This window comes from Crotalus tigris, unplaced genomic scaffold (assembly GCF_016545835.1).
Source record: "Crotalus tigris isolate CLP2741 ecotype Arizona unplaced genomic scaffold, ASM1654583v1 scf7180000024426.592134, whole genome shotgun sequence".
In the NCBI taxonomy this organism is placed as follows: Eukaryota; Metazoa; Chordata; class Lepidosauria; order Squamata; family Viperidae; genus Crotalus; species Crotalus tigris.
The window spans coordinates 431711-570613 of record NW_024100593.1 but is presented as its reverse complement, the minus strand read 5'-3'; the positions used below and the strand labels follow the sequence as shown (position 1 = coordinate 570613).

Sequence of the window (138903 nt, the reverse complement as noted above, 5' to 3'; positions counted from 1 at the left end):
AACAACTGCAGCCATTCCCTTAACAACGGTGGCAAGAAACATGGTAAAATGAGGCAAAAGTCACTTAATAAATGTCTCAATTAATAAATTTGGAGCTCAGTTGTGGTGGTAGGTCAAGGACGAGCTGTCCTTGGAAATTGGGAAGCCTTGTTGAAGGGTTCGGATGACCTCCCCGTTCCTTCGCTGGCAGGTTCTTCGGGAACGGTTGGGTGTGCGGTGCTTCTTAGGCCTGACAGCCACCGCCACCGTTTCAACGGCAGGGGACGTGGCCCACCACTTGGGCATCCCGGAGGGTGAAGGGCTGGCTGTGCGTTCTGCTGCGGTTCCTCCAAACTTGTGTCTCTCCGTCTCCACAGACAGAGACAAGGATCAAGTAAGTCTGGAGCCCAGCCAGGTGCTTCCATAGAAGAGAGACCCTTGGTCTGGGGGGAGTGGGAGTGAGAAGTCTTCTTTTAAGGACATTGGGGGGAAGCAACGGGTGGAAAGTGATCAAGGAGAGAAGCAACCTAGAACTAAGGAGAAACTTCCTGACAGAACAATTAACAGAGTTGGAAGGGACCTTGGAGGTCATCTAGTCCAATCCCCTGCTCAGGCAGGAAAACCCTATACCATTTCAGACAAATGGCTGTCCAGTCTCTTCTTAAAAACTTCCAGTGTTGGAGCATTCACCGCTTCTGGAGGCAGGTGGTTCTGTTGGTTAATTGTTCTCACTGTCAGGAAGTTTCTCTTTAGTTCTAGGTTGCTTCTGTCTTCGGTTAGTTTCCATCCGTTGCTTCTTGTCCTGCCTTCAGGGGCTTTGGAGAATAGCTTGACTGCCTCGTCTTTGGGGAAGCTCCTGAGATACTGGAACGCTGCTATCATGTCCCCCCTGGTCCTTCGCTTCATTAAACTAGACATTCTCAATTCCAGTAGCCGTTCCTTATATGCTTTAGCCTCCAATCCCATAATTTCAAAAAACCTTGGTTCTCACACTAGTCACAATATTGTTGTCTAGCTAAACTCCCATGCACATTCCTCCTCCTCCCCTCCCCCCTGTATCACCTAATTCCAACTCTAATTCTAAGAGTAAAACATAAGAAGGAAAATGGCTGCATCTCCATGTGTTGTCAAAGCAAGAGCGTCCGATGTTAGCAGCGTTGACACTATGATTTTTGCAGGCTCTCGTACGTTTGCTGCAAGGGGAGAGGTTTGGAAGCCTGGACTCCATCATTGTGTACTGCACGCGCCGGGAAGAGACGACGCGGATTGCAGCGTTCATCCGCACGTGTCTGCAGGGGGTGAAGCTGAGAGGCCCCCCCTGTGAAGCAGAGCAAGAGGCGCAAGACCGTCTCCCTGGAAAAAGGCCAAAAGCCAAAGGTAGTGGTTGACTGGGGGTGATTGGCAGAACTGACCTGGGGAATAGCTGGGTAGTAAGAAGAAGAGAAGTGGCAGAAAAGAATTGTTCTTTTTGTCCTCAACTTAGGACCACAACTGACTCCAACATTTCCATTGCTAAGCAAGACAATTGTTGTGAGTTTGGCCCCGTTTTACAATCTTTCTTGCCACAGTTGTTAAGTGGATCACAGCAGTTGTTATGTTAGTAACACGGTCGTGAAGTGAATCTGGTTTCCTCATTGTCGGAAGGTCGCAAAAGGGGGGGTCACATGACCCCAGGACACTGCAACCGTCATAAGTACGAGTCAGTTTCCAAACATCTGAATTTTGACCGAGTATCATAGGGACGCTTTCAATAGGAGTCAGTGGCCAAACGTCTGAATTTTGCTCACTTGTCCCCGGGGATGTTGCAATGGTCGTAAGTGTGAAAAACGGTCCTGAGTGACTTTTTTTCAGTGCCGTTGCAACTTCGAACGGTCACTAAACAAATTGTCGTAAGTCGAGGACAGCCTTTGCCTAGTGCCAAAATGATGTCAGGGTACCAGCCCACTAAGCTTCTCTGAGAGAAGATCCTTCCAGAATTAAAGCATGTCAAGGTAATAATAGCTAAACAGTTTGTGTAATGATGTAATATAATGTAAGGTGGAAGATGTAATGATGGGAATGACTCAGCAGGGTCTGTATCCCTTTAAGAGCCTGAGTATAAAAGGGAAGGCTTTTTTCTGAAATCTCTCTCTCTCTCTCCCTCCCTCCCTCCCTCTCGTCCGTTTTCTGCTCTAATTGCTGTCTATTGGAGTTTGATGTATTACCACATGTATGTATTTTGTTCCTAGTGTATATTGTAGATAGTGTAATATAAACCACCATTTAAAATAGACCATTGTTTACTGTATTTACTCTTGGGTTATCTCAGCGCGATAAGACTGTGCATGCTCTGACAAAGCACAGCCAAACAGGCATGGGATCTTTCCTTTCTGGAACAAACCAGCTTTTTTCCAGCACTTTTGAATCCTCGAAACAAGCTGTGGTTTACCTATCTGAGTGACGTTTCTCCCAGGCTTGCCGTGAGCCTCACACTTTTGCTCTCCTCTCGTTTCCACCTAGCTAAAAAGAGCCTCCGCCGCCCTCTGAAATGGATTGCCGATGCCTACCATGCCGGGTTGTCGGCCCACGAACGCCGCCGGGTGCAGACCAGCTTCATGTCTGGGCAGCTGCGGGTGGTGGTGGCCACCGTGGCCTTTGGGATGGGCTTGGACAAGTCGGACGTGCGCGGGGTTGTGCATTACAACATGCCCAAGAACTTCGAGAGCTACGTGCAGGAGATCGGGCGGGCGGGGCGGGATGGCCAGCCCGCCCACTGTCATCTCTTCCTAAACCCGGAGGTAAAGTATGATCCGTTCTAGGGGATTTGTTCAGCCTGAAAACCTGCCACAGGTGTGTGCATCACATATTTGAGGGGCTGCCACCAAGCACCTGAAGGCAGGAGAAGAAGCAACGGATGGAAACTCATCAACCTGGAATTAAGGAGAAACTTCCTGACAGTGAGGACCATCAACCAGTGGAACAGCTTGCCACCAGAAATTGCGGGTGCTCCATCACTGGAGATTTTTAAGAAGAGACTGGACAAGTTGTCTGAGATGGTGTAGGGCAGTGATGGCGAAGCTTTTAGAGACTGAGTGCCCAAAAACTGCCCCCTGCCCCCGTTCTGCCTCCCATCCTGCCTGCTCCGCCCCTGCCCTGCCCTCCCGCAGGACCACGCACTGCCTCCATGGCTGCCGCAGATCGCCCAGGCAGCCCTGCAGCGTCATGGCAGCCACGCCCTCTGCCCACACCCCGCAGCATCATCTGCATGCTATGAGGCACGAGGCCTGGCTATGTCCTTGGCTGCGCTGCTTCATGCAGGCCGCGCCTGGGGGCGACTCTCCTCCAGGGGGGTTGCTGGAGAGGTGGGGGCTGTGGGGGGAGGCGGGGCTGGGGCGACGGCACACGTGCCCACAGGGAGGGCTCCGAGTGCCGCCTCTGGCACGCGTGCCATAGGTTCGCCATCACTGCTATAGGGTTTCCTGCTTGAGCAGGGGGCTGGACTAGAAGACCTCCAAGGTCCCTTCCAGCTCTATTATTCTGTATTCTCTCAAAAGTTCAGAAGAGAAGGACGAGGGGGGACAGGATAGCAGTCTCCCAATATCTCAGGGGCTGCCCCAAAGAAGAGGGAGTCGAGCTGGTCTCCAAAGCACCCAAAAGCAAGCAACGGATGGAAACTAATCAAGAAGAGATTAAGGGATTAAGGAGAAACTTCCTAAAAGTGAGGACAATTAATTAGTGGAACGACTTGCCTCAAGAAGTTATGGGTACTCCATCACTGGAGGTTTTTAAGAAGAGACTGGGTAGACATTTGTCCAGAATTGTATAGTATCTCCTATTATGGGGATGGGGTTGGACTAGAAGACCTCCAAAGTCCCTTCCAACACTTAACCTGTTGTCCCTTAACATGCTTGCGGAGGAACTTCCAATTCTACATCTTGTGGAATCGAATGCAGGATCCCAAAACCAATAATAGAGGCTCCCTGTAGTATTTATATTTTTAACAGTATGCCCTGGGAGAGTTCCCTCCCAAAAGTAATGCGATAAATGGTTTTAATGCAGATAAATGGATGCACTTATATGTTTCCGGAAGGAGGAGAAAATGATAGTCATTCATATGCCTAGGTAATAAACCATAATAATAATAATGCCTATTTTTCCACCATTCACAAAGTGGCTCTTCTCCTCGCCAGGGTGAGGATTTGCATGAATTGAGGCGCCATATTTACGCAGACACGGTTGACTTCTTCACCATCAACAGGCTGGTGCAGATGGTTTTCCCACGCTGCAGATGCCGAGAGCTTCACCAGAAGCAGCAGGACCTCAACAAGGTGAGGAAAGAGGAGCCAGCAGGCGTAGGAGAGGACAGCTGGCCAGAGACCTCTTTAAAAGCTGTTTCTTAGGAGTACCAGCATGGTTGAATATCCAGGTAGCCTTCGGTTTACTATCATAATTGTGCCTGGAATTACAGTCATAAGTCATGACAGTCATTAAGCAGGTCAGCACAGGTCCATGCCCAATTTTATGACTTATTTTGCGGGAAACTGACCAGACTTGCTAAAAAAATGTGGCCGTGTGACTATGGGGTGCCGCAGCTGGTCATCAAGCAGGCACTAATTTATCTTGTGATTGTAAGAGCTGTGCAATGAGGGGCCAGGTTGTTTTCTTGCATTGTTAAATCCCATCTTTTTTCCAAGCGTCCCCAAAATTTTGTGTTATGTGTTCCTGAATCTCAGCGTGGATTTTAGGTGGCTTTCAAAAACATGCATTGTGACCCAAAGGAAAAACATTAAGAGATCTGATCAGAACAAGACAGCATTGGCTTCTCCTCACCCACATCAGAATAATTCCCCTTCTCCTCCTCCTCCTTCCCCTTTTTTCTCCTCCCCCCTCCTCCCTCTTTCCTCCTTCCTTCTTCCTTCCTCTTTTTCCTACTTCCGCCTCCTCTTCCTCCCCTTCTTCCAGTTCTTCCCCTCCTCGTTCTTCCCTCTCTCCCCCCTCCCAATTCCTAATCCAATCACATTGTATCCCACCCACCCCCAAGTGTTCAATCTCCAAGCAAGACTGAAGAAGCCAACTGTGATATCAGACATTAGCCCAGGGGTAGGCAACCTTGGCTCTTTTATGACTGGTGGACTTCAACTCCCAGAATTCCTGAGCCAGCGTGGGGGAACTGTGGCCCCTTCATGACTTGTGGACTTCAACTCCCAGAATTCCTGAGCCATCATGGAACTATGGCCCCCTCATGACTGGTGGACTTCAACTCCCAGAATTCCTGAGCCAGCCTGGGGGAACTATGACCCCCTTCATGACTGTTGGACTTCAACTCCCAGAATTCCTGAGCCAGCCTGGCTCAGCTTGGAAACCTCTCCCTTTCCCCTCAGCACGGCTGGCTCAGGAATTCTGGGAGTTGAAGTCCACGAGTCATAAAAGAGCCCAGGTTGCCTAGCCTTGCATTAGCCTAACGTTCTGTTTCCAGAGAAAGACATACAAGCCCAGCAAGACTGCTTGACTCTCTGGTCAGCCCACCCCTCAGTGCTGAGGACTTGGGATGAAAACCGCTCTGCTCTTGAACATGACCAAACATTCTGACTCCCCAGGGCTGTGAAGTGGAGGATGCGGAGATGCTGACGGCCCTAGAAGGAAGTTCACAAAAGCCCCTTGACCCAGAACAGGAGCAGTCACGAATATGCTATAAACACGAGAGGGCTGTCCCCATTCAACAGACGGTGGAAGCCCTGGATCTCCGAGAAGAAGGTGAGGGTGATGATGATGGTGATGATAACACATCAAGAAACTGCAGCTTCCTGCAATAACTCCAGCAATGTTACAAAAAAAATGCGCTACTCGGAACATCTTACATTTTAAGGTGGTACCTGGCTGACACCTAGGATGCTGGCAGCAACCTGTGTGTCAACCATCAGCGCCAGCCGATTTGAATGCTCAGTTGACTGAGGTTCACGTCTAAATAACAACAACAACAATAATAATAAAGTTGGAAGGGACCTCGGAAGTCATCTAGTCGACCCCCTGCTCAGGCAGGAAACCCTATACCATTTCGGACAAATGGCTGTCCAGTCTCTTCTTAAAAACTTCCAGTGTTGGAGCATTTACTGCTTCTGGAGGCAGGCTGTTCCACTGGTTAATTGTTCTCACTGTCAGGAAATTTCTCCTTAGTTCTAGGTTGCTTCTCTCCTTGCTTAGTTTCCATCCGTTGCTTCTTGTCCTGCCTTCAGGCCCTTTGGAGAATAGCTTGACTCCCTCTTCTTTGGGGCAGCCCCTGAGATACTGGAATACTGCTATCATGTCCCCCCTCGTCCTTCTCTTCCTTAAACTAGACATACCCAATTCCAGCAACCGTTCCTTGTATGTTTTAGCCTCCAGTCCCCTGATCATCTCCGTTGCTCTTCTCTGCACTCTTTCCAAGGTCTCAACATCTTTTTTACATCCTGGTGACCAAAACTGGATGCAGGATTCCAAGTGTGGCCTTACCCAGGCCTTGTAAAGTGGAATTAACCCTTCACGTGATATGCGTATTTTGAGGCCCACATATTTTACACTGTTGAGAGCAGGCAACACAATTTCATTTTTAATGTGTGCCAGTGTGCCCACAGTAAAAAAAAAAAATGACAATAAAGGTTATCTTATGTTCATGAATGGAAAGCACCGGCAAAAACGTTCTCAAATGGACACGGCCAGGCGTGTTCTTGCCTGCTTAACCCAAAGTGTTCCTTTTCAGGCATAGAGACGCTTCTGTGTTACCTGGAACTGCACCCCTGTCGCTGGGTAGAGCTGCTGCACCCCACTTTCTCTTCGTGCCGGGTTTCGTGCTACAGAGGTCCTCAGCAGCTGCGGACAGTGTCTCGAAGGTGAGAAAAGGAAGGAGGGAAAGGATCAGGCCAGTGTGGGAGAGCATGTAGGGCAGGGGTCTTCCAACTTGGCCCTTGGATGACTCGGGGACTTCAACTCCCAGAATTCCTCAGCCAGGATGTTTTAAGACAGGGGTCTTCCAACTTGGCCCTTGGATGACTTGTGGACTTCAACTCCCAGAATTCCTCAGCCAGGCACGCGTGCCTGGCTGAGGAATTCTGGGAGTTGAAGCCCACAAGTCATCCAAGGGCCAAGTTGGAAGAGCCCTGATGTAGGGGGATTGAGAAACAAGCCTTTCTTTCACAGCCATTGCAGAGATCCAGTACCCAACCACAACGGAGCCCCAAATCTCAGTTGCTACGTGAATTTTGTCCCATTTTATGACCTTTCTCGCCACTGTTGTTAAGTGAATCACTGCCGTGGTTAAGTTAGTTAAGAGGATGGAGGTTCGTTCTCCGGGCTTGTGGGTTGATTTCCCGAACATTTCGTTATCAGGCTAGGTAGCCTCTTCGGCCGAGTTCAGGGGATGTCAGTGTCTGTGTGTTGTTCAGCTTGGTGTGGTCAGCGGGTCTTGTGATGGGGAGGTCACGTCATGTGAGGGTCTTGTGATGGGTCAGGTGTGGGTTGTGTCAGGTGAGGGTCTTGTGATGGGGCAGCTGTGTGTCACGTCAGGTGAGGATCTTGTGATAGGTCTTGTAATGGGTCAGGTGTGGGTCACAAGTGAGGGTCTAGTGATGGGGCAGGTGCATACCACGTCAGGTGAGGGTCTAGTGATGGGCCAGGTGAGGATCACAGTTGAAGGTCTTGTGAAGGGTCAGGTGTGGGTCACGTCAGGTGAGAGTCTCGTGATGGGTCAGGTGTAGGTTGTGTCAAGTGAGGGTCTTGTGGTGGGTCAGGTGAGGGTCACATCAGGTGAGGGTCTTGTGAGGGGTCTTGAAATGGGTCAGGTGTGGGTCACAGGTGAGGGTCTAGTGATGGGGCAGGTGCATGTCACCTCAGGTGAGGGTCTAGTGGTGGGCCAGGTGAGAATCACAGTTGAAGGTCTTGTGATGGGTCAGGTGTGGGTCACGTCAAGTGAGAGTCTAGTGATGGGTCAGGTGTAGGTTGTGTCAAGTGAGGATCTTGTGATGGGTCAGGTGTAGGTTGTGTCAGGTGAGGGTCTTGTGATGGGGCAGCTGTGTGTCATGTCAGGTGAGGATCTTGTGATGGGTCTTGTAATGGGTCAGGTGTGGGTCACAGGTGAGGGTTTAGTGATGGGGCAGGTGCATGTCACCTCAGGTGAGGGTCTAGTGATGGGCCAGGTGAAGATCACAGTTGAAGGTCTTGTGAAGGGTCAGGTGTGGGTCACGTCAAGTGAGAGTCTCGTGATGGGTCAGGTGTAGGTTGTGTCAAGTGAGGGTCTTGTGGTGGGTCAGGTGGGGGTCACGTCAGGTGAGGGTCTTGTGCTGGGTCAGGTGTGGGTTGTGTCAGGTGAAGGTCTTGTGATGGGGCAGCTGTGTGTCACGTCAGGTGAGGGTCTTGTGATGGGTCTTGTAATGGGTCAGGTGTGGGTCACAGGTGAGGGTCTAGTGATGGGGCAGGTGCATGTCACGTCAGGTGAGGGTCTAGTGATGGGCCAGGTGAGGATCACAGTTGAAGGTCTTGTGAAGGGTCAGGTGTGGGTCACGTCAGGTGAGAGTCTAGTGATGGGTCAGGCGTAGGTTGTGTCAGGTGAAGGTCTTGTGATGGATCTTGTAATGGGTCAGGTGAGGGTCTAGTGATGGGGCAGGTGTGTCACATCAGGTGGGGGGGTCTTGTGATGGGGAGGTCATGTCAGGTGAGGGTCCTTGGGAGGTGAAGTGCTAGTTGGGGGGGGGGCTTGCCTGGGATGGTTGAGGGCTGTCCCTTGTTGGCTGTGTGCTTGATTTGGATCCTGAAGGGTCCGTAGGCTGGTGGCGGGTCGATGGGTCTGTGGATGGAATGGCTGGCGGGGTGCCAGGCTTCGGTGAACTCACAAAATGTTCAGACAGCAACCCGACAAGCTTGGAGAATGAACTTCCACCCCCTCATCCTACACCCAAGCCACAGATGCTCACCACCATCGCTAACTTAGTTAAGTTAGAACATGGCTTCCCCATTGGCTTTTCTTGTCAGGCCACAAAAGGTGGATCCCACGACACGGCGACCGTCACAAACACGGGTCAGTTGCCAAGCGTCCGAATTTTCATCCCGTGACCGTGGGGATGCTGCAACGGTCATAAGTGGGGAAAACGGTCACAAATCACCTTGAGGACTATCTGTATATAAATTCTGTAAACCAATCAAGTTTTGCCGGTTGCCGTATTTATTACTTATTTTATTGGTCAGATTTAGAAACCGCCCCACCTCCTTTACAGAGGGAGGTATAAAAAAGGTGTCTTGTGTTTGTTTGTCTGAAATGGAATGGAGTTTCCTGCCTGAGCAGGGGGTTGGACTAGAAGACCTCTGAGGCCCCTTCCGACTCTGTTATATTTTATTTTAACTGCTGCTGCTTCTTTAGGTAGCAGATCCCAAAATACCTGTTTTATTCTTGCAGTCAAGTTTGTGTCAAGGCTGCTAACATTGGATGTTCTCGCTTTGACAACATACGGAGATGCAGCCTTATTCTTCCTTATGCTTTACTCTTAGAATTAGATGATGCTGGGGGAGGAGGAAGAATGTGATGGGAGTTAGTTAGACATAACAATTTTGTAACAGTGTGTGAATTCAGGGCTTTTGAAATAAGAGATGATAAGGAATGGGGGCTGGAGAACTGGAGGGGAAGCCTGCATTTCAAGCTAATTGGAGAATGTGATTTATGACTGTTAATTAGAGGAGGGAATTGTGCTTTGATACTATGGGCTCAGGGGAGGGGAAGTCAGATTTTGGCTTGGCCTATGTACGTGCTGATGCTGTGTTACTCGAATAAAGATTCTTTAAGGTAAACTATGCCTTGAAGTTCTTTGAAGAGTTTCATCTGTTGGAACCATGACAGTTTGGTTGGTAAGTATAGAGTGTTGACTCCTTCCTTGCTGTCTCTTCTGCCCCCCAGGTGCCCTCCGCTTGCGGTCTGCTTGGCCCAGCAGCGCCTGAAAGGGAGCACAGCCATCCAGGCCAGCTCTGTGGAGTTTGACGTCAGTGCCCTGGCCGACTCCATGGGCTGGGAGGTCCTGCCTGTCAAACGGGCTCTACGACAGCTGCAGTGGAACACCCAATGGCAGAAGGGTGAGCCAGTGGAGAGCCTGGTCAACTGGCGTGCAGGGGGCTGTTTGGGGGAGACTTTTATCTGAGCTCGTTCTCAGTCACAGCCCAGAAAAGAAGCAGGACCCCCGCGTTGTGTTTGCCACCCATCCCCAAGAGGTGTGTTGACCGAGGGCACAGCACAGAGGCAATGCAGTCAGCTGGCAATTCAAACTGCCCTTGAATTGCTCCAAATTTTCCTCAAATGCTTCCACATTTCTGGCAAGCCTCCAAACAAAGGAAGACACACACACCTCTGATTAGGAGAGGAATTTACTCAAGGCCACGGAGATAACAAGGAATGACACATACATCATAAACCTAAGGAGTCTGTGTGAATACACGCTAGCCTGAGCAGTTTCAGAAGGGAAGCTAACCAGCTGCATTTCACCTTTTTCCCTGTCAAGAGAGTGTCAAATTCTGGCTGAGAAGCCCAGCGAAGCAAAAAACACCAGAGACATTTGCGATCTCTAGTGTAAACTTTATTGGGCATTAGCAAACCAGTCAGATAGAAGGGAAGCTAGCTCTGAAAATATGGTGGGAAACAGACAACTAAAAGAGTAAAACTTTCCCTCCCCTCCCCTCTCTGTTAAGGCCACATTGTCCAATTAATCTTCCAGCACAGTGGTTCTCAACCTGTGGGTCGGGACCCCATTTGGGGTCGAACGACCATTTCACGGGGGGTCGCCAAACAACGCAGTCCGCCATTTTCCCCCCTTTTCCTTAGCTGTGCTACTCCCTTTTATTCTCTTGAATAGAGTCTAATTCTATTGGCTTTCAAAAGCCAATAGGAAATGTCCAGGCTGTCTCTGCCCTGCTGAGCCTGCCAAAAACTCCAATCTGCAAACGGTGCTGCACCAGTTGAGTAGTCCTCGACTTACGACCGGTTGGGGGTCGCGGCATTAAAAAGGTTGAGAACCACTGTTCCAGCAACTGTTAAGAGAAGAAACTTTGGTTCGCCAAAACATCTCAGCTGCTTCGGCTCTCACACCGATAGGAAGCACCTGTGGATCCCAAATTCCTCCTTCCCCCCCCCTCCCACTAACCGTAGGCAAGCTAGAAGCACTACGGCGGTCCTAAAGATAGTATATTTTGCAGCCTGACAGAGACTGATCCAGAACGCGCTGGGGGACCTGGGGGTACCAACCCATCGTCGGCCGCTCTTTTCTCCCTGCTCAGGTGGCCAGGGGCCTCGGAAGAGTGAGATCCTGGTGGAATTCATGGAACTCTCCTTCCACCTGCGCTCCTACGGGGATCTCAGCGACGATGAGCTGGATGCGGTCTGCGAGTTCCTGTACCGGCGAGTCGCGAGTCGCGAAAAGGCAGCCCTCCATCAGCTCCGAGTCTGCTTCCAGGCTTTTCAGAGGTGGGAAGTCGCAGAGAGGGGCCGCTGGGTGGGTCCTGACCAAGTACAGGCAGTCCTTGACTCAACGACCGTTCCTTTAGCGGCCGTTCTAAATGACAAGCAATGAAAGCGGGTTGTTTATTTATTTTATTTATTTAATTAATTTATTTATATGCCGCCCAATCCCAAAGGACTCAGGGCGGCGTACAAAATTAAAACAATCATCGAGAATAAAACAATAAAATAATACAATCATACCGCAAGTCCGATCATGTCCCGCCCCCCCCCCCTCGGGGACATCAGCCCCAGGCCTGCCGGAACAGGAGAGTTTTAACGGCTTTCTTAAAGGCTGGCAGGGTGGGAGTTGTTCGAACCTCGGGGGGAAGTTGATTCCATCAGGTCGGAGCCACCACAGAAAAGGCCCTTCCCCGAGGGCCCGCCAGCCGACATTGTCTGGCCGACGGGACCTGAAGGAGGCCCAATCTGTGGGACCTCACTGGTCTCTGGGAACTGTGCGGCAGTATGCGGTCCTGTAAGTAACCTGGTCCTAAGCCATGAAGGGCTTTAAAGGTGACAACCAACACCTTGAATTGCGTCCGGAGACCCACAGGAAGCCAGTGCAGCTCGCGGAGGATAGGTGACACATGGGTGTACCTTGGTGCACCCACAATCGCTCTCGCGGCTGCATTCTGAACCAACTGCAGCCTCCGAACGCTCTTCAAGGGTAGTCTTATGTCGCTTTTTCCAGCAGCGTCGTAACTTTGAACGGTCTCTAAAAATAACTTGTTGTACAGGAGTGGCCAAAATTGTGGAAACCTTTTGGGAAAAGTGAATTTTTGAGGTTTGATGGCTAAGAACACCCCTTATTTTTCAGGAGCAGTACCATGAAATTATATATCAACGGAAGGATAATTGAATCAAGAATGTAATGCAGCCAAGTTTGTTCAATTACCTGTACTGTATTCTATGAAGAGTTATAGCCAAATAACCAGAAAAAGGAAGCACAACTTGCTTAGGTTGGTCTCTGGTAGCTTTCCTTCACCTGACTGTAGCCAATGAGCATGAGCGTTTAGAGAGCCAATCGGGTGTCCTCTTATTTTGGCCATGAGCCAATCGGATCACAGTAGGATCCAGTGATGGATGTCCTGTTTTGAAGCTGAGAGGAGGACATTGGTCAGTGTGTTGTGGGATGGCTATCAAGTCGGTTGGGATTTTTTTGTGTTCTTTCATTGAGTGAGCTTGTAAAACATCATAAAGTTAAAGTCATGGTGCAAAGAATTGACTGGTCACCCAGAAAGCAATGTAAAGTAGTATTATTAAGTGAGCAAGGCTACAGTTCTAAAGAAATGAGAAGAAAAATGGGTGGAAACTTAACCAAAAGTGGCATTTCTACTGTACACTTTTCCCAAAAGGTTTCCACCATTTTGGCCACGACTGTTAAGTCGAAGGCTACCTCTACTGCTGGACCCCCGCCGTGCCTTACCTCCCTTGTGTGTCTTGTGTGTTTTTCCACAGCGTGGCTTTCCCTACTTGTGCCTTGTGCTGTGACTGTGCAGACCAGGAGAGGAGCAGCCAGTTGAAGTCTCTGCTGATGGGCTATTTCGAGAGGCAGCCGGTGCTGGGGGAGCCCTCCCTGGGCGCAGAGCCTGAAGCTGATCAAATCCAGGATGTTCAGGTGAGGAAATCCAGCTTTTCGTCTGGATCGGGCTCCAGAGCACGAACGCTGACGAGATCCTGTCCTACTTTCACCTTCTGCAGATTGGTGGCTCTGCTAGGGCTCTTGGGGCGGGGGGTTGGGGGGTCCCGATGCGTCTAGAGGGCAGCAGAGCGCAGAGGTTGATCCAAGGGGAAAATTGTGTTATCGATTTGCAGCAAGGGTATCCAGTCTTGGCAACTTTACAGCTCGTGAGTTTCAACTCCCAGAATTCTCTAGCCAGCATGGTGGACTGGGCAGTTCTGGGTGTGGAAAGCCACAGTCTTGGACAGAGTTTTGAAGTCTTACAGTTTTCAAGGTTGGACACCCTTGATTTAAAGGGCAGCTTTCTATGCCCGAAGTGGGATCATTTGTGGACATTCAATTGCAAATAATGATGATGATGATGATGATAAAGTTGGAAGGGACCTTGAAGGTCATCTAGTCCAACCCCTTGCTCAGGCAGGAAACCCTATACCATTTCAGACAAATGGCCGTCCAATCTCTTCTTAAAAACGTCCAGTGTTGGAGCATTCACCACTTCTGGAGGCAGGTTCTTCCACTGGTTAATTGTTCTCACTCAGGAAGTTTCTCCTTAGTTCTAGGTTGCTTCTCTCCTTGATGAGCTTCCACCCGTTGCTTCTTGTCTTATTTCTGATGCTTTGGAGAATAGCTTGACTCCCTCTTCTTTGGGGCAGCTCCTGAGATACTGGAAAGCTGCTATCGTGTCCCCCCCTCGTCCTTCTCTTCGTTAAGAGGGGGCGCAGCAGTTAGAGTGCAGTACTGCAGGCCACTTTAGCTGACTGTGTTCAGCAGGTCAGCGGTTCAAATCTCACCGGCTCAAGGTTGACTCAGCCTTCCATCCTTCCGGGGTAGGTAAAAGGAGGACCCAGATTGTTGGGGGCAATGTAAATATATATAGACATTGCTTACTGGCGTACACCGCTTAGAGAGTGCTTGCACTTAAAGCGGTATATAAGTCTCATAAATAAACAAAGCAGGGCTCTTCAAACTTGGCCCTTGGATGACTTGGGGACTTCAACTCCCAGAATTCCTCAGCCAGGCACGCGTGCCTGGCTGAGGAATTCTGGGAGTTGAAGTCCCCAAGTCATCCAAGGGCCAAGTTTGAAGAGCCCTGAACTAAAGCAGGGCCATAGGCTGAAACTGTGCATTGCTAAAGAAGACCAGCATTTATTCCCTTAATGCTGATTTCACTCTCCCTGGAATTTCCTTCCCGGTTATAGTTTCAGGAATGGGAGCAGCAAATCCAAGCTGACGTTCGCCACTTCCTCTCCATCCGTCAAGACGAAAAGTTCTCGGGCAGGGCCGTGGCCAGGATTTTCCATGGAATTGGTGAGGCTCCTCTTTTAGAATCTGCACTCGGCTGAATTACGTAGCAATTTCTTTAGGGAATTTTTGTTCAGCCATTTTCAAACAAGGCAAGGCCTCCTTTGCATCGCCTTAAGTCCTGGGACCACGCGGTTTTCCTGGCAACAATAGGGAAGTGGCTTGACTTTGTTTTTTTAAATCCAGGACTAACCAGGCCCAACCTTTCTTGGTTTATGAGCTCAGAGAAGGTTCACTAGGGTGAAGAGGCAAAAGCAATTTGACTGAAGGTTTCCAAGGCTAAGGAAATGTCGGGCTAATAGGTAGCTGATGGGCTGTATTCCATTTTTTTTTAAAAAAAGGACAATTGCAGAGATTCCTGGGAAATGCAGATCCTTATTTCTGCTCACCAAATTGCTGCAACACAGCGGTAACCTTATTTTTTAGCACTCAGGTTGCTATTTGACATTGCTGATGAAACGAAGTTTCCTTCCAATTAAAACTGACTCAAGAATGCTTCAGATGCCTTATAGTTGTGTATTAGAGACACTTATTAACTGTGCCTCACAACATAACCTGGTTCTTGGGGGTAGCGTGGAAAATGTAAACATGAGGAACGACATAGGATAACCTGCTTATTTATTTGAGGCATTTCTATCCTGCCTTGTCTCCGAAAACCACACATGTATGTATCTCCTAACTTTATCCCCAAAGAACTTTGTCAGTAAAGAGACCTGAAGCCCCCAAATCAGCTGTTTTGCTTCAGGATCAAGGGATGACTTGGGCCTGCCTAATCCAAATCCAACATTATCCTATTTTTCTAAACCTCGTGTTCATTTTCTTAAAGGATCCAAAAGACTTTTTTAGGGATGAAATGAGAGCAGACGTCAGTATGTAAAAAAACAAACAAACAAAAAAAAGCTCAAAGAAGCCTGCTTATTTATGACACAAAACAAAAACAGGCTGAAAAGTAAAGGCAGTGGAAAAAGCACATATTGGGATGGATTGTTCCAATCTATATAAAAAAAAAAGAAATAAAACGCAGCGAGAGAGGAGGAGAGAGAGCCAAGACCGTGGCATCGAAAGGGGCTGATTGAATTTAATCTTTAATTCTCTTTTGGAGCCACAGTTCTTCTTAAAACAAAGCCTGCTCTGTTGAGGTTCTTCTCTCCCCGAGGACTAGAATCGCCATAACACAGTCTAATCACAGTCCAGCCAAACAAAGTATTCAGTTAATTCAATTTTGAAAGAGATGCTGAAAGGAAGAGAAACTCCTCAGATGGACGAGAGCCGTACTGATGACCACAGGATTAACTTAAGAAAAGTGAGACGTTGTAATTAAAAACTAAAAATTAGGTAAAACTTAAAAACAGGACATGGGTATGTGTAAGCAAAAAATATATTGATAAACATTTTAACTAAGAGTCATAATTAGAAATGCACTAGCCTAAATATGATACAGCAAATGTTAAGGGAAATAGAGAAGGAATTTTCGATGATGTAACCTGAGATATGTACTAAAAAATTTTGTTATTGAACCACTGATTACCCAGTCACCAAGCTGCTTTCCGAGTACTTAAAGGTAAAACTGGAAAACCAATAAAATTTATTGAAAGAAAAAAAGAGAGAGAGACGCGAGCATAAAAAGATAAAGGGAGGCGGTGCTCGTCTGTTTCTTAGCTGAGGGAGCCAACGTCCAAAGATGCTTCCGGCGTCAAGTGGTCAGCATAACTGCACGCCGGCGCGCACAGCATGCCTGCGTAAAAGCTTGCCTGCTATCTCCACTATAGCTTTGCTAATGCAAGCCCCAGCTTCTTTGATTTTGTCGCAGGGCTGGCTTCACTGAGGTTGGTTTTTGTCTTGCACAGGGAGTCCATGCTACCCAGCTCAGATTTACGGACGAGACCGTCGTTTCTGGAGAAAATACCTTCGCTTTGACTTCCATAAGATCATGCGCTTGGCCACGGAGGAGATCGTCCGCTGGAAGTGAACTGAGCTGGGCAGAATCTGGAGAGGAGAAGCCCCATCCGTCGCACGGCTGCTTCGTCCCTCCTGGCTATGAAAAGGAGACGGCCACCCTGCCAGCGTTAAATCCCTGGAAGACTTTTCTTCATCTGCCCCACCGACTTTGTAGAACGCTTGGACAACTGCCCAGCTTTCTACAAAGCAGGTGGGGCAGATGAAGGAAGGTCACCGTTCTCCCGACCTTAAACAAGGGTTAGTCGGGAGTCCTTTTAAAAAGAAAATGGGTTCAGTCCAAAAATATGAAACGCTACACATTTTGGCAAATCTTAAAGAGCCTTCCTTCACCTCGTGGCTTTTGCTCTGCGAATTCTGGCAATGATGGGGTTGGACTGAGGATTTAAGGAGTGGGTAAGGCATTGATTGGTGGTCTTCAATATTTTTTTGACGAACAGATATTTCCTCTTTCTCAGGAGAATTGGAATTCCTGATTTGCCTTCTGACCTTTGAACTGGACGACAAACGCACACGCTGCTTATTTGCACCAGGCAATATTAAGTAAGCACCTCTAAGGAAGAAAAGAGGAATGATTTTGTACTGGAACTTGATCTGAATAAAACACATTTTTTTTACTTAACCTAACCTATCGCGTTTGCTTTTTTCTGTTCTTTACTATATAAATAGCATGAAGTTTTAAAATAAGCTTAATCTTTTCTCATTTGAGTGGGACATTAAAGTTTTGTATAAGCACCGTGTATAGTCAAGGCCATGGTTTTCCCAGTTGCAACGTATGGCTGTGAAAGTTGGACCATAAGAAAGGCTGAAAGAATGGAGGCCTTTGAACTCTGGTGCTGGAGAAGACTCCTGCGAGTCTCCTGGACTGCAAGGCGATCCAACCAGTCAGTCCTGGAGGAGATCAACCCCGACTGCTCTTTAGAAGGCCAGATCCTGAAGTGGAAACTCAAGTCCTTTGGCCACCTAATGAGAAGGAAGGACTCCCTGGAGAAGGGCCTGATGCTGGGAAAGATGGAGGGCAAGAGAAGAAGGGGACGACAGAGAAGGAGGTGGCTGGATGGAGTCTCTGAAGCAGGAGGCGTGAGCTTCAATGGACTCCAGAAGATTAGGAACGTTGTCCATGGGGTCGCGATGGGTCGGACACGACTTCGCAACTAACAACAACTATATAAATAGCATAAAGTTTTAAAATAAGTTTACTATTTCTCATTGGAGTGGGGCATTAAAGTTTTATATAAACACCGTGCCAGGGAGGGGGAGGGAAGGGTGAAGAGAATCCTTCCTTGATACGTCCTCTGAATCACAGAATCTGAGCGCTGAAAGGGACTTTTGAGGTCATGGAGCCCAACCCTCTCTCTGCTCAATGCAGGAATTAAAAGCATTCCTAAGACAACTTCCCGCATCCCACAGTGAAGCCAAACCGGTTCCAGTTAAGTCATTTGGTTCCTAAAATTGACTTTCCCATAATAAACACGACTGCCCCAGTGAGGATGTTAAGGGCTACCTTTCTTCACCCAGCTCAGACTGGACTTCCTGCATAGCTCACCCATCAACAAGCAAGGCAGGTTTGAAAATCCAATGGAAAACCAATCTGAAACTCCACGGAAAGTGGCCCGTGTCCTGTCTTTCATGCAAGCTTTAGAATAGAGCTGGAAGGGACCCTGGAGGTCTTCTAGTCCAGCCCCCTGCTCAAGCAGGAGAACCTATAGTACCGTCTCAGACAAGTGACTGAGTTGTTAGTTGACAAGTCTTCTCCTTCCAAATTTCTAACTGGCCTGTGAAGAAAATGACGTACTTTGAGCCAACCTAAACATTTGGGATAAATAAGGGGGTTTTCCCTTCAGAACAGTACAGGATAAAAACCTGAGCCAAAGGTAAGCACGGCTATTATGGGTAATGGAAATTCCTAATTTCAAACTTATTTTGCTATCACAAAATACAGGAAGCCCTTGACTTGCACCAGATCATTTAGTGACTTCAAAGTTAAAAAGTTTGCTGAAAAAAGTGATGTAGGACCGTTTTTTACACTTACGACCTTTGCAGCATCCCCACGGTCACGTGATCAAAATTCAGTCACCTGGCCACTGACTTGTACTTATGACGGTTGCAGTTCCCTGGGGCTCATGTGGTCCCCTTTTGTGACCTTCCAACAAGCAAAAGTCAACGGAGAAGCCAGATTCACTTTACGACCCCGTGACTAACTTAACAACTGGAGCAAAATGGGACAAAACTCACTCAACAATGCTCTCACTCGGCAACAGCAGCTTTGGGCTCAGTTGTGGCCGTATCTACAAGAGATTTCTAAACCTGGGGGGGGGGGGAAATGATCGGGGTGAGAGGGGGATAAATGGCTATTGTATCTAGAGGTGGAGTTAGGGAAATTAGAAGCCAATAACAGAATAGGGGTTGAACTGCAGGATCCTTAGTCCTCTCTGAACTTGATGATTTTAATAATAACAATAATAAAGTTGGAAGGGGCCTTGGAGGTCATCTAGTCCAACCCCCTGCTCAGCCAGGAAACCCTATCCTATTTCAGACAAATGGCTGTCCAGTCTCTTCTTAAAAACTCCCAGTGTTGAAGCATTCACCACCTCTAGAGGCAGGTTGTTCCACTGATTAATTGTTCTAAGTGTCAGGAAGTTTCTCCTTAATTCTAGGTTGCTTCTCGCCTTGATTAGTTTCCATCTGTTGCTTCTTGTCCTGCCTTCAGGTGCCTTGGAGAATAGCTTGACTGCCTCTTCTTTGGGGAAGCCCTTGAGATATTGGATGATTGCTATCATGTCCCCCCTCGTCCTTCTCTTCGTTAAACTAGACATATCCAATTCCAGCAACCGTTCCTTGTATGTTTTAGCCTAATCATCTTTGTTGCTCTTCTCTGTACTCTTTCTAGTCTCTCAACATCTTTTTTACATCGTGGTGACCAAAACTGGATGCAGTATTCCAAGTATGGCCTTAAAAGGCCTTGTAAAGTGGTATTAATACTTCAGGTGATCTTGATTCTATCCCTCTGTTAATTTTCTTCCAGACGTTTCATGACCCAGCTAGGTAACATCATCAGTGCTACAAGGGGGTGGTGGAGGAGAGGAGGAAGAAGAAAAAACAGGAGGAAGAGGTGGAAAAAGAGGAGGAAAGGATTGTGGGGTCCCTGGTGCAGAGCTGGGCGGTTTTGTTGCAGACGTTTCATGACCCAATTAGGTAACATGATCAGTGCTGAAAGGGAGGGGGCTTCTGCCCTCAGTTTATAGTCAGAATCTAGAAGCGTTCCTTCCTTCCCTGCCCAAAGGGATGGTGACGGAGCTGCGTCCCCGGAGCACCCCAGGCGCGGTTGCGGAGGCTGGAAGCGCCGCTCCTTACTCAGAAAAAAAATAACCGGGTTCCCCGTTTGCGCTGAGCTGAGCCGGAACCTTCGTTCCCGGAATTGTTCCCCCACCGGAGTAAGGAACCAAGAGGCTTCTCAGCATAATTACACTGCCCGCCTCTTCCGCTCTCCTCGCAGCCCAACGGCCATTTATTACAGAGGCGAAAGCTAGAGCGTCCCTCTAAGATCAGAAGGGGACGCTTCCGCTCCACCGAGCGCCGTCCCGCCTTCTTCCGCCTGGCTCCCGGCGGCGAAGTCAGTTTGACCGAATCGACATGGGCGACAATCTAGGTCTCTAGGGGCCCAGGCATCCCGCAGGGCCTACTCTTTTCCTGCCCTCCCCAGCGATTCCTCGCCACGCACTTCCGCTTCCTTTATGATCAAAGAGGCCGATTTCCTCTGCCGAGCGCCCCGGCCCGCCCTCCCTAGCGATTCCTCCCTACGTCACTTCCGTTTCCTTTATGATCAAAGAGGCCGATTTCCTCTGCCGAGCGCCCCGGCCTGCCCTGCCTAGGGATTCCTCGCTACATCACTTCCGCTTCCTTTATGATCAAAGAGGCCGATTTCCTCTGCCGAGCGCCCCGGCCTGCCCTCCCCAGCGATTCCTCGCACGCACTTCCGCTTCCTTTATGATCAAAGAGGCCGATTTCCTCTGCCGAGCGCCCCCTGCCGGTTCCAGGGCGAAGGGGTCCTTGAGCGGAGTTGCCGTGGCAACGCCGGGGGCGGCGGGGAAGACCTCGCCGGCTGGATGGGGGCGGCGGGTTGGGGAAGCTGGCCTGGCCGGCCCTGAGCAAGAGCCCCCGGGGGCCTTTCTGTCCAAGTGGGGCCGGCTCCTCCGTGGAGACGCCCGGTGGGCGGCCGTCTCCTCCAGTGGTAAGGAGTTCCGCAGGCTCTCAGTGACCCCGGCTTCGTGGGAGGGTGCGGGGAGGCAGCACCGGCGACTTCCCCCCCCCCCGGTGGCTCATTAGAAACCAGGCAAAACTGTTTGAAACTTATTTTTTTCCAAGTGGGAAACTCTAGGAGGAGTGGGCTTCAACTCCCAGAATTCCCCAGCCCCGAGGAATTCTGGGAGTTGAAGTTCACCCCACTTCAGAGTTGCCCAATTTGAACAATCTGGTCTTAAATGCGACTTATGACCACTAATAGTAATAATAATAATGATGATGATGATGAAGAAGAAGAAGAAGAAGAAGAAGAAGAAGAAGAAGAAGAAGAAGAAGAAGAAGAAGAAGAAGAAGAAGAAGAAGAAGTAGTAGTAGTTGTTGGAAGGGACCTTGGAGGTCATGTAGTCCAACCTCTACATGACAGGGGGCCAACGTTTCTGGTTGCTAAGCTAGACCTAGGCTAATTCATGATTGGCCCATTTTACGACTTTGCTGACGTTAACTTAACAACACGTCAGAAGGTTCACGTGACCCCTGGGACAGTCATAAGTATGAGTTACTTGCCAAGCATCGGAATCTTGGTCACGTGACCACAGGGGTGCTGCAACGGTCGTAAGGGTGAAAAACGGTCCTACGTCATTTGTGTTGTCGTAACTTGGAACATTAACTTGGCCGTTGTAAGTTGGTCATTCAATGCACTGTTGTAAGTCGGGGATTGTCTGTGGCTTTGCACCTTTGCAGAGTGGCAGGATTTTCATTTATATATACTCATTTTTCAAAAAATTTGTATCCCTCCCTTATTATTCGGTAACTCCTTGAGGCCTAGTTGCCGATGATGGCATTAGACAAAAACAAAATGCTTTGGAAATTCCTGGCTGACATAAAGACATCCTGCAGTCTTTTTTCCAGAATTTTCCAGAATTATCTGGAAAACAGCCTGCTATCCTCTATAGCAGACATCTCAAACTCATGACATTGCGCAACATATCGGAACGTTTTTCCCATTGCCAGCAATGGGGTGGGCGCGGTTTCCTTGTGATGCATCCGGCCGGCGGGCCGACAGTTTGACACCCCTGCTCTATGGGCAGTCCTCGACTTACCACAGTTCATTTAGTGACCGTTCAACGTTACAACGGCCCTGAAAAAAGTGACTTAGGCCCGCTTTTCACACAGGACCGTTGCAGCATCCTCGTGGTCACGTGATCAAAATTCGGCCGCTTGGCCCCTGACTCAGATTTATGACGGTTTGCAGCCTCCCGGGGTCACGTGATCCCCTTTTGCAACTTTCTGACGAGCCAAGTCAACGGGGAAGCCGGATTCACTTAACAACTGTGGCAGGAAAATTCCGAAATTCCAGGCTCCATTGTGATAGTTGAGGACGACCTGTGAATAGGCTCCGATTGCCTCTCTCAGCTTACCCGTCTGTCTTTGCAGGGTAGACCGGGACCCACCCAAGAATGACTTTGAAATATTGGCTGCTGTTCCTGCTGTATTTCGTGCAAGGAATCCCCTACGGGCTCCAGTCGGGACTCTTGCCGGTCTATTTCCGGACGGCGGGCCTTTCCTTCACCAAGATCAGCCTGACGAAGCTGCTTTACTTGCCATGGATCCTCAAAGTACTTTGGGCCCCCTTTGTGGACTGGTATCTCTCCAAAAAGACCTGGCTGATGTTGACCATGTGCGGCTTGGCGATGACATGCCTGGCCTGTTCCTTCCTGACTCCGGAAGTGGACTTCCTTGGAGTGGCGGTCACTCTGCTGCTCATGAACCTCTTCGCTTCCATCCAGGACGTGGCCACCGATGGGGTGGCCATCCAGCTGTTGGGAGCGGAGGAGGTGGGCTTTGGGAATAGCATCCAGGTGGTGGCCTACAAACTGGGCTCCCTCCTGGCGGGAGGAGGCCTGCTCACCTTCCTCCATCACCTGGGCTGGGGAGCCCTCTTCGTCTACCTGGCTCTAATCTACGCCGCAGCCATCGTGTTCACCTCCAGGTTTCATCTGAGCTCCTCTACCCAGGACAGACCTGCCAAGGACCGGGACTTAACCGTGCTGCGTTTTTTCCACGAGATTCTCCTTGTGCCGGACACACTGTGGACTGCTGGCTTTGTCCTCATCTATAAGTTGGGTGAGTCTTTCCTCTAGAGCAGGGGTTCTCAACCTTGGCAACTTTAAGACTTCAGCAAATGAAGTCCACAAGTCTTAAAGTTGCCAAGGTTGAGAACCCCTGCTCCAGAGCGAGGAACGGCGGAATTAATTCTTGGAGAACCTTGCTAATGCAGGTAGACCCGACATTTCTGTCATTCACTGACAATGTTTGTTAAGTGAGTTTTGCCCCTTTTGACATCCTGTCTGGCCCCAGTTGTTCAGGGAATCCCTGCAGGTGTTAAATGAAGAACACGGTTATTAAGTGAATCCGGCTTCGCCATTGACTTTGCTTAAGTCCGAAGGTCACAAAAGAGCCGAGGTGGCGCAGCAGTTAGTGTGCAGTACTGCAGGCCACTGTGTTCAGCAGGTCAGCGGTTCAAATCTCACCAGCTCAAGGTTGACTCAGCCTTCCATCCTTCTGAGGACCCAGATTGTTGGAGGCAATGTAAATATATATATATACATTGCTTACTGCTGTACACCGCTTAGAGAGTGCTTGCACTTAAAGCGGTATATAAGTCTCATAAATAAATAAATAAATAAAAGGGGATCATGTGACCCCGGGACACTGCGACCGTCGTAAATCTGAAGAGTTGTCAAGGGTTTGACTGTCAATCCCATGACCGTGGGGATGCTGAAATGGCCATCGGTGACGACGGCACCCGATACGGATGTCTGGAAGGCAAGCTCTGTCTTCCACGTTCAGTTTCGCTTTGCTGGGGGACCCCGGAAAGGGTCAAAAGTCACCTTGTAGGGGTGACCATCAAGGAGGGGATCCCTGTTGGATTGCGGGAGGGTGGTAGCCCTCCTGCTTGATCCAGGGCAGCCCTCCAAACCGGCGGACGAAAGACCGGCCATAGCAATCTGGCTCGTCACTAGGCTGCAGACAGCCGAACTCACGCTTATCATCAGGCAATTTTAAGGGAGCGCGGACGAGACTGGGTGGAGATCTACCTCTCTGAATTGGCCATCAGTGTGAAAAAGGGTCCTAAGTCGGTTTTTTTTTCAGTGCCGTTGTAACTCTGAATGATCACTAAATGAAGCGGTCGTAAGTCGAGGACTATCTGCGGGTGTTGTTTGTGGAAGGAGGATTTGTATCGCAGGCCAGTTTTGTTTTATAACTACTTAGAATATCAGAGTGAAGAATTTACATATAAAGTATCTAAAAGGAATTAAAATCAATCCTGCATGTTTGTGTAATTCAAGCTTGTGCAAGTCTGCAAGAACTATACTTGCCGATGGCAATTTCACACCAGCTGTTGCAATAAGGAATTTCACTTCTGGGTGTGTTTCACTTTGCCCTTCTTTTGGGACATCCTTCAGGTTGAGGGAACACAGGTTGTCCTCGTCTTACGGCCAGAACTGAGCCGAAAATTTATGTTGCTAAGTGAGACCTTTGTTTAGTGAGTTTTGCCTCATTTTACGACTTTTTTACGACAATCTCTGGTTATTAAGTTAATAACCTGCTTGTTAAGTGAATCCCTGCAGTTGTTCAGTTAGTAACACAATTTTTAAGTGCATCGGGCTTCCCCATTGACATCACTCGTCAGAAGGGTCGCCGAAGGGGATCCAGCACACAGCGACGGTCATAAATATGAATCAGTGCCCAAATGTCTGAATTTTGATCACACGACCGGGGGAATGCTGCAAGGGTCATAAGTGTGAAAAATGGTCATTTTTTCCCAGTGCTGCTGTAACTCGGTCTTTAAATGAACTATTGTAAATTGAGGACTTCCTATGATAGCGTGGGTCATTAATGTTGCTTCTGTGAGAAATGGGTAGAAATAACTTAGGAAGCAAAAATGACCTATAAAAGAATTCAGGGATCTAGTCAGTGGATTTTGGATAATCCCACTAAAAAAATTTTCAAAGGAAATGGCTAAACAAGTGGAAAAGCAGGAAATCTTTGGGCCTGTAAGATTCTGGTTAGCCAGACTTTTCCTATAGACCTGCAGACACATTCAAAGAGGAGCAAAGGAAGGGTGGGAGCGCCCACAACTTCTGGAGGCAGGCTGTTCCACTGGCTAATTGTCCTCACTGTCAGGAAGTTTCTCCTTAATTCCAGGTTGCTTCTCTCTTTGATCAGTTTCCATCCAGTGTTTCTCGTCCTGCCCTCTGATGCTTTGTTGAATAACATGACCCCCCCCCCTCCTCTTCTTTGTGGCAGCCCCAAAAATACTGGAACACCGCTATCCTGTCTCCCCTATTTCTTCTTTTCTTTAGACTGGCCAAACCCAAGTCCCGCAGCCGTTCTTCGTATGTTTTAGTCTCCAGGCCTTGGATCATCTTAGTTGCTCTTCTCTGAAATTTTTCCAAACTCTCAATGTCTTTTTTGTGATATGGTGACCAAAATTGGTTGCAGTATTCCAGGTGTGGCCTCACTAGGGCTTTATAAAGCGGTACTAAGACTTCATGTGATCTTGATTCTACGCCTCTGTTTATACAACCCACACCACCACCATCCCGCCTACCAGCCATTTGGAAACCCACCCTTATTGACAAACGAGTCCATAACACAAAGAATGACACCAGACCCACACTCACGAAAACCACACAGGATGTCACCACCACACATCCACGCAAAAAGCAAACCCAAACCCACACCGATGATGAGGCATGACCACAAACCAGAAGTCAGACCACAGCTGTATCATTTGTGTTATGGACTCGTTTGTCAATAAGGGCGGGTTTCCAAATGGCTGGTAGGCAGGATGGTGGTGGTGTGAGAGTGCGTGCAGATAGCGGTTTGTTTGTGTTTTCTTCTGGTAGATGGTGTGTCCTAGGGAGCCATTGGATTTCTTGTAGACTAAGACATCCAGGAAGAGAAGTTGGTTATTAGCTTCTGTTTCCATGGTGAACTGTATTTTGGGGTGTAGGCTATTGAGGTGTGTGAGGAAGTTGTCCAGTTTTTCTTTCCCATGAAGGTGTCGTCTACGTATCTGAGCCAGAGTTTGGGTTTGTGATCAGATTTTTCTAGAGCTTGGTTTCAAAGTGTTCCATGTAGAGGTTTGCAACGACAGGTGAGAGGGGTGATCTCATGGGTGCTCCTTCTATTTGTTTGTATTTTTGTCCGTTATAGATGAAGTATACGTTGGATAGGCAGTGGTTGGTCAGATCTAGGATGTGTTTGGGGGGGGGGTTATAGTGGTTTTGGATAGCTGTCAAGGCTTCTTTGATTGGTACTTGCGTGAAGAGGGATATGTCACTCTCACACCACCACCCAGCACAGATCAATTCCGTAGCTAAGACACTCATCTCCAGAACAAAACGCTTATCTGATGAACAACACCTAAAAACCGAACTACACACTCTCACTAATGTACTAACATCCAACGGATTCCAAAGAAATAAGATTTCCAACCTAATCCAAAAAGAAACCCCCACTAAAATCCAAGACAGAGAACAAGAAAACGGCAAAGCCCTCCTCCCATACATAAAAGGCACCACAATCAGCAAGATCCTCCACAAACACAACATCAAGACAGCATTCTGCACAAACAGAAAAATATCCATCATACTAAGAAACCCCAAAGACAAAATTGAGTTAGAAAATCAAGGAGTATATAAAATCCCATGCACCGCTTGCCCCACCATATACATCGGACAAACCAACAGAAGATTAAGTGCACGCATTGAAGATCACAAGAACTCAGTCAAAAAAGAGGAACCAACTTCTTCCCTGTCCAACACCTTAAAGCCACATGACATGAAATTGACTTTAAAAAGACCAGAACTATCGCCAAAACTAAACACTTTAATAACAGAATAATCAGAGAAGCCATCGAGATAGAAAAACGCTCACACAGCATGAATATACGAGATGATACCTCCTGCCTACCAGCCATTTGGAAACCCGGCCTTATTGACAAACGAGTCCATAACACAAAGAATGACACCAGACCCACACTCACGAAAACCACACAGGATGTCACCACCACACATCTACGCAAAAAGCAAACCCAAACCCACACCGATGATGAGGCACGACCACAAACCAGAAGCCAGACCACAGCTGCATCATTAGCCACTTTAAACCCCTCCAATCCATACATGAAGCAAACTGACACCCACCATGAAGATGAGGCACAATGCGAAGCCAAACAACAGCAACGCAGTACACAATCTCAAATCTCCCCGCAACTCAGACTAACTTGAGCACAACAAAGCCCCCACCCAAACAGAACACTCCCCCATCCAATCAGAGCACAGCCAAGCCCCTAACCAATCAGAACACACCTCCACCCAATCAGAACACAGCCAAGCTCCCACCCAATCAATCCATACCCCCACTGGCATTTAAAAGGAAGAAACAGCTACGATCACACATTGCTCCTAGAAGCACGAAGCCAAAAACACCAGCCTGAAGATGACGAATGGGACTTCGTCGAAACGTCGCCAAGACACTTCCAATTCTACGCGGGAGAAAACCCGAATAATCAAAGAACTACATACATACATACATACATACATATATACTTATACCCATACATACACATACATAAAACATATAAGGAACGGTTGCTGGAATTGGGTATGTCCAGTTTAAGGAAAAAAAGGATGAGGGGGAACATGATAGCAGTCTTCCAGTATCTCAAGGGCTGCCCCAAAGAAGAGGGAGTCAAGCTGTTCTCCAAAGCGCCTGAAGACAGGACAAGAAGCAACGGATGGAAACTAATCAAGGGGAGAAGCAACCTAGAACTAAGGAGAAACTTCCTGACAGTTAGAACAATTACCCAAGGGAACAGCCTGCCTCCAGAAGCAGTAAATGCTCCAACACTGGAAGTTTTTAAGAAGAGACTGGACAGCCATTTGTCCGAAATGGTCTAGGGTTTCCTGCCTGAGCAGGGGGTTGGACTAGATGACCTCCAAGGCCTCTTCCAACATCATCATCATCATCATCATCATCATCATCATTATACATATGAACACAGAGATATATACTAATAACAGTCCATTTTGAATACACACATTAAATATCTGTAAGGACCCACCCCACTTTGCATCTTAAGAAGACAGAACTCTTGGAATAATTCTTCCAACAGGAATCCTTTATTAAGAGAAAATGGTTGCAGGCGTTCTACACAGGACTTGGGGTCCAAGCTCTCCAATTCAAGGTTTTAAGGGGTTCCCCAGTAGCCCCACCCAATCACCCCCTTCTTCCAGCGACAGTCTCAGGCATTACACTCCCACCCCCTTTTCCTTACTGCCTGGCTGGATGGAGACTTCAAAGAAACTACATGAAAGGAAAACGGCCCCATTCTTATGGTTAGTTCTTTTGCAATACACACATTCAGTTCCTTAGAAGTCTACTGAAGGAAGTGAGGGCCATAAAGCCCCTTTGTTCTCCCCCTTCTCTCCCTCTTATGGCAGAATCCAGAGAAGGCAGAATTGGGGTTTTCTATATTTGATAACTAAAGATGAAATATAATTGGATTCTGACATCCAGCCCCCTCAAAATAAGAGAGATCCACCTGGAATAAACAAAACAGGTATAAAAGTTAGTCAGGCTTGTTAGGGTACTCTGTGTGAAACTTCTTCAATAGCTTCGGGGCTCTGACATGACGTTTATGGACCCACTCGTTTTGTGAGGGAGGGAGGTGTTTCCAGGCAACTAGGTACTGAGTTGCTCCATGATATCTCCTAGAATCAAGGATTTCCTTTATTTTGAAGTGTTGTTCGCCCTCTACCATGATTGGAGGTAGAGGTGGTGGGATTTTTGGCCATAACGCTGACTGATGCTCTCTTTTCAGCAAGCTGCAATGAAAAATTGGGTGTATTTGCCTGAGATTTTTGGGTAATTCTAATTCTACTGTTACTGGGTTTATGATTCTTTTAATTGGAAAAGACCCTATATATTTTGGTCCAAGTTTTTTACAGGGTTGTAGAGACTTTAGGTATTTTGTAGATAGGTACACCATTTCACCTATAATGAATAGTGTAGGCTCAATCCTTTTTTTATCGGCTTGTGCTTTGTATGCCTGCCTAGCTCCATCTAGTGCTTTTCTAACTATTGGCCAGGTGTTTTGTAGTTTTTCCATCCATTCTTTCAGTGATGGGATCATTGGTTCGTTTGGGGTTAATTCTGGCATGGGGCTGAAACTTTGACCATTGGCTATTTGAAAAGGAGTGTAGCCTGTGCTGGAGTGGACTGCATTATTGTAGGCAACTTCTGCAAAAGGAAGTAAGTCCGTCCAATCACTCTGTTGGAAATTTAAAAACATCTCAAATATTGCTCAAGTACCGACTGGCACCGTTCCGCTTGTCCATCTCCTTGAGGGTGGTGGCTAGATGTCAATCCCTGAGTGGTCCCTAAGAGGGATAAAAATTCCTTCCAAAATGCAGACGTAAATTGCACTCCCCTATCAGAGATTATGCGTTGGGGTGCCCCGTGCAATCTGTAAATGTGCTGGATGAAAAGTTTTGCTAAGGCCTTTGCAGTGGGAATCTTTTGGCAAGGGATAAAGTGCACCTGTTTGGAAAACAAGTCCGTGACTGTCCAGATAACAGTATTCCCATTGCTTTCTGGCAATTCCACTATAAAATCCATGGCTATTTCTCTCCAGGGGACTGAGGGACTTGCCACTGTTTGCAATAGTCCTGGCAATTTCCCTTGCAACCTCTTTGCCATGGCACATTTTGGACAACTGGCTATATAACTTTCTATGTCCTTTTTCATGGATGGCCACCAAAATTGCCGTTTAATTAAATGTAAAGTTTTTACAAATCCAAAATGCCCTGCTGATTTTGTGTCATGACAAAGGTGCATGAAAGTGACTCCTTTGAGTTGTTGGTATATATAACTTTTCCCCTACCCAAGGCAACCCGTCTCTCATTGTGCACACATTTTTGTTTTTCTGGAACCATTCATCTGTTTCCAAACTTTTTCTGAATTCAATTCCAGTTGGGCTGTCCAGTTGTGGTTTTAATTTGGCTTGGGTTCTTGTGGTTACTGGTGCTGCCAGTTGTGACTCTGCCATTATTGGTTTAGAGTCTGTGGTTCGTGCGCTGTTATATTGGGGCATGCGAGATAGTGCATCTGCCAGGAAGTTCTTTCTCCCTGGTAAATGTTTGAGCTTAAATTGGAACTAGTGAAAATGCTGGGACCAGCGGGCTTGTTTGGGATTGAGCTTCCTGGGCGCTTTCAGGGCTTCCAAATTTTTGTAATCAGTCCACACCTGGAAGGGGATTTTGTTGCCTTCCAGGAACTGTCACCACGTGAGTAATGCCCAATGTATCCCATAAGCCTCCTTCTCCCATACGGGCCAGCGCTGTTCTGTTTCCGTGAGTTTCTTGGATGTATATGCACAGGGTTGCAATACCCCTTCATTGTTTTCTTGTAATAGAACAGCCCCCACTGACACATCACTTGCATCTGCCTGTATTACGAAGGGCTTGTCCATGTCTGGGTGCCTTAGTACTGGTTCGGCAGAAAAAAGTCTCTTTAGTCTCTCAAAGGCTGCTTGGCACTCCATTGTCCATGTTAGTGGCTGGCTAGGTTTTACTGAGGATGCTCCCTTCATTTTTAGTAAATTAGTGAGGGGCAAGGCTATCTGGGCAAATGAGGGGATGAATTGGTGGTAAAAGTTTGCAAAGCCCAGGAAACTTTGTAGTTGCTTTCTTGTGCGGGGTGGTGCCCAATCTAATACTGCTTTGACCTTCTCTGGGTCCATTTCAATGCCCCGGGGGGATATGCGATAACCTAGGTAGTCTATCCTTTCCTGGTGGAATTCGCATTTTGAGAGTTTGGCATATAGGTGGGCGGCTCGCAGCTTCTTTAAAACTGCTCTGACAAGGTTGACATGTTCCTCTTTTGTTTCAGTGAAGATAAGAATGTCATCCAAGTAAACCAGGACCCCCTTAAACAGGTGCTCCCTTAGAACGTCATTGATTAATTGCATAAAGACTGCAGGGCCCCCTTGTAATCCAAATGGCAAGACTTTGAATTGATAGCACCCCATGGGGCAGTTAAATGCAGTCTTCCATTCGTCCCCTTCCTTAGTAAGCTTCCCTTAGGTCTAGTTTAGAAAAAATTTTCCCTTTCGATAGGTGTGACAGCATGTCTTTCGTGAGGGGCAGAGGGTATAGGTTGCTTTCACTGATTGTATCCAGGGCCCTATAATCCATGCATAAACATAAAGAGCCATCCTTCTTCTCTCCAAAAAGGACCAGGGCAGCCACTTTAGGCTTGGCTGGCTCAATGAAACCTCTCTCTAGGTTTTTTTTTAATGAATCTTTCCATTTCCTCCTTCTCCTTTGGGCTCATGGAGTATAATCTGGGCTTCGGGAGTTTTGCCCCAGGCTTGAATTCAATGGTACAGTCTGTGGGTCGGTGGGGGGGAAGCTCATTCGCCCTCTCCTCACTGAAGACTTCAGCAAAGTCTCTATATTCCTCTGGTATTTCTGTTAATCTTTTTTCCTCTCCTATGGATGCTTTTTCTATTCTTGATTCTGGTAGCCTCCCTTGGGTTTTTAAGTCCATAGGGTCCCCCTTCGGGAATTTGATTTCTGTCGTCCTCCAATTTACCCAGGGGTTCCATTTTTTCAACCATTCCATCCCTAGAATCATTGGGCATTCCATACCTGGGGTCACCACAAACGTTAAGTCCTCTTCATGGTTGCCCAGGGAGAGGTGTATTGGCAGAGTGGCTAGGGTAGCTGGCACCCCCCCTGCTATAGATCCATCTAGCTGGCCAAATGAGATTGGTTGTTCCAGTCTCCTGGATGGGATGCCCAGAGTCCCCACTAGTGTTGGGCTAATGAGGCAGCGGGTGCAGCCAGAGTCTATTAAGGCTTTCACCTTCACAGCTTCGGGCATGGGGGGATTAATATAGTCACTGTCTTGAGGATGGGTGTGATGTGTCCACTTACCAGAGGTTCGCCCTCCAAGCTGTCATCTGAGGCATCCACCGGCTCTGTGGTGTAGGCTGGAGTTCTTTCCCCTTGTTGAGCAGAAGTGGGGGGTTCCGCAATTTCCATCATTCTCATGGCAGTTTCTTTTGGCTTAGCTGAAGACTTTCCGGATTTGTTGATTGGGGATCTGTCTGGGTTGTGCTGGGGGGCCTTTGAGCAGCATTCTACAGCTCGATGCCCTTCTCTTCCGCACTTGAAACACCCCATTTGCTTCTTGGCTGTAGCCAATGATTTCACCGGTTCGTGTGTCAGCTCAGGCGGGAGGCAGCTCCATTGTTTTCCTCGGCGGTGTCTCTTCAATATGTCGATCTCTGCTTCCTCTGCCAAGACGTACCATTCCTCAAGTTGGTGTGGGTCCCCTCGGGGCAGGCAAGCATCATATAGATCATAATTTAGTCCGTCTTTGAAATGGCCAAGGAGCATGTCTTCTGGCCAGTTCAGTTTGCTGGCAATGGCCGGGAATTCTTGTGTATATTCAGCCACCGGGCGTTTGCCTTGCCTCATCGTTTTTATCCTTTCACGGGCTTTGCGATCAGCCAGGGGGTCTTCAAATCGTCTTCTCAGAAAGGACATGAAACGGTTGAAGTTACTGAGTTCTGGGGCATTGGAGTCATGCAAGTTCACCACCCAAATCTGCAGCCGGTCCATCCAGGGCAGATTGCACGATCCAGATGCGGGCTTTGTCACTGGGGATGTCCTGCCCATATTCCTCCATGTAGCTGAGGACTTGGGTTAGGAAAAACCCCAAGTGTGTTGGCTCCCCTTTGAATTTCACCTCCAACGGTGGACGTCTTGGAATGGATCGGTGCCTCCGTTGTTGGTGGTAGTGTCTTCTGTCCAGATTGCCATCTGTGGTCCGGTAGGGGGTGGGGGCTACTGGATCAGTAGATGTCCCCGGGGTTGCAGGTTCCACGTCCCCCTCGGTGTCTCTCCCTTTGCGGCTCCAGGAGCTGGTGTGGCCGTAGGGCTCAGGATTCTCCTCTCCTAGGGAGCTGAGAGTTCTCTTCATCAGGTCAATAGCTTTCTCTAGGATCCAGTCTGAGTACGGTGCCCAGCTTTCTCCTTCTTCACTTGCGTGCAGGGATTTCTCCATCTCCTGCTTCCATTCTGGTTGCTTGGTCTCCCGTCTCAGGGTCACCTTTCTTGATTCCTTTCCCCACTCACTTTTCTTTCCAACGCCCATTGACCAGCGAGGCTTGTGGTCCCGTGTCTCCACCACTTCTTCTCCTGAGGAATCTGACCTCTCGGATCCCAACATCTGACGAGGTTCCAATTTGGTCAGCGGCTCTCTTTCCAGGGAGTTTTCCCCCTCTCTTGCTCCATTGTCTGACATGGTAAATTTTTTGCAAAATCCCCCGGCAAGGGTCTCCCTTCCAGTTGGATTAATTTTGCAAGTCCTGTCTAATGTAAGGACCCACCCCACTTTGCATCTTAAGAAGACAGAACTCTTGGAATAATTCTTCCAACAGGAATCCTTTATTAAGAGAAAATGGTTGCAGGCGTGCTAGACAGGACTTGGGGTTCAAGCTCTCCCATTCAAGGTTTTAAGGGGTTCCCCAGTAGCCCCACCCAATCACCCCCTTCTTCCAGCGACAGTCTCAGGCATTACACTCCCACCCCCTTTTCCTTACTGCCCGGCTGGATGGAGACTTCAAAGAAATTACATGAAAGGAAAACAGCCCCATTCTTATGGTTAGTTCTTTTGCAATACACACATTCAGTTCCTTAGAAGTCTACTGAAGGAAGTGAGGGCCATAAAGCCCCTTTGTTCTCCCCCTTCTCTCCCTCTTATGGCAGAATCCAGAGAAGGCAGAATTGGGGTTTTCTATATTTGATAACTAAAGATGAAATATAATTGGATTCTGACAATATCCCTGGCTTGGTTCACTCATGAGGCTAACAATCATGGCTGACTGAATGTCTCTGAAGATTCTCTGTCATCCAGGCCAGGGTTGTCCCCCCCAAAAAGATGCTTTTTTTTCCAAAAGGCAACTGGATTTTCTCTTGGTTTTTTTTTCCTTTGAAAACATTTCGCTTCTCATCCAAGAAGAGTTTTGGATGAACTGAAAACAGAAGAAGTGAAGTGAAAGGTTTTCAAAGAAAGGAATCGCAGGAGGTCCAGTTGCCTTTTTGGAAAAAAAGAAGAAAAAAAAAGCACCTTTGGGAGCTAGCCTAGCTGACGGCATCAAGCAGAATTGTCTGCCTTCCTCCCACATTGTGCTACGAAGCCCATTTTACAAACTGCAAGCAGCCAATAAAAGAGAATATTTGCAGCTCAGGGCTGAAAGAAGAGGTCCTGGGTGCTCTCTGAGCTGGGTTGTTGTCTTCTTGCAGACGTTTCATTACCTGGCTAGGGAACGTCATCAGCGCTAGAAGGCGCAAACCTCAATCCCTTCTAGCGCTGATGACATTCCCTAGTTGGGTTGTGAAACATCTTTAAGAAGATGACAACCCAGCTCAGAGAGCAGCCAGGACCCCACACCTCTCCTCCTCCTCCTCCTCCTCCTCCTCCTCCCCGCAAACCTAACTCCCTTCTAGCACTGATGACGTTCCCTAGTTGGGTCATGAAACGTCTGCAAGAAAACAGCTCAGCTGAGAGAGCACCCAGGATCCCACAGCTCTCCTCCTCCTCCTCCTCCTCCTCCTCCTCCTCCTCCTCCTCCTCCTCCTCCTCCTCCTCTCCACAAACCTAAGTCCCTTCTAGCACTGATGATGTTCCCTAGTAGGGTCATGAAATGTGTGCAAGAAAACCAGCCAGCTCAGAGAGCACTAGGGACCCCACAGTCCTCTCCTCCTCCTCCTCCTCCTCCTCTTCCTCCTCCTCCTCCTCCTCCTTCCTCTCTCTCTCTCTCTCCGCAAACCTAACTCCCTTCTACCACTGATGATGTTCCCTAGTTGGGTCATGAAACGTCTGCAAGAAAACAGCTCAGCTCAGAGGGCACCCAGGACCCCACAAACTGCAAGAGGTGTGTTCACACATCCTTCCCAGACTCTCCCCGACTTGCCCCCTCCCCCAATCCTTTCCCACTTGCATCACCTGGAACTAAACCTCAGTTCTCTCCGCAGGTGAACAGGGGTCGGTTTCCATGTTCCCCCTCTTCCTTCTAGATCACAGCTTCTCTCCCCAGAAGCTCGGCTTCTGGAACGGGATCGTGGCCACCGCCTTTTCCATTACAGGCTCTTCCCTGGGGGGCCACCTGGTGTCAGACAGCAGGTAAGTGATGGAAAGTCCTTTCTCTGTTCCCTAGGAATCTCTCCCTGGGGTGGTGGGACTTTGAATCCAGCATCCCCAAGAAGACGGGTGTATTTATTCCCTTTCTTAAACTGCTCCTCTCTCTCTCTCTCTCTCCCTCTCTTTCTCTCTCTCTCTGTCTCTCTGTCTCTCTCTCTCTGTGTCTCTATCTGTCTCTCTCTCCCTCTCTCTCTCCTTCTCTCTCTCTCTCTCTCTGTGTCTCTGTCTGTCTTTCTGTCTCTGTCTTTCTCTCTCTGTCTCTCTCTCTGTGTCTCTCTGTCTCTCTGTCTCTCTCTGTGTCTCTGTCTGTCTTTGTCTGTCTGTATGTCTCTCTCTCTCTCTCTCTCTTTCTCTCTCTCTCTGTGTCTCTCTCTGTCTCTCTCTCCCTCTCTCTCTCCTTCTCTCTCTCTCTCTGTGTGTCTCTGTCTGTCTTTCTGTCTCTGTCTTTCTCTCTCTGTCTCTCTCTCTGTGTCTCTCTGTCTCTCTGTCTCTCTCTGTGTCTCTGTCTGTCTTTGTCTGTCTGTATGTCTCTCTCTCTCTCTCTCTCTCTTTCTCTCTCTCTCTGTGTCTCTGTCTGTCTTTCTCTGTCTCTCTCTCTGTCTCTCTGTCTCTCTGTGTGTCTCTGTCTGTCTTTGTCTGTCTGTATGTCTGTCTGTCTCTCTCTCTCTCTCTCTTTCTCTCTCTCTCTGTGTCTCTGTCTGTCTTTCTCTGTCTATCTGTATGTCTCTCTCTCTCTCTCTCTCTCTTTCTCTCTCTCTCTCTGTGTCTCTGTCTGTCTTTCTCTCTCTGTCTCTCTCTCTGTGTCTCTGTCTCTGTCTCTGTCTCTGTCTCTCTCTCTCTCTCTCTCTCTCTCTCTCTCTCTCTCTCTCTCTCTCTCTCTCGTCTTTGACAATTGCCCCTGAGGGAGGGGTAATATTTCCAAGAAAGGAGAATGTTTCTAGCTCTGGGTTGACAGGAGGGGTCCGTGTTGTTCTCTGAGCTTGCCGGCTTCCTTGCAGATGTTTCATGAGCAGACTAGGCATCGCCATCAGTTCCAGAAAGGAGTGCAGTTGCCTCTTCCAGCACTGAGGAGGTTACCTAGTTGAGTAATCAAATTCCTGCAAGAAAACCATCCAGCTCAGAGAGAAGCAAGGACCCCACAGTCCTCCTCCTCCTCCTCCTTTCCTCCCCCTCCCTTCCCCCCCTCCCCCTCTCCTCCTCCTCCTCCACAAACCCACTCCCTTCTAGCACTGATGATGTTACTTAGTTGGGTCATGAAACGTCTGCAAGGAAACAGCCGAGCTCAGAGAGCACCAAGGACCCCACAGTCATCGTCATCGTCGTCGTCGTCCTCCTCCTCCTCCTCCTCTCCTCCTCCTCCTCCTCTCCACAAATCCTTCTTCCTTCTAGCACTGATGATGTTACCTAGTTGGGTCATGAAATGTCTGCAAGGAAACAGCCAAGCTCAGACAGCACCAAGGACCCCACAGTCATCGTCGTCATCGTCGTCGTCCTCCTCCTCCTCCTCCTCCTCCTCCTCTCCACAAATCCTTCTTCCTTCTAGCACTGATGATGTTACCTAGTTGGGTCATGAAATGTCTGCAAGGAAACAGCCGAGCTCAGAGAGCACCAAGGACCCCACAGTTCTCCTCCTCCTCCTCCTCCTCCTCTCCACAAACCCTTCTCCCTTCTAGCACTGATAGCGTTACCTAGTTGGGTCATGAAACGTCTGCAAGGAAACCACCCAGCTCAGAAAGCACCAAGGAGCCCTCTAATGAGAATCCTAAGAGGAATTTGCCTCCCCCCCCAAAAAAAAGAATGAAGGGGAAAAAATGCTCTGAAAGTCCAGCAGAATAATAAAACTCCAGCGTGCTTATGTCCGAAAAGCTCTTCCTTTGGGGGAACCTCTGCTACTGGAACTCCCAAGTAGGTAGCCCTGCTACTTTGGACCCCCTAAAAGCTACCTCTGGACTACCATTCTGTCTTCAGGTGTCACGGTTCCGAAAAGAAGCAGCTTTTCAAAGAACTTTGAGGCTTATTTACCTTAAAGAATCCTTTTATTTCTGCATAGCTTCGGCACATGTACAAAGTTAAGCCAAAAACTGAATCCTCCCTCCCCCAATCCTCTGTGACAAGGCATAACTCACTCCTTCATTTTATAGTCATCAATTCCATTCTCCAATTAATGTGTGAAGTGCCCCTCCCCTTACAGCTGACCTTGGCAATACTGTGGCTCAGATATTATTATGGTTAGTGAGCATATTTTCCCACCCACTAGGCTAGTATTATCTGCTTTAACTCTAGAAGTGCTACACAGGCTAAATAAAACCGGTTTGCTTCTTCATATATGGCAAGCGAGAACATCTGATGTTAGCAGTCTTGACATCAGGTTTTGGTGACACCATGTTTCTTTCTGTGTCCTGGGTGCAAATTCTAAGAATGGTTAGGGGTTTTCTTTTCCCCTGCTCAGTAGGCCTGGGCCAGGGGTAGGCAACCTTGGCTCTCTTATGACTGGTGGACTTCAACTCCCAGAATTCCTGAGCCAGCCACGCTGAGGGGAAAGGGAGAGGATTCCAAGCTGAGCCATGTTGGCTCAAGAATTCTGGGAGTTGAAGTCCACGAGTCATGAGGGGGGCATGGTTCCCCCATGCTGGCTGAGGAATTCTGGGAGTTAGTCCACGAGTCATGAGGTGGCCATAGTTCCCCCATGCTGGCTCAGGAATTCTGGGAGTTGAAGTCCATGAGTCATCAAGGGGGCTATGGTTCCCCCATGCTGGCTCAGGAATTCTGGGAGTTGAAGTCCACAAGTCATAAAAGGGCCAAGGTTGCCTACCTCTGGCTAGGCCTAGGCCGCTTTATGACTCGTGGACTTCAACTCCCAGAATTCCTGAGCCAGCCATGCTGAGGGGAAAGGGAGAGGTTTCTAAGCTGAGCCAGGCTGGCTCAGGAATTCTGGGAGTTGAAGTACACCAGTCATCAAGGGAGCTATGGTTTCCCCATGCTGGCTTAGGAATTCTGGGAGTTGAAGTCCACGAGTCATAAGAGAGCCAAGGTTGCCTACCCCTGGCCCAGGCCTACTGAGCAGGGGAAAAGAAAACCCCTAACCATTCATAGAATTTGCACCCAGGGCACAGAAAGAAACATGGTGTCACCAAAACCTGATGTCAAGACTGCTAACATCAGATGTTTTCGCTTGCCATATATGAAGAAGCAAACTGATTTTATTTAGCCTGTGTAGCACTTCTAGAGTTAAAGCAGATAATACTAGCCTAGTGGGTGGGAAAATATGCTAGCTAACCATAACAATATCTGAGCCACAGTATTGCCAAGGTCAGCTGTAACGGGAGGGGCACTTCACACATTAATTGGAGAATGTAATTGATGACTATAAAATGAAGGAGTGAGTTATGCCTTGTCACAGAGGATTGAGGGAGGGAGGATTCAGTTTTTGGCTTAACTTTGTATATGTGCCGAAGCTATGCAGAAATAAAAGGATTCTTTAAGGTAAATAAGCCTCAAAGTTCTTTGAAAAGCTGCTTCTTTTTGGAACTGTGACACCTGAAGACAGAATGGTAGTCCAGAGGTAGCTTTTAGGGGGTCCAAAGTAGCAGGGCTACCTACTTGGGAGTTCCAGAAGCAGAGGTTCCCCCAAAGGAAGAATTTTTCGGACATAAGCACGCTGGAGTTTTATTATTCTGCTGGACTTTCAGAGCATTTTTTCCCCTTCATTCTTTTTTTTGGGGGGGGGAGGCAAATTCCTCTTAGGATTCTCATTAGAGGGCTCCTTGGTGCTCTCTGAGCTGGGTGGTTTCCTTGCAGACGTTTCATGACCCAACTAGGTAACGCTATCAGTGCTAGAAGGGAGAAGGGTTTGTGGAGAGGAGGAGGAGGAGGAGGAGGAGGAGGAGGAGGAGAACTATGGGGCCCTTGGTGCTCTCTGAGCTTGGCTGTTTCCTTGCAGACATTTCATGACCCAACTAGGTAACATCATCAGTGCTAGAAGGATTTGTGGAGAGGAGGAGGAGGAGGAGGACGAGGACGACGACTGTGGGGTCCTTGGTGCTCTCTGAGCTCGGCTGTTTCCTTGCAGACATTTCATGACCCAACTAGGCAACATCATCAGTGCTAGAAGGAAGAAGGATTTGTGGAGAGGAGGAGGAGGAGGACGAGGAGGAGGACGACAACTGTGGGGTCCTTGGTGCTCTCTGAGCTTGGCTGTTTCCTTGCAGGAATTTGATTACTCAAGTAGGTAACCTCCTCAGTGCTGGAAGAGGCAACTGCACTCCTTTCTGGAACTGATGGCGATGCCTAGTCAGCTCATGAAACGTCTGCAAGGAAGCCGGCAAGCTCAGAGAACAACACGGACTCCTCCTGTCAACCCAGAGCTAGAAACATTCTCCTTTCTTGGAAATATTACCCCTCCCTCAGGGGCAATTGTCAAAGACGAGAGAGAGAGAGAGAGAGAGAGAGAGAGAGAGAGAGAGAGAGAGAGAGAGAGAGAGAGAGAGAGAGAGAGAGAGAGACAAAGACAGACAGAGATACAGAGAGAGACAGAGAGAGAGAGAGGGAAGAGAGAGGGAGAGAGAGAGAGAGAGAGAGAGAAGTCCACGAGTCATAAAGGGGCCGTAGTTCCCCCATGCTGGCTGAAGAATTCTGGGAGTTGAAGTCCATGAGTCCTAAAGGGGGCCATAGTTACCTCACGCTGGCTCAGGAATTCTGGGAGTTGAAGTTCACCAGTTATGAAGGGGCCACAGTTCCCCCATGCTGGCTCAGGCATTCTGGGAATTGAAGTCCACGAGTCATAAAAGAGCCGAGGTGGCCTACCCCTGGCTCGGGCCTTCAACCAAGCAAACCTGTGACGTCCTTGAATGCTCCTCAGCTTCCATTCTGACCTCTCTGGCTTGTTCCCATCAGGAATTCCGAGTCTCTTCAAATCTTGCTGGTCCTCCGCTTCTGCAATCTCCTTTTCCAGACTTGGGTGATGGTCACCTATACAGACCAGGCAGCTGCCTTTCAAGGTGAGCCCGGTGGTCCCATCCGGTGCAGTAGCCGTTTGCCCACCGGCTGAAGAACAGGCGGCTTCTACGCACAGGAGTCTCCAAACCTGGGAAGCTTGATCCAAAAGTGGGAGGGGAGGAAAGAGGTAGCGATCCTGGCTTATGCTGGAAAGGCCAGGTGCAAAGGAGGGTTTGTCCGTGTGGAAAAACGACCCTGGGATCTGTGTGAATATCTCGTCCTCCAGGTCCTGGTTGTGCCAAACCTCCTTTTTCAAGAGGGAAAGGGACTTTCTTTGTTTTAATAATAATAATAATAATAATAACAATACTGAATAACTCAGGACATGGCTATCAAACATCAAAAACATCTGCCAGACTATCCCACCTCCTTTACATGGATGATCTGAAGCTGTATGGAAAAACATCATCTCAAATAGAATCGCTGCTCAACACTGTCCGTATATATAGCCAAGATATTGTAATGGAGTTTGGCTTGGACAAATGTGCCACACTTACTATCAAACAAGGAAAAATAGTGAAAACTGAAGGAATCAAGATGCCCACGAAAATAACATTAAGAGTCTGGATGAGGAAGATTACTACAAATACTTGGGTATCCTTCAAGCTGACAACATCAAGCACACTGAAGTCAAGAAAAAGATTAGAGGTGAATACATCAAGAGAGTAAAGAAGATCTTAAAGTCCAAACTCAATGGAGGAAATACCATAAAGGCAATCAACCCCTGGGCAATCCCAGTCATTAGGTACACAGCTGGAATAGTGGACTGGACTCAAGCAGAACTAAAAGCAATGGATAGGCAGACCAGAAAAATAATGACAATGAATCATGCCCTTCATCCACGCAGTGAAATTGATAGACTTTATCTACCAAGGCAAATAGGTGGGCGTGGAATGCTACAAGTACATCAGATGGTTTAAGAAGAAAAAATGGCTTTGGAAGAATATCTGAAGAACAATGATGAAGATGCACTGAAATTAGTATATCAGGAAGGCTTACTAACTACTGGAGAGACCAAACTGGCCTACAAGAAAGACCAAATGAAGAACAGAATAGAGGCATGGGAAAACAAAGCACTACATGGCCAATACATTAAAAAAATAGCTGGGGAAGCAGATAATAACAAGACCTGGCAATGGCTAAGAGCAGGAAAATTGAAGAAAGAGACCGAGGGACGAATTCTGGTTGCACAAGACCAAGCCTTAAGGACAAATGCATATAAAGTCAAAATTGAGAAGACAGCAACAGACAGTAAGTGCCGCCTATGCAAAGAAGCTGCAGAAACAGTGGACCACTTGGTAAGCTGTTGCAAGAAGATTGCACAGACTGATTACAAGCAGCGGCATGACAAAGTAGCAACAATGGTGCATTGGAAGATCTGCAAAAAATATCATTGCCTGTAAGCAAAAACTGGTGGGATCATAAAATAGAGAAAGTCATAGAAAATGATAAAATTAAACTGCTCTGGGACTTCAGAATTCAAACAGACAAGCACCTGCAACATAACACCCCAAACTTAACAATTGTCGATAAGAAAGACAAAAAAGTCTGGATAGTGGACGTGGCAGTGCCTGGAGACAGCAGAATAGACAAGAAAGAACTGGAGAAGATAACAAAATACAAAGACCTGCAAATAGAAATAGAAAGACTGTGGCAAAAGCAACCAAGGGTAGTACCAACAGTAATAGGCGCCTTGGGTGCAATCCCAGAACAACTGGAGCACCACTTGAACACCATCATCGGCATTGACAAATTTGCTATTAGTCAATTGCAAAAGGCGGCCTTATTAGGAACTGCTTCCATCCTGCGACGATACCTGTAATACCATCAAACATCCACATCTGCCTATCCCAGGTCCTGGGTAAGGACTCGATAGGTAGACAAAATGCCAAATCCAGTCTGAACATCTGGCTGACTGTGCGATGATCCATAATAATAATAATAATGATGATGATGGTGGTGGTGGTGGTGGTAGTAATATAGAGTTGGTAGGGACCTTGGAGGTCATCTAGTCCAACCCCCTGCTCAGGCAGGAAACCCCACACCATTTCAGACAGATGGCTGTCCAGTCTCTTCGTAAAAAACTTCCAGTGTTGGAGCATTCACCGCTTCTGGAGGCAGGCTGTTCCACTGGTTAATTGTTCTCACTGTCAGGAAGTTTCTCCTTAGTTCTAGGTTGCTTCTCTCCTTGATTAGTTTCCATCTGTTGCTTCTTGTCCTGCCTTCAGGCGCTTTGGAGAATAGCTTGACTCCCTCTTCTTTGGAGCAGCCCCTGGGATATTGGAAGACTGCTATCCTGTCACCCCTAGTCCTTCTCTTCATTTAGCTGGACATATCCAATTCCTGCAACTGTTCTTCATACGTTTTTGCCTCTAGGGACACCAAAATGGAATTAGTGGAGGACCTGCCACCAAACGTGCATCTCTACATTGTGGGCCAGGTTGTTGCCTTTCTGTGGCTTAGCATATTGTGTGAATCCAGCCCATTGTGCTTTATTCAGTAAACTGTGATTAAACAAAAGAGAAAAAAAAGAAGCTGAGGCCCTAGAAAGAGTGTAGAGAAGAGCAAAGAAGAGAAGAGGCCTGGAGGCTAAACTACACAAAGACTAAGGGTGAGGGACTGGAGGCTAAAACGTACAAAGAACGGCTGCTGGAATTGGGGATGTCTAGTTTAATGAAGAGAAGGACCAGGGGGGACATGATAGCAATCTTCCAAAATCTCAGGGGCTGCCCCAAAGAAGAGGGAGTCAAGCTCTTCTCCAAGACGGAGAAAGCAAAGACAAGAAGCAACGGGTAGAAACTCATCAAGGAGAGAAGCAACCTGGAACTAAGGAGAAACTTCCTGACAGTGAGAACAATTAACCAGTGGAACAACCTGCCTCCAGAAGTTGTGGATGCTCCATCCCTGGAAGTTTTTCAAGAAGAGACTGGACAGCCATTTGTCTGAAATGGTATAGGGCTTCCTGCCCTGGGCATGGGGTTGGACTAGAAGACCTCCCAAGGTCCTTTCCAGCCCTCTGAATCTATGGGTTAGTGGGTTGAGAACATAGCCCATAACTCCCCTTGCATTCCCGCCCCGTCTTACCAATGTGGGGTTCCCGTTGCTGAATCAAAGCTGCCGGTCTTTCCTGTTGCTGCAAGTCGAGCACCTGATTGTCCATCCCGCACCTGGACTGATCAGGTGGCCTCTCGTTGCAGTGGCCGCGGTGCTGAGCTTGTGCATCCAGCACTTCATCGGGGGGCTGATCACCACGCTGGTCTTCAGCAAGATGATGCTGTGCAGTCAGAAGGCCCCAGAGAGGATCCAGGTGGGTGCTCGTTTCGGGGCACGTAGCCTCCACGGCCCGTGGATTCAGTTCGCAGCAGAGTTCGAAACCCACAGAGAGATCTATGGGTACAGATTGCCTACTGGGTGTGTCTTTTGCTTCCCGTTGGTCACTGTAAGCCAAGACACCAGAGAGGGGATGATGGTGGGTGGACGGCACCCGTAGCCTTGTAAACGGGCACATCCCATAGGTATCGTCTGTTTCTCTGATCTGGGAGCTTAAGGCAAGGGTTAAAAGAGGGCTGTGTACAGGGGCTCCCCAAAGGCTTTGGCCCTTTCAGAGATTTCCCATTAATGGTGGCACAGTGGTCAGAGTGCAGCATTGCAGGCTAAACTGCCAACTGCCAGCAGTTCGATCCCAATCCGCTCAAGTTTGACTCAGCCTTCCATCCTTCCCAGGACGGTAAAATGAGGACCCCGAATGTTGGGGGGCAAATAGTCTGACTCTGTAAAACCGCTCAGAGAGGGCTGTAAAAGCCCTGTGAAGCGGCATATAAGTCTGCAGTGCTATTGCTATGGCTGTTTATTGCATTTATATCCAGCCCATCTCCCTGTGGGTGGGTGGCACTGTCGAAAAGAGCAGTATAAAATGGCCGGAAAATTAAAACCTTTACAAGCCTTAGCCGTGAAAAGTTAAAATGTTGAAAATTAACGCTAGTAGGAGAAAGTGGATACCAATGCAAGCTGGAGGTGGGATCTTCTCCTAATTTACTAGCCACGCCCCCATTGGGACTCCTCCCCCCCCCAGCCCAGTTGGCAGAGCCGAGGACTACTTGTAGTAGGACTGTACAGGCTCCCACCTTGGCTGGGCTCACCTTGCTTCTCTCTCCCCACAGGCCACCCACTACAGCTTTCTCGCTGCCATCGAGGTCCTGGGGAAGGTGGCCTTTAGCACCGTGGCAGGAAGCCTGGTGGACTGGCTGGGCTTCCGACACACCTTCGGCATCTTCCTCGCCTTCTCCTTTGCCTCCGTGCTGTACACAGTGTAAGCCAGGGCGAGCAGAGGGCCGTCCCGCCAGGGTCAGTCCTGTGTCGCTGGCCAACGAAAGAGAGGCCAACTTCAAGAGAAGCCCATTGAAATCCGGGGACATCTCATTAAAGCGGCCGCCTCATGCAACTGCTTCCTGGCCGGTCCTCCTTGACAAGGGGTGGGGAGAGTCACAGCACTCCATCTGAGCCATGTAGGAGCGTCGGATGGGGAAGAGAGGTTGCCGTGCAGATTTTTTTAGTAGTCCTCCTGTAGCGGCCACAACAGGGACCAGCAACTTAGTCATTAAAACAGTCACGAAGTGAAACCGTGATAGTGATTATGGTTTTCCTCCTGTTTTCCTTCGCTTTACAGACCTATGAAGGTTGTGAGAATCGGTTGTAAAGATGTACGGAGATTCTCCCTCGTCTAGGTCATGGTTGTCCCAAAGTTGCTTTTTTTTTTTCTCCCAAAAGGCAACTGGGCTTTCTTGTTTTTTTCCACCCACCCTGAAAACATTTCGCTTCTCGTCCAAAAGCCCAGTTGTCTTTTGGAAAAAAAACAAAACCAGTTATCCAGTTAGGATAGCTGGTTGTAAAGTTACTTTTTCATTGCTATTGTGACTGCAAATGGTCACTAAAGGAGACAGTCGCTAAACGAGGACTGAACCGTCCTTGTGGTGTTCTTTCCTACCTCGGAGAGGGTATTCTGCCATGGAATTTCTCCTCCTCTTTGCTCAGGTATTCTGGAATGAAAAAAGAGCTTTCCTTATGGTCTCTTTTACTGTTGTTAGAAGGAAAAGTCACCAGGTCCAGCCCAAGCTGGGAGTAAATAAAATGGAGGCTAAGACTCTGGAAATAAAAATGGAGGCTGGTTGTTTGGAAAGAAGGTTCTTGTTTATTTAGTTGCCAGAAACCTCAGTGACACAGCACGTTTCTGGGGTGGGGGGCTGACAAAATGGAATTGGGATAGGTGGGTTTTTATCCCTTCTTGGGCTTTTTATGTGGAGTTGTTCCTCTTCTTGTGCTGTGTACTTTGACCTGAGTTTGAATGTGCCCTTTTGGGATTCTCACGGTAGTAGGTTAATCCTATTATGTCCTAAAGCAGGGGTCTCCAACCCCTGGTCTGTGGACTGGTACCGAGCCGTGGCATGCCAGCAACCGGTCCGCACAAACAAGCAAAGCCCCATCCGTGGGAGGCAAGCAGCACACAAAACCACTCACTCTCCGGTCTGTGGAAAAACCTCTCCCTGGTGCCCAAAAGGTTGGGGACCTCTGTCCTAACGATCATGTTCCTGTCCTTGGCAGCCTTTGTTTTTCTAGTCCCATCAGCTCCAACCTTCTCTGGGGCTGTGGTCGAAGGCCTTTTGCTTATGAACAGGTGGCCCACTCTTTCTGAACAGGAGTATCAAATCTGCTTTTCTACAGAGCAGGCCTCCTCAGTTTCTGCCTGGTTAAGCTTGGGCTCTTTCTGCCTAAGATTTTCCTCCATTATTCCTTTGGGAAAATATAATATTTTGTCCTTTTTAATAGTCCCCCAAATATTTATTTCTCTGGGGTGTGTGTGTGTGCGTGTGCTGACTTTCTACACCAGTGGTTCTCAACCTGTGGGTCGGGACCCCATTTGGGGTTGAACGACCATTTCACGGGGGTCACCAAACAAGGCTGTCCGCCATTTTTCCCCCTTTTCTTTGGCCATACCCTGGCACCCAGTGATGTATAAGTGATTGGAGGTCACCACAACATGGGGAACTGTGTTATGGGGTCGTGGCATTAGAAAGATTAAGAACCACTGTTCTACACAGTTTTGCCCCACAGCTGGGATGCCCGGCATCGTCATTAGATTTTGGGGGACAGAATTCCTCCGGCAATTGGGTGGGAACAGCCTGGCTGGAGTTCTGCTCTTTTTCCACATCGTTCACCCGCCACTGAGCTCATTTTTGCTGACTGGAACAGGGCTGAGCAACTTACGACCTGTGGACTTCAACTCCCAGAATTCCTGAGCCAGCATTAACACCAATAAAACTAATCAGAATACCACACGATCCTTTTCCCTCTGTGTTCCTGCTATTTCCAGACGTTCAGGTTTAGCCAGTCTCAGGTCGGGGAGAACTTGCACATTCCCGCCCCGTCGAAGGTGTCGGCTGGAAAAATCAGGAATTGCCTTAATTGGGAGAACTTGTTTCCCAAGCAGCCTCTGGATGGATCACCGCTGCTTCCTCCCACTTTGGAAAGCCTGGCTTTTGCAAAAGAACAAATGTGGACTTTGGAAGCAGACCTTTGTTCAAGTGAGCTTTGCCCCGTTTTACAATCCCTCATGCCACGATTAAGTGAATCGTGGCAATTAAGTTAATGACATGGTGAAGTGGATTTGGCTTGGCAGAAGATTGCAAAAGGGCATCACCTGACACCCTCTAGGACACCGCGGCCGTCGTAAATATGAGTCAGTGGCCAAGTGTCTTGAATTTTGGTCATGGGACCACGGGAATGGTCGTAAGCGGGAAAAATGATCCTTAGTCACTTTTTTTTTTCAAAATTTTATTTAAGTCCAACATTAATATATCTTTCAGCCATCTTCGTATCCTATTCCAATACTCGCGAGCCTTTGAGCATTCCCATCACATACGATAATATGATCCTATTGCTGTTTTACATTTCCAGCATTTGGACCCATTTTGGCTAACCTTACGGGTGGTCGCTTTTTGACTCTGTTGAGGCAGTTGTAATTTTGGTCACTAAATGAACAGTTGGAAGTTGAGGATGACCTATAATCTGGACTGGCTCCAGGGGGTGGCAGCGAGGGGAGCTAACTCTGTGAACCAATCAGAGGAGTACTGTTTTCGCAACCCATCTGGACTTTGACAAACCAGGCCCCCGTCTTTGTTTTCACGAGCGAAAGCAGCCTGAGGATCAGGAAAACTCGCCAGGAAACCAAGACGGTTTGAATCAAAAAGTTGGGATACAGAACTCAGAAGAATTCAAGGGGAACCTTGGAGATCTTCTAGTCCAGCCCCCTTCTTTATTTTGGTCACTGACTGATAAAAGTACAATCAACAAAACGAATTAACACAAAATTGTTCCCTAATAAGAAATGTTAAAACAATCATTTGTGGGCGAAACACATACATAACATGGTAAAATTTTGCTTCTTTTAGAAAAATCAAGCCTGCCTGTTTATATCTGCAGACTTAATAGGTAAGTTATTAAAGGCACAAAGGTGAAATCATAGTGCAAGCATCTATGTAGATTGGGATTGGATTAGGACAGGGGTAGGCAACCTTGGCTCTTTTAGGACTCGTGGACTTCAACTCCCAGAATTCGTGGCCTTCAACTCCCGTGGCTCCGCTTGGAAACCTGGCTCAGGAATTCTGGGAGTTGAAGTCCACGAGTCCTAAAAGAGCCAAGGTTGCCTACCCCTGGATTAAGTGGAGAGGACTTTGGTGGACTTAGAAATAAGCCCAAATTGCAGCGAGCAGAACCAGAAGGCCAGCCAGCTTAAGCCAACTGGGAACTGAGGCCTGGTTGTCTGATTGGGCAACTGGCCTGGTTCTTAAGGGTTTCAAGATCCGTTCATGCTGGGTCAGGATAGCTTTCCTGGCACCCTCCCATTTTCCTGGCCCTTGCAAGCGGTACTGATACGGAGTACACGGCCCAAACAAAAGCTCCCGGGCCAGCTTAGGATCGGTGATAAACTGGGACCATATGTTGGGCTTGACCCCAATCAGAGAAGCCAGTTCATCCATATAGTCTGTGTAGTCCACCTGGATGGTGTGGCGCTGACTTTTCACATACCTTTTTGCCATGGCAATCTTCTTATCCATAATATCGGATATCATCTCACTTGTGGATGGCAGCTGAGCAAGCCCCTTAAAGACCCGCGTGGCCCAGCGGGCTTGCATTTCTGCAATGGGCATGATGGCCCCCAGCGGCTGCACAAGACCAATGATTGCCAGGGTGGATTTCTCCAGATTAGGCAAGAAGACAAACTTATATAAGGGGATCTGATTTTCAACAACCGTCATGAGGTTCCCCAGGAAAGGAAAGGAGAAACTGTATCCTGTAGCCAGGATAACGCAGTCTATATCCTCTTCCTTAGAGCCATCATCAAAGAGGGCAGCCGTTTCGGTAAACTCGGCGATGTTGGATTTCATGACAACTTTCCCTGAAATAAGGCAATTTGGGAGGTCATCGTTGACGGTGGGATGCTGGCCGTGAAATCCGTGCTTAGGTTTCAAGCCATAATGAGAATGGTCGAACTTGCTATTTAATTTGCCCTGTATGAATCGTTCGATCATGGACAAGGGAAGATTTTGCTTCAGGAGTAAATGAGCTCGGCTAACTCCAGTGTCGAATGGGTAGCCTTTATCCCCCACACGGGTTAGTATCCAGGCTCCTCGGCGCGTGCTGAGGAAGACCTGTTGCGCTGTGTGGCTGATCTCCACCGCGAGGTCCACGCCCGAGTTCCCGATGCCGATCACGATGACTCTCTTCCCTGTAAATGCATCGGGACTCTTGTAATCCCGGCTGTGTAAGTAGTGGCCCTTGAACGTGCTAAGCCCCGGGAAGGACCCCAGGGGCAGATGTGGGGTGGTGTGGTGGCCGGTGCAGACCAAAACGGCGTCAAAAACGGACGACTCCTGCTTCCCCTCTGACTCGGTGGTGACCTCCCACTGGCCGCTGGTAGAGAAATCGGGGCGCTTTGTTACGCTGCAGACTTTGGTCTTGAAGCGGACGTATTTCAGAAGGTCAAAGTGCTCAGCATACATCCGGAAGTAGTCCATGATCTTTGAGTTGTGCATGTAGTTGGGAAAATCCTGTGGGATGGGGAAGTCACTGAAGCACATCATTTCTTTGGAGGTGTTGATGATCACGGACTTGTAGATACTAGCCCGCTCTTCCTCCGGATTCTCCTTGAATCTCCAGAGCCCCCCAATATCATCGCTCCTTTCAAAGCACACAGGATCCAGACCTTCTTCCAAGCAGCATTTGATGTTACAAAGCCCACTGGAGCCGGCTCCAATAATTGCCACCCTCTTCTTTTCCATCTCCCGGGAAGGCTGCAGATGAACAGTCGACAGCAGGGGAAATGAACCTATGTAATCTCTTCTACGCTTCTTGCACAACTGAAAGTGTTAACACCACTTTACAAAGCCTTGGTAAGACCACACCTGGAATATTGCATCCAGTTTTCGTCACCACGATGTAAAAAAGATGTTGAGACTCTAGAAAGAGTACAAAGAGTAACAAAGATAATTAAGGGACTGGAGGCTAAAACATATAAGGAACGGCTGCTGGAATTGGGCATGTCTAGTTTAATGAAGAGAAGGACGAAGGGGGACAGGATAGCAGTGTTCCAGTATCTCAGGGGCTGCCCCAAAGAAGAGGGAGTCAAGCACTTCTCCAAAGGACCTAAAGGCAGGAGAAGAAGCAACGGAGGGAAACCAATCAAGGAGAGAAGCAACCTGGAATTAAGGAGGAATTTCCTGACAGTTGGAAGAGCTTCCTGGCCCGTAATTCCCTTTTGCAGAGATCTCCCACCCGTGTTCATTGAGCTTGGCCCCCTGGAAGAGGGGTGGATTTCAACTCCCAGAATTCCCCAGCCAGCAAAGCTGGGGAATTCTGGGAGTGGAAGCCCAACCTCTCTCTCTAAATTGCCCAGTTTGGAAAAACCAAACCAAACCCAAGTTTTAAAGCATTTTGCTTGCTTTCTAATGAACCCCCCCAGGGTTGTCGTTTCCCTCCCCCCCCCACCGTCACCCAAAGCCCGGGCCTGCGGAACTCCTTACCACTGGATGTCTCCAAGAAGAGGGCGTCTCATCACTGTGCCAGCTTCATCGCTGCAAGCCTTCAAGAAGAGGCTGGATTGGACTTTGGAATTCTGGGAGTTGAAGTCCAGCTATCTTGCAGCGCCCCAGCCTCCCCCATAGGCCGGCGGGGGGGGGGGAGGAACCCCGCAGTCCCGCCCAGCCCGCCCTCCACCACGCCCAAGAGGCGGGGTCTCCGATCGTGGCGCCTCCTGCCCGCGACGGGTGGCGAGGCGGCCGCCGCGGGCCAATAGCCGGCCGGGTGGGCGTGGCCTCCGCCAGGGCGACCAATCGGGGCGCTGACTGGCGGGGGGGGCGGGACCAGTATGTGGGGGGGGGGCGTGCAGAGTCTCCTGCGAGGCGTGAAGAGAAGCGCGGCCGCCGTGATGGAGCTGTGGAGGGCGGTGAGACCCCCCCCACCCCTGTTTCGTTCCCCACGGAGCCCCCTCCCCATTCCCCTTCCCGGGAGGCCCGCAGCACCCCCGGGGCGTTGGGGGGGGGTCCCTTCTGGGAGGGGGTCCCGATGCCCTCGTGGGGGCCCAGCGAAGGGGTCGGGGGGAGGGGTTGTGGTCTCCGAGCCCCCCCCGCGCGTGGTCCCCCTTTGAGTTCTTGGCACCCCAGAGAAGCCCCCCCCTCCACTCCTGGGAAAGAGCTGGAGGTGGGCGGGGCAGGGGCTGGGGGTCTCTGGGGGGGTCTTTGGCCCTCCCTGCCCCTCCCCTCCTCTCACTGCCTGGGGGGGCTTTTGCCCCCCCCAAGAAATGGTCCTCAGCAGCCCCTCCCTCCAATTCCTGGGAATGAGCTCGGGATTGGGCGGGGCAGGGGCTGGGGGTCTTTGAGGGGGGTCTTCGGAAGACCCCCCCCCAGAGACCCTCCAGTCCCTCCCTGCCCCTCAATTCCTGGGAGTTTTCCCTCCAAAGAAATGGTCCTCAGCAGCCCCTCCCTCCAAGTCCTGGGAATGAGCTCGAGATTGGGCGGGGCAGGGGCTGGGGGTCTTTGGGGAGGGTCTTCGGAAGACCCCCCCAGAGCCCCTCCCTGCCCCTCACTTCCTGGGGTTTTCCCCCCAAAGAAATGGTCCTCAGCAGCCCCTCCCTCCAATTCCTGGGAACTAACACCGGGCTGGGTGGGGAGGGGTCTTGGGGGGGTCTTTGGCCCTCCCGGCCTCTCCCTCACTGCCTGGGGGCATCCATTGGTCCTGAAGCCCCCCCCCTTACACTCCACTGTCTGGGGGCTCCTCTCTTTTCTTTGTCTGCCCCCCCTTTTGGCATGGGGGTGTGTCTGCCTCTCCCCCAGGGCTGATCTGGGCTTTCCATTCATCCCTGCGGAATTTGCCTGGTGCCGCCCCTCATGATGGGGGTCTCCCCCCTCTCCCCCCTCGCTGGGCCTGGCCTTTGGGGAAACCGACGGCCTTCGCCTGCAACCCATCATCCACTCCCTCTGCTTTCCCTCCTTGCGGTGCCCTTGCAGGGGGTCAGCTGGCAGTGGGCTTGGGCTGCCAGAGGATGGACTCAAAGAACAGAGCAAGACCCGTTCTTTCCCCCTGGCTGGGTGGGCCACCTGGAGGAGCTGGGGCCGTGTTCAGGTTATGACAGCCAGACTTTGCCTCTGTGGACCATGGGGCACCCAGAGCCCTCCTCTCTGCCCGGTGCCCCCACCCCTCAGCTTAAGACCCCTCCCTCCTTCCTCCCCTCCTCCTCCTGTGGGATGGGCATGCCAAGCCGTGCAGGAGTGTGGTCCATCAGCCTAATCATCTGGGCGTATATAATTCAGGATAGTTGGAAGGGACCTTGGAGGTCTTCTAGTCCAGCCCCCTGCTGGAGCAGGAGACCCTAGACCACTGGTTCTCCACCTGTGGGTCGAGACCCCATTTGGGGTCGAACGACCATTTCACGGGGGTCGCCAAACAACGCAGTCCGCCATTTTTTTCCCCCTTTTCCTTAGCTGTGCTACTCCCTCTTATTCTATTGGCTTTTGAAAGCCAATAGAATAGACTCTCTTGAATAGAGTCTAATTCTATTGGCTTTCCAAAGCCAATAGGAATTGTCCAGGCTGTTTCTGCCCTGCTGAGCCCGCCAAAAGTCCCATTCTGCAAACGGTGCTGCACCAGTTGAGTAGTCCTCGGCTTACGACCGGTTGAGTAGTCCTTGACTTACGACTGGTTGGTGGTCGCAGCATTAAAAGGGTTGAGAACCACTGCCCTAGACCATTTCAGACACATGGCTAGCCTCTTCTTAAAAACCTCCAGGGATGGAGTGCCCACGATTGAATTAGTATCGGGTTCTCAACCTTGGCAACTTTAAGACTTGTGGACTTCAACTCCCAGAATTCCTCAGCCAGCAAAGCTGGCTGAGGAATTCTGGGAGTTGAAGTCCACAAGTCTTAAAAGTTACCAAGGTTGAGAACCCCGATTGAGGCTCCCCCAGCTCCTTGCCCCTTCTGTTTCCATGCATGTGGGGGTCTCTGAGCCCCTTTTGCACAAAGCCTTGGATGCCCTGAGGCAAGGATGGCTGTGCAGCCCCCCTGCCTGCCCCTCCCCAATTTCCATAGCTCCTTCTGGACCAGGTCTTCCGCTTTCTCAGACTTGCATGGATCACTGGGCCTTCCCTTGCAGTGTTGTGACTGTGTATGTGTGTGGTGTTCTAGGGAGGCCCAGAGAGATTCTTTTTCCTTCTGGATCCCTGGCCTGGGATCCTGAGTGGGTACCCCTTGCCTTTCTTTGGGGTGGTGGGAGTTAGAAGCAGCGGCAGACCCCTGGCCCACTCCTGAGGGTGGGCAAGCCTCTTTTCTCCCTGTGCCCAGTGGCACAGAAGGGCAGCCGTGCCCTCTCCTGGGCTCTGGAGATCCATTGGAGGCCAACCTTTGCCCGTCTTTCAAAGAGCAAAGCAGATCCGGGGCTGTTGGTTGCCAAGTGTGTCTTTTCAAGCAATCTGCACACAGCGCCTGGCTCTGCGTTTCCTCTTTTGGGCTCAGGCACTGCTTCCTAACAGGAAGGAAGGAAGGAAGGAAGGAAGGAAGGAAGGAAGGAAGGAAGGGAAGGAAAGAAGGATCAGTGGAACAGCCTGCCTCCAGAAGCAGTAAATGCTCCAACACTGGAAGTTTTTAAGAAGAGACTGGACAGCCATTTGTCCGAAATGGTGTAGGGTTTCCTGCCTGAGCAGGGGGTTGGACTAGATGACCTCCAAGGTCCCTTCCAACTTTACTACTATTACTAAGGAAGGAAGGAAGGAAATAAATAAGGCGGAAGAAGAGGAGGACTGTGGGGTCCTTGGTGCTCTCTGATCTTTTTAAAAAGTTTTTATTATTTTTTTCCCCCATACATTCAGTAATAATTTTTCAGCCAACGTGCTGTCTGAGTTTACATTCGCTAATACATATTTAATTCCTAATCCTTTATTCTTTCCTCTAGCCATCGATAAACTAAGTCCCAAGTTTCTTTCATCTCATAGTCAGTCTGTCCATCTCTGCGCATTCTAGTATTTTTTTGATTATTTCTTCATCTGATGGTATTCCTTCATTTTTCCAGTATTGTGCAAATATAATTCATGCCGCTGTTGTGACATGCAAAATCAAATATAATCTTTGTTTGTTAGTCTTTTCTGGCATTGTACCTAATAAAAAAAAGTTCTGGTTTAAAATCTACATGTTCTCCCAACATCTTTTCTAGCCAGGCATGTATCTTTTTCTATTTCTATATTTTATATATATTTATATATAAAAGTATATATTTATATCTATATTTAATTTCTGTAGTTTTCTAAAAAATTTGTTTCTTTTTGATGGGGAGTTTAGTCCATTTATATTCACTGAAAAAAAAAGTTTTCTTTCTCCATTTCAGTTATTTATATTTAGGTCTAGTTGATCTCGTGATCCTTTGTTCTCTGGCAATTCCTTCACTCTCTTGATCAGATTTCTCTTTCTGTTCTCCTGTTTGTTTAATTGCTTCTTCAGTTGCTTCTTCTCTTTGTTTCTGATCTTGTCTCTCCTTCATTTAAGACTTTCATCAAAGTCTTGTGCTTTCCCAACTGAATCCGATCTTGTATTATTCCAGCTGATTAAAATCCCTTCTGGCATTAACCATCTTATGCCTTTTGTAATCAGCTTTGTAATTTAAGAAATGATATTAAGAAATGATCAAGTATCTTTTACTCTCTTGGGTATGTGCTTTAAGGCCACAATTTCTTTATTTTTGTGTTGTAACAGCTCATCTCTAATTCATCTCAGTATTTCATCTCTTGTTGTTTTCGTTATAAATCTTACGTACACTTCTCTGGGTAGTTTGCATTTCCTTGCGTAGCTTTATTTCATTTTGTGCCAGCCGTGTGCTGCAGCTGCCAAAAAAGCCGACACAGTGCTAGGCTGCATTAACCGAGGGAGAGAATCAAGATCACGTGAAGGGTTAATATCACTTTACAACGCCTTGTTGAGGCCACCCTTGGAATCCTGCATCCAGTTTTGGTCACCACGATGTAAAAAAGATGTTGAGACTCTAGAACAGTGGTTCTCAACCTTTCTAATGCCGCGACCCTATAATACAGTTCCCCATGTTGTGGTGACCTCCAACCACTTATACATCACTGGGTGCCAGGGGCGTGGCCAAAGAAAAGGGGGAAGAAATGGCGGACAGCCTTGTTTGGCTACCCCCGTGAAATGGTCATTCGACCCCAAATGGGTCCCGACCCACAGGTTGAGAACCGCTGCTCTAGAAGGAGTACAGAGAAGAGGAACAAAGATGATCAGGGGACTGGAGGCTAAAGCATATAAGGAACGGTTGCTGGAATTGGGTATGTCTAGTTTAAGGAAGAGAAGGATGAGGGGGGACTGGATAGCAGCCTTCCAACATCTCAGGGGCTGCCCCAAAGAAGAGGGAGTCAAGCTATTCTCCAAAGCCCCTGAAGGCAGGACAAGAAGCAACGGGTGGAAACTCATCAAGGAGAGAAGCAACCTAGAACTAAGGAGAAACTTCCTGACAGTGAGAACAATTAGCCAGAGGAACCACCTGCCTCCAGAAGCAGTAAATGCTCCAACACTGGAAGTTTACTGGACAGCCATTTGTCCGAATTGGTGTAGGGTTTCCTGCCTGAGCAGGTGGTTGGATGAGATGACTTCCAAGGTCCCTTCCAACTTCATCATCATCATCATTAATATTATTATTATTATTTCATCTATCTCCATTTGCATCTCTGCTCTGCCAGCTTTCAAAGCCTCTGCCAGCAGATCAATAATCGCAACTGCTATATTGTCTTCTCTGTCTTCGGGAATGTTTTGAAATCTTAAGGTGCTCTCTGATCTTTGGGGGCTTTCCTTGCAGACAAAGTGCCCAGATGTTCCCTAGTTTGGATAAGGAAAACTCTGCAAGGGAGCCCACCCAGAACCCGCTCGGCCAATTTGTTCTGCTTTTCCATTCCGCCTTGACCCTGTCTGCTCCTGTGCAGCTGTCCGGCAGATGTCCTCCAGGATAACGCCCCCACCCACACGGAGGCGGCCCCCTCCATGCTGGAACAGAAGGTCAAGGCTCTCCCCAGGCATTCCCCCCCCTTTTGCTGGCCAGCTGCAGGAGCTCTTCTGGGGGGGGGGGACAGGAGACAGAGCTGGGCAAAGGGACGTCCTTGTTTTTTTCCTCCCTTTGGCCTCTCTCTAAGCTGCCCTCCCCCCTTGGGGTTTCTAGTCTTCCACCCCCTCCACCCATTGCAGAGGAGACGCTCAAGCCCTCTTCCTTTGCTTTGCCTTAACCAGGTTAGGCTGGGCTGGAGGGAGAGCCCATCACCTGCAGCGGTTCTCAGATGATCCCCTAGAAAGGGGCTGCAGAATTATTCATCCTTTTGCTATCTCTTATTTCCCCCTTCTACCAGTTGAACACTTTTAGTATATTATTATTATTATTATTATTATTATTATTATTATTATTATTATTGATCATCGCACAGTCGGCCAGATGTTCAGACTGGATTTGGCATTTTGTCTACCTATCGAGTCCTTATCCAGGACCTGGGATAGGCAGATGTGGATGTTTGATGGTATTACAGATATCGTCACAGGTTGGAAGCAGTTCCTAGCAAGGCCGCCTTTTGCAATTGACTAATAGCGAATTTGTCAATGCCGATGGTGTTCAAGTGGTGCTCCAGTTGTTTTGGGATGGCACCCAAGGAGCCTATTACTATTGGTACTACCCTTGCTTGCTTTTGCCACAGTCTTTCTATTTCTATTTGTAGGTCTTTGTATTTTGTTATCTTCTCCAGTTCTTTCTCGTCTATTCTGCTGTCTCTAGCCCAGTGGTTCTCAACCTTTCTAATGCCGCGACCCCATAATACAGTTCCCCATGTTGTGGTGACCCCCAACCACTTATACATCACCGGGTGCCAGGGGTGTGGCCAAAGAAAAGGGGGGAAAAATGGCGGACAGCCTTGTTTGGCGACCCCCGTGAAATGGTCATTCGACCCCAAATGGGGTCCCGACCCACAGGTTGAGAACCACTGCTCTAGCCACTGCCACATCCACTATCCAGACTTTTTTGTCTTTCTTATCGACAATTGTTAAGTCTGGGGTGTTATGTTGCAGGTGCTTGTCTGTTTGAATTCTGAAGTCCCAGAGCAGTTTAATTTTATCATTTTCTATGACTTTCTCTATTTTATGATCCCACCAGTTTTTGCTTACAGGCAAATGATATTTTTTGCAGATCTTCCAATGCACCATTGTTGCTACTTTGTCATGCCGCTGCTTGTAATCAGTCTGTGCAATCTTCTTGCAGCAGCTTACCAGGTGGTCCACTGTTTCTTCAGCTTCTTTGCATAGGCGGCACTTACTGTCTGTTGCTGTCTTCTCAATTTTGACTTTATATCCATTTATCCTTAAGGCTTGGTCTTCTGCAGCCAGAATTAGTCCCTCGTTCTCTTTCTTCAACTTAGCTGCTCTTAGCCATTGCCAGGTCTTGTTATTATCTGCTTTCCCAGTTATTATTATTATTGTTGTTGTTGTTGTTACTGTTCTCTGTTGTTTTACAAGTACAGTGATTGCTTTGGTACCGGAAACAAATTCCTTGTGTCTCTAATCACACTTAGCCAAATAAAATATCCTGTTCTGTCCCCTGTCCCCCATTCCACATATTCTATATATTCTATATTAGCATTCCCCAATCTTTCCCACTTGGTGGCTCAGGTGGGGGGGGGGGGAGAGGAAATGTTCAGTGTGGAGCTGTGCTCTCACCTGCCACTTGTGTGGCCCACTTCTGAATGGGCCAAAGCCTATATTGGGCTGTGGTCTGGGGGTGTGGGACCCCTATTCTGTATTCTATTTATTCTATACATTCTATACATTCTATACAATATACATTATATATAGAATACAATAGAATTAAGGAATAGAATAGAATAGAATAGAATAGAATAGAATAGAATAGAATAGAATAGAATAGAATAGAATAGAATAGAATAGAATTCTTTATGGGCCAAGTGTGGTTGGACACACAAGGAATTTGTCTCCTGTGCATAAGCTCTCAGTGTACATACAAGTAATAGTGATAATCATGAACATATCCAACATGAAAATACATTCATCATAATGGTGAAATACAACACTTCATCATAAATCATAAGATGCAACACTTAGTGATAGTCATAGAGTACAAGCTAAGCAAACAACATAAATCATACTAGAGTACAAAACTCCCAATATAAATTGTAAGATACAAGCAGCAAAGTTATAGTCCTAAGAAGATAAGGATAGGCCAGGAGTGGGCAACCTTGGCTCGGTATGACTGGTGGACTTCAACTCCCAGAATTCCTGAGCCAACATGGCTCAGCTTGGAAACCTCTCCCTGTCCCCTCAGCATGGCTGGCTCAGGAATTCTGGGAGTTGAAGTCCACGAGTCATAAAAGAGCCAAGGTTGCCTACCCCTGGTCTATATTATGGGTGTCCAGCCATGGGAACTTTAAGACTTTGGACGTCAACTCCCAGAATTCCTGAGCCAGCCACTCTGAGGGGAAAGGGAGGTTTCCAAGCTGACTCATACTGGCTCAGGAATTCTGGGAGTTGAAGTCCACGAGTCATGAAGCAGCCATAGTTTCCCCCATGCTGGCTCAGGAATTCTGGGAGTTGAAGTCCTCGAGTCATAAAAGAGCCAAGGTTGCCTACCCTCGGGATAGGTAATAGGAAAGATAAGGAGTATCATAGTAATACAGCTTTACTAGTATGTTGACAGTGTTGTAAGCATTAGTTATTATATATATTTATATAATATATATATTATATATATTCTACTACTGGGCCCATGCTGCTGAAACCTCTGCCTGGCACCTGGGCATCACCCTTCCCAGCTCTGACCCCTTCCTCAACTGCCCTAAGGGGGTAGGGGGGGAGGCCTGACCCACGGTGACCCCTATCACTAGCTCCAGGACTTCCACTCTGCTCCCCAGTGGGCTTCCCGGGGGTTGATCTTCCCTTGGGCTGATTTCCCACCCGGTCCCCCCCTTTCTGCCTTCCTGCAGCTCCAGGTCTGCCGCTTCCACCGGCACCTGCTCCAGCGCAAGAGGAGCCCCTGGCTGGTCCCTCCACTCTGCCGATGGCACACCGAGGCCCAGTCGGCCAGGTAGTAGTAGCTGGGCTGGATTCAGGCCGACTTAGGGCCGCGCGAGGCTTCCTCCTCCTCCTGGCCTGTGGAGCCTGTGGGGTTGATTGGTTGGTTCGGGTCCTTGGGGCTGCTCCAGGCAATCCTCGGCTTACAGCGGTTCATTTAGTGACCGTTCAGAGTTACAACGGCGCTGAAAAAAAGGGGACTCAACGTTACGGCCTTTGCAACATCCCCAGCGTCCCGTGATCAAAATTCAGCTGCTCGGCCACTGACTCGTACTTACGACCGTTGCCGTGTCCCATAAGGTGACGTAATCCCCCTTTCCAACCTTCTCACAAGCAGCGGGGAAGCCAGGTCCACTTAACGCCCGTGTTATTCATATCTGCGGGGATTCACTTAACAAGAGTGGCAAGGAAAGTCACAAAACGGAGCAAAACTCACATGGCACAATGTCTCGCTTAGCAGAGGAAATTTTGGGCTCAGTTGCGGTCGTAAATTGAGGACTTACCTGTATTGCTGCTTACAGGTTGGAAGCGCTTGAGGGGCTTCCGGGTTGAAAGGATTAGCTGGTGATATCGCTGTTCCCCGGGGGGGGACACCCAGTTTGGGGGGCTCCTTTCACGTCCCCATTACGAGCCCACCAAAATAGGTACCTATTTATCTTCTCGCATTTGCCCACTTTCGAATGCTGGGTGGGCAGGAGCTGGAGCCAAGGACGGGAGCTCGCCCCGACACACAGCAGCACGCGGGACTCGAACACTCGGGGCTCACCGGGAAGAGACCGGTGCTAGTAGTGAGGTGTGGGTGGTCCTCTCTGCTTGATTGACAGTTGTCTTTCTCCCCCCACCCTGCAGCTCTACTGGACAGAGGGGGCTGCTGAAGAGGACCTTTCTGGGGACAGCGGTGGCCCTTCCCCTAGCCACGGGCATCTACTACGCCTTGGCCGAGAAGCAGGACCGGAGAAAGATGCGGTTGGTGGCTGGCAGCGTGGTGCGCTTTGTCAGGTGGGGTGGCGACCGCAAGGCGTCCTCGGTCCTTTTTCCCGGGGAGGGAGGCGGCGTGGAGACTCCTGGACTCCCCCCTTAGAAAGGCCAGCCCAACCATCACTGCAAAATAATGCTGCTTTTCGGTGGGTCCACCGGCAATGGGTAGGACTAGAACAGGGGTCCCCAACCCAGGGTCTGTGGCCCGGTGCCGGGTTGTGGCCCGTTCAAAATCGGGTCACAGAAGTGGCGGGCAAGTACACGTGTGCACGCGGAGCTGCATTTGTGGAAGTGGCACGCCTGTGCGAAACCACCCGTTCTCTGCTGCCTCATGCCAGTCCGCCGAGCTGGAGAGGCCTAGAACAGGGGTCCACAACCCCGGATCCAGGCAACGGCAATGGGCCATGGCATGCCAGAAACTGCTCCACGCAAAAAATGAAGCCCCTCCCGTGGGATGCAGGCAGCCTGAGAAACCACGCCCCCTCCGGTCCGCGGAAAAACCTGTCTCCATGGAACCGGTCCTTGGTGCCCAAAAGGTTGGGGTCCACTGGTCTAGAGGACCTCATGATATCCCAGCTGTACTAAGGAAGCCGGAAACACCCTAGGTCTGAGCGCAGGCGGTTCTTGGGTCCTCTCCTGGCCACCACCTGCTCCAGAGAGATCTGTAACCCAGGGACTTTCAAATCCCGTGGGGCTATCCTGGCACATGGGAAACAGCAGGAACTTCTATCTGGATCTGCCCTGGACCCTCCTGGGTTTCTCCCCAAGGGCTGGGGTGACACTGAGGGATAGTTCTAAGTCTGGATCGTCTTCTCCCAAAGGTCCCTGCGGCTGGGAGTCCAAATCTCCTTGGATTACTGGTGGACGAACTACGTCATCTTGAGAGGCCTGGATGAGGTACAGTTGCTTGTCAAGCTTTGAAACCAGTCTTTGAAAGTCTTTAAACTCGCAGGGCTCTTCAAACTCGGCCCTTTGATGACTTGTGGACTTCAACTCCCAGAATTCCTCAGCCAGGTACGCGGAATTCTGGGAGTTGAAGTCCACAGGTCATCAAAGGGCCGAGTTTGAAGAGCCCTGACTTAACAGAATTAACAGAACTTGTGGACTTCAAGTCCCAGAATTCATGGCTGGCTGGGGAATTCTGGGAGTTGAAGTCCACAAGTCATGAAAGGGCCAAGGTAGGAATTTGGTTAGCTGGGGAATTCTGGGAGTTGAAGTCCACAAGTCATCAAAGGGCCAGGTTTGAAGAGCCCTGCATAATTGTCTGCCCAAGAAGGAGGTGTGTGTATGTGTCCACCCCTTCTCCAAAGTGTCAATACTTTAGAATGGCTGCAGCCATTTTTTCTCTTCTCATTCCTAGTCGTCATATAGCACAGAGGGACAGGGGTGGCCAGGTGTCACGCTAAACCAGCGCTTCTCAACCTGTGGGTTGCGACCCCATTTGGGGTCGAACAACCATTTCACGGGGGTCACCAAACAACGCGATCCGCCATTTTTTCCGCCATTTTTTCCCCTTTTCCTTAGCTCTGCTACTCCCTCTTATTCTATTGGCTTTCGAAAGCCAATAGAATAGACTCTCTTGAACAGAGTCTAATTCTATTGGCTTTCAAAAGCCAATAGGAATTGTCCAGGGCTGTCTCTGCCCTGCTGAGCCTGCCAAAAGCCCCAGTCTGCAAATAGTGCTGCAAGGGGAACAGTCTGCAGAGCTTCCCTCCCTGTTAAGCAACTAAAAAGTAAGTAAAAGAGGGCCAAGGTGGGAGGTGAGAGGCCGGTGGGCGCAGGGAGGGTTGCTGGCGCGCGTGGGACCCGGCAGGTGCCTTACCTGCCTTGGGCTGGGCCAGCTGGTGGCCCAGCTGGTGGTCACCCTGCGCCGCCGCTGCCGCGGTCACCCAGGAGCGCCTGGGCCTGCCTGCCACTGCCCCGAACAGGCGGCGGCCAAGGTAAGCCTAGCGGGGCAGCGGCAGGCGCAGGGAGGGTTGCTGGCACGCGTGGGGCCCAGCGGGTGCCTTACCTGCCTTGGGCTGGGCCAGCTGGTGGCTCAGCCGGTTGGTCGCCCTGCTTGCCGCGGCCGCCCGGGAGCGCCCGGGCCTGCCTGCCACCGCCCCTTGCTGGCTATGCCTCAGCCGGCGCAGGGAGTGGCACCACGCATGCGCAGCGCGTGCTTACGACTGGGCTCGCCGGTATAAAAAGGTTGAGAACCACTGCGCTAAACAAAACAGACTTTATTGGAAGTTCCCTGGGGGGAACCAAGGTCATCGGCTGCTCCCGAGATTGTGGGCTGAGCGTTTGATGAAAAGCCTAATAACAAGCTGTGTGGGGAAATGTAATTGCTTGCATAGCCTCAGGGGAAAGAGTTTGTGACATTGTAGTGGGGAAATTGGTATACATTTCTTCAGACTTGGTTTTGCTTTGAAAGTGCCGACACTCTTGGTATCAATAAACACGTTGAGGAATTTGCAAGCCTCTGAGTTCTGCTTTACTTGTCTCTGTCTATTGCAGGGGTCTTCCAACTTGGCCCTTGGATGACTTGTGCCTGGCTGAGGATTTCTGGGAGTTGAAGTCCACAAGTCATCCAAGGGCCACATTTGAAGAGCCCCTGGTCTATCGGAACCATGACACAAAGCACCTGTAGACAGGAGAAGAAGCAACGGATGGAAACGAACCAAGGACAGAAGCAACCTGGAACTAAGGAGGAATTTCCTGAGTGTTAGAGTAATTAACCAGTGGAACAGCTGGCCACCAGAAGTTGTGGGGGCTTTTAAGAGGAAATTGGATAGCCATTTGCCCAGAATGGTCTAGGACAGGGGTGGCGAACCTATGGCACGCGTGCCACAGGAGGCACGCGGAGTCGTCCCTGTGGGCACGCATGCCATCGCCCCAGAAGGAGGCGGGGCCAGGCTCCTCCCGTCCGCGTGCAGCTGCTGGGCGCCCGTCCGTAGCCTCGGTCAGGGAGCCTCTGATGGGGCTCCATCCTCCGCAACGCTGCAGGCCAAGGACCATGTGGTGAGAAGAAGGTTAGAGTCGAGGAAGTGGTTGGACTTATCTGCTACGTGTGCGCCTTACTGGGAGGGGGAAATTTGCACCTCCAACGGGAAAAAAAAGAAAGAAAAAGCTCCAACTTGGCGCAGCAAGCTTGCTTCACAAAAAGGCGGCTACTCCCGTGAGATGTAAAAACCCCAAATTTTGATACTCACAATACGAAGACAAGTCTGGTTAACAAAACAAAGGTTTATTGGAGAATAACATAAACAGAATAAAAAAGAAAAGAGAAAGAATAGAAGAAAGGAGCGTTTGCAAACACGGCCCCCTGGATCCTTCCCTATGGATTGGGTTCCAGGAACGCACCGGCCTGGTTTCAAGATCTGCATTTTATACCCCTACAATGCATGTCACATCTAAGCAGCTCTTTCATCTTTATAGATGTACTCCGAAGTTGTACTTTGTTTACCTGACCTCTTCCGTCCATCTGCTGTTATCTTGTTTATTTGTAATTCTCACCTTGGGTCAAAATCCCCCTCTTCCATAGTAGGATTTCTACTCAAAGTGTAAGTTCCTGTGTCCGGAGGAATTTTTTTAGGCAGGAAATAGTAAACATTCGGTCATATATTGGCATTGCATTGTTACGTTTGTGTTACAGTGTTACCTTTGTACTAAAGGGACAGTTTCATATCATGGCATTACATTTCTACAGTTATTTCTACAATTATGAAAAGAATAACTTTTATTTCCTTCACTCCTTTCTGGGGTTTTTTTCCACACCCCCCCCCCCTCCGAGGTCGTTCGCGACCCTCTCTCGGGCTGTGATGGAAAAGTTGTAGCTCGAATTTGCAAAACCAGTTCGGCCTCTTCTACTGACCACCCACCGGAGAAGACTCTGAGATTTCCTCTTCGGAGTTAACCTGTTGCAGGGCAGGGGTGCGCAGTGTAAGCAGACACCCCCTTGAATGTGTTGGGAAGGCAAGCTGTTTTTTTTGGGGGGGAGGGGGGCAAACGAGTTGGGCTGCCTTTCCTTCGAGGGAAGATCAGATGACAGCCGGAGAGCAAAGGTTGGGGGCAGCTGAGAAGTTTTTGCTCCCTGGAGTTGAGTTCTCCTGCGCTTTAAGACTTCTCTGAGCCTTACGGATCAAACGTAGCAGGGAGGTGCCTTCACTGCGGATTTGGCGTTCAAAAACATAAGTTTGTGCCCGTCCCCTTTTTTGTCCTAACTTGGCTTGCAAAATGGAGTCCATTTGCGCTTTGCAGAAGCTTGCAGGGGGAGGAGGACGCGGGCGTTTGCACTTTGGAGAAAGGGAGAGAGAGAGGAAGGAAGGAGGAGAGGGAGAAGGAAGGAGATGGGAATGAGAAAGGGAAGCAGGCAAGGAAGGAGTGGAGGGGGAAGGAAGGAAGGAGAAAGGGAGGCAGGCAAGGAAGGAGTGGAGGGGGAAGGAAGGAAGGAAGGAAGGAAGGAAGGAAGGAGATGGGAATGAGAAAGGGAAGCAGGCAAGGAAGGAGTGGAGGGGGAAGGAAGGAAGGAGAAAGGGAGGCAGGCAAGGAAGGAGTGGAGGGGGAAGGAAGGAAGGAAGGAAGGAAGGAGATGGGAATGAGAAGGAGGCAGGCAAGGAAGGAGTGGAGGGGGAAGGAAGGAAGGGAGAAGGAAGGAAGGAAGGAAGGAAGGAAGGAAGGAAGGAAGGAAGGAAGGAGATGGGAATGAGAAAGGGAGGCAGGCAAGGAAGGAGTGGAGGGGGAAGGAAGGAAGGAAGGAAGGAAGGAAGGAAGGAGATGGGAATGAGAAAGGGAGGCAGGCAAGGAAGGAGTGGAGGGGGAAGGAAGGAAGGAAGGGAAGGGAAGGGAATGAGAAAGAGGGAGGCACCTGACCCTGGGGATGCTGCAACGGTCATAAGTGAAAAATGGTCATAAGCCATTTTATTCAGTGCCTTTGTAACTTCGAACAGTCACTAAGTTAGCTGTTGTAAGTTGAGGACTACTGTACTTTATCACTTTTTTCCTTTTTTGGGAGGGGGAGGGGTTATCAAGTTTTTGACACCTTGCTAGGCGACTGGGAAAGCCCTGAGTTAGAGAACTGGGATTGCAGCTGCTTTCTTGCAGGTATGCGGAATGGCGTGGGACCCCCAGGTTTTGCAAAGTGAAGTGAAGAAGTTGGTTACAGCTTATTAGGAAAGATAAAATAGACAACCAAGAATGCTTTCTTGACCATTCTATCAGTTGCACCTGCTAGTACAGGCATTCTGCTTCAGATTTCTGTTATTTTCAGCATCTGGCAAATACGAACGAGTACTTTTCCAACAACCTGTAAAATCCAAGACCCCGTGCTTTCATTGTTTAATTCCCCCCTCATACAGTCGTGGCCAAAATGGTGGAAACCTTTTGGGAAAAGTGTACAGTAGAAATGCCACTTTTGGTTAAGTTTCCACCAATTTTTCTTCCAATTTCTTTATAATTGTAGCCTTGTTCACTTAATAATACTACTTTACAATGCTTTCTGGGCGACTGGTCAACTCTTTGCACCATGACTTTAATTTTATGACGTTTTACAAGCTCACTCAATGGAAGAACACCACAAAATCCCAACCAACTTGATAGCCATCCCATAACACACTGAGAAATCTCCTCCTCTCAGCTTCAATACAGGGCATCCATCACTGGATCCTACCGTGATCCGATTGGCTCATGACCAAAACAGGATGACAAGCTTCCTGCCAACTACCCCTCCCGCCAGAGACCCCCTGGATCTCCCCCGATCCTGCCCGGCCCCCAAAGGCATCCCTTCTCAGGAGCAACATTGATGTGGCCATGCCCACCTATGCTGCCATGACTACCACGGCCATGCCCACCCAATGGGCCACACCCACCCAGCACCCAACCATGCATAAGTGGGTTTGGGGGTTGCAGTTTGGGCACTCGGTCTCTAAAAGGTTCGCCAGCACTGGTCTAGGACTTCCTACTTGAGCAGGGGGTTGGACTACATGACCTCCAAGGTCCCTTCCAACTCTTGTTAACGCTGCAAATATTGTATATTCTTGCTTTTGACACTATCATTCTTTGTTACATCCCCCTCTGTTAGCTGCAGTGGGACTTCCCCCCACACACACACCCCTGTCTTGTGGGGTATAGAATTTCCTTCTTTTCATGCTCGGCCTATCTTGCGCGATGTCAGCAGTTTCATTGCCCTGCAGGAGGAGGAGGAGGAGGAGAAATAATAATAATAATAATAATAATAGTAGTAGTAGTAGTAGTCATAGGCGCCTTGGGTGCAATCCCAAAACAACTGGAGCACCACTTGATCACCATTGGCATTGACAAATTCGCTATTAGTCAATTGCAAAAGGCGGCCTTATTAGGAACTGCTTCCATCCTGCGACGATACCTGTAATACCATCAAACATCCACATCTGCCGATCCCAGGTCCTGGGTAAGGACTCGATAGGTAGACAAACTGCCAAATCCAGTCTGAACATCTGGCTGACTGTGCGATGATCCATAATAATAGTAATAAAAAAAAGTTGGAAGGGACCTTGGAGGTCATCTAGTCCAACCCCCTGCTCAGGCAGGAAACCCTGCACCATTTCGGACAAATGGCTGTCCAATCTCTTCTTCAAAACTTCCAGTGTTGGAGCATTCACCGCTTCTGGAGGCAGGTAGTTCCACTGGTTAATTGTTCTCACTGTCAGGAAGTTTCTCCTTAGTTCCAGGTTGCTTCTCCCCTTGATTAGTTTCCATCCGTTGCTTCTTGTCCTGCCTTCAGGAAATGCTTTGGAGAATAGCTTGACTCCCTCTTCTTTGGGGCAGCCCCTGAGATACTAGAAGGCTGCTATCCTGTCCCCCCTCGTCCTTCTCTTCATTAAACTAGACATACCCAATTCCAGCAACCGTTCCTTGTATGTTTTAGCCTCCGGTCCCCTAATCATCTTGGTTGCTCTTCTCTGTCCTTGCTTACCCCAAAAGGGTATGGCCTGGTAGATGTATTTGTCTGAGCACCTGTCTTTGCTTAGTGCAGAAAAGGGAGGAGAGGAAGGCAGTGCAAGGGGGGGGGAGGAGGAGGGGGAGAAATTGATCCTCAGTTGCACATCCAGAGGCAAACCCTCCCAAGATTAAGACCTTTGTAATCCAGGCTGGGGAGGGTGGCAACTCTTCTGGAAGATTAGAACTCTCCCTGATGTGCAGGTTCTGAGGTTTTGCTTGATAAAGAAATCCAGGAAACCAGAGGTTACCTTCCAGCTTTACGTTTTTATTCCGCTAATGGACAGGAGCCCCGAATGACAAGAAATCCTTGTATTTATTCTTCCCGATTATGTAAGCAACCCATCCAGCAAAGCTGACACACATAAGATAAGGATTTCACCCAGTAAGTCTGGCACGCTGTACATAAGAAGGGAGAAAAAGAAGTTGAAATTCAATGGTGAAAAAAGCAAGGTTCTACATTTAGGCAAGAAAAACCAAATGCACAAGTACAGCATAGGTGGCACCTTGCTCAATAGTAGGAACTGTGAGAGGGACCTCGGAGTCCTAGTGGACAATCCCTTAAATAGGAGCCAGCCGTGTGCTGCAGCTGCCAAAAAGGCCAACACAGTGCTAGGCTGCATTGACAGAGGGATAGAATCAACATCACGTGAAGTATTAGTACCACTTTACAAGGCCTTGGTAAGGCCACACTTGGAATCCTGCATCCAGTTTTGGTCACCACGATGTAGAAAAGATGTTGAGACTCTAGAAAGAGTGCAGAGAAGAGCAACAAAGATGATCAGGGGACTGGAGGCTAAAACATATAAAGGAAAAGCTGCTGGAATTGGGGATGTCTAGTTTAACGAAGAGAAGGACAAGGGGGGACATGATAGCAGCCTTCCAGTATCTCAGGGGCTGCCCCAAAGAAGAGGGAGTCAAGCTCTTCTCCAAAGCCCCTGAAGGCAGGACAAGAAGCAACGGGTGGAAACTAATCAAGGAGAGAAGCAACCTAGAACTAAGGAGAAACTTCCTGACAGTGAGAACAATTAACCAGTGGAACAACCTGCCTCCAAAAGCGGTAAATGCTCCAACACTGGAAGTTTTTAAGAAGAGACTGGACAGCCATTTGTCCAAAATGGTATAGGGTTTCCTGCCTGAGCAGGGGGTTGGACTAGATGACCTCCAAGGTCCCTTCCATCTTTACTATTATTATTATTATTATTACTAAGTTGCTAAACAGGTTCCCATTTGGGTGTTTCCCTAAAGATATTGTATGTTCTCGGGTGGGTTAGGACATCGGGTGTTGTCCTTGCTGTCCTTTCGTGACCTTACATCCAGGAGTCTGCAGGTGAGCAAAGAGAGAGGGGGTGTGTGTACGTATTCACAATTGATACTGTCCCTTAATTCCTCGTCATCCCAGGATAGCCTGTGGGGGGAGATTCTTGGGAGTAGAGGCGTCCACGCTGCCACCTTCCGTGAGGTCAGGTCTGGGAAGGATCTAACCTCCTGCTCTCCCTCGCCCGTCTTCCCTGTGGTCAGAACAGCCCGGAGTACGTGGCCACCGTGTCCAGGTGTCACCAGCGCTCGGCCGAGAGCATCGTCTTCGGGGCCATTCAAAACGGGGGCCTCTACATCAAGCTGGGCCAAGGCCTGTGTTCCTTCCCCCACATCCTCCCCCAGGAGTACATCAACACGCTGCGCACCTTGGAGGACCGGGCGCTCAGGCGGGGATACACGGAGGTGAGTGAGGCAGCTACGGGCTGCTTCTGCTGCAGACTTCAGCAGCAGCTGCGCTCAGGGACCTGGGAAGGGGGTGGTGTCACCAGGTCTTCCTCCCTTTTAGGGGCTCTTCCTTGGGTTGCCCACCGTCTGCCCCAAAGAACGGGGGAGAGAGCTGAGATTTAGTAGGAACGCGACGTCCCTTCCGGTTTCCCACTAGCAGCCACCGAAGCGGCTTCTGTTCCTACGTCGGGAAAACGTCCCAGAGTTCCTTGCGATGTCTTCGTTTCCTTTTTTTCGCCGTTGATTAGATTTGAATCTGTTGCCGGAATTTAGATAGTCAGTGGGAAGAAACGTTGCCAAATGGGGCAAATCCCAATCGCTACCTCCCTTAGCGTAGGCTCAGTTGTGGTCGTAAGGTGAGGTCTGCCTTTAGCCTCCTGGTAGATCTGTCATAACTTTGAACACCTGCTCAGCAAGTGGCCACAAACTCAGACTGGCTTTAACTTTAACCCTCTAAATCAGGGGTCCTCAACCGTGGCCACTTTAAGACAAGTCCACAAGTCTTAAAGTGGCAGGTCCATGCCAGGTATTTTCATAATGGCTCAGCTTGGTAGGAGGTTCCTTCCAGCTGGATGACCTTGAGGCAGGTCCTGGGGTGGCTCAGCCTCTACTTCCAATTCCCCAACCGTCCCCCATCCCTGCAGTTCATGGCAGTCTGTCATTGCGTAACAACAGAGCCCAGCAAGCATAAAGTGACAGCTGACACCGATCACAAGTTGCGGACTGCCTGTAGCTCTGCTTTCTTTGCCATTCCTTCCTGAGGGAGGGGTTGGATCACATACTCCTCCCCTCCGACCACGGCTCTCACTGACTCCCTGGCCCTTCCGGACCGCAGGTGGACGACCTCTTTCTGGAGGATTTCAGCGCCAAAGCGGACCAGCTCTTCCTGGAGTTTGACTACCAGCCCATCGCGGCTGCCAGCTTGGCCCAGGTGCACCGGGCACGGCTTCACGACGGCACCCCGGTGGCCGTGAAGGTGCGTCCGGGAGGACAGGCGAAGCGAGGATGTGCCAGCCTGAAGGATCTAGAGGGGGCGCGGGAATGGCTGAACTACACTTCCCAGCATCACTTGGGAGTTCGGGCGCAGCAGGTGGTCTTTCTCCTTTCTGACTTCTAGGGGTCTGGCCTCGCTTCTTGCGGGGTGGGGAAGGAGTGGCGCTGGTCCTTTGGGCTACGACTCTCCTCTGGGTCTGCTCCCATCCCCGGGCGGTGCGTCACCATCTCTGGCTCCCCTGTGCAGGTGCAGTACATCGACCTGAGAGACCGTTTTGACGGGGACATCCGCACCCTGGAGTTCCTGCTGTGGATCGTGGAGCTGATACACCCCAGTTTTGGCTTCGGCTGGGTCTTGCAGGTACCGTGTGGCCCAGCATCTCTCGCCACCGACCTGAGGGAGCTGCTCTCGAACCCGCCTACTATACACCCCCCGCAGCACCCCAAACTCCTTGGTTTGCTTGCCCTTCCAGGCACCCGACTCTGGTGGCAAGGGGGATCCCCCGTATCTGAGTCAGGACCCTTTGTGTCTCCCGACACTGAAGGCGGCCTGTTCAGAACAGCTTTGGCAAAATTGGTGAGGAGCGGGTCTAAGGCAGGGGTCTTCAAACTTGGCCCTTGGATGACTTGTGGACTTCAACTCCCAGAATCCCTCAGCCAGGCAAGCGTGGCTCAGCTTGGAAACCTCTCTCTTTTCCCTCAGCATGGCTCAGGAATTCTGGGAGTTCAAGTCCACCAGTCACAAAAGACCCCTGTCTTAAAGCATCCTGGGATAGGGCAGGGGTAGGCAACCTTGGGTCTTTTATGGCTGGTGGACTTCAACTCCCAGAATTCCTGAGCCGGCATAGCTCAGCTTGGAAACCTGTCCCTTTCCCCTCAGCATGGCTGGCTCAGGAATTCTGGGAGTTGAAGTCCATAAGTCATCAAAGAGCCCAGGTTGCCTACCCTGGTCTAGGCCTAGACCGCTTTGTGACTCATGGATTTCAACTCCCAGAATTCCTGAGCCAGCATGGGGGAACTATGGCCCCTTCATGACTCATGGACTTCAACTCCCAGAATTCCTCAGCCAGCACAGCTCAGCTTGGAAACCTCTCCCTTTCCCCTCAGCATGGCTGGCTCAGGAATTCTGGGAGTTGAAGTCCACCAGTCATAAAAGAGCCCAGGTTGCCTACCCCTGCCGTAGACCAGGGGTGGGGAACCTTGGCTCTTTTATGACTGGTGGACTTCAACTCCCCGAGTTCCTCAGCCAGCCTCCATATTGTTTGTTAGATTTAAGACAGGAGTCTTCAAACTTGGCCCTTTTATAACTCATGGACTTCAACTCCCAGAATTCCTGAGCCAGCATGGGGGAACTATGGCCCCTTCATGACTCATGGACTTCAACTCCCAGAATTCCTCAGCCAGCATGGGGGAACTATGCCCCCCCTCATGACTCATGGACTTCAACTCCCAGAATTCCTGAGCCAGCATGGCTCAGCTTGGAAACCTCTCCCTTTCCCCTCAGCACGGCTGGCTCAGGAATTCTGGGAGTTGAAGTCCACCAGTCATAAAAGAGCCAAGGCGGCCTATCCCTGGACTAGGACATCCCTGATTCAGCCTGGCTGCTCCTGAACAGGCTCCGGATCTCCCCCATGAGCGTCCATGCCCCTTTGCCAAAGGAATCACAGACTGATAGGGCTGGAAGGGACCTTGGAGGTCTTCTAGCCCAACCCACTTCTCTTCACTTCCCTCTGGTGGAAACCCCAAGCCCGTTCGGCTGCCAGTTGTCTTCCCCATAGCCCAGCACTCTCGGTTTGCAAAATGCGCCAGGAACGGACGCGGTGTCTCCATTCCTAGCTTAGGGGTCTCTGGGTGGTACCCAGCAGTGTTTGGCACCCTGACCTCCCTCCCTCCCTCCCTCCGTCCCCGCTTTCTCTCCTCCCCATCCCCTTCCAGGACCTGAAGGGGACCCTGGCCCAAGAGCTGGACTTTGAGATCGAAGGTCGCAACGGCGAACGTTGTGCCCAGGAGCTGAAGCACTTCCATTTTGTGGTGGTTCCTCGCGTTCACCGGGACAAAAGCAGCAAGGTGGGTCTGCTGCCCCCTTCGAAGGGGGTCCAGCGCCGGGCTCTTTCCTGCCAAAACGGGTGGTCTTTCTTTCAGGGCGGGGGCGGGAGGGGGGGTGTCTCCAACATTTGGGCCGCTTTTAAGAAAGACTCGTGGACTTCCAACTCACAGGATTCCCCAGCCCCCCAAATTTATGTCGCTAAGCAAGGCAAGTTCCCCCCCCCCCGGGAAGGTTGTAAATGGTGATCATGTGGAACCCCCCCCCAGGAAATTAACCACTCTCGTAAATCCATGCTGGTGGCCAAGGGTCCGTATTTTGATCATGTGATCACAGGGATGCTGCCTGCGTCACAAGTGTGAAAACAAAATGGCCGTAATTCCCTTTTTTTTTCAGTCCTGTTACAAACTTTCAGTGATCACTAAAGGCACGTCCGCCTGTCAAGGCAGCCACCTCCCGTCTGATTCATCATCCGTCGTCCATCAAAGACTTCCCTTGGATGTTAACTGGGGTTATAGGGAGGGAAAGTCAACATCTGGCGAAGGACAGGCGTTGCGCAGAGGGTTGCCTAATGTCCCAGCATCTGATGGAGAAACAGGGCGATGTTCCCAGAGACGCCTTTTGAGTGACGCAAATGGATTTGGAAGCTGCCCTGGGTTCGGGTCCAGGGCCTTCGTTCCCCTCCCAGAGGAAGGAAGGGGGCAGCATTGGGGTGGGTGGGGGCTGCGTTGAAATTGGAAGCTGGAATTGTGTTTTTGGCCCTCTTACCGTTGAGCTCAGTCAGGGGTTAAAGCATCAGGCTAGATAGGAGGGAGGTCGTGAGTTCAAGTCCTGCCTTAGGCTTAATAGCAGCTTATAGTAATATTATAATTATAATTAGAAGAAGAAGAAGAGGAGGAAGAAGAAGAAGAAGATGATGATGATAGGTAAATAAAATGCCAAATCCAGTCTGAACATCTGGCTGACTGTGCGATGATCCATCATCATCATCATCATAAAGTTGGAAGGGACCTTGGAGGTCATCTAGTCCAACCCCCTACTCAGGCAGGAAAGCCTATATACCCTTTCAGACAAATGGCTGTCCAGTCTCTTCTTAAAGACTTCCAGTGTTGGAGCATTCACTGCTTCCGTTCTTAAGTGAATCACTGCAGTTGTTCCACTCCATTCCATTCCATATTTTCTATTCTATTCTATTCTATTCCATTCCACTCCAGTCCACTCCAATCCATTCCATTCTATTCTATTCATTCCTCTATTCTATTCTATTCTATTCTATTCTATTCTATTCTATTCTATTCTATTCTATTCTATTCTATTAATTCTTCTATTCTATTCTATTCTATTCTATTCTATTCTATTCTATTCTATTCTATTCTATTCTATTCTATTCTATTCTTTCCTCTATTCTATTCTATTCTATTCTATTCTATTCTATTCTATTCTATTCTATTCTATTCTATTCTATTCTATTCTATTCTTATTTCTCATTCCATTCCATTCCATTCTACTTTCTATTCTATTATTATTCTATTCCCTATCCTATCCTATCCTACCCTATCCATGCAAACAGTTCAGATCTGGGTCATAGGTACCTCCCCCTGTACATCCATCAGGACCTCAAACGGACGCTAAGCAAGGGGTCGTTAAGTCAAAGGCTGATTGTATTTGACACAGCTCTGAGGCTGTGGGGCCATTTGGACATTTGGGGCCTGGGGCTTCTGCTCACATGTGGCATTGATCCACCTGGACGACTTTCCCATTGACCGCAGTGCTACGGAAGCTCCTGTACCGCAGCCTTTCCTAACCTCCCTTCCCTTCTCTCCCCGTGCTTAGCGGGTCCTGACTGCCGATTTCTACGAAGCCTGCAAAATTAACGACCTGGAGGGGCTCCTGAGGCAGGGCTTGAGCCCCAAGGACGTGAGTCTCGGGGGGGGGGATCTGGGGGAGGGGCATAGAAGGTCGGGCGTCGCCATTGGATCATGCCTGCCGCCGGGAAGCTGATTGCTTTGGTTGGGGATCATCGGCTGGGATGAGTCCTTTGGGGGGCCTTGCGCAGCTTCTCTCCTAGCCAGCCCTGATGATGTTCCCTAGTTGGGTTGTGAAATGTCTGCAAAGAAGGCAACCAAGGGACCCCACAGTCCTCCTCCTCCTCCTCTTCTCTCCACAAACCCCACTCTCTTCTAGTACTGATGATGTTCCCTAGCTGGGTCATGAAACATCTGCAGGAGAACCGCCCAGCTCAGAGAGCCCCAAGGAGACCTGCCTTGTGAGGGAGAGTCTGTCTCTGAGCAAAGCCACGGCCTTTGCTTTCTCCCCTTTCAGAGACCCCCCCCCCTCTCTCTCCCTCCCCCCCTCCCTCCAGGCAGCGGAGAAGCTGATCAAGGTGTTTGCCGAGCAGATCTTCTTCACCGGATTCATCCATGCAGACCCTCACCCCGGAAACGGTAGGAGAGACTGTCGAGAACCAAGGATTTATTTATGTTATTTAGCCTATGGCATATCATACATGGACTTGCAATATCTATCTATCTATCTATCTATCTGTCTGTCTATCTATCTATCTCTCCATATTTATCTCTCCATATCTATCTATCTCTATCTATCTATCTATCTATCTATCTATCTATCTATCTCCATATATATCTCCATCTCTCTCTCTCTCTCTCTCTCTCTCTCTCTCTCTATCTATCTATCTATCTATCTATCTATCTATCTCTCCATATCTATCTCTCCATATCTCTCTCTCTCTCTATCTATCTATCTATCTATCTATCTATCTATCTATCTATCTATCTATCTATCTATCTATCTATCTATCTCTCCATATCTATCTCTCCCTATCTATCTATCTATCTATCTATCTATCTATCTATCTATCTATCTATCTATCTATCTATCCATATCTATCTCTCCCTATCTCCATTTCTATCTATCTATCTATCTATCTATCTATCTATCTATCTATCTATCTATCTATCTATCTATCTATCTATCAACATTTCCCCTAGAATAGATTAAAAAGACTCAATAAAATACGAATGCTAAATGAACTAGGTCCAAATACCCTTGCCTTGGCCATCTAACCGTTAAACCAGCATTGTTTATAGGAAAAAAAAGTCAGAAGCTGGACCCCTAGATGCCCTCAGCTTACCGTCGGTCGCGATGGGAGGTACAGTTGGACGTGGGACCTCACTGTCGCTCTGGGGGGAGGATACGGTGCCCCATTTATATTTAGAGCCAAGGAATCAAAGCCCCAAAGGCTGAATGGGAAGCCGTGGGCTGCGCCAGCGGAGGCTCCGACCCCCAGTGGAGCTGGGAGGTGGGGAGCCAGTTGGGGGATCAGGTCAGCTGGCAGGATCGTCATTGGTTTGGTGTGTGAATCCGGGCACTCTGATGGAGACGCTTGTGTGGACTGGCCAGGCTGAATGCAGAGACTCGCTTTCCAATAAAGGAGAATCTGTGTCGCTCAGCCTTGAAATGAGGGCTCCTTGGTGCTCTCTGAGCTGGGTGGTTTCCTGCAGACGTTTCATGACCCAACTAGGGAACATCATCAGTGCTAGAAGGGAGGAGGGGGAGGAAGGAAGGAAGGAAGGAAGGAAGGAAGGAAGGAAGGAAGGAAGGAAGGAAGGAAGGAAGGAAGGACGGACTGTGGGGTCCTTGGTGCTCTTTGAGCTTGGCGGTTTCCTTGCAGACGTTTCATGACCCAACTAAATAACATCATCAGTGCTAAAGGGGGGGATGAGGTTCATCATCATAATCATGGTGATGTCATCTAGTTGAATCACGAAGAAAAGCACCAAGCTCGGAGAGCATCAAAGATTCCACAGTCGTCATTGTCGTCGTCGTCCTCCTCCTCCTCCTCCTCCTCCCCCTCCTCCTCCTCCTCCTCCTCCTCCTCCTCTCTGCAGACCCCACACCCTTCTAGCACTGATGATGTTACCTAGTTGGGTCATGAAACGTCTGCAAGAAAACCACCCAGCGTGGAGAGCACCAAGGACCACTCACTCTGTTCAAGCAGATTCTCAGATTCCTCATGACTGCACCCCCCTCACTGCCAGAACATCTGGGGGGGGGGAGGTCAGCATTGAAAGAAAAACGAAACAGAGCAGAGGTCAAGGATGAAACTTTGGCTGCCACTGCCTCTGCATTTCAACTCACCTTTAGATCAAGGGGGTGGGAGGTGTTGCTTTCAAGTGGGGAGATGGAGAAACGAAACCTCTTTGATTCAGCCTGTGAGAGCCTGAAACCCTTTCAAGGACACCAGAACAGGTGTGTGGATTTGAAGCGGATGGTTCCCATCACCAAGTGAACTTGTTGATACGGATTACGTAAGACGTTGGGGGTTTTGGCTGGCAAAACTATCGTTTCCGTCTACAAATTGGGGTTTTGGGAACCCGAGAGTTAGTTTTGCTTCGACAAAACCACGCAGTGTATTCCATAAAACGTAAGCTTTTTGGAAACGGAACGAACCTGGGGTTTCATTTGGATTCTCGAGCTGTTGACTGTGGGAAGCGAAGGGATGGAGAAGCAGCTACAGCTGCCTCTTGGGGGGACCCTGCACAGAGGCAGTTTGCTCGGCTTTACATGTCCTTGTTCTGACAGATGAAACTCTTCAAAGAACTTTGAGGCATTGTTTACCTTAAGGAATCTTTATTCGAGCAGCATGGCATCGGCTCGTACATAGGCCAAGCCAAAATCTGAATTCCCCTCCCCTGAGCACATAGTATCAAAACACAATTCCCTCCTCTAATTAATAGTCATAAATCATATTCTCCAACTAGTTTGAAATGCAGGCTTTCCCTCCAGTTCTGCAACCCGCCATTTCTTACCATCTCTTATTTCAAAAAAACCTTGGTTCTCACCCTAGTTACAGTATTGTTATGTCTAACTAAACTCCCATGCACATTCCTCCTACTCCCCCCCCCAGTATCCTTTAATTCTAAGAGTAAAACATAAAAAGGAAAATGGCTGCATCTCCATCTGTTGCCAAAGCAAGAACATCCAATGTTAGCAGCGTTGACATTACACAGAACCAGACCAAAAAGCCCGGATGGATGGGGAGCTGGGCGGGCTTTAAAGGGAATTCTGGGGGGGGGGGAATTGGCGAGGAGAATGCTTCATCTCCAGACAGGACTGCATTGGGCTGCCCTCACCCCCCCCCTCGTTCCTCATTCCTGTCTTGCAGTGTTGGTGCAGAAGGGCCCAGACGGCAAAGCGCAGCTGGTTCTCCTGGATCACGGCCTGTACGAGGTCCTTCGTGAGAAGTAAGGATCGGTGTGTGTGTGTGTTTGTGTGTGTGTGTGTGTGTGTGTGTCAGGAGCCTCCCCTTTGGTGTACAAGCACCCCCTGAGTAGCAACCTCAGGCTGTCTCCCACCGACAACGGTTCACTTAGTGACTGTTTGAAGTAGCAACGGCACTGAAAAAGGAGACTTACATCCGTTTTTCACACTTAATGACGGTTGCAGCATCCCACGTGGTCAAAATTCGGACGCTTGGCCACTGGCTCACCTTTATGACGGTTGCTGTGTCCCGGAATCAGGTGATCCCCTTTTGTGACCTGGCAAGTAGAGTCAACGGGGAAGCCGGGTTTACGTAGTCACTAAGTTAGTAACCGTGGCGAGAAAAACGGGGCAAAACGCAACTCAAACACTGTCTTGCTTAGCGAATTCCGTGCTGGTGGTCGTATCTGGGCTTACCTGCCGGCCAGGATGCTTGCCGTCCACGGGAGACTGGCAACAACGTCCTGCCAAATTGTGAGGGGGTGGCCCCGAACAAGGGCAACGGGGTCTGCAGGGATTGCCATTGCTCAGGAACGTGGTCGCCTGGCATCGCGCTTTAAGACTGCGTCAGCCTTGGAGGGGAGTGGGATATTCCGCTCCCAACGGCCGTCATAACTTGAGGACAACCTGCAGCTGCCTCCTGGACCCCCGAGGGTCTGCAGCTGCGTCGCCTCCTTCCCTCCCCCGGCCGACAGCTCTTCTCTGTGCTCTCTCCCCCCCCCCCCAGGGAACGAGGAGCTTTGTGCAAGCTCTGGCGCGCTCTCATCCTGCGGGACGACTGCTCCATGCGACTCTACTCCCAGCAACTGGGCGTCAAAGGTGAGGAGGGGGCTGGGACGTCTGTAAAAGGGGGATTCATTGGGGTTGGTTGGGGAAGAGGCGTCGGGTGGATCCCGTCGGGGGAGGGGGGAGATCCGGCTGGCTTTCTTGCGATGCCTCCAGAAATGGCTTTGCCCAGGAGGAGAGGATCCCTCTGTTCTGGGGGAATTGGGATGGGGGGGGGGGCAAGAATCAGCACTTCCGAATTGGTTGTCCTGCTTGCAAGGCATAAAGGAGAATCTTTGTAGCTCGGGATTGAAGTTTGTGTGTGGGGGGGTCCCTGGTGCGCTCTGAGCTGGGCGGTTTCCTTGCAGACGTTTCGTGACCCAACCAGGGAACATGATCAGTGCTAGAAGGGAGGAGGAGGAGGAGGAGGAGGAGGACGACGACGACTATGGATCCTTGTTGCTCTCTGAGCTGGGTCATTTTCTTGCAGACGTTTCATGACCCAACTAGGGAACATGATCAGTGCTAGAAGGGAGGGGTGTTTGCTTCTAACACTCCTTTCTAACACTGATATTACCTATTATGGTAATGAAAGGTCTGCAAGAAATCAAACCAAGCACTGAGGATGCTGTAGTCCTCCTCCCCCTCCCCCTCCCCCTCCCCTTCCCCCTCCCCCCTCCTCCAAAACCTCTCTCCCTTCAAGTACTGATGATGTTACCTAGTTCGTTCATGAATCATCTGCAAGAAAACCACCAGGCTCAAAAAACACCAAGGACCCCAGAGTTCTCCTCCTCCTCCTCCTCCTCCTCCTCCTCCTAAATCCTACTCCCTTCTAGCACTGATGATGTTACCTACGCAGGCAGTGAAACGTCTGCAAGAAAAACCCCAGGCTCAGAGAACACCACAGACTCCGCAGTTCTCCTCTTCCTCCTCTTCTTCTTCCTCCTCCTCCTCCTCCTCCTCCTCCTCGCAAATCCTTCTCCCTTCTAGCACTGATGATGTTACCTACGCAGGCAGTGAAACGTCTGCAAGAAAAACCCCAGGCTCAGAGCACCCAGGACCCCTCGCTTGCAACCCATTTCCAGTTGCCCCTCAATTCCTTTCTGGCCTGGTGACCGGGGGTGTGTGTGTCTCCATTCCTGACTGCCCCTTTCTCCCTCCCCCCTGCCCCAGCCCAGGATTACTTCCTCTTCTGCGAGATGCTGCTCCAGCGGCCCATCAACATGGCGGAGCTGGCCATGTCCAACGTCCTGAACCCAGCGGAGAGCGCCTACATGCGCGACATGGCTAAGCACCACTTCGACTGCATCATGCGGGTGCTGAGGGACCTGCCCCGCTCCATGCTGCTCGTCTTCCGGAACATCAACACCGTGCGGAGCATCAACCTGGCCCTGGGGGCGCCCGTGGATCGCTACTACCTCATGGCCAGAAGGTGGGAGCCCCGAGCAGCAGGCAGAAGCCGCCTTTCTCAATAAGATAGGTGGACTTCATCTCCCAGAATTCCCCAGCTGGCTATTTATTTATTTTTTTTCACTTGGGAAGCTATTTTTGTCCACTTGGCTGAAGTCAAGATCTATGACATCGACCACATTCCCACCGTCTATTAAGACAGCTGCTTCTCTATTAAGAAAGTTACAACTATGTGATAGTCTAGCCCAGTGGTTCTCAACCTTTTTAATGCCGCGACCCCCCAACCGGTCGTAAGTCGAGGACTACTCAACCGGTCGTAAGTCGAGGACTACTCAACTGGTGCAGCACCGTTTGCAGAATGGGACTTTTGGCGGGCTCAGCAGGGCAGAGACAGCCTGGACAATTCCTATTGGCTTTTGAAAGCCAATAGAATTGGACTCTATTCAAGAGAGTCTCTTCTATTGGCTTCTCAAAAGCCAATAGAATAAAAGGGATTAGCACAGCTAAGGAAAAGGGGGAAAAAATGGCGGACTGCATTGTTTGGCGACCCCTGTGAAATGGTCATTCGACCCCAAATGGGGTCCCGACCCACAGGTTGAGAACCACTGGTCTAGCCACATCTGTTCTTGTTTGAATGTTGGTCAGTCCTCGCTGGCTGCGGAATTCTGGGAGTTGATGTCCACCCATCTTTAAGCAGGAAGCTGGCTGAGGGATTCTGGGAGTTGACCTCCACCCATCTTCAGAATGTTGAGAAATACTGTTCTCAAGTTTCGCAAAACTTTTATTTATTTGAGAGGATCTTGGTTATTATTAGCAGATGCCACATCCTTGGCGAAGTGACTCCTGGGCCACCTTCAAGAACTTAAATAGAATGACAAGTTATCTGGCTGGGGGAGCATTTGCCCAGCATTTGGGGGAGCAATTTGGATTGCACTTAGAGCCAGCCATCTCTGCTCTGAGATGGAGAGGGGGTGCAGTTTGGGGCAGCGAGGGCCCCTAGGAATCCCTGGGAGGGGGGGCTGGGGGCCACAAGATGGATCCCGTAGGGTGAGCCTGGGAAGTTTGGTTGAAATCTGCTCCTATCTCGGTGGGAAGAAGGGGCAAAGAGGCCAGAGAAAAGAGTGGGGGGGGGGAGGCTGTGATTGCCCGGCTCCCCTGGACACAGTGTTCCCACAGAACAGAATGAGGGACCCTGGAGGTCTTCTAGTCCAACCCCCCCTTTTCAAGCTGGAGACCCTTTACCATTCCAGACAAAGGGTTCCCCCATCTCGTCTTGAAAATGGAGCACCCACAAATTCCGAAGGCAACTTCCGTTCCACTGGTTCATTAACAGAATAGCAGAGTTGGGAAGGGACCCTGGAGGTCTTCTAGTCCAACCCCCTGCTCAAGCAGGCGACGCGCTACCATTTCAGAGAGTGGTTCAATCGGAATAGAGCTGGAAGGGACCCGGGAGGTCTTCTAGTCCAGCCCCCTGCTCAAATGGGAGACCCTATGTCTGTCTATTTCCCTCCTTCCTTCAGCGCGGTGAAATGCTGGAGCCGCACGGTCAGCCAGAAGTCCGGCGTCCTGTCCAGCTTCTTCCTTGTCCGGTGGGTCCGTGCTTTTTGGGACAGCCTTGTGTTCGAGTTCACTCTCAGGTAAGGGGAAAAGACAGGTAGCCCTAACGGAGCCGGTCAAGCACAGTCCGGTGCGAGGAGTCGAAAAGCGAGTTAGGACACACTTCACAGCTGTCATTAAGTTAAGCTGTCATTGGATCTCATAAATTGCAACCGGTTGATTGAGGGGTGCTGCCGTAAGAGGCTGCCCAGAGCAAGGGGTGTGTGTCCCAACTAGGCCACTTGAAGACCCGTGGACTTCAACTCCCAGAATTCCCCAGCCAGCGAATGCTGGCTGGGGAATTCTGGGAGTTGAAGTCCACGGGTCTTCAAGTTTGGACACCGCTGCTCTAGAGCAGGGCTTTTCAACCTTTCCACCCATTGTGCCACTTTTAGGATATGGCAAACATCCGAGGACCACCAGTCGCCTAGCAAGGTGTCAAAAACTTGATGACCAAAAAAAAAAAAGGAAAATGATAAAGTACAGGTAGTCCTCAACTTACAACAGTTCGCTTAGTGACTGTTTGAAATTACAATGGCACTGAAAAAAGTGCCCCCCAAGCCACAGCTGAGCAAGACACCTGCCTGCCCGCCCGGCCGCGCTCTTCCTCCTGTCCGAGGTTTTCATTGTTCTGAGCATTTCTGTTGAGGATTGGCAGCGAGGGTGGGGTGGGGGGGGTGTTTGGTTTTTATTCCCCCCGTCTGCTGGGTGGTTGCAGCAGGTTTTGGTCACTTCACATGACCCTGGGACACTGGGACCGTCATAAATATGAATTAGTTGCCAAACATCTGAATGTAAATTACAAGACCCTGGAGAGGCTGCAACATTCCAGCTGATCGGCGCTTCTTCTGGACTCAGCGGAAGCGACAGGATCAATGCTGCTTTCCAGCTGATTGGTGCTTCTGGACTCAGCATAAGCACAGGATCAGCGCAGAGCTCCAGCTGGAGCCTGGCACTGATCCTGGCGCTTCCGCTGAGCCCGGACAGCCCTGCAGCTCCAGCCGTCTCTCGCTCAGGCTTGTGCGGTGCTGCCACCGGTTCAGCTCATTCCCCTCCCCCGCTACCCCTTTTCTAGGATGCTCGCGTACCACCTGCCAGGTGCCCATGGACCACAGGTGGTACCCGTACCACTGGTTGAAAAGCCCTGCTCTAGAGAGTCACCCCAAACAGTGAGATGGCTGGTACTATATATAAGTTTAATCAATTAAAAAAAATTAAATTAAAATGTGGATGGTTGCAGAGCGGCCCAAAACCTGGTCATCTTACCGTGGTGGTGGTGGAGAGAGGTTGGTCCTTCAGGGCAGATAGTCCTCTACTTACGACTGGAGCCGAACCCAAATCTCCATCGTTAAGTGAGACATGGGTGAAGACATTGGTTTGCCCCGCTTTATGGCCTTTCTCGCCCCAGCTGCTCAGCGAATCGCATTCGTCAAGATGGCTGGGAAGCAAAACCGGCTTCCTCCATTGCTCGCCAGATGGGATCACGTGACACGCACACATATATACACACACAACCGGGACGCCGCCTAACCGTTGTAAACAGGAGTCTGTTGCCAAGCGTCCAAATTTTGATCACGTTGACCCTGGGGGGGGGATGCGGCGATGACGGTCGTTAAGTGGGGAAAAACGGTCCCAGGTCCCTTTTCCCAGTGACGTCGTAACTCTGAACAGTCGCCATATAGGAACCGTTGTAAATGGAGGACTGCTTGTAACTGGGTGGGAAGTAGGTTTCTGGGTCTGGTGGTGACTCTACTCAGTGAAGTAAACAAGCCGAGGACAGTTCTGCATGTGCCAAAATGGGGGTGGGTCTCCTGCCCTTTTAACTCCGCCCCCCCCTTCTTTGCCAAACTATTAAGTGCCTCCACCCACCCACTCTCTTCTCTCCCCCCCCCTCCCCAGGATCCAGGTCACCTCCATGAAGCTAACCAGGTCCTTGCTGCAACTCCTGGTTTACGTCGGCTTCTTGAAGACCAGCGATGAGCAAGCGGAACTCTATGACCTACTCCAGGCCTGATCCTGGAAAAGCCCGGAAAATGCCCGGGTGCCCAGCTGGGCAAGCACAGGGCGGCCTTGCCCCACCGACAAGGAACCAATACTTGGCTCTGCACGGCGAAGCGGGGGGACATTTGAGGAAGCCCCCCCCCTCTTCCTGGAGCAGAGCCTGACTGGAGGGTTTTTTTTTTTTAATTAGTTCAGAAACTTGAATAAGGGGCAACTCGCCATATTTAACTTAAAAGAACCAGCCAGAAACCGTCCTGCTGTTTAAGTAGCTGGGGGGTGGGGTGGGTTGTCTCTTTTCTTTCCAAATCCATGGAGAAGGGGGGGTGTTGTTTCTCTGGAGCCCACTCCTCGTTTTGTTCTGGGGTCTTCCAACGTGGCCCTTGGATGACTTGTGGACTTCAACTCCCAGAATCCCTCAGTCAGGCACGTGTTTGAAGACCCCTGCATAAGAACCTGCCCCCCCCAAAAGGAGCCCAGAATTCAGTGCCTGGCTGAGGAATTCTGGGAGTTGAAGTCCACAAGTCATCCAAGGGCCAAGTTGGAAGACCCCTGCTGTAGGGGATGGCGAGAGGCAGCGGTTGGGCTAAAGGTGGGATCCTTGGGACGCTCGGAAGGGCCCCAGGCCGATGCATGGGGAGCAAGGGGTGCAATAATCGGAGCGGAGGGGTGGGTGTTGGGGGATCAACCATGTGCCCCCCCCCCACAGCTATCCGGAGTGGTAACGCTGGCTCAACTGTGGACCTAGCTAGGCTCCTGAGTCCCACCGGACGAGGAAGGTTTCCTGTTGTAGCTGCATTAAAAAAGCTTAAAAGTTCTTCCTGGCCTGCTTTCCTGCAACGACCCAACAAAGGAGAATCTCTGTAGCACAAGGGTTGAAGTGGGGGGGGGGTCCCTGGTGCCCTCTGAGCTGGGTGGTTTCTTTGCAGACGTTCATGACCCAACTAGGGAACATCGTCAGTGGAAGAAGGGTTTGCAGGGAGGAGTAGTAGTAGTATGGGGTCCTTGGTGCTCTCTGAACTGGGTGGTTTTCTTGCAGACGTTTCATGACCCAACTAGGGAACATTATCTGTGCTAGAAGGGCGTAGAGTTTGTGGGGAGGAGGAGGAAGAGGAGGACTGTGGAGTCCTTGGTGCTCTCTGAGCTGGGTGGTTTCCTTACAGACATTTCATGACCCAACTAGGGAACATCGTCAGTGCTAGAAGGGAGGAGGAGGAGGAAGAATGTGGGGGTCCTGGGTGCTCTCTGAGCTGGGTAGTTTTCTTGCAGACGTTTCATGAACTTACTAGGGAACATCATCAGTGCCAGAAGGGAGTTGGGTTTGCAGAGAGGAGGAGGAGGGGGAGGACTGTGGAGTTCTTGGTGCTCTCGGAGCTGGTGGTTTCCTTGCAGACGTTTCATGACCCAGCTAGGAAACATCATCAGGGCTAGATGGAAGCAGAGTTGGTGAGGAGGGAGAGGGGGAGAGGGCTGTAGGGTGCCTTGGTTGCCTTCTTGCAGATAGTTTATTCCCCCCCCCCCGGGTAATAGCCTCAGTGCTAGTAAGGAGTGGGGTTTTTGCACTTTCTAGCACTGAGGATGTTCCCTAGTTGGGTCATGAAATGTCTGCAAGAAAACAGGCAAGCTCAGAGAGCACCAAGGACCCCACAGTCGTCCTCCCCCCCCACAGACCCCACCCTCTTCTAGCACTGATGATGTTACCTAGTTGGGTTATAAAATGTCTGCAAAAAAACCCCACCCATCTCAGAGAGCACCAAGGACCCCTTTTCTCCTCCTCTCCACAAGCTCCACTCCCTTGTAGCCCTGATGATGCTCCCTAGTTGGGTCATGAAACGTCTGCAAGAAAACCACCCAGCTCAGAGGGCACCTGGGACCCTTCATGTCCTGCAACTCTTCCGCCATTGTGTGATTAACTGGCTTTTTGTGCCAAAGGGGAGCAAAAGCACACACTTCCCCCTCCCAGACCCCCTCCCCTCCGGAACAACTGCCCTTGCCCCAGAAACCTGCAACGTTGGCAATTTCAGGCACTCCCCCAGTTTATTGCACAGGCTCCAGCCGAGCCAGGCGTGCCAAGCGTGGTTTCTGCAGAGGATCCAATTCTTCAGGGGGAGGTGGGCTAGGGGTACGGCTGCCCCCAGACCCTCATCCTTGTCCAGGGAAGCAGTCAGCCCTTGAGAGGGATCCATTTCACCACCACGGCTGCTTTTCAAACGGGCTTTGGAAAAAAAAGAGACGAAAACCCACCGCCTGGCAGTAGTCTGCCAGGCGCTGGGAGCGTCCTTGTTCTACTTGCTGCCTGGGCAGAAGGGACAGCCGTGCCCGCTCTTTTGAGGGACAAGACCCACCCTGCTCCGGTGACCCCCAACTCCAAAGGACAGCCTGTTCCTGATTTAGCCCATGTCACTTGCCACGTGGCACCTCAATGGGTTTTGGGAAGGCGTGTCCAATCATGGCTGCTTTAAGACCTGTGCTGGGGAATTCTGGGAGTTGAAGTCCACAGGTCTTAAAAGCGGCCTACGTTGGCTAACTCTGCCTCAAGAGGTTATGGACCACAGTCAGCAGTCTTAGCAGCATCCCTGCCCATTTGGCCCATCAGCCTCTTCCCACTCTTGGACCAAAGCAATATTGGCTTTGGGTAACCTGGTCTGGCTGCTCCTTGAGGGAAATGCGAGTGCTCATCCCCCCCCCCCAAGCAACAAGGAGGAGAATGCAAATGGCTGCCTGTCCAGGTTCCAAACGAAGAATTCCTTCCACTCCGGAACCCAGAACTGAGATTGTCTCTTGAGCTTCTCCCGTCCTCCAGATCGTGGTTGTCCCAAAGGCAGCTGGACTTTCCTTGTTTTTCCTCAAAAGACCTTTCGCTTCTCCTCCTCCGAGACGCTTCTTCCGTTCTGGAGGAATGTGGAAAAAAGATGAACTCCTTCCATTCGCCACCAGTCAGCCAGAACGGAGGAAGCTTCTTGGAGGAGAAGTGAAACGTCTTCAAGGACAAAAAGTCCTGCTTCCTTTTGCAAAAGCAGGTTCGGGGACAGAATGGAGATGGTTTCCTTCCTTCCCTGGAGCCGTTTCCTCCCTCGAGGGCAGATTTAGATCAGGGGGTCCCTGTTACTCACACGTACCCCCCCCCGCCACAAACTGCTATTCGTGAGACCCCCCCCCAGCACAGTGATGGCGAACCTTTTAGAGACCGAGTGCCCAAACTGCAACCCAAAACCCACTTATTTATCGCCAGGTGTTGGGTGGGCGTGGCCCACTGGGTGGGCGTGGCTGTGGTGGTCATGGCAGATTGGGTGGGTGGCCAAGGTGGGTATGATCACCTCGATGGTGCTCGTGGGGAGGGACGCCTGTGGGGGCTGGGCACGGTTGGGGGAGATCCAGGGGGGTCTCTGGCAGGTGGGGCAGTGGGCAGGAGGCTAGTCCTGCAGAAGTGCCATTGTCACAGGGCAAGGTGAGGCAGGGGCCAGGGCAGTTGCTGCCTGACACCATCGGCCCCCGCACACACAGGCCAGCGAGCGCATGGGTGCTGGGATGCATCCTCCATGTGGGACCTCGGCGAGTTAGCGGGCACGGCTGGTTGAAGAGGGACGGTTGCCATCTCCAGGGCATGGCGCGCGTGCCCAAAGAGGGCTCCGAGTGCCGCCTCTGGCACACGTGCCATAGCGTTGCCACCCCTGCCCCAGCACTTCATGCACTCCCCATACAGCAGACCAGTCACCACCACTTTGTCATTTCCTTACAAATCCTGAATGTTTTATACAAATCTCGTGTGGACGGTTTTCTATCAGAAACAAACACCAAACGCAACAAGGAATGTGGCAACTTGGGGAGAAGATGGGGCATGTCGAAACGCCTCCGTTGCAGCGGAGACAGGACACCCTAGAAATGGGCGGTGACGCGATCAATCTCCAGCAGGTCTTCCAGGATCTGTTGAAGGGGAGGAAGGAGAAGGTGTGAGGAAGCTGGGGGGGTCTATGGAGGTTCTCCGTCACCCAGGTCATGGCCGTTCCAAAGGTGCTTTTTCCAGGAGGCTACTGGACTTAATTGGAATAATAAATAATAAAAATAAAGTTGGAAGGGACCTTGGAGGTCATCTAGTCCAACCCCCTGCTCAGGCAGGAAACCCTATACCATTTCGGACAAATGGCTGTCCAGTCTCTTCTTAAAAACTTCCAGCGTTGGAGCATTAAACCGCTTCTGGAGGCAGGTGGTTCCACTGGTTAATTGTTCTCACTGTCAGGAAGTTTCTCCTTAGTTCCAGGTTGCTTCTCTCCTTGATTGGTTTCCATCTGTTGCTTCTTGTCCTGCCTTCAGGCGCTTTGGAGGATAGCTTGACTCCCTCTTCTTTGGGGCAGTCCCCAAGATGTTGGAAGGCTGCTATCCTGTCCCCCCTCGTCCTTCTCTTCGTTAAACTAGACGTACTCAATTCCAGCAGCCGTTCCTTATATGTTTTAGCCTCCAGTCCCCTGATCATCTTTGTTGCTCTTCTCTGCACTCTTTCTAGAGTCTCAACATCTTTTTTACATCGTGGTGACCAAAACTGGATGCCGTATTCCAAGTGTGGCCTTACCAAGCCATTGTAAAGTGGTATTAATACTTCACGTGATCTTGATTCTATCCCTCTGCTAATGCAGCCTAGCACTGTGTTGGCCTTTTTAGCAGCTGCAGCACACGGCTGGCTCATATCTAAGTGATTGTCCACTAGACTCCGAGGTCCCTCTCAGTTACTATTGACAAGGTACCACCTATTCTATACCTGTGCATTTGGTTTTTCTTGCCTAAATATAGAACCTTGCTTTTTTCACCATTGAATTTCATTTTGTTAGATAGTGCCCAGTGTTTAATGTCTTTGTTTGAAGACATTTCGCTTCCCATCCAAGAAGCTTCCTCAGCTCTGACTGGATGGTGCGGAAAGGTAGGATTTATAATTCCTTGGCAGCCTTCTCGTCGTTTGCATTCTTTTAGAGCAGGGGTAGGCAACCTTGGCTCTTTTATGACTCCTGGACTTCCAACTCCCAGAATTCCTCAGCCAGCCTCCATTTTGTTTGTTAGATTTAAGACAGGAGTCTTCAAACTTGGCTCTTTTATGACTGGTGGACTTCAACTCCCAGAATTCCTGAGCCAGCCTGGCTCAGCTTGGCAACCTCTCCCTTTTCCCTCAGCATGGCTGGCTCAGGAATTCTGGGAGTTGAAGTCCACGAGTCATGAGGGGGCCATAGTTCCCCCATGCTGGCTCAGGAATTCTGGGAGTTGAAGTCCATGAATCATGAGGGGGCCATAGTTCCCCCATGCTGGCTCAGGAATTCTGGGAGTTGAAGTCCACCAGTCATGAGGGGAGCCAAGTTTGAAGACTCCTGTCTTAAATCTAACAAACAAAATGGAGGCTGGCTGAGGAATTCTGGGAGTTGAAGTCCACCAGTCATAAAAGAGCCAAGATTCCCCACCCCTGGTCTAGGGCAGGGGTAGGCCACCGTGGCTCTTTTATGACTGGTGGACTTCAACTCCCAGAATTCCTCAGCCAGCCATGCTGAGGGGAAAGGGAGAGGTTTCCAAGCTGAGCCAGGCTGTTTGCAAGGAGTATAAATCTTCCATTCCCCACCATCCGGTCAGAGCTGAAGAAGCTTCTGGGATGAGGAGTGAAACATCTTCAAAGGAAAAACAATGAAAGTCCAGTTGCTTCCTGGAAAAAACGTATTTGGGACAAGCCGGGAAGGGGCAAAAGGAGGGGAAGCTGAGCCCAGGGTAGAGATATGGCCCCTTGGAAAGTGAGAGTGAGAGAGAGGGAGGGTGGGCTTCCTCCAGCTCTCCCAGGGACACAGCGTGGCCTTCATATCCCTGGAATTCAGACAACTCGCCGCCAACTAAGCCTGGGACAACTTCACGCATGATGACTGTAGTCTACACCTGGGGTCCTCTTGTGATATGATTAGTAATATTATTTTTTAATCGATTCACAGTCTGGGACTGGTAAAAGCTTAACAGTTCAAGTCCCAACCAAGGGCCTGAGAGCTGTTAAGGCAGCGTCTAAGTATAGATGGCAGTTCCGAGTAAGGTGGTTTTTTTTGGTAAAGTCAGGAAATTATTATTTCCTGGAGGCTGAAACATACAAGGAACGGCTGCTGGAATTGGGGATGTCTAGTTTAACGAAGAGAAGGACAAGGTGGGGGAGACAGGATAGCAGTCTTCCGGTATCTCAGGGGCTGCCCCAAAGAAGAGGGAGTCAAGCTATTCTCCAAAGCGCCGGAAGGCAGGACAAGAAGCAACAGATGGAAACTGATCAAGGAGAGAAGCAATCTAGAACTAAGGAGAAACTTCCTGACAGTTAAAACAATTAACCAGTGGAACCACCTGCCTCCAGAAGTGGTGAATGCTCCACCACTGGAGGTTTTTAAGAAGAGACTGGACAGCCATTAGTCTGAAATAGCATAGGGTTTCCTGCCTGAGCAGGGGGTTGGATTAGATGACCTCCAAGGTCCCTTCCAACTATATTATTATTATTGTTTTTGTTATTGTCATCTTGTGTTGAGCTGTCCAATTCCGGCTGCCAAAGCTCCACCTCCCAAGAAGGGGAGGGGTCTGCCCTCCCTCCCTCCCTCCCTTCCCCCCCTGCCCGCTGCTCACAATGTCCGGCGTGGTGCCAATTTTCTTGGCCAGCTCACTGCGCTCCATGGTGCTCAGGTAGAGGTAGCGGTTCAGCAGCTCCCCGTCCAGAATGTTCCGGACGGCGTTCTGCAGGATGCGCCGGTCCATGTGCAGCATCCTAGAAAAGAGGAGGGTGGGAGGTGAGGCTGCTGGGAGCCCAGGCTGCCCGCCCCGCTGCCTTCGGGGATCAGCTCCCGCCCCCATCCGCCCCCTGGAATGGGGTACCTGAAGGCCCGAGGGTTGAGCCCTGCGTGGTGGGGCAGCATGGAAGTCAGCGCGTTCTGCAACATCAGCAGCCGCCGGTAGGTCTTCTCCTGCATGGGCAGCAGCAGCCCGATGCCTCCGTCCAGAGTAGCTGCAGAAGGAAGACCAGTCCAGGATTCGGAACAGCATCCAGCCCTGATAGGGCAAGCTCTCCCCCCCCCCCCCCGTATAGGTAGTCCTGGACTTACGACCTGTTCTGTCCCAGCCTATGGCCATCCTTTTGAGAGACTCAGAAGAAAACAAAAGCCCTTTTAATATTGGTAACAAACCTGCCCAACGGTCCAAAAACAAAAGCAACCAAACGCAATCCAAATGGAGCAAATGGTCCACAGGAAACAGAATGCAAAACAGGGATTTAGTCCCTTGGGGTTGCCCTATTGTCTCCCTCTGACCTGCTCTAGTTAACTGCCTTCCTTTATGTGAGCGTCTCTAATGACTTCCAGCTGTTGAGTCCTCAGAATCTGACTCATTTTCCTCACACAGCTGTGTCTCATCCTGACCACGATTGGAGGGGCCAGCCTCTCCATCCGATTGTGAGTCCTGTAACTCATCGGAGCCTTCCTCCGACTCTGATTTATTTTATTTTTAAAATTTATAAGCCGCCCCACTCCCGGAGGACTCTGGGTGGCTAACAATAAAAAACACATAAAACATAACAAAACAACACTACAAAAACAATCATCCAGGGGTCAGGTTTTATAAACCCCAGGCCTGCCGGAAAAGCCACGTCTTAAGTAGTTTACGGAAGACCAACAGGGTGGGAGTGGTCCTAATCTCCGGGGGGAGCTGATTCCAAAGCGTGGGCGCCATCACAGAGAAGGCCCTCTTCTGCGGCCCCGCCAAATGGCACTGCTTGGCCGACGGGGCCCGAAGGAGGCCCAGCCTGTGGGATCTCCACACCCCTTCTCCTCCTCCTCCTTCTCCTCCCCAGACTCAGCTGCCGGTTCCACTGGCTGGCATGGACTCACAACACGACCTGTCACTTAGCAACCGTTTGCAGTTTGCCCATAGATCAAAGCACAATCCCCTCCTACAACTAACCATCATAAATCACATGCTCCAGTTGGTTTGAAAGTTACTGACAGAGGCCCAAAACGGGACTGAGGACCTGGGATCCAAATTCCAAGGTCCTTCCCTCCTCATTTTGGGCACTGGGCAAGCAGATTGCCTTTACAGCCATTTGCAGCGTCCTGCAGTCAACATGACTACGATTTAACTATGGTTTTTTTTTGCCAGACACTGGCATTTATTCCTTGCCCCATAACAAACAACGTTTTTACGACCGCCGCGCTCACTTAACCGCTGCAAAAATATCGTCAAATCGGGTGGCAGTCACGGGGTGACCTGCTTTACAATTGTCACGACTTAACGACTGAAATTGTGGCCTAAATTACAGTCATTAAGTAGAGGGCTTAATCAATGCAGATACCGATAAAGGAGAATCTTTTTAGCTCAGGGTTGAAATGAGGGGTCCTGGGTGCTCTTTGAGCTTGGATGTTTTCTTGCAGATGTTTTAATAGCCAACCAGGTAACATCATCAGTCTAGAAGGGGGTAGGATTGGGTGGGGGGGAGGAGGAGGAGGAGGGGGAGGGGGAGGAGAAAGAGGAGGAGGATTGCTGTTTGGTCCTTGGTGCTCTCTGAGCTTGGCTGTTTTCTTACAGACATTTCATAACCCAACTAGGTAACATCCTCAGTGTTAGAAGGGAGGAGAATTTGCAGAGAGGAGGAGGAGGAGGAGGAGGAGGAGGAGGAGGAGGAGGACGAGAATTGTGGGGTCCTTGGTGCTCTCTGAGCTTGGCTGTTTTCTTGCAGACATTTTATAACCCAGTTAGGTAACATCTTCAGTGTTAGAAGGGAGGAGGAGGAGGAGCAGCAGCAGCAGCAGGAGGAGCAGGAGGAAGAAGAAGAGGAGGATGACTGTGGGATCCTTAGTGCTCTCTGAACTTGGTTATTTTCTTGCAGACGTTTCATAACCCAACACATGCTGATTCACTGATGATGTTCCCTAGTTGGGTGATGAAAGGTCTGCAAGAAAACCACCCAGCTCAGACGGCACCCAGGACTCCCACAGTTCTCCTCCTCCTCCTCCCCATGAACTCCCCTCCCTTCCAGCACTGATGACATTCCCTAATTGGGCAATGCCAACTTCTGCAAGAAAACTGCCGATATTCTAATCTGGAAACCCTTCGAGAGAACTTGCTATCCCAACAAAAGACTGCCTGCGCCCCCAAAGGTGCAAGGTTCTCCAGGGCTAACATAGGAAGGTTGTGTGAACGGGACACGGTGGGAAAAGCACTCCATTCTGGGTGTCCCTGCGGCCCCCACCACCGCCCTGCTCACCAAACCAGGTGATGTGCTTGTTCTCCCAGGCGTTGGTCTTCTTGGCCAGCCCTTCCAGGGCTCCCCGGCACGGCGTCCTCCAGAAAGCGTTGACGTGGGCCCCCACATGGAAGTCCGCTCGGCGGAGAAGTCGCATGCCGCCAAAGCTCTCCTTTGCTGCGGAGGAAGCACGAGGCCCCGGGGGGGGGGCTGCTGGAGGGGGGGAACCAGGAGGATCCCCCTCCCAAATGGCCCCCCTCCCAATGCCGCTGCTCCACCAGGAGCCCGGGAATGGCCGGGGGGGGGGATCCCCAGGGACAGGAAAGGGAGCAAAGCTTTCACCAAAAGGCAACTGGGCTTCCTTGATTTTTTCCCCCCCTTTGAAGACATTTCGCTTCTCCTCCAGGAAGCTTCTTCGGTTCTGACTGACTGGTGGGGAACGAGAAGATTTACGCTCTTTCCTCTCTGCGTTCTCCTCAACCCGGATGACTGCAAAGAATATAGATCCTTCCCTTCCCCCACCCTGCCAACAAAAGTGTGTACAGTCAGGGCCATGGTTTCCCCAGTTGCAATGTGTGGCTGTGAAAGTTGGACCATAAGAAAGGCTGAGTGCAAAAAGAATGGAGGCCTTTGAACTCTGGTGCTGGAGAAAACTCCTGCGAGTCCCCTGGACTGCAAGGTGATCCAACCGGTCAGTCCTGGAGGAGATCAACCCCGACTGCTCTTGAGAAGGCCAGATCCTGAAGCTGAAACTCAAGTCCTTTGGCCACCTAATGAGAAGGAAGGACTCCCTGGAGAAGAGACTGATGCTGGGAAAGATGGAGGGCAAGAGAAGAAGGGGACGACAGAGAAGGAGGTGGCTGGATGGAGTCCCTGAAGCAGGAGGCCTGAGCTTCAATGGTAGAGGACAGGAAGGCCTGGAGGAACATTGTCCATGGGGTCGCGATGGGTCGGACACGACTTCGCAACTGACAACAACAACAGACTTTGAACCGTCACTAGTCAAAGCCATGGTTTTCCCAGTTGCAACGTATGGCTGTGAAAGTTGGACATATAGCTGGATGGAGTCACTGAAGCAGCAGGCGTGAGCTTAAATGGAATTTAATTTAAATTTAAATGGAATTTAAATGGAATTAAAGAGAATGGAGGCCTTTGAACTCTGGTGCTGGAGAAGACTCCTGCGAGTCCCCTGGACTGCAAGGCGATCCAACCGGTCAGTCCTGGAGGAGATCAACCCCGACTGCTCTTGAGAAGGCCAGATCCTGAAGTGGAAACTCAATTCCTTTGGCCACCTAATGAGAAGGAAGGACTCCCTGGAGAAGGGCCTGATGCTGGGAAAGATGGAGGGCAAGAGAAGAAGGGGACGACAGAGAAGGAGGTGGCTGGATGGAGTCCCTGAAGCAGGAGGCGGGAGCTTCAATGGACTCCAGAAGAGGGCAGAGGACAGGAAGGCCTGGAAGAACGTGGTCCATGGGGTCGCGATGGGTCAGACACGACTTCGCAATTAACAACAACAACAACTTCCCCACCAGTCGGTTAGAACTGAGCAAGCCGCTCGGACGAGGAGCGAAACGTTTTCAAGGAGAAGTAAACAAGAAAAGGTCATTTGCCTTTTTTTAGAAAAAGCACCTTTGGGACGATCCTGACTCTGGGGAGGACGGGGGCATCTCCAGAGACCCCCGTGAAACAGACCCAAATCCCCCCCTCCCCCCCAGAACAGAGACCCATCTCAGCCCATCGGTCTGCCCCAGAGTCAGAATATAATTAAATTCTTTATTATTAATGGATAATAAACTCCCTTGGTTGTCCTCACCTTCCGGCAGATACATGTAGACCAGGAGGTTTCGGTCCCTGTCAGACACTGCAAAAGAAAAAGTCCCCTTTTTTTCAGTGCCCTTGCAACTTTGAACAGTCACTAAACAAACCGTTATAAGTTGGGGACTTATAACTTGTATCTTCCTGGGATCGCACAGCTCCCAGGGTGAGTCCAGGAAGGAGCACGGCGTCTTTATAGAGAGGCACCAGCCTGGATCCCCGCTGTAAAGCCCCCCCCCTTCTTCAACCACTGCCCTCCAGTATCCCTTCCCCAGCATTGGGGGGGTGGGCAGACACCAGCCTGCTGGAGAGAACCCGTGCCTGGATCTAGGCTGCCCCACCCTTTCCCAAGGCTCCCTCTGGGACCCACCGAGGAATCCCAGCTGGGCGTTGTCCACCATGAAGTCCACGCTGTAGACCTCCAGGGGCTTGGCATCCTGCGGGAGGGAGAGAGAGAAAGAGGAGAGAGAGAGAGAGAGACAGATAGAGAGAGACAGAGAAAAAAGAGACAGAGACAGAGAGAAAAAGAGAGAAATGAGAGAAAGAGACAGAGACAGAGAAAGAGAGAGACACACAGAGAAAGAGAAAGATAGAGGAGAGGAAGGAGAGAGAGAGAAAGAGGAAGGAGAGAGTCAGAGACAGAAAAAGAGGAGAGACAGAGACAGTGAGAGAGAGAGAGACAGAGAGAAAAAGAGAGGAAAAGAGAGAGAGGGAGACAGACAGAAAGAGGAGAGAGAGAGACAGAGAGAGAAAGAGGAGAGAGAGACAGTGAGAGAAAGAGGAGAGACAGAGAAAAAGAGAGAGGAAGAGAGAGAGGGAGACAGACAGAAAGAGGAGAGACAGAGAGAGAGGAGATACAGAGACAGTGAGAGAGACAGAGACAGAGAGAAAAAGAGAGAGGAAGACACAGACAGAAAGAGGAAAGAGAGACAGAGACAGACAAAGAGAGGAGAGAGAGAGGTGGGGAGCTCAGCAGAGGCCCGCGATGTGGCCTGGAGGGGGCGGGGTGGGAACAGCCCTCCCCACCCTGCTCAGGGTCCCCACCCGGCTGACGAGAGAGAGGGTCTTGCTCTCCTCCTGGTAGCGCAGCAGCGAGATGCTCTTCATGACGTCGGCGGCCAGGATGAAGTTCTTCACACTGATCATCTGGTGGATGTAGAGCTGGGTGTCAATGAAGGCCATGCCAGTCAGGTCGTTGTCCTTCAGGCTCCAGAGGAAAATCTGCAGGCGCAGAGGGGGGGACACAAGTAGGAGGGGGGGGGAGGTCAACCTGGCTGCCAGGCCTGCCCCCGTCCGACCTCTTAGGAGAGAAAGATCCTCGACTCCCTTTGGGTGAAGTGGTAGGTCAAGATATTGATTTAACAGCTAACCAGGTCATGAAATGTTACGATGTAACGATGAGAATGACCCAGCAGGGTCTGCGTCTCTTTAAGAGCCTCGGTATAAAGGGAAGACTCTGCTGATGTGTTCTCTCTCTTCCGTTTCCTGCTGTAACTGTGGCTTGTTGGACCCTGCCGTATTAGCTCGTGTATGTAGATTGCTCCTGGTGTATGATATTGTAGCTAGTGTAAGATAAACCACCATTTAATGCAGACCACTGTTTATTTTGTTTACCCCTGGGTTATCCCGCGCAGTAAGACTATGCACGCTCTGACAAAGATGCTGGTTGCAATAGTCAGGCTAGAACGGAATGTCCAAAATATTTGGAAAGTTTCCCTCCTCCCAGCTCCACTCCCTTCTAACACTGATGATGTTCCCTAGTTGGGTCATGAAACATCTGCAAGAAAACCATGCTCAGGAAGCACCAGGGACCCCACACTCCTTCTTTCCTTTCCCTCTCCCCCTCCTCCTCCCTTCTAAAACTGATTGTCAAGACTGCTAACATCGGATGTTCTTGCTTGCCATATATGAAGAAGCAAACCTTTTTTATTTAGCCTGTATAGCACTTCTAGAGTTAAGGCAGATAGTAGTAGTCTAGGGGATGGGAAAGTATGCAAGTTAACCATAACAATGTCTGAGCACAGTGTGGCCAAGGTCAGCTCAGCTGCAACGGGAGGGGCACCTCACACTTCACATTAATTGGAGAATGTGATTGATGACTGTAAAATGAAGGAATGAGTTATGCTTTGTTACGGGTGTTTGGGGGAGGGAGTATTCAGTTTTTGGCTTAACTTTGTTAGTGCCCAAGCTATGCAGAATAATAAAAAGATTCTTTTAGAGGAATAAGCCTCAAAATTCTTTGAAAATCTGCTTTCTTTCGGAACCATGACACTGATGATGTTACCTAGTTGGGTCATGAAATATCTGCAAGAAAACAATCCAGCTCAGAGAGCACCAAGGACCCCACAGTCCTTCTCCTCCTCCTCCTCCTCCTCCTCCTCCTCCACAGACCCTATTCCCTTCTAGCACTGATGATGTTACCTAGTTGGGTCATGAAATATCTGCAAGGAAACAATCCAGCTCAGAGAGCAACAAGGAACCCACAGTCTGTCCTTCCTTCCTTCCTTCCTTCCTTCCTTCCTTCCTTCCTTCCTTCCTTCCTTCCTTCCTTCCTTCCTTCCTTCCCTCCCTCCCTCCCTCCCTCCCTCTCTCCCCCCTTCTAGCACTGATGATGTTCCCTAATTGGTTCATGAAACGTCTGCAAGAAAACAATCCAGCTCAGAGAGCAACAAGGACCCCACAAACTATCCTTCCTTCCTTCCTCCCTCCCTCCCTTCCTCCCCCCTTCTAGCACTGATGATGTTCCCTAGTTGGGTCATGAAACGTCTGCAAGGAAACAATCCATCTCAGAGAGCACCAAGGACCCCCACATTCTTCCTCTGCCTCCTCCACTCTGGTCTCCGACCGACTCACCTTCTGTCCAATGGCCGACACCAGGTAGCCATTGCAGTGGCAGAGGGCGGTGACCGGCCCCTTCTGCTCCTTCTCGTACAGGACCTTGAACTTGTTCTTGGTGAGGGGCTGGCCCGGCTCGGGAACCACCTCGATGATGTCCATGATCAGGATCTGCGCAAAGGGGGCCAGTGAGGAGGAGAAAAAGAGCCATCCCACTCTCTCCTGAATTGCAGGTAAGTCCTCGATTTATGAGCGGTCACTTAGTGTCCGTTGACAGCTACAACGGACTCCCCGTAAAATGACTCACAGCCCAGCCAGGGATTCTCAACCTTGTCTTCACCACAGGCTCCCTTTAAATACCTTTTGTGGCCACAGACCTCCGAGACTTAAGATTTAAATCCTAATATTTCTTCAAGCCTTTGTCCACCCCGTGACAACGTTAAACCTCCCCCCCAGGGGACCACAGACCACAGGTTGAGAACCACTGAGGTAGGCCCCAAAGAAGAGGGAGTCAAGCTATTCTCCAAAGCACCTGAAGGCAGAAGAAGCGACGGATGGGGACCAATCAAGGAGAGAAGCAACCTGGAACTAAGGAGAAACTTCCTGACAGTGAGGATAATTAACCAGTGGAACTCCTTGTCTCCATAAGTTGTGGGTGCTCCATTACCACAGGCCTTTAAGAAGAGATTGTCTCCTGCTTGGGCAGGGGGCTGGACTGGAAGACCTCCAAGGTCCCTTCCAGCTCTATTCAGATTGAAAGTCAGAAAATAACCTGCAAGGCCATGAAGACGACGACTGCCACAAAAATTATATGGGTGTGTGTGTGTATCCATATAACTGCTTGTAGGTGTGCAAGGAAAGCTGATCCTGATCAGAGATTTTCTGAACCTGGACCACTTTAACATGGGTGGACTTCAACTCCCAGATTTTCTCAACATGGACCACTTTAAGATGGGTGGACATCAACCTGGATTTTCTTAACCTGGACCACTTTAAGATGGGTGGACTTCAACCTGGACCACTTTAAGATGGGTGGACTTCAACTCCCAGATTTTCTCAACATGGACCACTTTAAGATGGGTGGACATCAACCTGGATTTTCTTAACCTGGACCACTTTAAGATGGGTGGACTTCAACCTGGACCACTTTAAGATGGGTGGACTTCAACCTGGACCACTTTAAGGTGGGTGGACTTCAACCTGGACCACTTTAAGATGGGTGGACTTCAACCTGGACCACTTTAAGGTGGGTGGACTTCAACCTGGACCACTTTAAGATGGGTGGACTTCAACTCCCAGATTTTCTCAACATGGACCACTTTAAGATGGGTGGACTTCAACCTGGACCACTTTAAGATGGGTGGACGTCAACCTGGATTTTCTCAACCTGGACCACTTTAAGGTGGGTGGACTTCAACCTGGACCACTTTAAGATGGGTGGACTTCAACCTGGACCACTTTAAGGTGGGTGGACTTCAACCTGGACCACTTTAAGATGGGTGGACTTCAACCTGGACCACTTTAAGATGGGTGGGGACCACTGGACTTCAACCTGGACCACTTTAAGATGGGTGGACTTCAACCTGGACCACTTTAAGGTGGGTGGACTTCAACCTGGACCACTTTAAGATGGGTGGACTTCAACCTGGACCACTTTAAGATGGGTGGACTTCAACTCCCAGATTTTCTCAACATGGACCACTTTAAGATGGGTGGACATCAACCTGGATTTTCTTAACCTGGACCACTTTAAGATGGGTGGACTTCAACCTGGACCACTTTAAGATGGGTGGACTTCAACCTGGACCACTTTAAGGTGGGTGGACTTCAACCTGGACCACTTTAAGATGGGTGGACTTCAACCTGGACCACTTTAAGGTGGGTGGACTTCAACCTGGACCACTTTAAGATGGATGGACTTCAACCTGGACCACTTTAAGGTGGGTGGACTTCAACCTGGACCACTTTAAGATGGGTGGACTTCAACCTGGACCACTTTAAGGTGGGTGGACTTCAACCTGGACCACTTTAAGATGGGTGGACTTCAACTCCCAGATTTTCTCAACATGGACCACTTTAAGATGGGTGGACATCAACCTGGATTTTCTTAACCTGGACCACTTTAAGATGGGTGGACTTCAACCTGGACCACTTTAAGATGGGTGGACTTCAACCTGGACCACTTTAAGGTGGGTGGACTTCAACCTGGACCACTTTAAGATGGGTGGACTTCAACCTGGACCACTTTAAGGTGGGTGGACTTCAACCTGGACCACTTTAAGATGGATGGACTTCAACCTGGACCACTTTAAGGTGGGTGGACTTCAACCTGGACCACTTTAAGATGGGTGGACTTCAACCTGGACCACTTTAAGGTGGGTGGACTTCAACCTGGACCACTTTAAGATGGGTGGACTTCAACCTGGACCACTTTAAGACGGGTGGACTCAACCTGGACCACTTTAAGGTGGGTGGACTTCAACCTGGACCACTTTAAGGTGGGTGGACTTCAACCTGGACCACTTTAAGATGGGTGGACTTCAACCTGGACCACTTTAAGATGGGTGGACTTCAACTCCCAGATTTTCTCAACCTGGACCACTTTAAGATGGGTGGACGTCAACCTGGATTTTCTCAACCTGGACCACTTTAAGGTGGGTGGACTTCAACCTGGACCACTTTAAGATGGGTGGACTTCAACCTGGACCACTTTAAGGTGGGTGGACTTCAACCTGGACCACTTTAAGGTGGGTGGACTTCAACCTGGACCACTTTAAGGTGGGTGGACTTCAACTCCCAGATTTTCTCAACCTGGACCACTTTAAGATGGGCGGACTTCAACTCCCAGAATTCCCCAGCCAGAAGTCCCCCATCTTAAAGCGGTCCTGGTTGAGAAACCCTGGCCTAGTGGATCCCACCCTAAGCAGGGGAAGGACTAGATGACCCCCCGTGCTCAGAGATCCCTTCTCCAACTCTACATCTCCCTGATTCTTTAGCCCAACCTCTGAACTGTGTGGGACACCCAACGGGGACTGGGACCAAAGGACAGAGTCGGGGATGACGGGGCCAGGGAAAAGCTTCGCAACCCGGCTAGGGGTGTGTGTGTGTCTCACCCGGCCCCTGCAGGTGACCTCTTCACCCTGCATCAGGCAGGTCCCGACGGCGATGTAGCCCTTCAAACCGGAGACCGTCTCCTCGCTCTTCAGCGACACTGTCTTCATGCAAGTCACGTGCTCCCACTCCTCCAGGTCGATCCTGCGGAGCAGAAGAGGGGGTGGGAGGGGCTGGGAGGGAAGGCCGCTGCGTACAGATAGTCCTCGACGTACGAGCCCAGGTGAGCCCAAATTTCTGTCGCTAAGTGAGACAGTTGTTAAGTGAATTATGCCCCGTTTTCTCACCCCAGCGGTTCAGGGAATGCCGCGTTAGTAACCCAGTTGTTAAGTCCGGCTTCCCCCGGCTTCCCCCGTTGACTTTGCCCATCAGACGGTTGCAAGAGGGGATTGCGTGACCCCCTCCGGGATGCTACAACCGTCATAAATGTGAGTCGGTTGCCAAGCGTCCGAATCACGTGACCACGGGGACACTGGAACGGTCGTACGGTGTGAAAAATGGCCCTGTCACTTTTTTCAGTGCTGTCGTTAACTCTGAACGGTCACTAAATGGATAGTTGTAAGTCGAGAACTGCCTGCACTGATAACAACGGCTTGTGGCTTAGTGTGATGTGTGTTAACGGGTCAGTGATTGGTTGTAAGAAGGATTTCCTGTACCAAACAATTCCACTGGAGTTTATAGGCAATTATAAGACACATCAATAATTGCAGTGACCGATTTAGATAGAAAGCAAGTTTTGTGCACCACACACACTCTGTGTTCCATGTTTGTGCGTCCTCCCACCTCCCCTGTGCAGAAGAAGGAACAGGCCCAGAAGGGTGGAAGGTGGGATATTTAGCAATAGAACTGCTAGTTGTTAAGTGAGGAACCTGGTTGTTAAGCAAATCCAGTTTCCTCCATTGACTTTGTCAGGTCGCAAAAGGGGATTATGCGACACCCCCCCCCTTGGACATGGCGACCGTCACAAATATGAGTCGGTTGCCAAGTGTCCGACGTTTGCTCACGTGACTACGGGGATGCCGCAATAGTCGTAATTATGAAAAATAAGTCCTGTGTCGCTTTTTCAGGGCTGTCGTAACTCTGAACGGTCACTAAATGAATAGTTGTAAGGCAAGGACCACCTGTATACGCGTCTCCAAAACTGGGGGTGGGGGGGAAACTGCCTTTATGGGTCTCCCCTTTTGGTGGGGGGGCGGGGGGCCTGTCGGCCGTTCTCACAAAATGAGCCTCTAAGCCAGCGGTAGTCAACCTTGGCTCTTTTGTGACTCATGGACTTCAATTCCCAGAATTCCTGAGCCAGCTAAGCTGGCTCAGGAATTCTGGGAATTGAAGTCCACGAGTCACAAAAGAGCCAAGGTTGACTACCCCTGCTCTAAGCTCTCTCCAGGCTTCTGGAGAAGATCTCCACGATCCACAAAGGAAGGTAAGGGGGTGGCACTGGACGAGATGGAGCAATGGCCTGACCTTCCTTCAGGGCTCTGCCCGTGAAAACGTCTCCCTCCCGGGGCTTAATCCAAGGGTTGCCCTCCCCTCTTCTCACCTGGTGTTAGGGATGGTCTCCCAGCTGACCGGAGAGATCAGCTGAATAGAAAAAGCTTCCTGCAGTGGGTGCATGTAGCGGTCATCTGCGGAGGAGAAGGAAGAGGGATGTCCGGCTTTGGGGTCCGCTTCAAGAGGGAGGCGGGGGGGGGGGAGAAACTGAGCTCCAGAGAGCTTGGCACCAATAAAGGAGAGAATTTGTAGCTCCAAAATATGTTGTCAAGTCTTGGTAGTCACAGAACTGCCTACTGATGGAGTAGGGCCAAGATTGCAAGGAGGCTGGAGAGAGAGTGAGGAAGAGAGAGGAGGAGATCTCCCAGTCTATGGTTGTGGGGGTCTATGCTTCCCCAAATGGCAGCTCTTTGCCTAGCAAGTTTGGATGGTTTCTGCCAACTCCGGTGGGAAGAAGGAAGCCATGACGGCATGAAGAATACTGCCTCAGTATGCATCCGATATGCAGTTTGGCTCTCTGCGATATAAAAACGTTGTTGAGACTCTGGAAAGAGTTCAGAGAAGAGCAACAGAGATGATTAAGGGACTAGGCCAGGGGTAGGCAACCGTGGCCCCTTCGTGACTGGTGGACTTCAACTCCCAGAATTCCTGAGCTAGCATGGCTCAGCTTGGAAACCTCTCCCTTTCCCCTCAGCGTGGCTGGCTCAGGAATTCTGGGAGTTGAAGTCCACCAGTCACAAAAGAGCCAAGGTTACCTACCCCTGGCCTAGGCCCCTTCATGACTCATGGACTTCAACTCCCAGAATTCCTGAGCCTGCATGGGGGAACTATGGCCTCTGATGACTGGTGGACTTCAACTCCCAGAATTCCTGAGCCAGCATGGGGGAACTATGGCCACCTCATGACTCGTGGACTTCAACTCCCAGAATTCCTGAGCCAGCATAAGGGAACTATGGCCCCTCATGACTGGTGGACTTCAACTCCCAGAATTCCTGAGCCAACATGGGGAACTATGGCCCCCTCATGACTCGTGGACTTCAACTCCCAGAATTCCTGAGCCAGCCTGGCTCAGCTTGGAAACCTCTCCCTTTCCTCTCAGCATGGCTGGCTCAGGAATTCTGGGAGTTGAAGTCCACCAGTCATAAAAGACCCAAGGTGGCCTACCCTGGGACTAGAGGCTAAAACATAAGAAGAACGGCTGCAGGACTTGGGTTTGGCTAGTCCAAAGAAAAGAAGAAATAGGGGTGATCTAATAGCAGAGTTCCAGTATTTGAAGGATTGCCACAAAGAAGAGGGGGTCCAATCTATTCTCCAAAGCACCAGGGGGCAGGACAAGAAACAATGGTTGGAAACTGACCAAAGAGAGAAGCAACCTGGAATTAAGGAGAAACTTCCTGACAGTGAGGACAATTAACCCGTGGAATGGCTTGCCACCAGAAGTTGTGGGTGCTCCATCACTGGAAGTTTTTAATAACAGTTATTTGACCTGGCTGGTATAAGGTCTTAAACTGGGGGTTGGACTAGAAGATCTCCAAAGTCCCTTTCAACTCTATTTTTTGTGATTAATATTTAGCCCAGAAAGGCATTGCAGCCATTCCTGCCTCATTTAAGGGCAGGTCCCCTGCTCCTCTCCCTGGACCCTCACCAAACAGCTCAGGGACCCCCGTCCATGGACAGTCCAGCAAAGCTCCCTGCTTGCTCCTTCGCCCCCAAAGACCCTCCGCTGGGCAGGACCAGGGGAGAACTGCTCCCGGGGGCATCCTCAGTTTGGGCAAAACTTCCACAAGGAAGCCCTCTGGCTGGAGGATGTGGCACGTCGGCTCCCGGCACACCCACCTCTCTCGATGGTCTCGAAATCCTTCTCCTCCCCCGTCATGTGGGGGATGCGGGTGCAAGTGTTGTTGACGCTGGTGGCCACGGCGTACACCTAGGCAGGAGGGGGAGTTAGTTCAAGGCGCAGGGCAGGGACGGGACAGGCGTGGAATGAAAAGAAAACGAGATCCTCTCGGCCTCTGAAACCGTGAAGCTTGCCGTCGCGCAGGCCGACGATCCAGAAATCAACAAACTGAACACTCTCACACACTGTCACACACAATACCCAACTTCTTTGGATCTCGAAGAAACATTCACGGGTGTAATCTGAACCCGTTAAAACCAATGGAGAGAGAATCCAAGTGATCAAAGAAGCTAGACTGGGTCGGGTTACCGGGGCAACCCAATTTCCAAGCCAATCTAGCATTACCCAGAGCACCCAGTCCTACCTTGGACTCCACGTGGTATGCTACGTAGTGGGCGGTGCAACGCAGTGGGATCTTCCGGACAGGCCACGGCGCATCGTAGGAAAGATAGGCGGGCAAGACGCTGATGCGCAGCTCCCCCTGCAGGACAGGACACAGTCAGACTTTCATCTACCACAGCAGTCTCCAAACATGGCCACTTTTAGGCTTGTGGACTCCCAGAATTCCTCAGCCAGCCCTGCTCTACCAGCTTCTGGATCAGCTCCTAAGGAACTCCGCAGGCAGGTGTTCCAACCCGAGGGACCCTTCCAAGTTCTAACCCTGGATGAGTGAGGCTTACCTGCCGGTTGAAGTAGAGGAAGCCCTTGGGGCAGTTGACGTTGTGGAAGGGGGCGAAGGACTCAATGGGGCCATCTATGGTCATGGGGTGCAAGCGCAGGGCCCCCCGAGATGTCACCAGCAGCCAATGTGGCGAGGGCCCACAAATGAACACCTGAGAAGAAACACAGATGCTTCTTGCGCAAGGAATTCCGAGTGTTGTCCTGGTTCTCCAGGCTAGCCTTCTTGACTCCCTTCTGTCCAGTACAAAAAAATCCCACCACCCCCAACTTTGGGGTCCTATTCAGCAGGTGCCCCAAAGCATCTCTTCCCTGACCATCTCCAAGGCCAGAGACCCCCAACACTCTGGCCTTGGATGTCCCACAGAGAATCCCAGAAGCCCCTGCTGGCCTATCCCTGTGTCCACCAGGAATTCTTCACCTACTCCCGAATAGCCGTAGATGTCTTCAAAGTAGCGGAAGCGAGCGACTCGTCCTCGGGGGGCTCCCGATTCCTCGCCCCCCGCGCTCTCGGACTTCTTTTTGGACGGTCGGGATTTCTTTTCCCGGAAGTTGATGTTGTGGGGAACCTGGTTGGAGACCAAGAGAGAAGGTGAGGAGGAAGAAAAGAAGGAAGGAAGGAAGGAAGGAAGGAAGGAAGGAGGAAGAAGGGAAGAAGAAATGAAGGAAGGAAGGGAAGAAGGAAGAAAGAAAGAAAAAAGAAAGAAAGAAGAGAAATGAAGGAAGCGAAAAAGAGAAAAAAGAAAAAAAGAAAAAGAAATGAAGGGAAAAAAGAGAATGAATGAATGAATGAGTGAATGAATGAAAGAAAAGCACCAGAAAGACAGAAAGAAAGACAGACAGAAAGACGAAAGAAAGACAGAAAGAACAAGAAAGAAAGAAAGAAAGACGAAAGAAAGAAAGAAGAAATGAAGGAAGGAAGGGAAAAAAGAAAGAAAAAAGAAAGAAAAAGGAAGGAAGGAAGGAAGAAAAGAAGAAAGAAAGAAAGAAAGATGAAGGAAGGGAAAAAAAGAGGAAAAAAGAAAGAAAAAAGAAAGAAAGAAATGAAGGAAGGAAGGGGAAAAAGAAAGAAAAAAGAAAGAAATGGAAGGAAGATAGGAAGAAAGGAAGAAAAGAAGAAATGAAGGAAGGAAGGAAGGAAGAGAAGAAGGAAGAAAGAAAGAGAAAGAAAGAAAAATGAAGGAAGGGAAAAAAGAAAGAAAGAAAGAAAGAAAGAAAGAAAGAAAGAAAGAAAGAAAGAAAGAAAGAAAGAAAGAAAAAAAAAAAGAAGGGTGGCCTATAGGGGCAACGGTGGCCCCTCTGCCCTGCCCCTTCCCTGGTAAGGGAATACTGAGACCCAGAGGAAGGGGGGGGGGGCTGATAAAGGCTACCTTTTTGAATCGCACTTTGAGGTTGGCCTGGCCCAGCTGAGAGTCGTGGTTAAAGGCCTCGTAGATGAGCAGCTCTTGATCCACGTGCACCTGGCAAGAGAATTGGGAAGGCCGCCCAGAGTCACTCCATCCCATAATGGCTCACCAGGTGCAGCTCTGAGCTGCAGGCGCCAGTGACCGAACGGCACTCGCTCTGAGCCTCCCTCAGCTCCATTCCCAAGAGAATCGAGTTACAGCCAAGCCCAGTTTGGTCCAGCGGTGAAGGCTAGGAAACCAGGAGACGGTGAGTTCTAGTTCCGTCATAAGCACAAAAGCTGTCTGGGTGATTTTGGGCCAATCACCAGGAGACAGGGAGTTCCAGTTCTGCCTCAGACATGAAAGCCGGCTGGGTGACTTTGGGCCAATCACCAGGAGACGGTGAGTTCTAGTCCCGCCTTAGGCATGACAGCCGACCCCCTCAGCGCAGGTGACCCTCCATGCTCACCAAGAGGTACGGCCGGCTCTGTCGATTCCCCAGGGCCACCAGCAGGACCTCCTTGACCAGCGGCATCTCGGTCTGACGGACGACTTCCTCCTTCTTGCTCTCCCCCTGGCTGGCGGGCTGCCCAAAGGAGCTGTCCACCAGCACCCGTTGCCCCATGGGAAAATTCTTCACCAGAAACACCAGGCGCCAGTCGGGCAACTGGTAGATCTGGGGGAGAGACGAGACGACGGTGGGAGGAACTAGAGAGGGGGCAGGTGGAGTTGGCCAAAAAGGCCAACACGGTGCTAGGCTGCATCAACAGAGGGACAGAATCAAGATCACGAGAAGTGTTAATACCACTTTACAAGGCCTTGGTAAGGCCACACTTGGAATCCTGCACCCAGTTTTGGTCACCACAATGTAAAAAACGATGTTGAGACCTTGGAAAGAGTGCAGAGAAGAGCAACAAAGATGATTAGAGGGGTGGAGGCTAAAACATATGAAGAATGGTTGCAGGAATCCGGTATGTCTAGTTTAATGAAGAGAAGGACCAGGGGTGACATGAGAGCAGCATTCCAGTATCTCAGGGGCTGCCCCAAAGAAGAGGGAGTCAAACTATTTTCCAAAGCTCCTTAAGGCAGGACAAGAAACAATGGAGGGAAACTAATTAAGGAGAGAAGCAACCTAGAACTGAGGAGAAATTTCCTAACAGTGAGGACAATTAACCAGTGGAACAGCTTGCCACCAGAAGCTGTGGGTCTCCATCAATGGAGGCTTTTAAGAAGAGACTGGACAACCATTTGCCTGGGTCTCCTGCTTGAGCAGGGGGTTGGACTAGAAGACCTCCAAGGTCCCTTCCAACTCTCTGTTATTCTGGTGGGAGCTGCTGACTTACCTCCATGGTGCCGTTCTCCCGCACCAGCATGCACCAGTGGGTTGGCTCGGCCTTGTACTGGTGGGAATCCTTGTCCGCGGAGGGCAAGCTGCTGCGCCGTGGCTCCTCCTTGGTGGGGCTGAAGAGCGTGCTGGAGTCGCCGTAAAGCATCTCCTCCTCATCGTCCACTGTGTTGCTGCAGGAGGCGGATTTTATTGGTTTAGAACAGGAGTAGGCCACCTTGGTTCTTTTACGACTGGTGGACTTCAACTCCCAGAATTCCTGAGCCAGCCATGTTGAGGGGAAAAGGAGAGGTTTCCAAGCTGAGCCATGCTGGCTCAGGAATTCTGGGAGTTGAAGTCCACAAGTCATGAGGGGGGGCATAGTTCCCCCATGCTTGCTCAGGAATTCTTTGAGTTGAAGTCTACCAGTCATAAAGTGGCCTAGGCCTAGAGCAGGGGTAGGCAACCTGGGCTCTTTTATGACTGGTGGACTTCAACTCCCAGAATTCCTGAGCCAGCATGGGGGAACTATGGCCCCTTCATGACTCGTGGACTTCAACTCCCAGAATTCCTGAGCCAGCATGGGGGAACTATGGCCCTTCATGACTCGTGGATTTCAACTCCCAGAATTCCTGAGCCAGCATGGGGGAACTATGACCCACTTCATGACTCGTGGACTTCAACTCCCAGAATTCCTGAGCCAGCGTGAGAAAACTATGGCCCCTTCATGATTCGTGGACTTCAACTCCCAGAATTCCTGAGCCAGCATGGCTCAGCTTGGAAACCTCTCCTTTTCCCCTCAGCATGGCTGACTCAGGAATTCTGGGAGTTGAAGTCCACGAGTCATAAAAGAGCCCAGCTTGCCTACCCCTGGTTTAGAAGATTTATTACCTTACCTCAAGGCAACTCTCGGATGACAGTGAAGGAGCAGAAGAGGAAGCTCATTTATGGGGGCCGTGGCAAGTTTGAACCCTGCCCCCCTCCGTGCGTACACACACACACACACACACACACATACCCTGTGCTAAGACCACAGAGATCCACCCTGTCTACAGATCTCAAGGCTTTTAGGTTTTCTTGATTCCACTGAAGAAACAGGAGGGTTTATCTCCTCTTTCCACCAAGCCTCCTGTCAAGGTAATGATTTAACAGCTAACCAGCTTGTGTAATGTAAGATGTAAAAGGTAATGATGGGAATGGCTCAGCAGGGTCTGTGTCTCTTTAAGAGCCTTGGTATAAAAGGGAAGGCTCTGCTGATGTGTTCTCTCTCTTCTGTTTCCTGCTGTAATTGTGGCTTGTTGGATCCTGCTGTATTAGCACGTGTATATATACTGTTCCTGGTGTATGACATGGTAGATGGTGTAAGATAAACCACCATTTAATGCAGACCACTGTTTACTGTGATAACTCCTGGGTTATCTCAGCGCAATAAGACGCTGCACGCTCTGACACCTCCACTGGAGAGCACCGAATACAGGTTGTCCTTGACGTTAACGTCCACAATGGAGCCCAACATTTCCGTTGCTAAGCGAGACAGTTGAGTGAGCTTTGCCCCATTTGACGACCTTTCTCACCACTGTCGTTAAGTGAATCGCTGCAGCTGTTCAGTTAGCAACAGGGTTGTTAAATGGGCTCCCCCATTTGACTTGAAGGTCGCAAAAGGGGATCACGTGACCCCCCCTGGGACGCTGCGACCGTCATAATATAAGAGTTAATTGCCAAGTGTTTTATTTATTTATTTATGAGACTTATATACCGCTTTAAGTGCAAGCACTCTCTAAGCGGTGTACACCAGTAAGCAATGTGTGTGTGTGTGTGTGTGTATGTATGTATGTATGTGTGTATATATATATATATATATATATATATATATATATATATATATATATATATACATTGCCCCCAACAATCTGGGTCCTCATTTTACCTACCCCGGAAGGATGGAAGGCTGAGTCAACCTTGAGCCGGTGAGATTTGAACCGCTGACCTGCTGAACACAGTCAGCTAAAGTGGCCTGCAGTACTGCACTCTAACTGCTGCGCCACCTCGGCTCATTTTGATCACGTGACCATGGGGATGCTGTAAAGATCGTGTGAAAAATGGCCGTAAGTCGCTTTTCCAGTGCTGTTGTTAACAGTCACTAAGCAAATGGTTGTAACTTGAGGATAACCTGGGAGAGACTGGGAGGAACGCGAGCCAAGATGGGCTTTAAGAGTCTCCCCGGTCTGCAGTGCCTCACCTGAGGTCCTGGATGGGCGTCTCGGTCTCCAACTGGCTCCGCAGGGGCAGCTCGTCTCGGGAGCTGGACGAATGGCTCTCAGTGGAGAACATCCCACTGACGTCCCGGTAGACGCAGAGGGCGATCACCCGCGATTGCTGGGAAGAGAGACATATAAGGGGGGAGGCTGGGCTGGCCACAACACCGAGGCAGAGCCCAGGCAGGAAGGCTGGATACGGCTCCGTCTCTCCCGCCCTCTTAAATATTAGACTAAACTAAACTAAATTAAACTGAACTAAAATAAGTCAACTCAACCAAACTAAACCAAACCTAAACTAAACCTAAACTAAAAACTAAAACAAATTAAACTAAATTAATTAAGCTAAACTAAACCTGTTGTTAATTGCGAAGTCGTGTCCGACCCATCGCGACCCCATGGACAACGTTCCTCCAGGTCTTCCTGTCCTCTACCAAAACTAAACCTAAACTAACCTAAGCTAAACTAAACCTAAACTAAACCTAAACTAAACCAAACCTAAACTAAAACTAACTAAAAACTAAAAGAAACTAAACCAAACCAAACCAAACCAAACTAAGCCTAATCTAACCTAACCTAACCTAAAACTAAACTAAACCTAAACTAAACTAAATCTAAACTAAACCTAAATTAAACCTAAACTAAAACTAAAAGAAACTAAACCTAAACCAAAACTAAAACTAAACCTAAACCAAACCAAACTAAACCTAAATTAAATTAAAACTAAACTAAAACTAAATTAAATTAAAGTAAACTAAATTAAATTAAACTAAACTAAACCTAACCTAAATCTAAACCAAAACCAAAACTAAACCAAACAAAACTAAACTAAACCTAAACGAAATTAAAACTAAACTAAACCTAAACTAAATTAAACTAAACCTAAACCAATCTAAACTAAACTAAAACTAAATTAACCCTAAACTCAACCATACCAAAGTAAACTAATAAAATAAAATAGTAAAATAAAATAAAAAATAAGACCAGGCTCTTCACTTTCTTCCTCTTCTACTTTTTAAAACATCAGCCTGTTTCCAACTAGGCTGCGTCTGCCGGTGCCTGGGCTATCTGAATCCAAACAATCTTTAAGACTGACCACTCCTATAATCCACATCCCAAGGCCAAGTCATCTCGGATATCAACAAGCGGCCCGTTTTGCACACTTAAGCACCCACCTCTGAAGCTTAAACAAGGAAACTGCTGGGAAACTGCCGGAGAGGCTGGGTGGAGGCGTCAAGTGGGGACTCAGCTTGGAATCCTAGCGCAGCTGCAAGAGGCCTAAGCTTGATCTCCCTCTAAACTTCAACTCCCAGAATTCCCCAGCCAGATACGGGAGTTGAAGTCCACAAGTCTTGGAGACCCTTGATCTAGGCCCGGGGTCGGCAACCTTAAACACTCAAAGAGCCATTTGGACCCGTTTCCCAGAGAAAAGAAAACACTGGGAGCTGCAAAACTCACGTGGGGGGGAAGCTTGATTGAAGAGTTTAATTAAAAAGAAATAGAGGCTGCTGTGCATGAGTTCTCTCTCTCTCTCCCCCTCCCTCCCTCTCTCTCCCTCTTTGTCTCCCTCCCTCTCTCTCCCCCCCCTCTCTCCCTCTCTCCAATCTTCTGCTCACCTGGCAAGCTGGCTTCACGCTGTTCTCTGACAAGCTGACACACATTCTTACTGGGCTGGCTCTCTCCTGCCCTTGGTCTGCCAGTCCTCTTCCCCCACTCAGTGTGAGTGAGTGTGTGTGTGTGTGTGTGTGTGTGTGAGAGAGAGAGAGAGAGAGAGAGAGGGAGGGACACAGAGAGAGAGACAGAGAGCTGCTGCTTCCTGCTTCTTCCTGCTTCGACGTAGCAAAGGCAGGAGCCCCACCTAATAAGCTTGTCAGCTTGTCAGAGAACAATGTGAGGCCACTCTTTTTACACACACACACAAAGAGAGGGAGAGAGAGAGAGAGAGAGAGAGAGAGAGAGAGAGAGAGAGAGAGAGAGAAGGGAAGCACAAGTGTCTCTCTCTGTCTCTCTCTGCAAATGGCGGAAGAGGCTGGGAGCCGCAGGCTCAAAGAGCCACATGCGGCTCCGGAGCCGCGGGTTGCCAACCCATGATCTACACCCATGAAGCTTTATCTGCTCATTCCCATGGGAAGGCAAGCAGCTTGGGGAGATTCTTGTAACTTAGGTGGAAAATAATAAAGTAGTTTGCTATGGCTATTTTCAAGGGCCTCATCTTGCTGGTCCTGATTGAAATCAAGCAAAGGGGATTGAGCTGCCACACAATTTACGTCGCTTCTGCCAGCCAATAGGAACTCAAAAGGTCCATCAAAGCCCAGATGTTCTTCAGCAGCTCCAAGCTGATCCATCCCTTGGCCGGAAGCTGCTGCTTTGGCAACTTCTTTTCAACAACCTTGGAACGACTGAATTTGTGGCACGAGGCTGAACAGAACAACTTCCCGGGGCGATCTAACTCTCACTCACATGGTGTAACTGTGGTTTCTGTAAGGTCAGGCGGTGCGTCCGGCCCCCGTAGGTGTCGCTCTTTAGCACGAACATGGTCACCTGGCCTTCGGAGCTCATGATCACCACGTAGGGATCAGCCACGGCACAGTGCACAATGGGCGAGCCGAGGTCCACCGGGATGAAGTGTAGCTGGTTCACTGGGGAGAAAGGCACGGGTAAGTTGAGGAATTTGTGGGTTGTGATGCTTCGGCCCCGAGGGGAACATGGCACACTGCTAAGGAGCTCGGAATCATCCCATCTCCTGTTAATTTGGTGGTGCTATCCAAATTGCCTACACCACGTTCTCAACTTTAGCAGCATTAAGGTGCCTGGACTTCCAGAATTCCCCAGCATGAGCGACACCTACGAAGTCCAGACATCTTAATGTTGGTAAGGTTGAGCGCAGACAATTCCTCCTCTCTCGCTGAATGATTGAACTTCCAAAACGGGACACCCGGGAAGGTGAGCCAGATCGCCTTCCTGCACTCACCTCCTTCCAGGAGACGGATACCCAGAGGGGACACTTGGACGATGTAGCGGTTCTCGCCGATGTTGCCAGAGTATACGGTGGGGCCCTGGGTGGCAAATCCGCTGGTGTCCAGCTCCATGATCTCCTGGCCGGTCTGCAAGATCTGAGGGAAGAGAGAGAGAAAGATTGTAATAGCCAAGGGCAGCTATTCCTGGCTGTGAGCCAGACGGGGTAGCAGTTGTCTCTGCTGAGAAGGCACGTGGCTACTGATCTGGCAGGAACAGCTTCTCCACAAAAGCAAATTGCTAGCCAAGAGTCACCTCATGCATTCCCAACTCAGAATAGAATAGAATAGAACAAGAACAGAATAGATGAGTAGAATGGAAGAGAATAGGAAAGGACAGAATATAGAACAGAACAGAACAAACAGAACATAGAATGGAATGGGAATAGAATGGAATGGAATAGAATATGGAATAATAATAAGAATGGAATGGAATAGAACAGAACAGAAAATGGGTAGAATAGAATAGAATAGAATAGAATGGAATGGAATGGAATGGAATAGAATAGAACAGTGGTTCTCAACCTGTGGGTCGGGACCCCATTTGGGGTCGAACAACCATTTCACGGGGGTCGCCAAACAAGGCTGTCGGCCATTTTTTCCCCCTTTTCTTTGGCCACGCCCCTGGCACCCGGTGATGCATAAGTGGTTGGGGGTCACCACAACATGGGGAACTATATTATGGGGTCGCGGCAGTAGAAAGGTTGAGAACCACTGGAATAGAATATGAAATAATAATAATGGAATGGAATGGAATAGAACAGAACAGAAAATGGGTAGAATAGAATAGGACAGAATAGAATAGAATAGAATAGAGTAGAATAGAATGGAATAGAATAGAATATGAAATAATAATAATAAGAATGGAATGGAATAGAACAGAACAAAAAGTGGGTAGAATAGAATAGAATAGAATAGAATAGAATAGAATATGAAATAATAATAAGAATGGAATGGAATGAAATAGAACAGAACAGAAAATGGGTAGAATAAAATAGAATGGAATGGAATAGAATATGAAATAATAATAAGAATGGAATGGAATAGAATAGAACAGAACACAATACAAGCTGGAAGGGACCTTGGAGGTCTTCTAGTCCAGCCCCCCGCTCAAGCAGGAGAACCTATACCATTTCAGACAAGCGGCTGTCCAGTCTAGTTTTATGTCCATTGTTTCTGCTGACATCCCTCGTTTGCCCAAGATGGATCTCTGGACTGCCAAGGACCTCTTGAGACAGGGACACGCTCAGTCCTGAACCTAATGGCATCTCAGAGAGTTCATGTCCACCAAGGCAAGCCAAGCCATCCAAAACCATCTCAACCCAACCCAACCCTGCGCAACTCAATGCAAACCAGCCAACTCAACTCAACGTCAAGCCTCAAGGAATGCTTATGTTGTCTCAACCAATATTGCTTCATAACTTGCCTACGAACCCTGGGGGGAGGAGAGGGGAGAACGGAATGCTGGTTTCTGATCTCAAGAGGCTAGTCTGTGAGAATCAAGGACTTTCAAGATTTGTCTGCTGAGACGAAAGACATCCCCTCGTAATAATTATCTGAGTTATAATTGGGTAGTGGGACCTGCACTCATAGGGGGAGGGAGACTTCTATATTTTTAATATAGCAAACTAGGTGCAAATTAACCAGAGCCGGTTTTCCTTTCACCAGTCCCGAAATGATGCACTCAATAAAGTTTTGCCTTAGAGATTGGATCGTCTCAGGTGTGCTGACTTCATTGGGTTTGTCAGTCGGAACCTTGACACCCAACCCAACTCAACTCAAGCCAACACAAGCCACTCCAACACACGCCAACACAACTCAACTCAAGCCGAACCACTCAGACCTAACACACTGAATCTTAATCTAATCTAATCTAATCCAACCCATTCAAACCCAATCTAACCCAACTCAACCCAATCTAACCCAACCCATTCAAACCCAACCTAATGTAACCCAACCCAACCTAATCTAACCCAACCCAACCCAACCCAACCCAACCCAACCCAATCTAACCCAACCTAACCCAACCCAACCTAAGCCAACCCAACCCAACCTAAGCCAACCCAACCCAATCTAACCCAATCCAACCTAAGCCAAGCTAACCCAACCTAACCTAAGCCAACCCAACCTAACCTAAGCCAACCCAACCCAAGCCAACCCAACCTAAGCCAACCCAACCCAACCTAACCTAAGCCAACCCAACCCAACCCAACCTAACCTAAGCCAACCCAACCCAACCCAACCTAACCTAAGCCAACCCAACCCAACCTAACCTAAGCCAACCCAACCCAACCCAATCTAAGCCAAGCCAAGCCAAGCCAGTCACAGAGAAGCACCCACCATGGTGGAGTCTTCACGGCTCAGGATGAGGAACCCATGTCGCTTCCCATCATCCACTGGCTCAGGTGGAGAGGGCTCCTTCTCAGTACCTTCTTCCTGAGTATCTTCTTCCTGCTAGGAGAGCCACGGAGGATGCTATCAGGGTCCGCACCCCACCCCAAGATCAATAAGGAGCCTCATACTGATATGGTGAGAGGTGAGAACTGGCCCAGGTCACTGTGCTGTATAACAAGACCCCACCAAAACCAAGCAGGACCCTAATCTTTGTGCCTGGCAGAGACCCCGGAGGAGGCAAAACTCCTAAGGGAGGCAGCATTAGTAAGAATCAGAACACCAAACCATCTTCAGACCTTCTCCATGGGTCTCTGGAGGCCTCCTGGAGGTCAATGGGATACTAACCGGGCCCAACAGAACTTTGGATTTTTTTCTGACCAGCCAAGCAGTCAGAGAGAGGTAAAATACCTCTCTGCTCGCCCTCCTCCACCTTTTAGTCTTCAGCAACACCTAGCAGGAGTGCTGAGCTGAAAATCTTTTCTCTCTGGGTTGCAGGATGAGCTGCCTTCAACCCCGAAACACGTCTAGCACAATGCCCCGGGACAGGCCCAGGCTGGGCCAGCAAGCCACCTTCCTGTCCTGGAAACCTGGGTATAGTGAGGGCCTTCTGCCCTCAGCTGGCAGGGGGAAGGAGGGCCAATCAACTGCAGGAGACAAGAGTGTGCAAGACCAAAGGCTGGACATACGGTGGCTTCCTCCGTCTTCTGGGGCGAGATCACCGTCCACATGTCGTAGCAACCGGGCAGTTCAAAGGTGGTGACCACCTGAGGACGGATGCTTTTCTGCAAGGAGGGAAGAGGGAGACATTGGGGAGGCGGGTGGTCCAGCATCTCCAGAACGTGACATTCGCAAAAGCTTCCTGCACAGGAGAGAGACTTCTTCCATTTTATTTCGGGATATTCGTGGCTTTAAGGAATGAGGCTTATTAGGTCTGATGTTACCTAAGTGGGTAATGAGATATCAAAGAGCGCCAAGAACCCTCTTCACCACCTCCTCCACTTCCTCATCCCATCAAGGACTGTATCTTCCTCCTCCTCCTCCTCCTCCTCCTCCTCCACCACCACCACCAAGGAACCTATCCTCTTTCTCCTCCTTCTCTGCAAAGCCCTCTCCCTTCTAGCACTGATGATGTTACTTAGTTGGGTCATGAAACATCTGCAAGAAAGCAACCCAGCTCAGAAAGCACCAAGGACCCCAGTCTTCTTCTTCTTCCTCCTCCTCTTTTCTTCTTCCTCCTCCTCCTCCTCCCTACAAGCTCCACTCTAGCACTAATGAAATTATCTAATTGGGTTATGAAACATCTGCAAGAAAACCACCCAGCTCAGAGGGCACCAAGGACTCCACAGTCCGTCCTTCCTTCCTTCCTTCCTTCCTTCCTTCCTTCCTTCCTCCTCCCTACAAGCCCCACCTTCCTTCCTTCCTTCCTTCCTTCCTTCCTTCCTTCCTTCCTTCCTTCCTTCCTTCCTTCCTTCCTTCCTTCCTTCCTTCCTTCCTCCTCCCTACAAGCCCACTCTAGCACTGATGATGTTCCCTAGTTGGGTCATGAAACATCTGCAAGAAAACCAAGTTTAGGCAGCACCAAGGACTCTACAGTCCTTCCTTCCTTCCTTCCTTCCTTCCTTCCTTCCTTCCTTCCTTCCTTCCTTCCTTCCTTCCTTCCTTCCTCCCTCCCTCCCTCCCTCCCTCTTCCCTACAAGCCCCACTCTAGCACTGATGATGTTCCCTAGTTGGGTCATGAAACATCTGCAAGAAAACCACTAAGTTCAGGCAGCACCAAGGACTCCACAGTCCTTCCTTCCTTCCTTCCTTCCTTCCTTCCTTCCTTCCTTCCTTCCTTCCTTCCTTCCTTCCTTCCTTCCGTCCGTCCTTCCTTCCTTCCTTCCTTCCTTCCCTCTCTTCCTCCTCCTCCTCCTCTGCAAAGCCCACTTCCTTTTAGCACTGACGATGCTACCTAGTTGGATCATGAAACGTCTGCAAGAAAACCACCCAGCTCAGAGAGCACCCAGGACCCTGCAGTTCAACCCTCAGCAACAAAGATTCTGTCGGTGCTCCAATGTTCTCCGGGGCAGCCCTAGACTGCGCTGCTAATGGGGCCTCGGCCCTTCACTCCCCTCCCTGGGATCGGTCCGCAGGGTGTCCGCAGCTGCGTTCCCCCCCCCTCACCTGCAAGACTGAGAGGGCACCGTTTTTGCCGTAGCCAGAACACACCACAATTTCTAGATCAGGCTCAGGACTATTCTGGAACTAGAAAAAAAAAGGTATATTAAGCAGGTTGCGTCCCTTGTAGGTTTTGCACAGCAAAATCCCCCTGAAATTTTCTATCTTAAGGACGTGTAATATTTTGTAATTTGAATTTGTTTCTTACAGGTATAATTGTTTTTATACGTCTGTGTTTTATTATAATATAAGCCTCCCAGAGTCATCTTGAACTGTGCGGTGGACAGCATGTAAATTTAATAAATAATAACATAATTAAACATCCAATTTGCTTATCCCGGGTCCTTGGAAGGACTGGATAGGCCAGGGGTAGGCAACCTGGGCTCTTTTATGGACTTCAACTCCCAGAATTCCTCAGCCAGCCATGCTGAGGGGAAAGGGAGAGGTTTCCAAGCTGAGAGGAATTCTGGGAGTTGAAGTCCACGAGTCATAAAGCGGGCTAGGCCTAGGCTAGAGGGTAGGCCACCTTGGCTCTTTTATGACTCATGGACTTCAACTCCCAGAATTCCTCAGCCAGCCATGCTGAGGGGAAAGGGAGAGGTTTCCAAGCTGGCATCCAGGTGAGGCTGAGCGGGGGGCGGGGGGGGAGGACAGAGAACCCTACCTCCTCGGAGAGAAAAGCCGGCTCTCCCATGGCAGCGTTGGCGCAGGGCCCGATGTTTAGGATACTGTCGCAGACCTTCCAGAAGAGGAGAGAGGAAAGCGTCAAATCGGCTGAACATTTCTGATTAACCAAGGAAAGAGGTGGGAGGGGGCACTTTTCCTGCCTTAGGAAAGCAAGATGGGAACCCCCCCTCCCCAAAGCCGAAGAAAATCTCCAACATATAGGGAATTGAAAAAGGACCTTCGGGAATCAACTCGACTGAAGAGTTCCTCCTCGCAGAATGTTGTGATGGGCAGAAATCCGGGTTCAAGCGCTTGAGTTGCTACTACATGAGCACGGCCAGAGCTTTGAGGACTTGGTAGCCTCAATAGAAAGCCCTGAGCTCAAATGCCAGGCTGAAACTTTGGCAGCTACGTGCCTCTGCCCTTCAACTTGCCTTTAGAAAGGGGTGGGGTGGGAGGCATTACTTTCAAGCGGACAGAAGGAGAAAAAAAGCTACTTCGATTCAGCTGCAGACCGTGGGAGCCTGAAGCCTTGTCAAGGACACCAGAACAGGTGTCGACTTGAAGCAGATGGTTCCCATAACAAAGTGGATTTGTCGATAGGGATTACGTAAGACGTTGGGGGTTCGGCTGGGAAAACTAGGGTCTTCTGCTTGAGCAGGGGGTTGGACCAGAAGACCTCCAAGGTCCCTTCCAGCTGTATTCTGATCGACTGAAGTCTATGAATTAGTGTGGGAACCTTGGAGTTAGGTTTGCTTCAACACAGTCGTGCAGTGTATTCAATAAAACGCAAGCTTTTCGGAAACGGAATCAACCTGGGAGTTTTATTTGGATTCTCAAGCTGGATGTTGACAGCCTGGTTGTGGGAGTGTCTAGTTGGTACTTCAGGGGCACTTCCCTTGCTGGGGAAACTGAAGCAGACATACCTCGAAAGAGTAGGTGGTCAGCTGGGTGCCAGACTGGGCCTCGCTGCCATACACCTCAATCTCGTCTACTTCGTCCTGCGGAGCTGACTTCCCTCCTGGGCGAGACGGATTGGGAAATAAAAGACGAGGGGCTCGGATGGATGGCCTCGCCCCACTGTTGCTCCTTCAAGCCCCTCCTCCTCCCTCCAGGCACTTCCTCCTCCTCCACCCTTCTACTTGCTTCCCACCCAAGTGGGGCTGGATTGGCCGTTCTGATGTTTTTTTTAGCGGCTTAGTGGTTTTTACTGTTTTCAAATGTTTTTAAGATTTTAACTGCAATCCAGGCAGTTCTCAACTTACAACAGTTCGTTTAGTGACCGTCCAAAGTGACAACGGTGCTGAAAAAAGTGACTTATGACTATTTTTCACTTAAGACCGTTGTAGCATCCTCATGATCACATGATGGAGAGAAAGGGGGGGGGATAGGTAGCTGATATAGATAATGATAGATAGATAGATAGATAGATAGATAGATAGATAGATAATGATAAAGATAGGTGGATCAATGATAGATGAGAGATAGATAGATAGATAGATAGATAGATAGATAGATAGATAGATAGATAGATAGATAGATGATAAAGATAGGTGGATAGATGGATGATAGATTACATAGATAAGTGATAGATGATATAATGATAATGATAGATAATAGCTCGATGATAGACAGAGATGATAGATAGGTAGACAAATGATAAAGATAGGTAGATAGATGATAGATTACGTAGATAAGCAATAGATGATATAGATCAGTGATGGCGAACCTTTTAGAGACCGAGTGCCCAAACTGCAACCCTAAACCCACTTACGTATCACCGGGTGCCCGGCGGGTGTGGCCCACTCGGTGGGTGCAGCTACAGTGGGCTTGGCAGACTGGGTGGGCGTGGCTACTGGATGGGTCTGACTGCAGTAGTCATGGCAGATTGGGTGAGCATGGCTGGGGTGGGCGTGGCCACCTTGATGTTGCTTGTGGGGAGGGACACCTGTGGGAGCCGGGCAGGGTTGGGGGGGATCCAGGGGGGCTCTCTGGCGGGTGGGATGGTGGGCTCCCCGATGGCAGCTCCAGGCTGGCTGGCCTTAGGCCAGTGATGGCAAACTTTTAGAGACCACATGTGCTGGGGCGATGGCGCACGTGCCCACAGAGAGGGCTCCGTGTGCCGCCTCTGGCACGCATGCCATAGGTTTGCCACCACCGATATAGATAATGATAGATAGGCAGATAGACAAATAGATAGATAATTTACAGACAGACAGATAGATAAATGTGCAGTGCAGCCAACCTTCTGGCTAGGGAGCCTGGGGGCAGACAGTCCTTACCAATCTCTCAGATATCGGCGCAGAGGGTGCTGATCAAAGACCCCCTTCCCTCCAAGACCACCCCCAGTGTCAGCAGACGGAATCAGATGACCCAGCAGAGATGGGAGGAGAGGGGAGGATAGGCTGCCCCCCACTAGAAAACTGAAGCCTTTATGCGGAGTGCGGTGGCTCATTTGCAACATGCCCCCCCCAGATCTTACAACAGATTTTGGGGGGTCTTTCTCGGCCCTTTTGCTGCGAGAATCAGGACACTCACCGGCCCAGTTGGCGGACTGCTCCATGCGCTTCTTCTTCAGGGGGGGCTCCTCCTGGGAACCAAACAGAACGGTTCGTTGGCAAGGAAGGCAAGAGACCCACAAAGCCCCCCTCCTGCTGCTGCTGCCCTTAGAAGCCCCCCCGTCTGTCTCTGCAGGAAAGCCCCCCCCCGCCCCGGATTCTCTAAAGCAGCGGTTCTCAACCTGTGGGTCGGGACCCCATTTGGGGTCGAACGACCATTTCACGGGGGTCGCCAAACAATGCTGTCCATTTTTTTTCCCTTTTCCTTAGCTGTGCTCCTCCCTTTTATTCTATTGGCTTTTGAAAGCCAATAGAATAGCCTCTCTTGAATAGAGTCTAATTCTATTGGCTTTCAAAAGCCAATAGGGATTGTCCAGGCTGTCTCTGCCCTGCTGAGCCCGCCAAAAGTCCCATTCTGCAAACGGTGCTGCACCAGTTGAGTAGTCCTCGACTTACGACCGGTTGAGTAGTTCTCGACTTACGACTGGTTGGGGGGTCGCGGCATTAAAAAGGTTGAGAGCCACTGCTCTAAAGCTCTCCATCCTCGGCCACTTTAAGGCCTGTGGACTTCAACTCCCAGAATTCCCCAGCCAGCGCCTGTGGCTAGGAAGGACTGCGTGTACAGGGAATCCTCGACTTATGACGATTCAGTGACTTATGACCAGTTTTCACACTTAACGACCGTTGCAGCGTTCCCGGGCTCACGTGATATCAACGTTCAAACGCTCGGCAACTGGCCTGTACTTAGGACGCTTGCAGATTCACTAAACAACCAGGTTACTAATTTAACAACGGCAGCGCTCCACTTAACAACTGTGGCAAGATAGGTCATAAAAAGCTGAGATGGCGCAGCAGTTAGAGTGCAGTACTGCAGGCCACTTTAGCTGACTGTGTTCAGCAGGTCAGCGGTTCAAATCTCACCGGCTCAAGGTTGACTCAGCCTTCCATCCTTCCGGGGTAGGTAAAATGAGGACCCAGATTGTTGGGGGCAATGTCAATATATATATATATACATTGCTTACTGGTGTACACCGCTTAGAGCAGTGGTTCTCCACCTGTGGGTCGGGACCCCATTTGGGGTCGAACGACCATTTCACGGGGGCCGCCAAACAAGGCTGTCCGCCATTTTTCCCCCCTTTTCTTTGGCCACGCCCCTGGCATCCGGTGATGTATAAGTGGTTGGGGGTCACCACAACATGGGGAACTGTATTATGGGGTCGCGGCATTAGAAAGGTTGAGAACCACTGGCTTAGAGAGTGCTTGCACTTAAAGCGGTATATAAGTCTCATAAATAAATAAATAAATAAATAAAATGGAGGAAAACTCACTTAACCAGTGTCTCACTTGGCAACAGGGCTGAATCGTGCTCGTAAGCCGAGGACGCCCTGTGTTTTGCGGAAGAGGGCGGCTATAAAGGTAGGGCTCAGCTCTGGGTGCGAAGGGGGATGGAGAGACCCCCGGCTGATCCCCCTTACCTTCTCGGCAGAGTCCTTAGCGATGCTCATGGGGGCCTCCTGGAGCTTTTCCGTGTATTTCAGGAGAAGAGAGTTGCCCAGCCGAGAGCCCAGGAAGAGGTAACCGAGCTCCAAGGTAATCATCTGAGACCCAAAGGGAGAAAGACAAAAAAGAGACCAGGCTAGAACGGAGAGACGGCCGGCGGGGGTCCAGCCTACCGGAGGCAGAAGGGGACAAACTCGTTGCAGCCGACTGGCCACGGCCAGCTTGCTGGGAGACAATTTAACCGTTCGGTTTAATTCCTTAAAGTAAATTAAAAATTCTAATTTTTGTCATTCACATTTCACTGAATTGGGGATGTCTAGTTTGATGAAGAGAAGGACGAGGGGGGACAGGATAGCAGCGTTCTGGTATCTCAGGGGCTGCCCCAAAGAAGAAGCAGTCAAGCTATTTTCCAACGCTCCTGAAGGCAGGACAAGAAGTAACAGATGGAAACAAATCAAGGAGAGAAGCAACCTGGAACTAAGGAGAAACTTCCTGACAGTGAGAACAATTAACCAGTGGAACTACCTGCCTCCAGAAGTGGTGAATGCTCCAACACTGGAAGTTTTTAAGAAGAGACTGGACAGCCATTTGTCTGGAATGGTCTAGGGTTTCCTGACTGAGCAGGGGGTTGGACTAGATGACCAAGATCCCTTCCTACTATTCTATTCTGTTCTGTTCTGTTGTCCCCCCCTCCCCATCCTGCTTAGGTTTATTTTGAATTTTTAAATTAAGGTCTTTATTTATTGTTTTATTTTGCATTTCATTCAATGTCTGTTAGCCATCTAGAGATACCTGGGGATGGACTGTGAAACAAGTTGGAAAAGAAAAAGAAAGAAAGAAAGAAAGAAAGAAAGAAAGAAAGAAAGAAAGAAAGAAAGAAAGAAAGAAAGAAAGGAAGGAAGGAAGGGAAAAAGGAAAAGAAAAAGGAAAAAAGAAAGAAAAAAGGAGAAAGGAGAGAGAGAAAGGAAGGAAGGAAAGAAGGAAGAAAAAACAGAAAGAAAGGAAGAAAAAAGGAAGAGAAAAGAGAGAAAGAAAAAAGAGAAAAAAGAGAAAGGAAGAAAAGAAGAGAAAAAGCTAAAAGGAAGAGAAAAAGAAAAAAGAAAAAAGGAGAGAGAGAGAAAGGAAGGAAAGAAGAAAGGAACGAAGGAAGAAAAAAAAGAAAGAAAGGAAGAAAAAAGGAAGAGAAAAAAAGAGAAAGAAAAAAGGAAGAGAAAAAAGAGAGAAGGAAAGGAAGAAAGGAAGAAAGGAAGAGAAAAAGGAAAAAGGAAGAGAAAAAGAAAAAAGGAGAGAGAGAAAGGAAGGAAACAAGGAAAAACAGAAAAAAAGGAAGAAAAAGGGAAGAGAAAAAGAAAAAAGGAGAGAGAGAAAGGAAGGAAAGAAGGAACGAAGGAAGAAAAAACAGAAAGAAAGGAAGAAAAAAGGAAGAGAAAAGAGAGAGAGAGTGAGAGAGTGAGAGAGAAAGAAAGAAAGAATGATCTAACTGACCATCAGGCACCAGCCCCAGGAGAATGAAAGGGGGCTCAGATGCCACAGCTGCCTATTCCGTGGCTCATCAATCCAATCAATCCATCCCCCTCCCAGCCCAGATGGCCACTGCTGGGCCGAAGGGCACTTACGCAGGTGGTGAGGACACTGGCTGCCGCCTTGTCAAAATGGAAGGAGCGGACACTTCGCATGCCGTCCGTGATGAGGGTCAGCACGTAGCTGGGGAGAGAAACGGAAGTGGATGATGGGAGCCGCGGGTCCACGAGCAGAAGGCAGTCTGGACACAGTCTCTGCTCCAGCACAAACTCACACACCCCAAGGGCAGAGCGTGGTGAGCAGAAATACAATGCGGACTGCGGTTGTCTGAGGAGCAGGAGATTCAGTTACTGGGGGTTGGGGTGCGGGTGTCTTGGTTGTCCCTGAGCTTTGTGATTTTCTTGCAGACATTTCATGACCCAACTAGGTAACATCATCAGTGCTAGATGGGAGCAGGGTTTGAGGAATGGAGGAGGAGAGGAAGAGGACTGTGTGGTCCTTGGCGTTCCCTGAACCTGGTAGTTTCGTTGCAGACGTTTCATGACCCAACCAGGTAACATCACCGGTGCTAGATGGGAGGGAAGTTTCCAGAAAGGGGGAGGAGCAGGGGGGCTGTGGGGTCCCTGGTGCTCTCTGAAAAGGCTTGTTTTCTTGCAGACATTTCATTATCCAATTAAGTAATTTGACCAGAAAGAAAGAAAAAGAAAGAAAGAAAGAACCATAAAGACAGACAGAAAGAAAGGACAGAAAGAAAAAGAAAGAAAGAAAAAGAAAAAGGAAGAAAGACAAAGAAAGAGAACCAGAAAGAAAGAGACAGACCGAAAGAAGGAAAGACCAGAAAGAAAGAAAGACAGACAGAAAGATGAAAGAAAAAGAAAGGAAGAAAGACAAAGAAAGAAAGAAAAAGAGAACCACAAAGAAAGAAAGAAAAAGAGAGAAAGAACCAGAAAGACAGAAAGAAAGAGAGAGAGAAAAAGAAAGAAAAGGAAAGAAAAAGAGAAAAGGAAGAAAGACAAAGAAAGAAAGAGAACCAGAAAGAAAGAGAGAGAAGGAAAGAAAGAACCAGAAAGAAAGAAAGAACCAGAAAGACAGAAAGAGAAAGAAAGAAAAAGAAAAAGAAAGGAAGGAAGGAAGACAAAGAAAGAGAACCAGAAAGAAAGAGAGAGAGAAGGAAAGAAAGAACCGAAAGAAAGAAAAAGAGAGAAAGAACCAGAAAGACAGAAAGAGAGAGAGAGAGAGAGAGAAAGAAAGAAAGAAAGAAAGAAAGAAAGAAAGAAAGAAAGAAAGAAAGAAAGAAAGAAAGAGGACTGTGGGGTCTTTAGTGCTACCTGAGCTCAGCTGTTTCCTTGTACATTTCATTACTCAAATAGGCAACATCATCATCATCGTGAGCCCTAGTAGCACTGATGATGTTACCTAGTCAGGTAATGAAACGTCTGCCAGGAAGCAAGCCCTGGCTGGGCCAGGATGTGTGCCTGCAGGAGGAGCACCCCAAGCCTTACATCTCCCCTCCCTTCAGCGAGATCACCATCTTGTCATAGGAAATGAAGGTCGCCTGGGCACAGTCCAGAGTGATTTTTAATCCTTCTTGGAACCCTGCAAGAGACGGGGAGAAGAGCAGCCGTTAGGAACCAGGGCAGCAGCTGCTCCCTTCGGCCCTCCCCAAGCGAGACGGGCGGTTAAGAAATACGATGTATAAATAAGTCAATATAATCGGTCAGACTCTGGGCTAAAGTCTGCCACAAAAACTTAGTTTCCTGATGTAGTAGTTTGGATGCAACTTACGTTCGTATTTGGTGGACTTGTAGAAATGTAAAAGCTTTTTGGATTAAAATTTGGTGGAACGTTCAGAATATTTTTAAACGAAAGATAAAGTTGAAACGTCCAGTATTGGGGCACCCACAACTTCTAGAGGCAAGCTGTTCCACTGGTTAATTGATCTGGGATTGTAGCATTACAGAACAACAGAGCTGGAAGGGACCTTGGAGGTCATCTAGTCCAAGAACCAAGATCACGTGAAGTGCTAATACCACTTTACAAGGCCTTGGTAAGGCCACACTTGGAATACGGGATCCAGTTTTGGTCACCACGATGTAAAAAAGATGTTGAGACTCTAGAAAGAGTACAGAGAAGAGCAACAAAGATGATTAGGGGACTGGAGGCTAAAACATACAAGGAACGGTTGCTGGAATTGGGTATGTCTAGTTTAACGAAGAGGGGGGACATGATAGCAGTCTTCCAATATCTCCAGGGCTTCCCCAAAGAAGAGGCAGTCAAGCTATTCTCCAGAACTCCTGAAGGCAGGACAAGAAGCAACGGATGAAAACCAATCAAGGAGAGAAGCAACCTGGAGTTAAAGAGAAACTTCCTGACAGTGAGGACAATTAACCAGTGGAACCACCTGCCTCCAGAAGCGGTGAATGCTCCCACACTGGAAGTTTTTAAGAAGAGGTTGGACAGCCATTTGTCTGAAATGGTCTAGGGTTTCTTGCCTGAGCAGGGGGTTGGACTAGATGACCTCCAAGGTCCCTTCCAACTTCATTATTATAACCCCCTGCTCAGGCAGGCGACCCCAGACCGTTCCAGACGGGAGAACGAGAAAGTCCCAGCTGCCTTTTGGAAAAACACCGTTGGCACAATGGCAATCTAGAGGATTGAGCACCTCCATAGACGCCCAGTTTTCCAAATAGTGCCTCGGCAAGCGTGATCCCGTGTAGGCAGAGATCTTGTAAGAGCGTGCGGATCCCTGGTCACAACGGATCCCCTGCCGCCTGTATCCCCAAAGGGTTGTTGCAAGTCGAATAACAGCAGGCAGCCACAGGCATGGAGTTCTAGACTTACCACCAGAGCTGAGAACAAAATTTCCGTGGCTAAACAAGGTGCTTATTAATCGAAGTGTGTCTGGTTTCATTACCTTTTTTGGGGGGGCAGCGTTGTTAAGCGAAATCAACTGAGGTTGCTAAGTGAGTTGCACCGTCTTTAAGCAAACCCTGCTTTCCCCACTGATTTTACCTGAGGGGGGGGTCACCGATGGTGACCCCCTGACCCTGGGACGGCGCAACTGTCACGAGTACATGCCAGTTGCAAAGGACCTGGATTTGGAGCACGGGACCGTTCCGTGGGAAGGCCGGTCGTACGTTCACTTTTTTTCAGGGCCGTTCAGAGTTTCAAACGGTCGCTAAATGAACCACGGTAAGTCAAGGACTACCGGGATCTTGTCTGAGTTGGCCAGCGGCCTATTTAGCTGGGGAAGGAGAAGAGGGGGGCAGGTAAATGGAGCTGGGTGGAGATGGCTCTCCGACCGGATCTGGGAAAGACGGGACGAATCCTGGATGGTTTGAGCTGGATGACGGAGTCTTTTTTCACTTGGGGGAGAAACCCCCCGCAAAGTCAGTACGGCAAGGGTTGCTTCGTCCCAGGGACTCTCTGGCTCTTTGCCTACCCAAAATTTTCATTTTTGACTGAAGGAATTTACTCGGAGGAGGAACGAAACGCCTCAGTTTTGAGAAACGGGGCGCCCTGGCCACGACGTAACCTTTTGAGATGCTTTTCACAATGAGTCCCACCTCCGGAGTGATCCAAAAGCATCTGTCCATCGTCATTTGGGGAGGAAAGGCAGAGAGAGAGAAAGGGAGGGAGAAAGAGAAAGAGAGGGAGGGAGGGGGGGAAAGAGAGAGAGAGAGACAAAGGGAGTGAGTGAGGGAGGGAGGGAAAGAAAGGAAGGGAGAGAGGGAGGGAGGGAAAGAGAAAGAGGGAGAGAAAGGGAGGGAGAAAGAGGGAGAGAGAGATGGAGGTAGGGAGGGAAGGGAGGGAGGGAATGAGAGAGGGAGAGAAAGGGAGGGAGAAAGAGAGGGGGAGAGAGAGAGACGGAGGGAGGGAAAGAAAGGAAGGGAGAGAGGAAGGGAGGGAAAGAGAGGGAGAGAGAGGGAGGGAGAGGGGGTGGGAGAGAGGGAGGGAGGGAAAAGAGAGACAGAGAGGGAGGGAAAAGGGAAGGGAAGGAGAGAGGGAGAGAAAGGGAGGGAGGGAAAGGGAGGTAGAAAAAGGGAGGGTGGGAGAGAGGGAGGGAAAGAAAGGAAGGGAGAGAGGGAGGGAGAGAGAAAGAGAAGGGAGAGAGACAGAGGTAGGGAGTGAGAGAGAGAGGGAAAGAAAGGAAGAGAGGGAGGGAGAAAGAGAGAGGGGGAGGGAGAGAGAGATGGAGGTAGGGAGAGAGGGAAAGAAAGGAAGAGAGAGGAGGAGGGAGGGAGAAACAGGGGGAGGAAGAGAGAAAGGGAGGAAGGGAGAGAGGGAGGGGAAAGAGAGGGAGGGAAAGAGAGGGAGAGAAAAAGAGAGACGGAGAGAGAGAGGGAGGGAAAAAAGGGAGGGAAGGAGAAAGGGAGGGAGGGAAAGAGAGAGAAAGGGAGGGAGGGAAAGAGGTAGAAAAAGGGAGGAAGGGAAAGAGAGGAAAGGAGGGAGGGAGGAAGAAAGGGAGTGAGGGAAAGAGAGAGAGAGAGAGAGAGAGAGAGAGAGAGAGAGAGAGAGCGACGTACTCAGCGGGAAGACGGTGGTGCCGTTGGTGAGGCTGTTGAGGGAGACGCCGTAGGGAGGCACGCTCTGGTTCAGGTAGAGCAAAGAGTTCACCGCAAAGATCACAACACCTCCTGGAGTGGGGGGGGGGAGAGAGAAGAGAGGCAGAGGAGACAGGGAGGAAACAACTCACTTCTTACACACCCTAGGCTTAATACGTGTGCTTCCCTTCAAAACTCTGCACCAAAAAAGCTGCTCCCATCGGCAGCCTCCAGCCCTTGTCCAGCCCCCCACATCTGGAGTTTCCAGCCGGGAGGCTCTGTAGCCCCGGCACCTCTGGAGGGGGGGGGGGTGTCTGTTCGAGATGCACGCAGATGCCAACCTCCGGCACTGGCCTTTCCGCCCCTCCACCGCCCCCCCAAGAAGCCGAGAAGGGCCGTCCCGCTCACCGATGGGCTTGGGCACGGCCAGGGCCTGGGTGCAGTCGAAGGGCAGGTTGCTGAGGGACCAGATGACCGGGTGGACCTTCTGCATGATGTTGAGGGAGATGGCCACGATGCTGCAGGTGTCCTGGCGCACGGCCACCCGCCTGCGGGGAAAGAGAGAGAGACAATGAGCTGCTTCCCAGGCAGATTTCCAGGGAAGCCAACGGCCAGCAACTGACCCTTGAACCCATACTGATTTTTTTAATATGAATTAGGATAAAGATTAATGAGTCAACAGAGGGGTGTGTGTGTGTGTGCGGGCGCGTGTTCTTCACAGCCATGACAAGCAGAGATGGTTAAACTGGCCCTTTTATCCAAAGATACATCTAAGCTAGCTTGTATTCTGAAATCGCTTCCAGATTTTGGGCTCACCATGAAGAAGAAATTGACAACTTGACTTTGTTAATCAGATAGGTGTATTGTTACGGAAATCGTTTGTGTATATACTGTTGTGTAAAAGAAAAAGTTGTGTCTGCAACGTTATCTACAATGTGCCTGCAGGGGATAGGACTAGAAGACCTGCAAGGTTCCTTCCAACATTATTATTATTATGGATCATCGCACAGTCAGCCAGATGTTCAGACTGGATTTGGCATTTTGTCTACTATCGAGTCCTTACCCAGGACCTGGGATAGGCAGATGTGGATGTTTGATGGTATTACAGGTATCGTCGCAGGATGGAAGCAGCTCCTAGTAAGGCCGCCTTTTGCAATTGACTAATACCGAATTTGTCAATGCCGATGATGGTGTTCAAGTGGTGCTCTAGTTGTTCTGGGATTGCATCCAAGGCGCCTATGACTATTGGTACTACCCTTGCTTGCTTTTGCCACAGTCTTTTTTTTTCTATTTGTAGGTCTTTGTATTTTGTTATCTTCTCCAGTTCTTTCTTCTTCTTCTTCTCCTTCTTCTTCTTTTTATTATTATTTATTCTGAAGAAAGTTGGAAGTTGGCGTCCTTTTCTGTTCTTTTCTCACAGTTTTCTTTTTTTTTCTCCTTCCCATTTTTCTAATTCTCTCTTACTTTTTAAAAATTTCTTTTAAAAAGAAAAGAAAAAAAAAGTACGCACCCTGGCCAGGTCTGGTTGGGCTCAAAGAGGATGAGCAAGGTGGGCTCGTAGTAGCCGTAGAGAAACTGCATGTCGATGATGTTCAGCAGCTTCTCGTCCAGCTCACGCACATCGATGATGTAGCTGGGCAGGAAACTGGACTTCTGGCTGCAGAGAGAGAGAGACAGAGAGAGAGAAAAAAAAGAGACAGAGAGAAAGGGAGAGAAAGAGACAGACAGAAAGGAGAGAAAGAGAGAGACACAGAGAGAAAGGAGAGAGACAGAGAGAGAGACAGAGAGAAAGGAGAGAAAGCGAGAGACAGAGAGAGAGACAGAGAGAAAGGAGAGACAGAGAGAAGAGAGACAGAAAGAGGCAGAGAGAAAGGAGACAGAGAAAGAGACAGAGAGAGAAAGAGAGACAGAGAGAAAGGAGAGAGAGAAAAAGTGAGAGACAGAGACAAAAAGTGAGAGACAGAGAGACAAAAACAGAGACACACAGAGAAAGAAAGAGAGAGAGAGAGAGAGACAGATAGAAAGGAGAGAAAGAGAGAGACAAAAACAGACACAGAGAGAGAGAGTCAAAAAGAGAGACCGAGAGACAGATAGAAAGGAAAGAGAGAGACAAAAACAAAGACACACACAGAAAGAGAGACAGAGAGAGAGAGAAAGAGTCAAAAAGAGAAAGAGAGACAGATAGGAGAGAAAGAGAGAGACAAAAACAGAGACAAACACAGAGAGACAGAGAGAGAGAGAGAGAGAGAGAGAAAGAGAGAGAGACAGACAAAGAGACCGAGAGAAATACAGAGAAAGAGAGACAGAGAAAAGAGAGCAACAATTAACAGGGGCTTAGAGATACCCTGGGGGAGGACACAAAGTCTCCCCCCCCCCAAGGCAGACCCTAGGGAGCCCCCCAGACTCAGCCTTCAGTGCCCCAAAGCAGCCCCTCTCCAGCCTCAGTGCTCCAGAGGCAGCAGATTCCAACTCCCAAAACCAAATGGAAAAGCAGAATTAAAGGAGGAAGCAAACAGGTGGAGGGGCTCATCTAACAATTCATTTATCTGTTGGATTTATTTATTAAACAAACCCTTAAATAAACAAATACTCTACAATGGCTGGTAGGTGACTAGATGGCCTTAAACTTTGCACACACACCCCCCGCCTGGTGCAAACTACGACTACCTTAATTTCATTTTCTTTCTCTTTTCTGGGGCCATTAATTTCTGGACCGGAGCCATTGCGCCTTCCCACCCCCGCCGAGGGAATTACTCACCTGAGTATTTCTAGCACTATCACAATATTATGATTCCCTCAAGAGGAGTAAACCTCGAGGAGGAGATTCCGTAGGAAAAGGCGCTCCCTTCCGTTCGGTTTGGTTTCCTCCCCATTTGCTGCGGGGGGGAAAACGTCGACTCTCCCGCAGGCCACGTGCCGTGTGCTGCCTGCTGGCCTTACCCTTCGCCCACTACTCCTTCGTGCTCATCCGTCAGGGTGTCCCTGCGGAAGGGCAGCACCACCAGCCGCGTGCCGTAGATCAGCATCACGGCGCAGCGCCCGTCTGGATCCACCCGCACTTTGGGGATGTGGACGTTCTGCACAAAGCCGTCCTGTGAGAAAGGAAGGAAGGAAGCAATGGGTGTACTACTTATTTAGTGTATACTACTTATTTAGTGTACGGCGTACAGGTAATCCTCAGCATACAGCCACAACGGAGCTTAAAAGTTTCTGTTGCGAAGGTTGGTTAAGTGTGATTGCTATTGGCTGCCTTCCTTCCTTCCTTCCTTCCTTCCTTCCTTCCTTCCTTCCTTCCTTCCTTCCTTCCTTCCTTCCTTCCTTCCTCCCTCCCCTCCCAGTGGTTAGAATGCAGTATTGCAGGCTGACTCTGCCAACTGCCAGTTCGATTCTCACCAGCTCAAGGTTTACTCTGCCTTGTATATAAGGTTTATAAGGCTAAGTGTGATTGCTATTTTTTTTCCTTCCTTCCTTCCTTCCTTCCTTCCTTCCTTCCTTCCTTCCTTCCTTCCTTCCTTCCTTCCTTCCTTCCTTCCTCCCTCCCTCCCTCCCTCCCTCCCTCCCTCAAGGTTAGAATGCCGGCTGCCAGCAGTTCGATTCTCACCGGTTCAAGGTTGACGCCGCCTTGTATATAAGGGTTATAAGGCTAAGTGTGATTGCTATTGCCCGCCCTTCCTTCCTTCTTTCCCTCCCTCCCTCCCTCCCTTTCCCAGTGGTTAGAATGCAGTATTGCAGGCTGACTCTGCCAACTGCCAGGAGTTTGATTCTCACCAGCTCAAGGTTTACTCTGCCTTGTATATAAGGTTTATAAGGCTAAGTGTGATTGCTATTTTTTTCCTTCCTTCCTTCCTTCCTTCCTTCCTTCCTTCCTTCCTTCCTTCCTTCCTTCCTTCCTTCCTCCCTCCCTCCCTCGAGGTTAGAATGCCGGCTGCCAGCAGTTCGATTCTCATCGGCTCAAGGTTGATGCCGTCTTGTATATAAGATTTATAAGGCTAAGTGTGATTGCTATTGCCCGCCCTTCCTTCCCTCCCTTTCCCAATGGTTAGAATGCAGTATTGCAGGCTGACTCTGCCAACTGCCAGGAGTTCGATTCTCACCAGCTCAAGGTTTACTCTGCCTTGTATATAAGGTTTATAAGGCTAAGTGTGATTGCTATTTTTTTCCTCCCTTCCTTCCTTCCTTCCTTCCTTCCTTCCTTCCTTCCTTCCTTCCTTCCTTCCCCCCTCCCTCCCCTCCCAGTGGTTAGAATGCAGTATTGCATCCTTAAGTCTTTCTTTCTCTAGACTAGTCCTGCAGACCTTTTTTAAAACTCTCCATCTGATATTAAATGAAGCCTCTTCACATGATATCAAACTGCAAACCTTTGGAGACTTACCTTCAGCTCCGGCTCCTCAAAGTAATGAAGGGAAAGCGTTTTCAGATCGTGAGTGCCAGGATCGTACTCAACCACCGAGAGCTGGGAGACAGGAGACAGGGAGTTAAAAGACCCAGGCCGGAGACCCCCTCGTCTTTCCTCCCATTTCCTTTAATGGAAGAACGGGGCAATAAGACGGAAGGAGCGGTCCCTAAGACTCTGCAAAGTTACGGTATTAGTGAGACTGGGTAGCAGAGAAATTGAATATAATAATAGTATAGTATAGTATAGTATAGTATAGTATAGTATAGTATAGTATAGTATAATATAATATAATATAATATAATAATAATATAATATAATGTAATGTAATATAATGTAATATAATATAAATAAAAATGTAAATAGGTCTTTGGTTATTCAGGTTTTCTCCCATGTAAAATTGGAAGTGTCTTGGCGACGTTTCGACGAAGTCCCATTCGTCATCTTCAGGCTGGTGTTTTCGGCTTCGTGCTTCTAGGAGCATTCTCATTGCTCTTAGAAGCACAAAGCCGAAAACACCAGCCTGAAGATGACGAATGGGACTTCGTCGAAACGTCGCCAAGACACTTCCAATTTTACGCAGGAGAAAACCCGAACAACCAAAGACCTACATACAAACACCTGCGAAAACCTCAGAAAACAAAAATGTAAATGTTCGTTTGTTCAAAATCTTAAATCTCCGAAAGTTCTTCACCGATTACTTTGAAATTTTGACATGTTGCATTCGAATACGTGCGTGTTTTTATATGTTTTACCTGTGACAGGTAAAAACATGCTTTTTTGAAAAACAGGTAAAAACATGCTTTTTTTGAAAAACAGCGCCATCTGTTGGACGTAATCTCTATATCTGCACACACAATGGAACAACAAAAAATATTGTATACCCACAAGCATTGTGAAATTAAACATAGTACAAACGTGCGTTTTCTCTTTTCTTTCTTGAGCCACAGCAATGCGTGGCTGGGTACAGCTAGTATATAATATAAAATAAATAAAAAATAAAATAATAAAATAAAATAAAATAAAATAGAATAAAAATAAAATAAAAATAAAATAAAATAGAAATGAAATGGACACAGAACCACTGATTGGTTCAAAATTGGAAAAGGAGTCCGGCAAGGCTGTATACTGTCGCCCTGCCTATTTAACTTATATGCAGAGCACATCATGAGAAAGGCAGGGCTAGATGAATCAAAAGTTGGAATTAAGATTGCCGGGAGAAATATCAACAACCTAAGATATGCAGATGATACCACTCTAATGGCAGAAAGTGAAGAGGAACTAAAGAGCCTCTTGATGCGGGTGAAGAAGGAGAGTGCAAAAGTTGGCTTGAAACTCAACATTAAGAAAACCAAAATCATGGCATCCGGCCCTCTCAATTCCTGGCAAATAGATGGGGAAGAAATGGAGGTAGTGACAGATTTTATTTTTCTGGGCTCCAAGATCACCTCAGATGAGGACTGCAGCCAAGAAATTAAAAGACGCTTGCTCCTGGGGAGGAAAGCTATGGCAAATCTAGACAGTCTACTAAAAAGCAGAGATATCAACCTGCCAACAAAAGTGCATATAGTCCAGGCCATGGTTTTCCCAGTTGCAATGTATGGCTGTGAAAGTTGGACCATAAGAAAGGCTGAGCGCCAAAGAATGGAGGCCTTTGAACTCTGGTGCTGGAGAAGACTCCTGCGAGTCCCCTGGACTGCAAGGCAATCAAACCGGTCAGTCCTAGAGGAGATCAACCCCGACTGCTCTTTAGAAGGCCAGATCCTGAAGTGGAAACTCAAATACTTTGGCCACCTAATGAGAAGGAAGGACTCACTTGAGAAGGGCCTAATGCTGGGAAAGATGGAGGGCAAGAGAAGAAGGGGACGACAGAGAAGGAGGTGGCTGGATGGAGTCCCTGAAGCAGGAGGCGTGAGCTTCAATGGACTCCAGAAGATGGTAGAGGACAGGAAGGCCTGGAGGAACGTGGTCCAGGGGGTTGCGATGGGTCGGACACGACTTTGCAACTAACAACAACAACAAAAATGGAATGACTCCATGGCCTCTGTGTCATGACTTCTGAGCAACAGCTGCTGCCTCCCTGGGGCTGCGCCCTCCCTCTTCCACAGGCAGAGGCCTCCCAACAGCCTCTTTTTTCCCCTGGCTCACACACACACACACAGACAGAGCCACAACTGACCTTGGCGTCCTTGAAGCTGAGCAGGAGAGCGTCCCTTTTGGCGCCTGCAAGCTGCACGCTGGCCATGGACATGATGTTCCCGAAGAAGGAGAAGGAGGCCACGAGCTCCAGCTTCTCGCGGTGGCCTCTGCCTTCTGTGCGAGGCAAGACGTTAGACACACACACACACACACACACACACAATTTAATATGGTAAACTTTCCCTGGGATAAGATGGGTGGCCGATAAACTGGATAAAAAAAATCTCAAGGCCTACCCTAGCAGAGTATTTTGCCACAAGCCCCCAGCCCTTGGAGCCCCCATCAGCACGAAGCAGGCTTTCGTGAAGACATACTGGATCCAAGGTTCTCACCGGGCCGAAACCTGCCTGTGTCATACAGGTAGTCCTCAACTTACAACAGTTCATTTAGCGACCGTTCAGAGTTACAGCGGCACTGGAAAAAGTGACTTAGGACTGCTTTTCACACTTACGATCGTTGCACGATCCCGCCAGGGTCACCGGACCGACATTCAGCCGCTTGGGTCACATTTATGACGGTTGCGGCGTCCCGGAGGAGGGGAGGTCACGCCACCCCCTTTTGTGACCTTCAGTGGGGAAGCCTTAACAATGGTGCGATTCACTTAACAACTGCAGAGATCCACTTAACAAGGGTGGCGGGGAAGGTCGGTAAAACGGGGCCAAAACTCGGCTAACAATTGCCTCACTCCGGCAATGAAAATTTGAGCTCTCTATTTTGTCATAATTTGAGGACTTCCTGCAGAGGGAAGCTCCAGGCTTAGGCCCGCCTTGACCTCTGGGGCTGCACCCCAAACTTTCCCCTACTCCAGTTTAGCTCCAAGATGGGGGTGCTCAAGGCAGGAGAGGATCCCGGAAGAAGAAGGGTGATGAGGACACTCTCCACCCCTCTAGCCAGCTATCCCGATTGGTCTGCTCTGGTGGACTCTGGCTCCCCAGGGATTCCTGTCCCGAGGATTCTGCCCCCCTCCTCTTAACAGGCGACGCACACAGCTGCACCAGAGACCCCCTGAAGTGCGATAGAGTCTACTTTGAGGGTTCAGCGGTCAGGAAGGGCTGGCGGTTCCCAAAATGGATTGCCCTCCTCGCCACAGTTCCCTGCTGGCTTCAGCAGAAGGCAATTTGGGGAAACAGCTTCGGCAGCAGCCACGTGCCCACAATCTCACAAGCCCCCCGCCCCCAGTTGCTGGCAGGGCGTGCCAAGCATTCCCAAATTCCCAATGTGACTTTGGAAAGAAAGAGCGTCCACCGCCAAACTGTGTGGACGCAAGCTGAGGACAAGGAGAGTTTGGGTACCAACGCTCCTCCAGAACTGCTTCTCCCCCCCCCAGCCCCGTTTCCCAGGACTCTTCCTGCTTCCCCCCCCCCCAGCCCTGTTTCCCAGGACTCTTCCTGCTTCCCCCCCCAGCCCCGTTTCCCAGGACTCTTCCTGCTTCCCCCCCCAGCCCCATTTCCCAGGACTCTTTCTGCTTCCCCCCAGCCCCATTTCCCAGGACTCTTCCTGCTCCCCACTCACCTGTGTTCCTGTCACTTTTTGTGGTGCTCTGGAAGAGAAGAGGAGCGTCGTCAGTGCAAAAGACTCACAACCACAGCCACACCGTCCTCCTGGCTCCCCTCCCCTCCCCATCACAGCCCAGTCCAGCCTGCACCTCACTGGGATATTAACAGGTTAGGAGGAAAGCTGGAAATCTCACGGTACGGTCCTCCCTTACTAACTATCGGTTTGGTAACCGTTCCGACTTACAACGGTGCTGAAAAAAAGATGATTTATAACTGGCCCTTGAATCTGCGGCTGTTGCCGTCTTCCCCACAGTCCTATGATCGTGCGCGTGGCAACCGACACACGGTTAGGACGGCGTCCTGGGGGGATCCACGGGATCGCCATCTGCAGTCATTCCAGCCGGCTTCCACCAAGCAAAGTCATTGGGGAAGCCAGCGGGAAATGGCAAGCCCTGTAACATCGTGCTTCAAGATCCCCAGCAACTTGTTTAACGCCCGCAACGGGAACTGATGTCGTAAGCTGGGGCAGCCAAGCGATGTCCCACACTTAGCAACCGCCCTGCTTAGCGACAGAATTGCCAGTCCCAATTGCGGCCACTACAGCTGGTTCTCGATTTACAGCCACAGTCAAACCCAAAATTTCTGTGGCTAAGCGAGGCGAGGGTGAATTTTGCCCCCGCGTTATGACTTTTCTTGCTGCGGATGTTAAGCGAATCACTGCAGCTGTTAAGCTAGTCACCCGGTCGTTAAGCGAATCTGGCTTCCCCATTGACTTTGCTTGTCAGAAGGCTACCAAAGAGGATTACGCCACCCCGGGAGATTGCGACCGTCATAAATGTGAATCACTTGCCAACATCCAGATTTTGAACAATGTGACCGTGGGGATGCTAGAACGGTCACAAGTGTGAAAAACGGTCGTACGTCCGGGGTTTGGTGTTTTTTTTTTTGCTTTTTTTGTTATTTTATTTTTTAGAGGGTGTTTTTCTATGCGTGTAAGCCGCCTTGAGTCACCACATGCGCATAGGCGACAATACAAATTTTCTAAATAAACTAAATAAATGTCCCTTTTTTCAGCACTGCTGTTAAATTCGGACAGTCACTAAACAAACCGTTGTAAGTTGGGGAGTTACCTGTGAGGATTACCTGCAGAGACCAAGGTTCTATAAGGCACACAAGCGTCCTAGTGCAGGGGCAGGCAACCTTGGCTCTTTTATGACTGGTGGACTTCAACTCCCAGAATTCCTGAGCCAGCATGGGGGAACTACGGCCCCTTCATGACTCGTGGACTTCAACTCCCAGAATTCCTGAGCCAGCCATGCTGAGGTGAAAGGGAGAAGTTTCCAAGCTGAGCCATGCTGGCTCAGGAATTCTGGGAGTTGAAGTCCACCAGTCATGAAGGGGCCATAGTTCCCCCATACTGGCTCAGGAATTCTGGGAGTTGAAGTCCACGAGTCATAAAAGAGCCCAGGTTCCCTACCCCTGGTCTAGGGCTTCCCTACCTCAGTTGTACCCCAATGCTCAACCCAACACCCAGCTTCCCTCTTTCTGAGGTCTACACAATACCATTCTCCCTGAGAGGCATTCACACGTTGGCGACAACCAGAGGCAATGAATCTTCCTTGATTCCTCCATCAACGAGTTGACCCCTAGAAGCAGGAACTTTGTTAGTACCTCAGAGTCATGGTTGAGCCTGTACACATACAGCTGTGAGGTTCCCGCCACCACCAAGTTGCGCTCGGAGTTGGAGAAGAAGTTGCAGTACATGGAGAACTCCAAGCCGGTGGGCGGGTGGGCTTGCTTGTATACAGCGTACATCTTGGCCCCCTCCCTAAGGAAAACAACAACAACAACAACAGGAGAGGAAGCTATCAAGGAACGGGGTCTCCATGGATCTGGAAGGTCTCCTTTGGGGGAATCTTGGTGACAGCGACGCTTGTTCTGATGACTACCCAGCTGGACTACTGCAATTTCCTCTGCATGGGGCTGCCTTTAAGGCCCCTTGGATCCTGCACTCAAGTGCAAAATATCTATCAAGATTCTCCGTCATCCGGGTCACGTTTGTCCCAAAGGTGCTTTTTCCAAAAGGCAGCTGGACTTTTATTACACTGTTACATTATTGTCTTGTGGATGCTTTGTTTTTCTGAGCTACAGGATTCTACACTTCTCTGTTCCCCTTCCCTCCCTTATTTGTCCTACTATTTGCTTTTGCATTTTTGTATATGATAAATTAATAAAAACTGTAACATTAAAAATAGATATAATGATATAGGTGGATAGATGATACACAAATGATACAATATAGATAATAGATAGATAGGTGATAGATAATCTATTTATCATCTATCAATCTATATTATCTATCATCTGTCTATCCACTTATCTTTATCATTATATCTATCTATCCATCTATCAGCTATTATTATCTATCTATATCATGTATTATCTATGTATCATTTATCATCTATCCACCTATTTTTATCTATCATTATCTATATCTAGATAGATAGATAGACAGATATAATGATAGATAGGTGGATAGATGATAGATAGAGATGATAGATTGATAGAGATGATATAGAGAGATGATAGATGATATAGTAGATAGATAGATATAATGATAAAAATAGTTGGATATATGATAGATGATATTGATAGATGATAGATGTTAGATAGATGATAGAGATGATAGATTGATAGAGATGATATAGAGAGATGATAGATTACAGATATGATAGATAGAAAGAAAGAAATACAGTGTTACATTATTGTCTTGTGGATGCTTTGTTTTTCTGAGTTACAGGATTGTGGCAGTGGTTAAAAACACGTAAATAAATAATCCAGCGTTCCAGGACAAGATCCTGAAATTATTCGAAAGATGAAAAGAAAGAAAAAAGTGACCACGGGGCTTTCCCTAAACAAGCATCTTCAGGCTGGGTTCACACGTGCTTAGCTAGGGTACTGAACTGACCCCATTTGGAGAGTTCACAGGGGGCCCTAAATCAAAATAACCGCAGGTTTTGAGGGGCACAAGACGAGAATCCCCCTCCCCAAGCTTGGGATGTTCACGTGTTCACGCATTCGCACGAGCCATAACTGAGCTGGGCACAGGAGGCGTTCCCCTTTGGGCTCAGCACGATGGGTCTTGGGGTTGGAGGAGGGAACCCCGCAGGGGGCGGGAAGAGGGGAGCGTTCCCACGTGCTAATCGCGGGTATTTAAACCCGGGTTCACCCATGAATTGCCACCCGGGTCGACCCAAGCGGCGGGCTGGGTTCCTTCAGGACTCCCCAAGCGCCCTTCTTGTGGCGGAACCCCCGCGAGGGCGCCCCAGAGCATGTACAGAGTGCCTTTTTGGACACCCAGCGCCAAGCCCCGGAGAAAGACGTCTCCGAGCGGGGAAAGGAGACGGAAAGGAGGCAGCTCGGGCACGAAGGGACCCCCCCCCCGAACCCCCTCCCCAAAAAAACCCACCCGGCCCAGCGATTACCTCCGAGCCCCTCACCGGCGGGAGTAGCGGGAAAGCACTCCGGGCGGAAACCGCGCCCGCCGGAACCTTCGGAGCCAGGAAGAGGCATCGAGTCGGGAGGCTAGAGCGGAGCGAGGGATGGGGCGTGGCCATGAGCCGGAGGGGAGAAAAGGCGGCAGGACCTGAAAAGGGCGGAGATGAGGCGCCCGCGGGATGCCTCGGTTCCCTCTGTCTGATTGGATGACAGGAAAGGAAGGCCGTCCAATGGCGAGGGCCGATTGCCGCGGTGTGGGACTTTAACTCCCAGAGGCCCTTGCCGCGCGCATGTGCAGTGGCGCAGAAGTGGAGCCGGCTTTAGAACAAGGCAATCCAAACGTGGCCGCTGGAAGACTTGTGGACTTCAACTCCCAGAATTCCCCAGCCAGCATGCGCTGGCTGGGGAATTCTGGGAGTTGAAGTCCACAAGTCTTCCAGCGGCCAAGTTTGGAGAGGGACCCCTGCTTGGGAATGAAGGCAGGAAGGCGCCAGGCTGGGAAGCGGGTTCGAGTCTCCTGTATGAAAAGCAGCACTGTGGCTGGAGCAGCTCCGTCCCTGGAGTTAGTTCGACCCTGAG

General features: G+C 49.7%; 5 protein-coding genes across 14 annotated transcripts in view; 3 read left to right on the top strand and 2 right to left on the bottom strand.

Moving 5' to 3' along the window:
• Nucleotides 1–17217, top strand: part of RECQL4 (RecQ like helicase 4) — a 37894-nt gene extending 20677 nt beyond the window's left edge. For 2 of the 4 annotated variants that reach the window (XM_039330181.1, XM_039330182.1), the window contains 11 exons: nucleotides 191–373; nucleotides 1158–1356; nucleotides 2479–2756; nucleotides 4149–4286; nucleotides 5556–5712; nucleotides 6695–6824; nucleotides 9875–10047; nucleotides 11242–11428; nucleotides 12923–13082; nucleotides 14345–14453; nucleotides 16295–17212. In XM_039330181.1, the coding sequence (XP_039186115.1) occupies nucleotides 191–373; nucleotides 1158–1356; nucleotides 2479–2756; nucleotides 4149–4286; nucleotides 5556–5712; nucleotides 6695–6824; nucleotides 9875–10047; nucleotides 11242–11428; nucleotides 12923–13082; nucleotides 14345–14453; nucleotides 16295–16416 (1836 nt within the window). In that variant the 3' untranslated portion in view covers nucleotides 16417–17212. Of the gene's footprint in view, nucleotides 1–190; nucleotides 374–1157; nucleotides 1357–2478; nucleotides 2757–4148; nucleotides 4287–5555; nucleotides 5713–6694; nucleotides 6825–9874; nucleotides 10048–11241; nucleotides 11429–12281; nucleotides 12422–12922; nucleotides 13083–14344; nucleotides 14454–16294 lie in introns of those variants that run through there. The other 2 variants (XR_005555091.1, XM_039330183.1) reach the window with 2 other exon arrangements.
• A 3130-nt stretch (nucleotides 17218–20347) lies between these two features.
• Nucleotides 20348–45105, top strand: MFSD3 (major facilitator superfamily domain containing 3). Its single transcript, XM_039330170.1, has 6 exons — nucleotides 20348–20634; nucleotides 22080–22769; nucleotides 34766–34913; nucleotides 39825–39928; nucleotides 43124–43233; nucleotides 44087–45105. The coding sequence occupies exons 2-6, from the start codon at nucleotides 22103–22105 to the stop codon at nucleotides 44237–44239; spliced, it is 1182 nt and encodes a 393-aa protein (XP_039186104.1). The 5' UTR covers nucleotides 20348–20634; nucleotides 22080–22102; the 3' UTR covers nucleotides 44240–45105.
• A 1632-nt stretch (nucleotides 45106–46737) lies between these two features.
• On the bottom strand, nucleotides 46738–50162 carry FMO5 (flavin containing dimethylaniline monoxygenase 5). 2 transcript variants are annotated; one of them, XM_039330169.1, is made up of 3 exons: nucleotides 50003–50162; nucleotides 47653–49438; nucleotides 46738–47494 (listed from the first exon to the last, which is right to left on the bottom strand). In XM_039330169.1, the coding sequence occupies exon 2, from the start codon at nucleotides 49259–49261 to the stop codon at nucleotides 47663–47665; it is 1599 nt and encodes a 532-aa protein (XP_039186103.1). In that variant the 5' UTR covers nucleotides 49262–49438; nucleotides 50003–50162; the 3' UTR covers nucleotides 46738–47494; nucleotides 47653–47662. The 2 variants fall into 2 exon arrangements, with proteins under 2 accessions (XP_039186103.1, XP_039186102.1); XM_039330168.1 differs by having other exon boundaries at nucleotides 46738–49438.
• A 197-nt stretch (nucleotides 50163–50359) lies between these two features.
• ADCK5 (aarF domain containing kinase 5) lies at nucleotides 50360–83187 on the top strand. 4 transcript variants are annotated; one of them, XM_039330163.1, is made up of 15 exons: nucleotides 50360–50424; nucleotides 58498–58598; nucleotides 59435–59584; nucleotides 60385–60460; nucleotides 68042–68242; nucleotides 69120–69260; nucleotides 69525–69638; nucleotides 71213–71344; nucleotides 73155–73238; nucleotides 73684–73765; nucleotides 76507–76585; nucleotides 77329–77420; nucleotides 78540–78798; nucleotides 80297–80413; nucleotides 82272–83187. In XM_039330163.1, the coding sequence occupies exons 1-15, from the start codon at nucleotides 50407–50409 to the stop codon at nucleotides 82384–82386; spliced, it is 1761 nt and encodes a 586-aa protein (XP_039186097.1). In that variant the 5' UTR covers nucleotides 50360–50406; the 3' UTR covers nucleotides 82387–83187. The 4 variants fall into 4 exon arrangements, with proteins under 4 accessions (XP_039186097.1, XP_039186096.1, XP_039186098.1 ...); XM_039330162.1 differs by having other exon boundaries at nucleotides 58498–58601; XM_039330164.1 differs by having other exon boundaries at nucleotides 50380–50424; nucleotides 58498–58885.
• A 2911-nt stretch (nucleotides 83188–86098) lies between these two features.
• On the bottom strand, nucleotides 86099–138446 carry CPSF1 (cleavage and polyadenylation specific factor 1). Of its 3 annotated transcripts, none has more exons than XM_039330171.1 (38): nucleotides 138312–138446; nucleotides 136498–136654; nucleotides 134843–134870; nucleotides 133311–133444; nucleotides 131111–131191; nucleotides 129679–129830; nucleotides 128249–128395; nucleotides 127147–127286; nucleotides 126721–126831; nucleotides 123697–123790; nucleotides 122290–122377; nucleotides 120649–120771; nucleotides 119154–119205; nucleotides 117542–117636; nucleotides 116614–116688; nucleotides 115956–116036; nucleotides 114479–114574; nucleotides 113739–113852; nucleotides 111356–111497; nucleotides 110845–111023; nucleotides 108369–108505; nucleotides 106149–106323; nucleotides 105275–105481; nucleotides 104791–104880; nucleotides 103846–103989; nucleotides 103423–103575; nucleotides 103107–103223; nucleotides 102682–102772; nucleotides 100895–100979; nucleotides 99357–99498; nucleotides 96262–96414; nucleotides 94453–94629; nucleotides 93779–93845; nucleotides 93407–93454; nucleotides 91615–91770; nucleotides 89235–89364; nucleotides 88989–89127; nucleotides 86099–86294 (listed from the first exon to the last, which is right to left on the bottom strand). In XM_039330171.1, exons 2-38 carry the CDS (start codon nucleotides 136639–136641, stop codon nucleotides 86247–86249), a joined length of 4335 nt encoding a protein of 1444 aa, XP_039186105.1. In that variant the 5' UTR covers nucleotides 136642–136654; nucleotides 138312–138446; the 3' UTR covers nucleotides 86099–86246. The 3 variants fall into 3 exon arrangements, with proteins under 3 accessions (XP_039186105.1, XP_039186106.1, XP_039186107.1); XM_039330172.1 differs by having other exon boundaries at nucleotides 113739–113849; XM_039330173.1 differs by having other exon boundaries at nucleotides 133311–133441.
• Nucleotides 138447–138903: the final 457 nt, after the last annotated feature.

Coding starts and splice junctions, on each gene's coding strand:
- CPSF1 (XM_039330171.1), bottom strand. CDS start 136,641: ATGTACGCTGTATACAAGCAAGCCCACCCGCCCACCGGCTTGGAGTTC. Junction 134,871..136,497: donor GGCTCAACCATGACTCTGAG/GTACTAACAAAG, acceptor CTTCTCTTCCAG/AGCACCACAAAAAGTGACAG. Junction 91,771..93,406: donor CTACATGTATCTGCCGGAAG/GTGAGGACAACC, acceptor CTTCCTCCGCAG/CAAAGGAGAGCTTTGGCGGC.
- ADCK5 (XM_039330162.1), top strand. Junction 69,261..69,524: donor GCACCCCGGTGGCCGTGAAG/GTGCGTCCGGGA, acceptor TCCCCTGTGCAG/GTGCAGTACATCGACCTGAG. Junction 73,239..73,683: donor AGGGCTTGAGCCCCAAGGAC/GTGAGTCTCGGG, acceptor CCCTCCCTCCAG/GCAGCGGAGAAGCTGATCAA.
- FMO5 (XM_039330168.1), bottom strand. CDS start 49,261: ATGGAAAAGAAGAGGGTGGCAATTATTGGAGCCGGCTCCAGTGGGCTT.
- MFSD3 (XM_039330170.1), top strand. CDS start 22,103: ATGACTTTGAAATATTGGCTGCTGTTCCTGCTGTATTTCGTGCAAGGA. Junction 34,914..39,824: donor CACCTGGTGTCAGACAGCAG/GTAAGTGATGGA, acceptor TGTTCCCATCAG/GAATTCCGAGTCTCTTCAAA. Junction 39,929..43,123: donor CCAGGCAGCTGCCTTTCAAG/GTGAGCCCGGTG, acceptor CTCTCGTTGCAG/TGGCCGCGGTGCTGAGCTTG.